This window comes from Eulemur rufifrons, chromosome 5 (assembly GCF_041146395.1).
Source record: "Eulemur rufifrons isolate Redbay chromosome 5, OSU_ERuf_1, whole genome shotgun sequence".
NCBI lineage: Eukaryota > Metazoa > Chordata > Mammalia > Primates > Lemuridae > Eulemur > Eulemur rufifrons.
In genome coordinates this window covers 30,331,152-30,475,330 of record NC_090987.1, presented here as the reverse complement: position 1 = coordinate 30,475,330, position 144,179 = coordinate 30,331,152, and the positions used below count along the sequence as shown (strand labels likewise).

The following is a 144,179-nucleotide window of genomic DNA, read 5'->3' as shown; positions in this document are numbered from 1 at the left end:
TATTTTCAAGGTTCCTCCATGTGGTAACATGGATCAGTACTGTATTTCCTTCCTCTTTATTGACAAGTAATACCCCACTGGAGACATTTGGGTTGTTTCCGCTTTGGGGTTATTATGAATAACATTGCTATAAACATTCATGTACAAATTTTTGTGTCGAGACATGTTTTCTTTTCTCTTGGATATATCTTAGGAGTAAGACTGCTAAGTCATATGGTTACTCTACATTTAACTTTTTGAGGTATTGCCAGACTGTTTTCCAAAGCGACTGCACCATTTTACATTCCTCTCTAATAGTATTCGAGGGTTCCAATTTCTCTCTCTCTCTGCCAACACTTGTAATTGTCTTTTAGGTTATAGCTATTCTACTTGGTGTGAAGTGGTATCTCATTGTAACTTTTATTTGTATTTTCCTGATCTATCAGTTTATTTTTATATTTTGAAACTATACTTTTAGACATATTGATGTATGATCATTATATCATATTATCGGAATATAATTTTTATCAATATGAAATAATTCCCTTACCCCAGAATATGGTTTTTACCTTAAATTCTATTTTGTCTGATATTAATATTGTTGTATCTATTTTTGGTTTTGTTAACATTTTCCTAGCATGTATTTTTCTGTGTCATTTTGTTTTAGAGAGATTCATATATAACACAGAGCTGATTCATAGATTTATTTTTTGTAACCACTCCGAATTTTATGCAGATACTCATACTTCAAACAGATCATCTAGGAAAGAACACTAGGCTTCACTAGAGAAGCAATGGGAAGCACCAAAAGTAAGAGCTACAACCACCACCTAGAGAGACTGGGGAAACCAAGCTCTCCTAAGCACTCTCAGGACAATACCCACCATCCTGCTATGGGCAGCTGTGGGACTAGGGACCAGCCCCTCCAACCCATTGCAGCTACCAGCAACACCAACATGGACCACTTGGGTCCCAGTGGGTGTTGCCACCACCCACATCACACCAGCTGCCCGAGGACTTGAGAACCCACCCACATACTTGGCCCACTGCTCCACTACTAGCTTCTGAGCAAGCCATCTAGAGGCCCAAGACTAAGCCCTCCAGGACCTACTAATACTGGTGCCAGTGTAAGCTGTTCAGACCTAAAAACAGGCACATTCAGTCCAATTCTGCGATCACTGGGGCCTGAAGACTGGCTCAGCTGGCATCTAAGTCCCCAGCAAAACATCACCACAGCCTCAACTAATAACTATATCCTAAGCCACCAAGGAAATCGCAGATACCACTGACCCTGTGTTTTGCTAAATAAATCATACAAAGGTCACACTATCACAGGCACCCAAAACCAAAGCCAAAGTGTCCTACTCAACCAAGAACGTATATACAAATTCAGAAAAAAATTCTCCCCTACAAAAGCAATTTCAAAAAATTGGAAGAAGTGACTGCTATATCAGATGTGCAGATATCAACAGGAGGACACAAGAAACATGAGAAATCAAGGGAACATGACACCACCAAAGGACCACAACAATTATCTAGCAACAGATGCCAATCAAAAAGAACTCCTCGAAATACCAGACAAAGAATTCAAAATGTTGATTTTAAAGAAGCTCAATGAGATGCAAGAGAAATCTCAAAACCAACATAAAGAAATCAGAACATCAACTCAGGATATGAATGAGAAATTTACCAAGGAAATAGATATCTTAAAAAACAAAAACCCTGGCCACCCCACTCCAACCTCTTCTTCCTTCTACACATGACCTTCTTTCCCATGTTTCTATGTCTGTATCTCAAATCTTTCCCTCTTTTCTTTTACAAAGGAACTGGTCGCTGCGTCAACTATAAATCCAGTATGATCTCAAGATCCTTAATTTAATTTCATTTGCAAAGACCCTATTTCCAAATAAAGTCACATTCACAGATACCAGGGGTTAGAACTTGGACCTGTTGTTTGGCGGGACACAATTCAGCCCACTACACTGCTCACTCACAAGCCAGCAACTTTGCTAAACCCTTTACACAAATTGGTCCAATTAGCAATCATAGCAACACTATGAAAAGGTCCTATTATTCTACCTATTTACAAATGAGGAAACTAAAGTTAGTCTAGGGATGAGTAATTTGCTCAAGATTTCACTTCTAGTAATGTAAAGATTTGGAATTCAGACCCAGGCTGGCTGACGCCAGAGCCATCACCCTAAATCCTGACCGTCTTCCTCATCCTTTAAGCATCAGACTTTGTGGAACTGCTACATCTGAGGGGAAAAGAGCAGAGGACAGCCAAGGCTCATTTTAGAAACCATGGACAAGAGTGTAAAAGGGGGAGAGGCTGGGAAATCCCTTCCCCATTTCTCCCTTCCACTTCCTCCACTCTGTCTTCAGACTTTTTTTATACCTGCAGTTGGTCTCTCCGGGTCCGGAGTAAGGTGCACTGTCTACTTTGGAGACTATACGTATTTTAGTTAGGCTCATCTCTATGTGAGGGTCAGAGACCCATACAGTACTGACCTGATAAAGGGTGTGCTCTTCTTAGGAAGCACAAAAGGGAACACAGGGGTCAGACGGGCAGTCAGGGGCAAAGACTGCAGGACAGCTGGGCATCACAAAATTCAAGGTGGGAGCTGCCAGGTCTGAGGCAGGCTGAGGGACAGTGGTTCTCCTGGGTCCCCCTCATGGGCACTGGTGTCCAGCTCTCCTCTTTGCTCCATCCGGTCGGTGCTCACCAGCTCCACTGCTCCCTCATGATTAAGTCCTGCTTGGCTTGTACACTGCTTGAGCTTGCGTGACTGCACGTTCCCCTGTCACTCACTCCTCAGTACTTCTTGGTTTAGATTATCAGGAGAGAGAGCCTGCCTGGTCCCGTTCCCCCTCTCTGCCAGTTCACACCAGGGTTGCAGGCAGACTGGCTGCCTTAAGCCACGCGCCCAGCCAGCCACAGGGAGGAGGAGGGCAGTCTGCGTGGGAGGGTGGCATACCATGTGGGGCCAGTGCACAGGTGTCCTCACAGGCACTGTGGGTGTAGTGGTCATCTGCAGAATGGCCCTCCTAGCATAGCATCTCCGCCCCATTCACTTGCCCTCATCTCGTGCACAACCACAGACCGTATTTTACCCACTGTGATGTCACCCCGGGATGAAGCAGAAATTGGGTTAGCGACTTAGACTCCTGCCCCATGCATGTCTAAGGATCTCCAACCTGTCGTGCCTCTGATTTTGTAGCCATAATCCTTGGAAAGCTGAGTCCCGTTGCTGCACAGGTCACAGCCCACAGCCCATCACTGACTCACATTGGTTTTGACTCTAATGCTGCTCCTGTCCTGTGTATAGATCTGCATCGGGCTCATATTAGTTTTCTGTTGCTGCTGTAGCAAATTACCACAAACTCAATGGCTTAAAACAATACAAATGTATTGTCCTACAGTTCTGCAGGCTACTAGTCCAAGGCAGGCCTCAGTGGGTTTCAGTCAAAGTATCCGCAGGGCTGTGTTCCTTTCTGGAGGCTCTAGGAGAGGATCTGTGGTTTTGCCTCCTACAGCTTCTAGAGGCTACCTGCTCATGCCTCTTCCTCCATCTTCAAAGCCAGCACAGAAGGTCGAGTCCTTCTCACATCATCTCACCCTGACCTTCGTCTCTGCCTCACTTTTCTGCTTTTAAGGAAACTTGTGATGACTTTGGGCCTACCTGGATAACTCGGGATACTCTTCCTATCTTAAACTCAGCTAACTGGCAACTTACGTCCATCCCCAACCTTAACTCCTCTTTGCCATGTAATAGAACATAGTCACAGGTTCCCGGGATTAGAGTGTGGCCATCACTGGAGAACCATTCCTCTGCCTACCCCAGAGCTCATCTAATATTTAATAAGGTCCTACCTTAGTAAGGAACCGTGCTGAGGACTTATTGGGCTTTAAAGTAAATAAAGATTGAGTAGAAAGACAAAGGTCCACAAACATACACACCTTTACTTACATAGCACACATACGAACACCTGTACATACACATAAATAACAGGCCAGGAATCAGGGATTCAGGATATGAATTATCCAAAGCACAGTGGGAGTAAGACGCTTTAAGGAGTCTGCTTTACCTGGATTCTGTGACCCAGAACCTGGTGACTTTAAAAAAGCAATTTCAGTAGATTGATTTTGATGCTAGTAAAATGGCACAGATGGAAGGCCTGAAAAGGAGGCGAGAAAACCAAGGTTCAGTGGGTACCACTTATAGTCCAGAAATATACCAAGCAAAAGAAAGAAGGAAATAGGACTGGAGTGAGAATCTCTTTCCCCCAGTTGTTTATTCCCTCTTGGCCTTTCCAAGATCAAGGTCTCATAATATATTTAACCTGGAACCTGGGAGTACTCCCGGATGAGATGCTCACTGAAACCTGAGCATGGCAGGAAAGAGGACAGCTACCTGACTGCACAGAGGCCAAGTGGCCCTCCTACACATTTATGGTCTCTGATGCTCACCTTAGTCACTTCTGCAGAAAGGACCCAAGTTGCCACAGGTGTCAGTCAGGGGCCCAGCAGCTAAGAGCTGGCTGCTGAAAAGGGCAACTGAAGAGAGTTTAAAGGAGAGACTACTTTCAGAGTGGTGGGTGGGTTAAGGGAACTGAGAAGCATGAGAAGCTTCCAGTATAGTGAGAAGTCATTAAACCCCTAAGCCTGCAGAGGCAAGGGGCGGCCACTGTTCCTGCAACCCAGTGAGTGCTGTAGCCTTGGCACAGGGTGTGCTGTGCGGCCAGGCGCTGGGGTGTAGAGTAAACATCTCTCCCTCTTTCACACCATCCTCTGATCCGCTGCAGGTGCTCCACCGCTGATGTAATCAGAAGCCGGAGGGCGAGAACCCCCAGCAGCTGCAGTCAATAGAAATCAGCCTTTGTCGTGGAGCAGGGGTCCCCAACCTATGGTGAGCTGTATAATTATTTCATTATATATTACAATGTAATAATAATAGAAATAAAGTGCACAATAAATGCAAAGAGGTTGAATCTTCCTGAAACCATCTTCCCCTCCCCGGACCGTGGAAAAATTGACTTCCACGAAAGCAGTCCCTGGTGCCAAAAAGGTTGGGGACCGCTCTCACGGAGAACCTAGCGAAAGGCGTGGGAACAGCAAATGTCCAGCCACTGGTTTACCCCTTTTCCCAGTAGTTCTAGAAATAGCTGACTTAGGTGAAGCTCTTTGTAGGGATGGCAGAAAGTCTCAGTCACCATAACTAGAGCCCACAGCAAAAGAAAGATGCTCCAAGAGAAGAGGGAAAGAAAGGCAATGGGAGGAAAGAAAAGAGACGTTGAAGGCAGGGTTGGGAGCCAGAAGAGTACCAGAGAGGAGGCGGCTCTCTGCTGTCGCACTATCACAGGGCTGAGCTCTGGGCCTTTGTTTAAAAATGGGTACACTGAGCTGTTTACCCACCTTGAGCACATTCGACAGCCCCACGTCTGTCATTATTTCGGATGTGCTCACAGAACCATCCATGCTGCTCCTGGATGTGTTATATTAAAGCACTTTTTAATTGCCACATTTTCCGAGGCAGAGAAAGCCTCATCTGAATGCGGCTTTAAAACCAACAGCAATCAGCAGAGATTCATCAATTAGCACTCGGCATTAAGCAATGCGGAACATTTTCCAAGGCTCCAAGGGCCTCTCTGCACCTGAGCACTTCCGCAAGGTTCATTCTCTCCTGTTTGAATAATATTCGCCGCTCTTGACTCCTCGTCTTGACTGACAGTTTTTCTCCGCTGCCAAAAAAATTACCCATTTTCTACCGTAGCTCTTCTCTAACTCAAATAGTACGGCTCCAACAAAGCTCTTTACTCTGCTACACAATTTTTTAAAAAAGAAAAACAGTATCTCATCTCTGCTTTAAACACTAATTATAATTTACTATAACAATGTGTGCTAGGAAGCAGGGCTCTTGCTATAATTAACTGCTGGGGAGTAGGAGGGCGCAACTGTTTATTTAGTAGTTTCAATCTACTTGCTCAGAATTTGTCACCCCTTGAAACTTAACTCTCAATCAGATTTGAACTCAAAATGTGATGGAAGCGTTGTCAAGTTTGGGCTGCATGTTTCCTGCTCATTTTCTTCTTTCTCTTAAGAATTTTTATTTACGTTATGTCTGCCATTTTCTCTAATTGAAGGGGGAAAGATTTTAACCTCAAATGTTAATGTATTTGTGCCTTTTCCGAGGTTGAAAGGTACAACTGTCGGTCGTCACAGATAGCTTTCAAACGCTGAGTTGTGACAATTTTGAAATGTGCTGCTTTGCTGGCAGTACTGCATCACTTATTACAATGAAGAGCCCTTTTATTCCATAGTCACTCTGCTGAATCTCGTACTGATCCTCAGTTTCCTTACCTATAAAATGGGCATGATGATATGCAGCTTACAACATTGTTGTGAAGACTGAGTATCAAACATAAGCATTTGGCACAGGCCGTGACTGACAGTAGGCAGTTGTTACTTTTCTTCTTTGCCAGCCAGGGAGAGGCAACATGCAAATGAGTGAAGTGGGTGAGCGAATAAAGTATTTTTGCTTATGGCTGATCTCTGAGTCCATGGTGGGAATTGCCTGCAAATGAACAGCAGGGCATGAAAGTCTCTAAGCAGTCCAGGCTTCTGAAATCCACAATGCTTAATTCACAATGCAGTCACCAGAACTAAATGGTTTTAAATTACTTGAATCTCAAGTGGCTGGGGTGACAAATACTTCCTTCAGTCACCTTCTTATCTAGCTGTTTCTGACTTTCAGATCATTTTGCACTGTGGACTGAGAGTTCCTTCTTCAGAATGTAGTAAGGGATTTGGCTCGCAGCCTTCTCTGGTATGAATTCATAAGACTATAAAGTTCTAAGAATTCCTGGCAAGACAGTGGCTTCATGATGATATGTTTCACCTGTAGTTATTGAGATGTCACTTCTGGCAGCTCAGAATGCTGTCGTGTAGAGATTTAACTTGGTGACACCTAATAATATTATATTAAAATGACAGCACACAAACATTCCTGATGCATTTCATTTTTTGTGGAATGGAGATAGTTGAATTGCTATTTGTAACAATTAAAGCAATATATAGTTATTGCAAAATCCTAGAAACAAGAAAGGCATTGTGCAGTAACGAGTTAACTCAACAGGCTTGGGCTACTCAAACCCCGCACATTCTCAACAGCTTTAGGACTGGCTGTTGGTTCAGTTCTGAGCTGTTGGAGTATCCTGACTGATGACAGTGTTTTTATATGTCTGAGGCTTTGGCCACACCAAATAGTGTATGCTAACAATGTGATTTATGGTGAGCAATTGTTTTTGTATGCCTGAGACTTTGGATCACACTTTATAAGTGTGACTTCTTGAATGCTTGGTTCTGAGTAGCTGAGGTCAGCATGCAAGCACTGCATGTCTATGTGACTGTTACCCTGGATACCAAGGCTCAAGTGAGCCTTCCTAGTAGGCACATGTTGTACATGTTGTCACATTGTTGCTGGGAGAATGAAGCATTGTCTATGTGACTCCACTGGGTAAGGACAACTAGAAGTGTTTCCTAGTTTTTCCTGGACTCCATCTCATGTGCCTTTTCTTTTTGCTGATTTTAATTGGTATCCTTTTGCTGTGATAAACTATAACCGGTGAGTATAACAGCTTAAAAGCAGCTGGTGGGGGAAGAGGGACACATCACATTCAGGAGAACAATATCAATAATATGATGGTTAATTTTAGGTGTCAACTTGACTGGATTATGGATACCTAGATAGTTGCTGCAACATTATAACTGGGTATGTATGTCTGTGATGGTGTTTCTGGAGGAGACTGGCAAACTGAGTAAGGAAGATCTGTCCTTACCCAATTTAGGTGGGCACCATTCAATTGGCTGAGGGCTCAGATAGAAAGATGGAGCAAAAAAAAAAAAAAACAGAACAAAGCTGGATTGTGTGTGAGCGCGCGCTCTCTCTCTCTCTCTCTCTCGCTCACTCTTCCTCCTCCCCCCCCCCCACCTTTTTCTCCTGCCCTTGGACACCAGAACTCCAGTTACTCCATCCTTTGGACTCTGAAACTTGCACCAGAACCTCTCCCAGGTTCTCAGGCCTTTGGGCTTGGACTGAGGATTGCACCACCAGCTTCCCTGCTTCTGAGGCCTTCAGACTTGGGCTGAGCCATGCTACCAGCCTCCCTGGATCTCCAGCCTGCAGATGGCCTATCATGAGACTTCCCAGGCTCCACAATCACATGAGCCAACTCTCCTACTATATTCCCTCTCATATATCTATTACTATACCTATATCAAATCTATATCTATCTATCTATCTATCTCCTATTGGTTCTCTTTGGAAAACTAATACAACTGACTTCTTATCAAAAACCATGGAAGCCAAAAGACAGTAGAATGACGTTTTCAAGCCATTAAAATAAAATATTGGTCAACTTAGAATTCTATACCCAGTGAAAATATTCTTCAAAAACGAAGACAAAGTATAGGCATTTTTAGAAAAATAAAAATAAAGAGAATTTATTACTAAGAGACACACACTGCAAAAGGATGCTAAAGGGAAATGATCCTAGAGAAAGGCCTACATCTGTAGGAGGAAGTAAAGAATTGTGGAAATGGTAAAGATGTGGGTAAACATAAGACTATTTAAAATGTCTCCCTTTAAAAAAAAATGAAGATAATCTTATTCTAAAAACTATATGGAAAGGCAAAGGACCTAGAATGGCCAGAAAAGCTTAGAAAAAGAAAAATAAAGTGGGAGAGATTGCTCTACTCAATTTTTAGACTTACTATATAGATAGCTACAGTAATCAAGACAGTGTGGTATTGGTGAAGGAATAGACATATAAATCAATGAAACAAAATAGAGAACCCAGAAATGAATAGGCCCAAACAATTTTGACAAAGGCATAAAAGCAATCCAATGGAGGAAGGATAGTCTAGTTAACAAATGGTACTGAAGCAACTGGCAAGAACAAAACTAAAATAATATACCTAAATCTAAACCTCACATTTTATATTAAAAAAAAACTATTCAAAATGAACCAGAGACTTAAATGTATAACTATGAGATGTTTAGAGGAAAATATAGCAGAAAATCTTTGAAACTCAGGGCTAAGTTCAACATCATTAGTCATCAAACATGATGGCAAAAGTGTGATCCATAAAAGAACAAAGTGACATATTAAAACTTTTTTGCTCTGTGAAAGACCATAAGAGGATGAAAAAGACAAGCCACAGAATGGGAAAAAATATTTGCAAACTACATATCTGACAAAGGAATTATATCTAGAGTATACAAAAAACTCACAAACTCAACAGTAAAAAAGCAGGCAATCCAATTAGAAAATGGGCAAAAGACATTAATAGACATTTCACCAAGGAGGATATATAGATGGCAAATCAACATAAGAAAAGTTGTTTAACAACATTAGCCATTAGGGAAATGCAAATTAAAACCTGCTATGGTTTGAATGTGCCCTCCAAATTTCATGTATTAGAAACTTAATCCCCAAATTAACATGTTGATTGGATGTCATAGGGTGGGCCTCCATGGTGGAACTCATGGCTTTATAAGAAGAGGACTGAAATGGATAAACAAACTGTAGTACATCCCTACAGTGGAATACTCTCGAGCAACGAAGAGGAGCAAACTATTGATAAATGATACACATTGCATGGATCTCAGGGACATTATTTTGAGTGGAAAAAGCCTATCTTAAAAAGGTTACATACTGTATGATTCCATTTATATAACTTTCTCAAAATGATAAAATTATAGAGTTGGAGAACAAATTAATGGTTGCCAGGGAATAGTGATTTGGGGTGGGAGGGGACTACAAAGGGGTAGCACAAGGGAGTTCCTTTGTAATGACGCGACAGTTTTATTATTTTGAGTATGGTGATAATTACCCAAATCTATACATGTGGTAAAATTGTATAAAACTACACACATACAGACTTACCCACTCATCTGTGAACACTGGTGAAATCTGAAAAAGGCACAGTTAACAGTATTGTACCAATTATCAATTTCCTGGTTTTGGTAATTGTATTCTAATTAGGTAAGTAGTTCCCGCTGGGGGAAGATAGGTGAAAAATGTACAGGATTAAATAAAACTAATTTTTCAACTTCCTGAGAGTCCATAACTATTTCAGAATGAAAAATATTTTGAAAAACCATTGGCTGTTTAAAGCAAAAGCAGTAACAATGTACGGAGAGGTTTATAACACATAGAGAAGTAAAACATACAACAACAATAGCACAAAACAAGAAAGAGAGTTAAGTACTGTTGTAGGAGTCTTATATTCTTTATGAAGCAGAATAATATTAATTCAAGGTCGATTGTGATAACTGAAGGATGCATACTATAACCCCTTGAGCAGCCACTAAATATTTCTCTCTCTATAGATAGATAATGTATTTGTAAAGCAGTACAGCTTAAAAGTAAATAGAAGAGATAAAATGGAATACTAAAAAGTACTTGGTTAATCCGAAAGAAAGCATGAAATGAGGAACAAAGAACAGGTAAGAAAAATAGAAAATAAGAACAAAATGGCAGATTTAACCTAACCATGTCAGTAATCATGGTAATTCTAAATGGGCTAAACACTCCAATAAAAGATATAGATTGTCATTTGAATTTAAAAAAAAATCCAACTATACACTATTTCCAAAAGATATACTTTAAATATAAGGACACAGATAGGTTGGAAGGAAAAGGACCAAAGATATGTGCTATGCAAACACCAATCAAAAGAAGGCTCGTGTGGCTATGCTATTAGAGAAAGCAGACTGGTAATATAAGAGTATTATCAATGAAGGAGGAAATTTCATAATGTTAAAAGGGTCTACTTAACAGGCAGAGTAATCCTAAATGCGACATATGCTCAATAATATGCCTGCACATACAAATACATGCAGCAAAAACTGATAGAACAGAATAAATCTATAATCTTGGAGATTTTAACACTCCTCTCTCAGTAATTGACAGAATAAGCAGACAAAGACATCAGTAATGATATGAAGATTCAAACAATACTTTCCACCAAGTTTACCTCATATGATCATTTATAAAACATCCCACCTAACAATAGCAGAATACACATTCTTTTCAAGTACTCATGGAATATTCACCAGTAAAAACCATATACCATAGGAACCACTAAACAAGTCAATAAATTCTAAGGATTGCAATCGGATAGAATATGTTCCCTGACCATAATGGAATTAAATTAGAAATCGATTAAAAAAAAAAAACCAAAACACACTTCTTCACTTATATGTCAGTAGAGTCTCCTTCCTTCAAATAATCTATGGAAGATTGGCTCAAATTCTCATGGTCTACTCTGTGGAAATCTGATATCCCCTCTGGTATCAGTCAGGGTGGTTCAGAGAAACAGAACCAACAGGATGTGTATATATAGAGAGAGACTTATTTTAAAGAATTGCCCATGTAATTGTGGAAGCTTGATAAATCTGAAATCTACCGAGTAGACCACTAGGCTGGACATCCAGGGAAGAACTACAGTTGCAGCCCAAGGGCAGTGGGCTCGCAGAATTCCTTCCTGCTCAGGGGAGGTCAGTCTTTGCTCTGTTAAGGCCTTCAACTTATTGGATGAGGTCCACCCATATTACTTTATTCAAAGTCCACCCATTTAATATGTTAATCTCCTCCAAAAAACACCTTCATAGAAATATCCAGAACAATATTTGACCAAATATCCTGGCACTGTGGCCCAGCCAAGTTGATACATAGAATTAACCATCACTATGATTTCCCACACTATGATTTCTTAAATTTCTTAAAGGATTAATATTTCCATGAGCTCCAAACTCTTATTGCTCCTAAATTAGTTCAGTTGATGAGTCATCGGGCCACCTTACATATGTTAATGTGAAACTCAGCCCCTTCCACCAAGTTCCACCAGAACCAACAAACCAGCAGAATCCCATTCACACAAGGCCATGTGGGTGTGACAGACTTTGGTGATCGTCTGGGGAGACAGGATGGGTTTTTCTTCAGCAACACAAACTTCAAATTGCACAATAAAATCCCTGCGATTCTCACCCCTTCTCTTCTCCCCCACTCCAAAATTATTGTTCATTTCTAATAAAAAGCAATTGAGATGTTTCTTTTCATTCCTTGATGTCTAACAAACCATACCTCCAGAATCTCACTGTGCATCCCAAGGCATTTTCCTAAATAGAGACAATTGCCTACGAAAACTTCCAATACCAGATGTTGAAATTAATAGGATTTTCCTCTTTATTTCACATAGAAAAAAGACTAGGAGAAAATAGAGCAAAATATTAACAGTGGTTGCTTCTGAGTGGTAGAAACATGGATAGTTTCACTTTCCCTTTCATTTTCCAAATTTTCTTTAATTAGCAGGTATAACCTTTTTAATGTTAGAGGGAATTGCAATTTTTTTCAAACGCAATTGAAAATTTTTGAAACAATCTCAACTAACAGAAAAGTTACAAAGGTGATACAAAGAACTTTTTTTTACCTGAATCATTTGATAATAAGGTGTGAACACTTTGCCCTGTCATACTCGATTTCTTTAAGTGTGTGTTTCCTACAAACAAGGACATTCTCCTATATAACCTCAATATAACATCAAAACCAGGAAATTAACACTGATACATTACTACCATCCAATCCTAGGCCCCATTCAAGTTTTGCCAATTGTCCCAATAACATCCTTTATAATAAAACAATCTAGTCCAGACCCACGTAATGCATTTGGTTGTGGTGTCCCTGTAGTCTCCTGCAGTCTGGAAGAGTTCCTCAGTCTTTCCTTGCTTTTTAAGATATTCAAGTTTTTGAAAATTACAGACCAGTTCTTTTATAGAATGCTTATCAATGTGGGTTTGTCTGATGTTTTGTTGTGATTAGATTTGGGTTATTCTTCTTTGACAGGAACACCATGGAAGTGATTCTGGGTTCCCAATACCTACCAGGTGGCCGTGATGCAGTCTGTCCCATTACAGACGACGTTCACTTTACTCACTTGATTGAGGGCGTGACTGTCGGGCTTCTGCACAGTAAAGCCACTCTTTCGCCTTTGTAATTAGTGGCGCTGTACTCCACGATTATGTAAATACCCTGTTCCTCAACAAACTTTTAATTTATTCATTTTTTAAATGTCAGCATGGACTCATGTTTTCCTACTTTATTCAAAGGGTTATAATTTATTACTATCAATATGTATTTTGATGACCAAATATTCCCACATATGGCCAGTGGGAATACTCAGCTGGCTCTGCTGCCCTTCAGACAAGCCCCCATCATTTTTAAAAGAGATTCTGTACCCTCTGGTCCAAGATGTTCTAGGCGCCTTTTGCATATTTCCTGTCCCAGCCCTGGAATCAGCCATTTCTCCAAGGAGCCCTGGACCCTTTCAGTGGAAAATGGCATTTGGAAACCAAGATCTAGGCATAAAGAGTGCTCATGTTTATTGGGATATCAGTCTCCAGAGTCCTCTCAGTGCACAGACCTAGGTAATAGGGTGTGTGTATCTGTCTGTCTATACTGAAATCCATATGCTCACACTAATACCTCCAATTCTACTCCTCCAATACCACAGAGTTTATTCTGGTGCTTTCCCTTCCATATTATAAAACTCCCTTCTTTGACAGTGACGTACTGCTTCTATTTTCCTTACTATATTTACTTATTTGATTACTGTCACTCTATGTAGCCCCCCGACATTGCCCCCATTGGAGAGCCCCCTCACCCTGCTCCGTTCCAACACCCCATACTGAGCAGCTCCCAGAGCGCATGGCGTCCTCACCCACCTGCCGTCTTCACCCACCTGCCGTGGACCTCTGGGGCTCCCCACCTCCAGGCTCCTCTTGCTCAGCCCCACCAAGTTGCTTTGGGACAAAACTGTTCAGACTGGGAAGAGCAAGTAGTAACTTTTCTATAAAAGCATAATAATAAAAACCGTACAAAATGGCTTGCCTCCATAGTAATTTATACCTAGTTCATGCTCACTTACTTTCTCTAGTTTTGTCTGAGTTGCAGCCTCTCTGCCGTCCCAGTCTGGTTTTGGCTTCCTGACAGTCTTTACCAAGCAGGACACCCTGGACGTTACCTGTTCTGTGATGGAAACTTCTGGATTGCCCAGGCCAAGGCGGTGACTCATGACCCAGGGCCTTCACTTCATCTCAATCCTCTCAACTTCATGGCTTTCCCATCAATTTCAACTTAAATGCAATCTCTCCTTGTATGCTGGTCCCTTCCATATCATTCAAGAGAAGGAAAAACATTGAGTAAACTAGTCACATTCTTGTAAAAGAGGAGGTGCTGTGAACACCACGAGGCTGGTAAAAAGCGAGGGAGCAAGTGCCTGCTTTCTGTCCAGGACACAGTGCCGGTGTGGAAAGTCACGCACAGATGGCCCTGGGGCCTGGGGGTTCATCTGGATCTGATTAAAGGACACTGCCCTGGGGCCAGGAGCTTGGCAGAAACGTGACCCACAGACCCCAGCTATAAAGGCAGGGGTGGGGTGACAGAACCTTGCCTTTGCCTCTTCCCACCTCCAGGTTTAAGGTTCTCTTTTGGGGCTTCCTCCCTATTGAAGCTTGTGATCTGATTTCATTTCCTTCTGGAGTCTCTGTCATGTTGGTAAGTAATGTCTTCAATGAACCCCAGCTGATGCCTGCAGTGATTTAATCTACCACCCTGCAGAAGATATTCACATTTGAATAGACAACTCCTAAAAATGCAATGCTTGTGGAATGAAGTCTAATAGTGGGCTTCCCACCAATAGGAGAGATGTTTCAGGAGGAACAGCCCTCTTCACTGCCCTCCCAGGCCCACTGTGGCACCTTGGTCATCTGGCCTGGGGTTGGAGTGAGGACAGAGGGCATGCGCAAAGCCCAGGCCCAAAGCAGGCCCCCCACCCTTGGCACCAGCTACCTGCAGTGGACCAGGGATGAGCCAAGTGGTTCACTGGGAGACTAAGCAAGGACGAGAGAAGGGGCTGGGTGGGCACCGCTAAGGAGGTCCAAGTGGGCCTCTCTGCAGACCCTCCACCCGTCTTCCACCCACCTGGGGCCCAAGCCTTCCAGTCCAAGAAGTCCCCAGCATCCAGTCCCTCGGGGGTGGCGGAGCAGGCTGTGCTGCGGACCTGCGTCCCTCCGGCTGCAACACAAGACACGAGGGGTCAGAGCAGCGCCCGGGTCCTGTGTTGTAGCCCGAGGTCTCACACTGTGTCATGGTGAGCCCGACCTGTGGCAGCCTGACTTCTGCTTGGGTGCATCCGGAGGCGGCAGCTGTAAAAGAACTGAGGCCACATCAGTAATGGCCTGGGGACAGACGCTGTCCTCGGGTCAGCAGAGGAAATCCCAACGGTCTGGAGCTGAGCAGTGTGGCTGCCACAGCCTCCTGCCCCCGGCAGCAGGAGTGACCTGCGCTCCAGGTGAGCAGCGAGCCTGGTGGGAACGCTCAGAGACGACACCGGCTATGCACACAGATACGTCACCGTCCACATTCCATTTCCTTGAAACGATGAATTATGGCTGTTTACAAGCCACTAATTACAGTTTATTATATCAATACTTCCTAAGAAATGGGTTCCTACTCTAATACTATGATGAGAATTTTATAAATGACGGGCTAGAACAACGAATAGCCCTGCATTATAATAAATATCTGCGCTTTGGGAGTGAGGCAGTAAACACATTACTGTGATCCATTTCCGATGGGCCTGTGGAGGATTTACTACTTATTTATGGTTTCTTTTTATTCAAAAACTCCTACATATCATCTTTATGTGGATTCTTTTGGGTGAGTCATTTCTGTTTTTTCTGAAAGAATAAAATGAGGGAGGTCCGGAATCAAACAAAGTGCCCCAAATTCAGCTCCTCCGGAGGTGACCTATTGAGATGTCTCCTCCAGACCTGCCATCAGCCACTCTGCAGACTTCCGGGGCTTGGGCACTGAGGAGTCGGCCGCAGCGCTGCTCCCCTTGCTTGTATCTGCAGTAGAGCAGGCGGGTCCGTTTCGTCCAACGAGTCTTTGGAGAAGGAGGTGGGCTCCGAGCACAGATTAGACATGAAACCAAAGTGCAGAAATTAGGTATCACGTGGCTTTGTACCAATGAAAGAAGACACAAGTAGGAGGAAGAGGGATAACAATATGCCCATGTTTGGTACAGGAATTTAACACTGAACAATTTAGAGGTGGGGGTGGGGGTGGGGGGATGGGGATGCTTTCTCCTGCCTAAATCATGTAAAAGGCTGAGGGGCCCTTCCCTGCTGGCCTGGCCACTCCCCGCTGTGTCTGTGTGTCCAGTGTCAGGGAGGTACACATTCCCCAAATGAGTTCTTTCTCCCCCAAACTCCTTTTACAAGCCGGGCAATCCGGACCCAGGGCTGCATCAGGTCCTGGGAAGCAACAGGGGACTCGTGCAGTTTTTAAGATCTTGTTGTCTCGTGGCTCAGCACAGGGCCTCGGACGAAGGACAGCCCGTCACAGAGCCACCAGGCAGCAGCGAGCGGCTGACTGTGGGAGATGCTCCTCCCTCCCCAGGACCCCGGCGGAGCTTCCACAGCTCAGGGCCTGGCCCCTGCTTCATAAGTCCAGACACCCGATGACGACGTTATCCATGTCCCCAAGCAGCCGAGCTCAAGGGGGCTAGCTCTCGATGACAAAACTCAGAAGAGACTGAAATTCTGCACACAATTACCTAGCCCTGGAGAGACAGCAGAGGTGGGGTTGCATCGTGGAGTTCTGTTTGAGGAAGGTGAAGGTACCCCAATGCTCAGCCGTGGCTTCTGACTGTGAGCACGTGCGGCTCCCTGGCGCTGTGTTGAGAGGCAGCTGAGATACTGGGGACAACGCCCGAGATGAAGCAAGGGCAGGGAGACTGCGCTCCAGCTCTGGCCACACGGCAGCAGGGACTGACCCCAGAATAAGCAAACCCTAGAAACAGACCCAGAGCAGATGCACGTGCGCTCTGCTTGTTTGTGCAATGTTAGATCGCTGGCTGATCTTCAACGCCCCAGAAGCCAGCTACCAAAGTGCGGGCCAGTGCCCCAGAAGCCAGCTACCAAAGTGCGGGCCAGGCAGGGGCAGAGCCTCAGCCTGTGGGAGCCGCCCTGCACCTGGCTCATGGGACATCCTCCCAGGTGCTGCAGCCCGGTCTTCTACTCTAGTCACAAGCCAGGCCCATGTGGGAACTGCAGATGGGCAAGTGCAAGGCAGGAGAGAAGCACAACAGCCTGAAGAGTGCCCGTGCTGCAGGGAGATGAGGACAAGCCAAGCCTCCTGTCCCCACCTTGAGGCTCAGGACCCTCCACCCCCAGCCCCACTCCACGTGGTCCCAGAGGGAACCAAGCGTCTCCTCCATGCCCACGCTGAGACAGCCTGTCTGGCTCGTTTGTGCCAAGGAGAGGTCAGAGCAGAGAATGGGAATCAGAAAGAAAAGCTTAGAGCAAAACTCCAAGCTCACGGAGCCCACTTGCAGGACAGGGGAACAAAGAGATCAGCCCGCAGGGGACAGCAGCAGGCTGTGGACAGAGGAGGGAGAATGCTGTGGTTATTAAGTCAGGGAGTGTCTGAGCCAGGGAGAGCCAGGGGTCTCCTCGAGAACGGGAAGCCTGGGAAGGGGTAGGATTTGGGGAAACAGGAGAATTGACTTACTGAATGGCCAGTGGCCTTGGTGAAGTGCAGCTGGACGTCAGGGCAGAAATGGGCCCACACAGAGTGTCCCAGCAGCTTCCCCGCCAGGCAGGGTTTGGTGGTGCAGGGCAGACTCAGGGAAGACCGAGGCCTGTGGCAAGAGGGCCTTGGGCAGAACTCCCACCCCCGGCTATGCATCCAGGGTGCAGGCGCCTGGTGTCCCCAGTAGGGGCAGAGCTTGTGATGGCCTGTCCGGTAGTGTTGGGAGGGAAAAGGGTTGTGGCAGAGACCAGAGTACCTCAGGGCCCCTGACCTGTTCAAGTCAGCAAAAGCCTGGCTTCCCGGGAGATGGGCTCCCCGGCCCCTCACGCCCCTCACGGGGCTGCCCATAGCATGCCCCGAGTGTGCACACAGCCTGTCCTAGCTCGACAGACTGCCCAGGAAGCAATGGCAGCACAGCTGCGACATCACCCCATCCCTGCCGCCCCTGGCCCAGGGTCTGGAGGGAGATGTGCCCCGAGGGAGGTGGCCAGGATGAGGCCTGCAGAAGCAGGGGAAGAAAGACTGGGACAGAGGCACACCTCAGTCACTGGGAGCTCAAGAAGTGCGAGGCTGCGGAGCTATTTGAAAAATAGGCGTCATTACGCAGGGTGGTGGCATCATTATGCAGGGTGCTGGGCTGCGGCGGAACGCCAACCAAGCGGCCCATTTGCTTTCCTTTTGCCGCAGGTGGTATTTGCACTCTATTCTCCTTATTTATTTTTACACCCTAAAAACAAAAGGCCTGCACATTAAATAGTCACCTTTCATCCATCTGTAATTCTCTCCCTCTGGGGCATCATAAATTTCTTTTATATTATTATCATATTAGAGAAACTAATATGTTTTTCTCCCCTCGCCTTCAGCACACGGCCTCCCAGAGGCTTTCCAAAGCAGGACCCAAAGCCACACGGGGTGGGAGCTTCCCTGAGCCACCCACACTCCCCACCAAGCTGCTCCCGGCTTATTGCATGCAATGAAGGGGACCCGTTACTAAAATCTCCACACCCACTTTTAAAAGAATGCTAATGAGAAAAGAAAGAATAGCCATCTTAGATTCTACCACATTCTTTAGAGGAGGAGGTACAGTAATGGAGAAGTGGGACTGACCTCAAAGTCAGAAAAACGGCTTTTGAATTCTACACCGCAATCCCTTTACGCTGTGAATTTAGACAAGTCACTTAAACTTTCTAAGCCTCAGTTTTCTCCTCTGCAAAATGGGCATATTAAAATGAGTCTTGGCCTCCACACAGAGTTGTTTACATAGGTAAAACAGCATAGGGTCTTCTCTGTTACTCCTGAGCTGAGAATGCTGCTACTTCCAGAAACTACAAGGAGTGAGCACTAACAATAAAATGTTACGTTGATGCAAGATGTTAGCAGAATTATTATTTAATGAAGCTATTCATTCTTGTATTCATTTGACAAACGTATATTGAGCTTTTGATGTGTGCTAGGCATTGGGCTAAGTGCTGGAAATAAGGTGGCGGATGCCTCGCCTGTTTAGATGGTGGTCAGATTCTGTTACCTGCAGCCAAAAGCAATCCTATTCCACATCCGAAGGGACAGTAGAGAGGTTATGGGTGTGGGCAGAACCATGGCCTAAGCCTCGGAGCCAGATTGTTCTGGGATCTAATCCAGCTTAGGCCCTCTGTTACCTAACATTGCACAGCCCTCTGAAAACAAGTTTCTACGTCTGTACAATGGGGGTGATCACAGTGCAGAACTTACAGGAAGACCACGAGGGAGAAGGAGGTGTTATGCCATCAAGTTCACGGCCACGGTGCCTGCACAGACGCAGCAGCCCAGGAGTACCTGCCTTTGCCGTCACACGTTCCAGGGCAATGGACCAACCATTTGTGTCTCCTCAAAATTCATATGTCGAAATCCTACCCCAATGCTGTGATGGCATCAAAGGTAGGGCCTCTGGGCAGTAGTTAGGACATGAGGGTGGAGCCCTCATAAATGGGACTAGTGCCCTTATCAGCGACACAAAAGAGATGATCTCTCTCTCTCTCAACTATGTGAGGACACAGCCAGAAGGCAGCTGTCTGCAAGCCAGGAAACTGGTCCTCACCAGATGGCAAATCTGCCAGCACCTTGATCTTGGACTTCCCAGCCTCCAGAACTGTGAGAAATAAATTTCTGTTTTTTACAAGTCTATGGTACTTTTTTATAGCAGCTCAAACGGAGCAAGACAACCAGCAATCCTGTTTCCTTCACAATGACACATTTTTTTTTTCTTCTTCTTTTTTTTTTTTTTTTTTTGAGATGGGGTATCACTCTTGCTCAGGCTGGTCTCCAACTCCTGAGCTCAAGCAATCCTCTGGCCTCGGCCTCCCACAGTGCTAGGATTACAGGCATGAGCCCCTACACCTGGCCACAGTGACACATTTTAAGATGACATGATGGCTCACCTCCCAGGGTCCCCACAGAAGTGACTTTCAATCCACTCCTCTCTGGTAGTCAGTTGAGATCCCACCCAGCAAGTGAACCCACTCCCCACTCTGTCTCCTGAAGGATGAACTTGCCAGTGAGGCAAACCAAAGTTGTGCCCACACTCTCCTGAGAGCTGCCTTCAGAGAAGGGATGGTCATTGTGGCCGGCAGTCACAGAGGTGGCACAGCTCCTTGTGTGTTGCCGTGGCTCGGCATACTTGGCTGATGAACAAACAAACCAATCAGCGAAGGTCTGACTTGAGCTAGGCCTTTCGTAGAAACCACGATTATAATGTTTGCATTTGCTGTGCACATACTGAATGCCAGGCACACTCTTAGCAGTGGGCAGGGTCTGACACCCACTCTAGTAACAGGTCTGGGACTCCAGACAGGTGTGGATTATCTTCTTGGGAGATTCAAGGCACATCTCATGAAACCATATGACCATGGGATCTGTTCAAAATTACAAAATGTCAAAATTACAAAATGCAGATAAGATAGATTGAGTGAACTATTTTCAAACTATTAATGTGGGGGAATCCTGTCTGGGCAGAGAGCAGATGTCTTGGAGGCTGGGCCCCCCTCCCTGCTGTAACCCTGTATAGCCTTATCAGACACATTGCACAAGGCCGGGACATTGTGACGGTGTGACTCGCTGGCTCCCACCTGCTGTCTTCTGAACAAAAGTGAGGCCCACCCTCCTCCAGATGTTACTTGACATGGCCTCACCAGAATTCCTGATACTGTTTAAAGTTTGCCACTGCTGCTCTCGGGTGCTGTACTTAGACCCTTGCAATGGTCTCCTCATCTGCCTTCCCTTCTAACTGTCCCCCCTCATTCCACCTATTAGTCACTCCACTTCCCAAAGAGCAAAGCTTCACTCCTCAGTCTGGTGTTTGTGATGCTTTACTTAATAGCATCTGGCCTCTGCCCCTACTCCCCGACGTGCATTTCACAGTCCGGAGGAACGAGCCTCTGGCTTGCCTCCCTCCCCGCCACTCTGCCCGCGCCACCCCCGCCACGGGGCTCACCCCTGCCCCATTCCTGCCCGTCACTGCCCTGCCTGTCACAGCTTGCGAGGCCAGCTCAGAGAGAGGTCCCCTCTCATCAGACACCCCACGTCTTATCTCAAGTGTTAAGCTTGCCCTACGTTGCTGACATTTCTTTATAATCTAGGTCTTTTTAAACAATAAATGTTCCTTCAATTCTTGGCTTGTAAAACTCTGTTAAATCAGGAATTGAATCATGTATGGCTTTGTGTACCCCCTGGTCCCTAATAAGCTATCTTGGATATTGAGGGTATGTCACAAATATTTGTTGAACAAATTAAAATTTAATTACTTCATAAAAATTCCCCTATATATCATTGAAATGGCCTTTTTTTCTTCTACACTCATAATACAATTCAGTATCTCAGACACTTTTGCTGATACCATTTTTTCAAGCACGGTTATTAGTAATTTGCCTTAAAAATGCTCATTTAAGGGCCCAACATGAAGATAAGAGGTCTGCTTTCCTGTTGGCACATACACTCCACCACAATTATCTGTCATAAGAGGTGTGCGGATGAGAGCTGGAAGGTCGGATGTGCTGTCTCAAAATCTTGAAATGGGGGAATTATCAGCAGCCTTAAGTGCTGGGGGCACCATTAATCGTGTATGAGGCCATTAGTTCTGAATGTCACGGAAGTCAGTCTCCCTCCCCCGCCGTCACAACACACACACACACACACACACACACACACACACACACGCATGCACAGAGCCATCCTTCTCCCTGCTGGGAGGGAACGTCCACAAATGCACAGGTCCGAGATAACTGAAGCACGCACACCGAAGGACCGGAACTCAAAAACATATGACGGTCCTGATGGGACTCCAGCCTTTCTAAACAGGAGATTCTCAACATAATTCAACCTTTCATCTACTGCTCAGGGTCATTCTCATGAACATTATTTACTGTGCTGTGCAGACTTACTGCGATTTTCTCGGAAGCACTGTGCCTTTCCCTCTCGGTTGCTAAAATATTTAGTTTCTATATCTGCTTTCCATCATTTTTCAGTCTCGCCGTGACTGTCAGATTCCCCGTTGTCATTTCACGAGGGGACAGCCTGCAGAAGCAGTCTCTCCCACCCCCGCAACAGACACACATCTTTGCAAAGGCCAGGAAACCAGACACCCCGGTTGGCCAGAGAGCTGTATTTGAGCAAGACACGTGTTGCTAAGGGAGAGAACACGTGGTCCCTGCTACATTTGTTCTGGAAGATCTTACTCGTCCTTGGCTACCTAGAAAGTTCAAGTCATAAGTAAAGAAAACCAGTTCAGAATGAAGGTGATGGGAAGGGTTGTAGCAGTGTCAGTATAATCTCTACTTTGTGATCAGCAATTTCATTTCAGCACAACAGCATCATTCATCACGTTAAATTATTGCCACTAATTTGAATTTCATTGGTTTTATAGTTTTTATTATACTCAGTTTAGGAATTTGTTTTGGCTTTAGACCTGTGTATGATCTTGTACGGATTTAAGTAGCCTTATAATAATAAAGTCAACACCGGGGAGCCATAAGAATTTTTCTCAGTTCTGCCTTGCAAAACCTTTCTTGGTTTTTACCAGTGCCTGACATTTGGCCTGCTCTCACGAGGGAGACTTGTCCTTGACTTAGTTCCTGACTAGTTACTGCTTGGTGCAAAACAACTGGCAATAAATACTCTTTCCAAAGAAAGTCCTGACGATCCACAGGGGAACCAGGTCACGCAGATCATCCAGAATATACCGAAACTCTTCTTGTTATTGCCATCAAAATATCCATGTAACTTCTTAAAATTAAACTTATTACTTTGAGATAATTGTGGATTCACATGCAGTTATAAGAAATAAAAGAGATCCCATGTACCCTTTACCCAGTTTCCTCAAAGGTAACATCTTGTAAAACTACACTAATATCACGATTAGGAAATTGACATTAATACACTACACCTATCTTAATCAGATTTCACCAGTTTAACATGCACTCGCTCATTTGTATTTGTTTTTGTGTGTATTTAGTTCTATGCAATCTTATCACACGTACAGATTCACATACCCACCACCACAGTCAAGATACGGACCCATTCCATCACCACGAGCGTCCCTGGAGCTACCCTTCTCTAACCACGCACTCCCAAACCCCTGGCAACCATTAATCTCTTCTCCATCTCTGTAGTTTTGTCATTTCAAAAATGTTATATAAATGGAATCATACAGTATGCAATCCTTTTAGGATTGGCTTTTTGTACTCGGCATAATTCCCTTAGGATCCAACCAAATTGTTGTATCAGTAGTTTTCTCCTTTCATAGCTGAGTAGTATTCCACGGGACGGATGTATCATGGCTTGTCTAACCATTCGCCCATCAAAGAACATCTGGGTTGTTTCCAGATTTGGGCTATTATGAATAAAGCTGCTATGAACAGTCACGCACAGGTTTTTGTGTGCACTTAAGTTTTCATTTCTCTGAGGAAAAAGGCCAAAAGTGAATGCTGGGTCGCATGATAATTATATGTTTAGTTTTAAAAGAAACCGCCAAACTTTTCCAGAGCGCCCATACCATTTTACTCAACAGAACATTTTAAAACTCTCTTAAAGATCATGTAGATCCCAGTTTACAAAACACTAATTTGGTGAGTAACACCAATAACTAAAATAGCAAGGTGTTCTGCAAGATATCAAAAGGGAAATGGCTAGCTCTGGGGGAAAAAAATTAGATCATAATGAATAGATACTGGAAAAACTAGGAAGAGTTTCGAGTGGTTTTCTACCACCCTCGGTTGTTGTAGGAAAACATTCTAAATTGGCCTTTTGGCTATTTGAATGTAGAACAAGACCCCACTTCCTCGGGTCTCAAAGTCAACCCACCTCTAGATCTGCAAGAAAGGAGGCGGAGGTAGATGGGTGCTCTGCATGGCAGGTGCCTTTCAGCTGACCCATGTGAGCCTCCCAAAGTTTCTCTCTCGTACAGGTCACTTCCCAGACCCTGGAAATATGATCATAAGTTTCCATAAAACTTCTAAAAGTAAGATATTTTAGCCACAATTGAGATAGACACTGTCGTCCCTACTCTGACCTTCCCTATAGCGCATTGCCTGAAGGCCACATTTGGTATTTGCAGTAAGGGAATAAGCGTGGGGATATATTTAGTTCGGGCTTTGTGGGACCTATTTATGTGTTCTGCAGTCACTTCATGTGTCGTTAAGCTATTGCCAGCTTCCCTGGTGCAAGAACATCTTCCAGGAAGGAACTGCCACCCTCTGGGCTGACTCCCTCGGGCTGGCCATGAGGCCTGGGGGCCAGCAGTTCAACTGGAACATAAACATGGCCCAAGGCTCCCAGCAACAGAAATGTGTGGGTAGGAGGAGAAACAAGGTTTGAAATGTACAGAGGCAGCAGCTAGTCAGTGGAAAATTCCTTGCATCGTCGGACGTATAAAATTATAAGCAGAGGGTTCAGTTCTCATCGACCCTATTCAGAATAGAAGTTCTCTCTTGTCACTAACAGTCTTGATAATGAAACGTATATAATTATAAACACACCATACTCTTCTCTTTTTTAATAAAATAAACTTTATCACTGGGAAGCCAAGACAGGTAGGATCGATTGAGGTCAGGAGTTCGAGTCCAGCCTGAGCAAGAGCAAGATCCTGTCTCTACTAAAAAATAGAAAAAAAATTAGCTGGGCATGGTGGCGCATGCCTGTAGTCCCAGCACCTCAGGAGGCTGAGGCAGGAGGTTTGCTTGTGCCTGGGAGTTTGAGGTTGCTGTGAGCTAGGCTGACACCACGGCACTCTAGCCTGGAGGACAGAGCGAGACTCTGTCTCAAAAAAAAAAAAAGAACTTTATCAGAATCTCTGATTTGTGGGACATAACCTGTAAAATACTACAACACTGAGTACGTCCATGTGGTAGTTGCATGTTTACATATACCAACATAGCAGATCGCATTTTAATATATCTGACACCTCCTGTTCTCATGAAGTCTGGTGGTTCCAGGTGAAATAAATTTTGATCATTCTCACTAAAGTAAATTACATTAATTAGAAATTATGTGAAATAGAAAGTACTATCTTTCTGTTCTGTCTATAGACTCTGATAGGTGATCAAAGAGCATGCAGCCAAAAATATAGGGAAAAACACAGAGGCTGTTGTTTATTTAAAACAATAAGCTATGTTCCTGGATTTAGTACAAATTAGAGTATTTTTCAGCTTTTTAAAATCTGCAGTTTGTGGTGGGTTTATCTTTCTCATTCTATATAAATACCCACTTTTGTAACTAATTTGTTTTCGAAATTCTGTAATCTGTCCCATTCTTAAGACCAGTTCTTTGGCAAAAGCATGGCTGCTGTCTGGATGGATCAGACTGACCTAACTCTGCCTGTTAACTGTCACTATTTATTGTGTGGGTTATTCTGGGGGTTGTTTCCCGGGGCAGGGGTGGCTGTGTCCACAGTGAAAGTCCCAACTGGAAGAAACAGTCCTGGATTTCTCCCTCCACTCTGCCACCGGGGAGGCTGTTCTCCGGTCTACAGCTTGCTCGGACTGCTGAGGGCCAAGTAACCCGGAAAAGGTCTTTCCGTTTCTGGAAGCACCTGCATTCCTTGGTTCATGATGACGTCACTCTGACTTGCTTCCACTGTCACATCTTTGATGCTGATTCTCCCGCGACCGTTGTGATTACACCTGGATACTCCAGGATTACCTCCCCACCTCAAGATCCTTTTGCCGTATAAGGGGACACACTCACGGGCTCTGGGCATTAGGACGTGGACGTTGCTGGGGGCTATTACGCTGTCTACCACCACCGCCAACTTGCTGTGTGATCCTGAACAAGCCATCCATCTCTCTGAGCCTGCCTCATCTTGCATATCATGAAGAATTGAGCTAAATCACGTCTTTTAGTTCCAAAATTCTACGACTCCGAGACCCAGGGCTCACCAGCATACTTTTTTGGTGAGACAGGAACTCAAGCCAAGTGCCATCTCCAGACACAGGCGGGAATGTCCCTGTGGAAGCCAAATCGCGTGGAGCTGAGACCAGGACCTGTGGCCTCTCAACGTGTTTCCCTGCCCAAATTAGCCTAGTATATTAAATTTTGTTCTGAAGAAATGTGGAGCAACCTCTGAAATATTTTTAGAAAATTGCTTTCTGCTTTTTATCTCTACCTTGAGTGAAGCTGTTTCATGAAACAAAGGCAACTCTTTGCTGTTCTTCATGGACTTAGATTTGCAAATTCAGTCCTCAAAACGCTGTTTGTTTTCCCTTAGACGCTTTGCTTCACTGGCACAGCACGCTGTCCTGTCGTTTCCTGTAACCCCCGCCTTCAGCCACACTCAGCGGAATTGCTCTTTCCCCGCCCTCAGCGACATTCCGACATTCCGGCAGCTTAGTCCTTAGCCTTAGCTCAGGCCACTGCGCGGCCCTGACCTCACACCAGCAAGGCGTCCTCCTCCCCGCTCTGGCCACGAGTGGGGAGGGGTCTGCTTGGCGCAGGCCTCCCCCTCCCGCCCTCCCTCCACCAAGTCTCCACTTCTCGGTGGGAGGGCACGAGTGGAGACACAGAAAGATGGGTGAGAAGGAGCTGGACAAGCCGCCTCCCTTGCCTGGTGCCTCAGGGTCAGCCCTGCTAGCTGTTGAAGTCCTCTGGGCAGGGGGACACCCAAGTGCTGCTGTCTGGAGGGGTGAGTCAGCCTTCCTTAGAGGCCTGCAGAACCCCACATCACTACACCTTTCCCTCACCCGGGGACATGGCAGACCTGCTCTACCCAGCCTCCCCCCACCCCTCTCCAGCTCCAGCCTCTAGCAGATCCCTCACCCCACATGCCTCGCTCAGCCAGAGACTCCATGACCATATGACCCAGGGAACCGCCACCATTTTAGCCACAGGAAGGGCAGGCCTGTGGGCTGCTCCATGGCAGGCACGCCCTCATGGGTCCTTACCCCGCTGCCCCAAAAGTGTGCCGCATATGCGGACACCCAACACTCATTCACTCAGCAAGCATTTATCAGTAACCAAGGATGAGGCAGGCACAGCTGGAGGCTCTGGGAATATAGCAAAGGCATAAACCCCCTGCCCTCGTGGAACTGACACATAAGTAAATCGTATGTTAGAGGGGAGGGGAGAGGGGACTGAGCAAAATGAGGGGGGGAAGTGCCAGTGGCCGATCAGAGAAGTGATGTTTGAGCAAAGACTTGAAGGAGGTGAGCAGGCCCTGCAGATATCTTGGAGAAGAAGGTGCCAGGAGGTGGGAGCGGGTGCAAAGGTCCTGGGGCAGGCGCTTGTGCTTGATGTCTGAAGAACAGGGTGAGTGCTGGGCAGAATGAACAAGGGTGAGCGGTAGGAGGTGAGGTGGGAGAGGTAAGAGGGGCAGACAACAGAAAAGGACCTGCAAAGCTACCATAAGGTCTCTGGAATTTACTCTGAATGCAAGGGAAGATGCTGGAGGGGAGTGGGCAGGAGAGTGACACGATCTGGCTTTGAACAGGGTCCCTCTGTGGATAGCAGACACGGGGAAGCAAGGGCAGAGTGGTGAGGCCAGTCAGGAGGCTGCTGGGTGACCCTGGTAAGGGCTGGTGGGAGCTCACCCCGGCGTGGCAGTGGTGGAGCTGGTGAGAAATGGTCGGATTCTTGATCTATTTTACAGCAGAGCCAACAGAATTTCCTGCCCTATTTGACATGAAGTGTGAGAGGATGAGAGAAGTCACGATTTTTGGCTTGAGCACCAGAAAAGATGGAGTAGCAACTAATGAGTGGGAGGAGGCACAGAAAGGGAGATCGTGTTAGTTTGCACGTGTTCAGTTTGCAGTGCTTTTAGGCATTCAAGCGGAGACATCAGGGAGGCAGCGGATATAGAGGTCTAGACTTCAGGGGAGAAGTCCAGACGAGACACATAAAGTGAAGAGCCGTCAGCACCTAAATGACATTGAAAGCCATGAGACATGGAACAGGAGAACAGGGAGCCCAGAAATAAACCCACACAAATAGAGTCAACTCATCTCTGACAAAGGAGCAAAGGCAATTACGTGGAGAAAGGATCATCTTTTCAACAAATAGTGCTGGAATAACTGGATGCCCACATCCAAAAACTGAAATCGACACAGAACTCCTTACATCTTTCACAACGAGCAACTCAAGATGAATCATGGACTGAAATGTAAACTACAAAACCGTAAGACTTGTAGAAGAAAATGTAGGATAAAATCATCATAGCCTTGGCTTTCGTGATGAGTTTTTAGATGCAACACCAAAAGCATGATCCATAAAAGAAAAAACAGATGAGCTGAACTTTATTAAAATAAAGCCATGAAGATGGATGTGATCACCAAGGGAGGGGGTGCAGAGAGAGAGGAGAAGAAGGCCAAGGACAGACGCTCTAACATTTCCAGTGTCTTCAGAAACAACTCTGTTAAACTCCCATGGTTGTTACATGGGATAGAGTCGGAGATGCAAATCTGGAAGTTAGCACAGATAGTATTTAAAGTACCCACCAGCCTATATGAGATGACCTAGAAGGTGTCCCAGGCAGAGGAGAGGAAAGGTAGAGACCAAGCCCTGGAAATCTCCACCAATCCGTGGTTGTACAATAGGCAGTAGCTGGTGTGGCAGAACAGGTAGGAGCAGGAGTGAGCAATGAGCAGCCAGGGGACAGAGCTGTCCCAGAAGCCAGCGGAGGAAAGTGCTTCAAGGAGAGAGTGATCAATGCACCAAATGCAACTGACAAGACAAGGGAGGCTGAGCCTTAACTAACGGATTGGCCACACGAGGTCACTGGCAGCAATGCCATGGGCTGCTTTGGTGAGGTGGCAGGTGAGAAGCCCTGCCTAGAGGAAATTAAAGGAGAAGTGGTGGGGACAGCCACCTTAGACAATTCCATGACAGAATTTTCAGAAAAGGGAATTAGAGAAAAAGGGCAGCATTTGAAGGGCAGCCATATCGAAGAGAGGGTTTTTGTAAATGGAAGAAGTTGCAGCTTGCATCTAGGCAAATGGTCCAGGGGAGAGGGGACACTGGACAATACGGAAGGGAAGGCGAGGACTGTAGGAGCAGTGGGCCCTGCAGAGAGAGGAGAGGGAGTGCTCCACATTCAGCCCTCTGATACGACAGGAAATAAGGCCAGATTCAAATGCACCTGGGAAATTCTGAGGAATCTAAGTGTTGGACCAACTTCCTCGTGAAGTCTGCTTTGTAACAGCAGCTCACATTCCGAGGAGCACCCAAGGGTACAAGTTAAATCAATGACATGGAATTTCAGAAGAAAAGAAAACAGTAAGCAAACAAAAAATCTGGACACTTACCCTACTTTCTCAAGGGCAGTTCTACAATTATCTAGCAATGTACAATTTGGACTTACAATCAGTCAATGATCCTGAACTAATCTTTCACAGAATACGTATTGAAAGATGATAAGCAATAGGTAATTGTATCTTTTAACACAATAAATTTGTTAAGTTACTAAACTTTTTATTTTATGGGCTTGAACATCAGCTTGTGCCAAAATAGTTAACATGTCTGTGTTTTGCTTCGTTCCAGGTGCAGGGCAAGAACTGTGTTTGCAAAACATCTCCTGTTTCATGAGCTTATAAAGCTGTTCACAGACAGTAGCGTAGCGGCTGCCTAGGCCTGGGATAACAGTGGGGTGTGAATGCAAACGGACAAGGAGTTTCTTTGGGAGATGATGGGAATGTTCTAAAATTAGATTGTACAGTATATTTAAACTCTTTAAATATTCTAAAAAAAACATTGTACACTTAAAACAGGTAAATGTTACAGTATGTAAATTATATTTCAAAACTGTTCAAAAAAAATTACTTGGCCAGGTGCAGTGGCTCATGCCTGTAATCCTAGCACTCTGTGCAGCCAAGGTGGGAGGATCACTTGAGCTCAGGCAGTTCAAGACCAGCCTGAGCAAGAGCAAGGCTCTGTCACTACTAAAAATAGAAAAATTAGCCGGGCATCGTGTTGCACACCTGTAGTCCCAGCTACTTCGGAGGCTGAGACAGGAGGATTGCTTGAGCCTAGGGGTTTGAAGTTGCAGTGAGCTATGATGATGCCACTGCACTCTACCTGGGGTGACAGAGTGAGACTCTGTCTTGAAAAAAAATAATAATAATTACTTGAAGGCCAGGAGTTCAAGACCAGCCTGAGAAACATAGCAAGACCCTGTCTTCAAAAATAATGAGAAAAAATAGCATGATAGTACACTCCTGTAGTCCCAGCTACTCAAGAGGCTGAGGCAGGAGGATCACTTGAGCCCAGGAGTTCGAGGCTGCAGTGAGCTATGATCGTGCCACTGCACTCTAGCCAGTTCAGAGAGGACATGAGTCCTCTGGGAGGATGCTGCTACTCCCCAGCTCCAGGATGTCTTGCTCACATCTCGGAAGCCAGAGCTTGCCTTCAGCGCTGCTGGATCTGAGAACTCCAAAGCCACCTGCAGAAGTCAGGGCTCTGTCCAGTGGCAGCTAAGAGATCCGAAAATACAACAAGTTCTCGCGCCCAGTATGTTTGTGTGGTGATTTAATCCATAAAGACTTGACCAGAAATCTAAAAGACTTTCACCATCCAGTGAGGAGTGCTGTGTCTGGTTTTCCTTGGTAAGTAGTAGTAGTCTTTAGGGATGAACAGATAGAGATCACAAGGTGGAGCCAACACTTGCTCATCCAACCAAATTTTCGATGCTCATCCTGTTCCATTGACACAGAGATTCCCATTTTCTCCCTTAAGTCTAGCACAGTGTTTGTATAGGTTTGCTCCTGTCTTGAGGAGTCTGCATTTCTCCCTAGTTCTCTACCTTGATGGGGTCCCCTACATCTGCAGTCCCCAACCCCTGGGCCAGGAACCCCCAACCCTGGTCAGTTACCTATTAGGAATGGGGCCACACACAGCAGGAGACAAGTGGCAGGGTGGGGGGTGGGCTGAGCAAAGCTTCATCTATATTTATAGCCGCTCTCCATCACTCCAATCACTGCATAAGCTCCACCTCCTGTCAGATCAGCAGCAGCATTAGATTCTCATAGGAGCATGAACCCACTGTAAACTGCACATGCGAGAGATCTAGGTTGTGGCTCCTTATGAGAATCTAATGCCTGATGATCTGAAGGGGAGCTGAGGCGGTGATGCTAGTGCTGGGGAGCAGCAGCAAATACAGATTATCATTAACAGAGAGGTTTGACTGCAAAATAAATGTAATGGGCTTGAATCATCCCGAAACCACTTCCCTCCCCGCAGTCCATGGAAAAATTGTCTTCCATGAAATTGGTCCCTGGTGCCAAAAAGGTAGAGGACCACTGGACTGTGTGATGATAATCCACTCCTTGGAGTACAGTGACATGTACGTGACATGCAGCTCAGCATGGTCCCCTCTGGAAGACTGTTCTGAATGGGCATGGGCTCTCCCTGAACATGGTGATGTCTCTGAACTGCCAAAGGGAAGAAGTGAGTGAGCCTTGCCTAGAACTTTTGCTAATCACTAAAATCCTTCATATCCCACAACAGTGGCTGTGCTTAACAGGACTGAGGCTTAGCAATGGCCTGAATCTATGGGACTATTTGGCCAGTAGATGACAGCTTTTCTAGGTTTCTAGGTGGGTTGGGTCTCCCTCTGGTTCAAGGCTGTAGGTTTCCTGTCCTGTCCCCATCTCTCAATCTGCCACTGCCTGTCTTTGACTGTTCTCAAACTACTTACATCCTTATTCTTCACTTACCTGTTGCCCGTGCCCTGATCACGGCCACCTCAGACCATTGTCATCAACACACATCCTTCTTTCTTGTTGACCTGAGCAGCAGGGGACAGAGGCTCAAATCCTGGCTCCTCTCATTCACTGGGCACCTTGGCCAATCACACTGGGCACCTCCCTACCATTCAGTTTCTTCATCTGCTGTGAGAATTCAGTGGCTAATGCAAAGTAAAGAGTTTGTTAGCACCGTCACCTGCCGGGCAGTAAGTGCACAGTCATCGCTAGCTCGTCCTGTGGTCAGTGAACCTCGCCATCCTATTGCAATGCCTTTGGGGGATCTTCAGGTTTGGGCCACTTTCCAGCTGCCTTCATTAGCATTTGTGACTCAGGGATTGTCATTTTACTGTCAGGGACCTTTCTCTCCTCTCCTTCTGTGCTGTTGCTGAAGTTTGAGATTGCTGGGCTGTCGACTCTGGATAACAAACTTGTTTTCTGCTAGCTATTTGCACTTATTCCACGGTAAGCTGATTTCTCCGATACCAGCCAGCCTGAGCTCCTGCTGGCAGCCACTGCAGCTTTCCTCTGCAGCTCTCCTTGCTCCTGCGCTGTCCCCTCCCCTCCTGGGCTCTCTGTCCCCTGACAGCAGAGAGAGGAGCTGCATTACCAAGCATTCACGTTTGTCAGTGCAAAGCCCGTGTCCTCTGTAGGGAGTCATTTCCCTTCCCAGCCCTAATTCTTTGCCCTTTTAAACCAGAGCTATTATTACTTCTAATTTGCATCGAATGGTCCCTTAGCAGCCATCACAGGCTGAACTGGATACTAACTTGCGTCTGATACTGCGAGGTTTACCGGAATCTTAGCTCTTCCACAGTACAACTTAAAATGTGACAAACAGAAACGTAAACAGCTTTCACCATATCCACAGATGTAAACATCCTCCTTTACTGCACGGCTGCAGGACAGCCAAGTTGACTACAAAGCTCATTTCAGATTAATCCTATTTCCCCCTTGCCATCAACAAAAACAATCTCATAGATTTACTGCTCTTGAAACATGTTTGGTCCCAAAACAGCGCCACTGCTCTGTTTTGGGAAAGATTTTAAATAATATTCAATATCTAAATAAGTAGATAATTCCATAAAACTCTTTAAAAACACATGTATTTACACTCCACCTTTTCTAGAAAGAACATCAACAGTGGATAGCTGGTAAACTAGCTTCCCGGGATGGGAGGGGTAGGGGGAAAGGATCTATTTTGTAGTATTTACCTATATCCATGGTGTAAATACTCCCGCTAGGGCTGAGTTCAAGTTATCCACTGTTTAAGAAGGGGCTCGCAAAGTTCCTGAATGTATAGTAAGCACAAAGGTTCTAGCGCACCACTGGGAGCCACTCTAGAAAGATACATGAAATGCATCAAGATAACATAAACAGCAAGTAGGTGAGAAGGAATGAAACAAGGACAGAGGTATAAAGTGGAGCCAGGACCTAGAAAATATAAAAAGGCATCCTATAAAGCCCCATACACATGTTTAATACTCACATTTGGCTTTAAGAAGCCTCCAACCCAGAAAGGAGACACTTACCTGGTTCACAGTGTTCTTAAGATAAAAATAAGTCGCATGCTGAGAAGTGCCAGTTTCTTGCTCTTCAAGTAGGTCACATTTCTCCTCCTGAGGGTCCCGGTAAAGCAAAGACTGTGTCACATTGTGAACGTCCCCATCAACATCAGCTTGATGGTCTGATCTGGAGGCTGCGATCGTGTGAAAACAAGGCTACAGGACACCCACCCCGTCAGGGTCCCAAGGCCAGGGGGCCCATGTGCCAGCCTAATCCCTGGCAAGTGGGGCTGTGGCTGTGTGCCCCTGCCTCGGAGTCATCTGCCCAGGTTTTGCTAAAGACCAGACTGTGGTGAGTTTAAATTGCTCTCCCAGCCAGATCTCCCCACCTGAAACCTGTTATTGCCCATAAACCTCAACCCATGTCTTCTAACTGACAATCAGGGTGCAGCAGAGAATGCCATTCCTTTGGAAAACAGAGCTCCTTTCGAGGGCTTGGCTCCTCTACTTGGAAGTGAGTAATTCCTGATGCAATATTCAAAGTGCAAATACCGAACATCTAGGTTCTGGTCTATGTTGGCACAGTGGTTTTACAGGACCAAAGGAAGAGGAGGAGAATAATGATTGTGCAGTGAACCGAGCATTTCCTTAATTTTATCAGCCTCCTTCCCAAAGGTCCATAAAAGAGAAAAGGTTACCTCCTCATCCCCTGGCATTTGGAATTTGGTGAAAAACTTTTAGTTAAAAAAAAAAAATTTTTTTTTTATTGCAGTATAACATACATGCAGAAAAGTTCACAAGTCATAATGAAAAGAGAACCAGGATACCAGCTCTAGATCCAGAAGCAGAACATTACCTTCCCCCAACTGTCCCCTCGTGTTCCCCTCCAGGCACTATTTCATAATTACTGACACCGTTGATTTGTTTTAGCTGTTTTTTGTTTGATTGTTTGTTTGTTTTTTAAGACAGAGTCTCACTCTTTCACCTGGACTAGAGTGCCCTGGCATCAGTCTAGCTCACTGCAACCTCAACTTCTGGGCTTAAGCAATCCTCCTGCCTCAGCCTCCCGAGTAGCTGTGACTACAGAGGAGTGCTACTAGGCCTGGCTAATTTTTTCTATTTTTTAGTAGAGATGGGGTCTCGCTCTTGCTCCGGCTGGTCTCAAACTCCTGACCTCAAGCAAGCCTTCCGCCTTGGCCTCCCAGAGTGCTAGGATTACAGGCGTGAGCCACCATACCCGGCCCTGTTTTAGCTATTTTTGAACAGAAATTAAATTAATGCACACACGCAGTAAGTAGTGTTTTGTGTCTGGTTTCTTTCACTCATTATATTTGTGAGATTCATCCATACACTTGCAAGTAGGTACAGATGGTTCGTTCTTATTGCTGTACAGTATTCCATCGTTTGAATATATCACAGTGTATGCATTTTACTTATGATGAGAATTTGTGTTGTTTGTAGTTTTTAGCTACTACAAATAAAGCTTTTATGAACATTCTAGCACATGTCTTTTGGTGGACATAGGAATCATTCCCTTGGGTGTATATATCTACACACACAGGAGGAAATTGCTAGATGATACTGTATAGTTCTTGCTCTAGTAAATACTGCCATAAAGTTTTCCAGAGGCGTTGTACCAAAAAGGTAACCTTTTACTCATTTAAATAAGCAAAAATCTTTTAAAGTATAGTGACCCAAGCTTGAGAAGTTGTGACAGATGTGGTACATTAACACATTAACTGCCACACTAGAAAAAAAAATTTTTTCCCGGGGGCCATGGTGTTTTATTAAAACAAAATGATCCTTTCTAATTTATTATTTTTTATTATTTTCTGTGTGTGAGTTATATGCAACACAATCCATGTTTTTAGATTTAAATTGTCAATATTAATTGTAATAAGAACATCAAAAAATATTAATAGGATTTTCATGAACCAACTTTAGGGTTTTGTTTTGCTTCACGAGGCCCCGGGCTTAAAACTAGCCTGAGTTAAATACAACTCACACGGCAGTCAATGTGTTAATATACAGCTTGTAACACAACTCTGTGCAATCGAGTATCACTGTAGGTCATGAAATGGATTTGTGAATTCTAAGCAAAGATTTGAGGCTAATCATAAGTCTAAGAGACAGAAGAATAAATATTCATTCATTAAAGCAAACAAGAATAAGCTATTCAGAGTGTGTATGCTAACAAAAGGATCTGTTTCCCTTAGAAGCATTTCTGTTAAAATAAGGAACAAGATGAGAATGACTTCCGTTGCCTCTGTTGTTTAACAATGTGTTGCAGATAAGTAGCCAATGCCTGTAGACAAGTGAAAGCACTTAGAGACCTGCAAGCCTTAGAAAATTGCAAAAGAAGTAAGTAAGCCTATTTCTATTTGCAGATGATATGATAGTATGCCTGGAAAGTCCTAAAAATCAATACAACTAATTCAAACAATAAAATAATTCAGTAACGTAAAAGAAGGTAAAATTAACATTTAGAAACAATACACAAACAATAACCAGTTAGAAAATATAAATGGTAAAGCAAATCCCTTTTACAATAGCAATGAAAATGAAATAAAATTGATATAGGAATAAACCTAATGAGAAATGTACAAAATTTAAATGAGAAAAACTTCAAACTCCTGATGACAGAAAAGTAGATTTGAACAAATGGAAAAACAGGTCTTGTTCTTGAATGGGAAAACTCTACATCATAAAGATGTCAGTTCTCCTTAATTTGTAAATTTAACAAATTTTCAATAAAAACACCAACTAGCATTTTTTAACGGAGCTAGGTAAAACTGGCACTAAAATTTACATAATCCATCACAAAAGATCACATATTGTATGATTCTATTTATATGAAATGTCCAAAATGGGCAAATCTATAGAGACAGAAAGTAGAATAGTGATTGCTTAGGACTGGGAAGAGGGGAAGGGAGAGAATAGAGGTTGATAATGATCACAGGGTTTCTTTTAGGAGGAACAAAAAATGTTCTGAAATTATTGGGTGTGGTGTAATGTGCCCAGCTACTTAGGAGGCTGAAGTGGGAGGGTAGCTTGAACCCAAGAGTTCGAGTCCAGCCTGGGCACCATAGTAGACATAGACATAGACCCCATCTCTAAAAAAGTAAAAATGGTAGTGATGGTTTCAATATACTAAGTATATTGAACATACTAAAAAATATTGAATCGTGTACTTTACATGGGTGAAATGTGTGACATGTAAATTATATCCCAGTAAAGCTGTTTAAAATTTTATTTGGAAAAATAAACATACAGAAACTGGAAAGCAATGAAAAAGAAAAGATACAAGGCAGAACTAACCCTTTCATATATTAACAGTGGAGTACTGGTGAGTGAATGGAAAGATCAGTGGAAGAGAATATAAAATTCAAAACAGATCCTAGCATATTTGAAAATTTAGAATATAATAAAGGTTGCATCTCATATCATTGGAACAAAGACGGACTTTTAAATAAATATTGCTGGGACAACAGATTAATCATTTGTAAAAAGATAAAATTAGATTCATACTCACACTTTATACATAAATACCCTCTAAAGATATTAGAAAAATAATTTAAAAATTTTAACAAAACCATACATACACTGGAAGAAAATATAGGGGAATTCCTATTTAACCTGAGTGTGAAGAACTGCTTTTTGTGATACAAAATTCAAAAGCAATAAAAGGAAATATTGACAAATGTACAATTATAAAAGTAAAAAATATCTGCATGTCAAAAAACACTATATAGTAGAAGATGGCTATAAAAAATCCTACCATAAAGGAAGTCAGAAGACAACTGACATGATAATGGCAGAGCAGTTTGTGTAAGACCAAAACTGCAAATAACAACTATAAATTCTGGACAAAATCTTTTTAAAAACTATCTAAAAATAACAATCTAAAGGCACTGGAAGGGGTCCAAGAGCAGGCAGGAACTGGACTGAGGTCTACCCTTGAAGGAAGTGATCCACATTAGTGAGTTTTCTGTTTTCATAGCTTCTTACCTGAGGGCACCCCGTAGGCTCCTCCTAGGACAGCTAGAAATCAGACAGAAACCTGCAGTCTTACTGGCTCAGGGCATCAAAGGATGAAGCTCAGGGCTATTGCCACAGCTGAAAAGTGAGAAGAAAAAGCATTCAAAGGAGAGGGCCACAGAGGAGGAGCTCCAAATTCAGAATATAAACTCTATAAATCTCTCAGTGCCCCTGAACTGTGCATGTATGAAACAGACTCCAAGCAGCCTACCTGCAGCTAAAAGAATTAGTCAAAATGTCAGCTGTTGCTCACCACAGCTAAGACAGATTTTGTAATTTGAAATTCAGCCAAGTTCATTGTCTGCTAAAACAGAAATTTACATCTCTTTAGAGCTGCAGTGGACGGTACTGGTCAGGTCTGTGGAGGGACCTGGCCGCAGAGCTCTGCCTCCCACTCCTCCACCTGCCCAGTGGAAAAATTGTCTTCCATGAAATTTAGGAATGGGATGGGGGGGGGGGTGGTTGGAGGGCTGCACAGCAGGAGGTGAGTGGCTGGTGAGCCAGCAAAGCTTCATCTGTATTGACGGCCATTCCCCTCCCAACCACTCATATCACCTGTATCACCGCCTGAGCTTCCCAAGCCCCCCACTCCCCACCTCCGCCCACTCATGAAAAAAATTGTCTTCCATGAAACCAGTTCCTGGTGCTAAAAAGGTTGGGGACTGCTGTTTTAGAGGAACCATAACAGAAGTCATAGACTATACAATATATTGTCCACAATGTCCATAATATAATAAAAATCACTGGACATACACATGAATCTGTATGTGCACATACCACACACACAAACAAGAAATGGTACCCCACATGCAAGAGAAAAAGGCAGTTGATGGAGACTAATCCTAATATAACCAACATGCTGGATTTAGCAGATGAAAAATTTTAAAGCAGCAAGTAAAACTATGTTCAGGGTATAGAAGAAAATAAGCTCATAATGAATGAACAAATAGGAAATCTCAGCAGAGAAACAAAAACAATTTTAAAAAACCAAGCTCAAAATTACAACATTTGAATTAAAAAATTCACTGGATGGGCATAACAGCATATTGAAGATGACAGAAGAAAGAACCTGTGATTTTGAAAAAAGACTAATCAATATAATCTTTTTATATTGCATCTGAAGAGGGGAAGAAAGGACTTAAATGAAAAAATCTGGAGTCTTAGTCACCTGTAGGACAGTATCAAAAGGCATAACATACATATAATTTGAGTTCTAGAAGGAAAGGAGAAAGAATAAAAGCAAAAGTAAAGGTTTTTTTGAAAAATAATGCCCAAAATGTCCCCAAATTTGGTGAAGGAAATAAACTTAAATATTTTTTAAAAACTCAGTGAACCCCAAGCAAGATATATATATCTCCTATAAAAACCCATGTATATGTATGTACATATATATACATGGGTTTTTAAAAAAAATTTTTAAAGACATCACAGTCAACCTTCTGAAATCAAAGGTAAAAAGAAAATCTTGAAAACAGCTAAAGAAAATGATAAATTCCATACAAGGGAACAATAATATGATTGATGGCCAAATTTTCATCAAACAAAATGGGGGCCAGAAAATAATGAAACCACACAGTTAAAGTGCTGAAAGAAAAAGCTATCAACCCAGAATTTGATATCCAGATTAAATATTCTTCAAGAATGAAGGTAAGAAAAATATTTTCAGGCAAATAAAAAATAAGTGAACTCATTGCCAGCAGACTGTATACTATACACTATGTACACTATAAAAATGCTAACGAATGAAAAAATGAAGAGCAGAAGTCAATAAAAGAGAAAGCAGACAAACAATAGGCAAATAACAGAGTCAAAAGTTGGTCCTCTAAAAATAGCAATAAAAATGATAAACCTCTACCTACACTAAGCAAGAAAAAAAGAGGACACAAATTAGCAATATCAGGAATGAAATCATGACACCACTAGAGATCCTACAGACATTTAAATAAGAAGGCAATATTATGCCAATAAATTTGACTATTAGGCAAAATGGAATAATCCCTTGAAAAATAAAACTTACACAAGATGAAAGAAAAAAACTGTCACTGGACCTATACTTATTAAAGAAACTGAATATATTATCAAAAACCTTCCCACAAAGAAAATTCCAGATCCAGATGGTTTCTTTGGTGAATTCTATCAAACATTTCAGGAAGAAATAACATCAAAATTAGACAAACTCTTTCTAAAAGCAGAAGAGAGAACATTGCTCGAATCACTTTTTGAGACCTGTATAACTTTGATACCAAGAAACTAACAAAGACATTACAATAAGAGAAAACTACAGAATATTCTTCATTTACCTGGATGCAAAAATCCTCAACAAACTACTAGCAAATCAAATACAAGAATATATACAAAAGATAATATACCATGAACAAGTGCATTTATCACAAGAATGCAATGTTGATTTAACATATTATAATCACCAATGTAATACACCACATTAATTAAATGGAAGAGAAAGCAAATGTATGATCAATTCATGAACAGAAACAGATTTCACAAAATCCAACTGCCATTCACGATAATGGTAAAATATTGAACAATTTTCCTCTTTTATTACCAAGAACAAGCCAAAAATGCTCACACACCACTTCTATTCACATTGCACTGGAGGGTCTATCCAGTAAAACAAAACAAGAAAAAAACCTAAAAGACATAAAGATTGAAAATGAAAAAGTAAAACTCTCTTTGTGTGCAGATGGCATAATTGTTTAAATAAGAATCCAGAGGAACTTTCATAAAAACTACTACAATTAAAAAATAAACTTAGCAAGGTCACAGGATACAAGGTCAATATACGGAAATCAATTGCATTTCTATTTACTGCTAGCAAAAAAGAAGGTAAATGAAGCTTTAAAAACAACTCTGTTTATAATAACATCTAAAACATTAAATACTTAGTAAAGTTAACAAATGGTATCTAGGAACTCTACACAGAAAAGAAGGAGAACAAAAGGAAAGTGAGGAAGAAGAGGAGGAAGAAAAGAAAACAAAAAGGACGTGAAAGCAAACATCATAAAGGGAGCCAGGCACAGTGGCACGCGCCTGTAGTCCCAGCTACTCAGGAGGCTGAGACACAAGGATCACTTGAGCCCAGGAGTTCAAGACCAGCCTGAATAACATAGCAAGACCCTGTCTCAAAAAAGATCATAAAGGGTAAAAAATGCTTCTCACCGAAAGATACCATTAAGGAAAGGAATAGACACGCCATAATCTGGGTGAAAATATTCACAAAACATATCTCACAAAAGGCTAATATGCAGGATATGCAAAGAAGACCCATAGCTCAATACCAATAATAATAATATTAATAAATAATCCAATATCTTTAAGAAAGACTAAAGATTTGAACAGATATTTCATAGAAGAGGACAAAGGAGTGGCCAGTAAACACATCATTAGGCCACAGAGAAATGAAAATGAAAACCACATGAGATACTGTTACATATATACTAGAATGCCTAGAATTTAAAAGACTGACAATGCCTGGCAGAAGGGCACAACAGAGACACCCAACAACACTGTGTTGGGCTGCAGGGATAGAACAAAGAGATGAGACCGTCCCTGCCCTGGAGGAGCTCAGGGGTGAGTGTCTGTCCTCAGGGACACCACTAGTTCATGCTGTGCCTTTGTATAAATTATAAAAAGCAATCCCTTCTGCACAGACCCAGACCTGTTCCCAGGGTTGTGACTTGGATCCAGACAGAACACTGGTTGAATTTCAGCCCCCATTCACCCCTTGGGCATGGGCCTTTGTTGCAGTCCAGAAACTATACAACTGTATATAGCTGCCCTCATAATTTCTGCCTTACCAAGTGCCTCTAAGCAGGAGTCCCCAAGTCTCTGCAACTATGGACCAAACCCCAGCTTCATTCAAACCAACCCACGCCACGGCAGGACCTGTATTTGCATCCCTTCCTTCTATTCATCGGCAAGTGAAGCCTGAAACCAGATTCAAAGAACAGCAGCATGTGTGTCAAGGGTGAGTCTTCTTAGAAATGCCGATGTTCCCAGCATTCATATGATGTGGCTTCTGCCTCAGGGCCCAAGAACCAGAGCCCCAACTTAGAGTCAGTCCATGTCCCAGCCTGATCAATCCAGAGCGACCCACAACCCTTTGAACCTTGCAGTGTGGATGGCTGACCACTCCCCTTAAGGGTAAGCCCTCTAGCTGGTCTTGTTCCCCAGGCTCTGACCTGTTCTTCCCAATCCTCCCCTTGTCCTTCCTGGCACACCCTGAAGCTGAGCTCGCAGAAGTGCCTGCACACACCTCCACCAACTGGGTCCATACAGATGGGAGTTCTCAGAGCAAGAAGCAGTCCTGATTCACTCGTCTTGTGCCATCACCAAAAACACACGGGGTTCAACAAATGGCCTTTCTGATGTTCTCATTCCTGCTTTTGTAGGCAGAAGAGAATGCAAATAGGGAGAAGTGGTAAGCAGTTGACAGTAATTACTGAAAACACAGTAACATCACCTAGAGTACCCAACACCTTTCCCATTATAAAAAGAGGCCACCTCAGCCTGATTTTCCTTATTAAGGAGGACAAAGCCACCAAGTTTCCTACTTCTCCTCTCTGAGCCCTGGTGAGATGCAGGCATGTTGGCCTCGCAAGGCAGCAGACAGGCTCTCACGCCCCCAGAGTCAGGGTAAAGAAACGGCACCGATGCACCAAACTGAAATCTCAACTCGGCTGCCGATTGGCTGATGAATCCTATAAAACCACAAACCTGTGGTGGGGAAATATTCTATAGAAATTGCAGAAAGCTTTCCACCGGCCCCCTTCTAAAGGAATCACAAGACAGATTCTTTCTGGAGGCCTGCCAAAGAGCGAGAGTGTTCTGACAGGACTTACAAGGCCCATGAAGGCACAGTCTGGCACTGTCCATCCCAAAGGATTATATATCCAGAGTTTTATAGTGGCCCTCCTCACCGTGGCCAGATGGAGTGAGCAATAATCCTCCCCCGCCCACCTGTCTTCCACCCCGCAGCGCCCATGCTGTGCAGCGCCTGGGCTCTGTGAGAGGTTGACGACCCCATGCTCTCCAGTGTCAGGTGGGGCCTGATCAGTCTAGCCCAATCAGGGCACCCCTGTTCCCTTGCTGCGGTGCTTGGTTCAGGGATGAGCTCCTGAGAGAGAGTAAGACCAAGCACGTAAAGCACAGGGTCTTCATCAGAAGCAGCTGGCAGCCCGGCCCTGCCGTACAGAGGAAACCCTGCCTGGAGTAAAAGCCAACACAGAGCAGGAGGAACCGAGACAGAACCAGAACCCTGATCAAACCACACCTGCAGCCCACCGAGCACTTGTGTCACAAAACCAGGTGAATCCCTCTAATGTTCAGGCCTGTGCTTTGGATTGGCTTTTCAGTAATGTGCAAGCAAAAACATCCTAACTAAAATACTACATATCCTCTGAATTAATAAACAATAATAGAATAGAAACTAGCACCAACACTTCAATCATGTAATAAGTCTTAAAAATCCTGGCTTTGAAAGGTGCTAAGCTCAGGAACACCAAAACAAGCAATGTAGATTGTATATTTTCATGGGATACTGACATTCCTAATAATTCATGCATTATTTTCTCCTCATACACTGCTTACTTCTACAAGGATTTGAGGCAACTTCCAGTAAAAGACATATATATTAGGACAATTAAAACAAGAAGTAATTACCCAAGGGAAAAGGTGGATCTATCAGAAAACATCAGTGAAGTACAACTGTTATGTAGGAACATACAATTGAGCTCAGAGCATCCTGTCGTCCAAGGCAAAAATTATTACAGGTTGAATATTCTCACTCTGAAAATTCGAAATCCAAAATGCTTCAACATCCAAAACTTTTTGAGCACCAATATGATGCTCAAAGGAAATGCTCGTTGGAGTGTTTCAGATTTTGGGTTTTCAGATTAGGGATGCTAAACCTGGTGAATATAATGCAAATATTCCAAGATCTGAAAAAATTTGAAATCCAGAACACATCTGGTCCCAAGCATTTTAGATAAGGTACACTCAACTCAACCTGTATCTCACTATCTGAAAAAGAAAAACATCCATGTTTGCCAGGAGATCTGATGCTTTTTCCTGGCAGTAAGCAAGCTCCAGAGTGGCTGGAGTCAACTTGAAAAGTTCAGTCCCCTGAATGCTGACGGTAGCTGAGCCACTTCGGCTTATCTGTATTTAGAGCGTCACCAAAAGTGTCAACATTAATCTAAGTACCGATGGTGTTAGAATGTTATCAGATTCTGGCAGAGAAATGTTTACATCAGCACTTGCAAGAAAGTACAGCAGGTTGCAGTGAATTTTTCAAGGAAGTACAATGGGATACCAGTCACAGCAGGAAGGCACACTGGGGGCTTCATCTCCGCAGCCCCTCCACCGGGGACAGACAGGGCAGGAAGGCGGAGAAGGCAGAGGATGAAAAAGAAGAAGGGAGACCACACTGGGGAGTGCTCAGAGGGACAGCTAAGCCGCAAGACCCTGACGGATGTGGCAGGAGGAGAAAGCGTGCTCCATCAGTGTGTGTTGGCCCAGGCCTCCACACTTCCCTGGGCAAATATGGAAACATGAAGAAGTTGTGCCCATCTTAGAAAGATGTGCACACAGTTTAAACTAGGAGAACGTTGTTGGGTAACCACAGCTAACTTTTACTGGTCACAACACCCCACAAAGTAAGTACTATTATTACCTCCAATGCACTGACAAGGAAAGTAATATTTGGTTATTTGCCCAAGATCTCACAGCTAATCAGTGATGGAGCTAGGGGGTCTGATTCAAGGTAGTCTGGCTCTTAAGTCAGCAGCTCACCTCTGGTGACCATGTCCATTCCTTCCACCCCCTCTGATTGGTGCTGCAGCTGTGGGGGACAGTTCCATGTTAGCTGTGACAGCATCCCCCACCCCCAGCTTGCACTGTGCCTTCCCCCATTCCCATGTGATCCCACCCTACTGCAGCGCAGAAGTGCATGGCAGGGAAGAGCCCCAGGTAGACTTCAACCAATGGGCAATGCGGGCCAATGAAGAGATGCTCCAGCCTCTTGGCCTTCTGCAGAGAGTTCTGAGAGTCCTTCGGTAAACCTCCTCCAGGTCCTGGCAGAATCGAGCCCTCCTACCCATAGAGATAACCTTCACTTCTTTATCTCACTCTTCCCTCCTCCCAAATAAACTGGCTGCAACAGAGCCCTTGTCTCAGGCTCCGCTAGAAAGGAAACTTAAACCAAGAAAAGGCATCAGTGTTAGAGGACATTAGAAAGGACAACTTGTCAAATTCTTAGCAGGTTCACATTTTTATTGTTAAAGCCATTGGCCAGTATCCTGCTCTGCAGAGAGAAGTTGCAGAGAGGAAGAGGTTTGCAGGGAAATATTGGCTCAGTGCTCAGCCAAAGGCAAAATATTTCAATGAACAAATATGTCTGACTGAGCTATACATTTTCTGAAAGATGACTTGGCCATTTCAACGTGAGTCATGACAAGAATCACCAGACCGTGGAGTTGTTGGACAATGTATGGTGTTCTCAGATAACTGTATTTCAGAGCACTCTTTCTCTTGGGCAGTTGCATAAGGCTGATGAAATGGGTCTGTGTACTGTTGCTTGCCAGTTGCCTCATGAGTGGAGCACATGCCCTTGATTTTAAGCAGGAAAAAAAAGGGGACACAGTGATTCTTATTGCATATTCTAATGCTATAGGTACCAATACAAAGAAGAAAATAGAAAAATAGAACCTTTGACGCCCAGGGAAAAAGCTAATCTTTTCCAGACTCCCCAAGGTGTTACATTTTTACCAGTTCTTTGCAAAGTATAAGCAATGCATGGCTGAGAAAGAGACTTTCATGATTGCATTATATGTATGCAACTGTATCTAATGGTTATTACAGAAGCAGGGGTTTGCCTGAGGACAGCAAATGACTCTACTGCCACAGACGTGGGACTCCCCCGAGCAAGGAAAGAGTCCAAGGATAGTGTTATCCTTTTTCTATCCATTACTCCTACCTCAATGATTCGACTTATGGTCCAAGACATTATTCAGAAAATAAAATGCTATAAGATAATTTCATTGCATGACACATTTCATGGGAAAAGTTTTCCAGCAAGAGAAGGCTAGTGTCCTCAGACACAAGAGGGCAAGCTGCCTCCACTGGTGCTGGTGTTTCTGAGCTGCTCAGGGAGTGTCCAGATCAGGGACCCAGATTTTTGAGGAGAGGGCACTGGGCAGTTGGTGCTAATGTCCCTGAGCTTGGACAAGAGCCCAGTGAGTCTGGGACTCAGACTTCTGGAGAGGAGGCACTGGTGGCCGGTGTTGGTGTCTATCAGAGCAGCAGGATGAGACTGGCTCTGCAAGTGTCGAGAAAAACCACAAACAGGATCCAAGAGGATTCAATTCCCTCCATGGGAGGAACTCTCTCTGCCAGAGTGAAGAACCATTATTGGGCTGAATCTCACAAGACCCGCAGCAGGGGAGGGGAGGCTACAGCAAGTCCCCTCTCCCTCCCACAGCCTTGTGCTTTCCATCTATCGCCCCCTATTGACAGAGCCCTACTGGAAAAGCAGAAATGAGGCTTGCAAAGCTGCAGCCCCAGCATCACAGAGCAGAGAGTTTGCAGCTAAGAGTCAATAGCTTAGTAACTGGCACAGCAGTCGACAGGACTTTCACACTCAGAATACTAAAAATCTAATTTTCAAATATTGCCTGTGCTTAGAATCAGTGGACAAGTAAAATACCAAGGAAGCCGGGGAGGAACTGTAGTCCCATATTATGTTGGCAAAAATGCACCCAGTGAACAAGGTTGGCGTGAGATAAAAGCTGGAAGCGGTGAGGGATGCATCTCCTGCATATTGTGGAAACTCCACTATCAGCAAGGCAGAAGAGGAGGCTGAAGAACTGCATTGTATTAGACGTGCAGAAATAGACGATGTTTGGGACATCACTGGAAAATCAAAGGACACAGATAATGCCAGAGAAAAAGGAAAAGGGGGTTTTTCTGGCATTTAAGAAAGTGATGTGCATTGTGAAAAACGTTTGTTTCTGCTTGTAATTCATTAATTCATTGTTAAGAAAAGGCAGCCAAGGCCGGGCGCGGTGGCTCACGCCTGTAATCCTAGCATTCGGGGAGGCCGAGGCGGGAGGATCGCTCGAGGTCAGTAGTTCAAGACCAGCCTGAGCAAGAGAGAGACCCCGTCTCTACTAAAAATAGAAAGAAATTATATGGACAGCTAAAAATATATATAGAAAAATTAGCCGGGCATGATGGCACATGACTGTAGTCCCAGCTACTCGGGAGGCTGAGGCAGGAGGATTGCTTGAGCCCAGGAGTTTGAGGTTGCTGTGAGCTAGGCTGACGCCACGGCACTCTAGCCCAGGCAACAGAGCGAGACTCTGTCTCCAAAAAAAAAGAAAAGGCAGCCACATTAAACCGCCTCCAGGTCAGCTGCCCCACGTTGTCCTTTGCACTTCTGTGAGAAGGAGGCAAACGAGAAATCAGACCATCACTCGGACTCTTCTGGAACCGCATACACTCCCTCCCAGGGCGTTAGCCACCCGGTCCTGGGCTCACTCCGCATCCCTCAACACTCCCCCCAAAAACAGTCCCTGCAGTTCAGTGAGGTCAAAACAGGCAGAAAGTTTTTGGAAAGATTTCTGTTGAAGGTACAAGACATGTGGAGGTAGACGGTTGATATTTATTAATCCAGAACACTTGTGTGCAAAGATCCCAGGCAGTCAAGGTGCTATTGACAGCTGAGCAAAGAAAATGGGCAAATCGTAGCGAAATGGTCTCTGTGAGATTTCCACTCACTACCGATGCCTGAGAGGGTGAGGAGTTTTTGAAAACCTCAAGCTGGAAATCACAGTCCCTGGATGGAAGAAGAGGCCCTTCCCTCAGCTTCTCCCAGCCACCTTTCTAGAAAGTTCTCAGCTACATCAATCAGCCCCTGCCTTGCCCACAGTCCGGTGGGAGCATCAGACGTGGGTACCTGGTGTGGGTACCATACAGGGCCCTCTCCTAACAAGTGATGATAAAGAAGACATTGAGGTTTAGGATCATAAAACATGGTGAAATTATGGAGTAAATGTACAAGAACGCCCTGAGGGTAAATGCATTATGCACCTTCTAAAAAGTCCCCACAGCTCTGAGTGCCTATGATTATAGTTCTGAACTCTCTCTGTTGTTTGTTTTTGTTGCATTTAACTTTGGCCACATGCTTCTGTGCAGGGTGGATGTTTTTCAAGTTCAAAGTGAAAACTATGCCTTTTATCTTTCTTATAAGGTTTTTGCTAATCTTTACCTGGCATTCGATGTGCTTCTGGCAACAGACACTTCTATCCCCAGCTTCCTTTACTGTTCCATTGTCACTCAACTGACTAAGTAAATCTCAATGCTTTGTGGGCACTTTAATTAGCTTTTGGGGAAAAAGGTAATTAGAATGTGGTAATAGTCTTTTAGGAAGTCAGGTACCTCGAGGATATCTTTCCTCCTCTTAGGCTATAGGCAAAGAGCCAAGGAACCTGGAGGGCTCAGGGGACTGGTGAAGCCCCCCAAATTGTATGCAAGCCTTTTGTGTGTGTGTGTGGGGGGTGCTTTGTGAGAGAAAATGTTGGTAGCTGTCCCCAGATTCTCAGAGAATTTCTTGATCTCATAAAAGTTGAGAGGGCTCAACCTGTCTAAAATCTATTGTATGAATGAATAGAAGAGAATGAATAAATTAGTGCAATGTTATTCTGGCTAGCTTTGCTTGTCCATTCAATTTCTGATCCCCAACCCCTCACCCCTTCAATCTGCATGCAGCGCCCCCGACACACACATACAGATATATACACATTTAGCCCCTTTATTCATTAACAGTTGGTCATGATTTTTCTGAGCTCTGCCTTTGGGGTTAGGCCAGTTCCTTTCCAACCATAGACAAGTCAAATGTTGGTCTGCTGACCCCATATTCCAAGGACTAATATTAGGGGGAGCAATGGTCCTTGCCTAACATAATTCCCTCACACTTGTGCAAAGAGGCCTTTCAAGCTGTGGGTGGGTGGGAAGGAGTCCTCAGAGAAGGACAGAGTCCCCAAGATCAAGTCAGGGTGGGGGATGGGGGGACAGCAGAGAGAGGCTTTAGGGTCACTATCTACTCAAAGGGAAGTGGGGAAAGGAAAAGGGGTTCAAGCCTACTGGGCAGCTCTCCTCTGTGCTTGGGTTGAGCTTCCTCGAAGCAGCCCCTGAAGCCAGTTCTAATCTCATACACACACACACACACACACACACACACACACAGATCCCTTACCCACTACCTCTGAGGCCTGCCAGCTCTTGCAGACACTTGTATTCACTCAGTCAGCAGAAGCTTTGAAGGCTTGATTATGTGCCAGGCACCATCCTAAGCACCAAGGAATCAAAGTTTAGTAAGCTCATGGGCTGAAAAGGTAGCAAACAAACACCTACACGGAGGTTCCGGTGCATTCCTGCAAGTGCTAGCACCAAAGCAGGCCCAGGGTCCTGGCAATACACAGCTCTAGGGCACAGTCTGCCAGAGGCTGAGGGAATCACCACTCCTTATCCACTTACCATGGGAACACAGCCCCTGGAGTTGTGCGGCCCAGAGGCCCTGGATATGACGCAGGGCAGGGATGCAGCTGGGTGGAGGCGGTGCTAATGGTGGGCAGCTCCATCCCACTGTGTTGGTAGCAGCTGCCCAGAGGACTGGACCCTACATACACCTTGTCTACCATAAATACGGTGCCTGCACTGCCTGCTCCATTTTGCTGTGTTCTACTCTACCCTTGAGAGGTGCCCTTTGAAAGGCCACCACATTTCAACCCATTAGACACATGGGCAAAAGACATGAATAACCAACTTGCATGCCTACAGAAAGATGTCCAGCACCACTAACTGTAAGAACAATGCAAGTTAAAACAATATCAACAGATGGGTAAACAGTTTAAAAACCACTAGCATCTAGCACTGATGATATGAGGAAATGCATTGCTGGTGGGGGCATGAATCCTTACAATCTTTCAGAAAACAATCTGATAACATCCATTAAAATTAGAAACATACATCACATTTGACTCAGAAGTCCTAGTTTGGGGAATTTCTCCTATAGGAATAAAAGCACCAGCATTGTTTATAATGGAAAAGGAAAATAAAACTGGAAAGGCCCTAAATACACCACAAACGAAGAATGGCTGACTAAATTGATATCTGTGTGAGGGAATATTATGCAGCCATGAAAAAGAATGAGTTATGTTTATACATATTTGTCTGGAAATATACCAGTGGTGTATTATTTAGAGGGAGGGGATAAAAGAAAATTATAGAGGTATATGGAAAGAAGCAGTTTATTTTTGAACAAATATATACAAGGAAAAAAAAGCCCATGTACATTTCCACACACACATTTGAGCATAAAGAAAGATGCAGAAAGTTATTAATACAAATTGAACTGTTCAGACTGTACCTCAAAGGGTACAATTAGAGGCAGAGAGTAGATTATTGCATTTTTCTTAATACATCTCTGCTTTATTATACTTGCTACAATGGGCACGCTTTTTTCTGTAATTAAAAAAAAAATCTACCAAAGTGCTTAGCTTCCGACACAGCATTTTTGGAAAAGAGCATTATTATGGGATTGGTCACTCATGGTCCTGCCATGCAATGGGATACAATGTAGCAGTCAAAAAGAATGAAATGGAGCTATGCGTGCTCCCTAGGGAACACATTGAGATGGGTACAAAAATATGCAATAACAAAACCTGCATAGGAACACCATTTGCGTTAAAATAGAAACAAAACACAGTAAGTATGTTTATTACTGCACAGAAAAATGCCGGAAGGAGGATGAAAGACCTTAGCAGCTGCTGTCGACCCTGGCAAGTGCGATGCGAGGGAGACTTCACACCCTCCTGTCCTGTCTGACCTTTCTAAGAGTAGATTAGTTCATAAAGAAGTAAAAATTAGTTGTTTTAGGAAAAGCCATTGTTTTTCTTGCCTCGTATTAACAGACTGCACTAAGATGTGAGTATATTCTCCAACCAGTAGTCATAACCCACATCAGCCTCAAGCTCGCAAAATTAATCATCAATTTCTACATGTGGTACTACTCCCTGCCCCTTAGGAGTTATAATATAAAAAGAATTGTCACAACCAACTAAGGGTGTGTCCAACTTAAAGGATGATAGTGATATCTACATCTCTATAGTGTTTTATAGTCTAGGAAGGATAAACATTCCTCTGCAAGGAATTTGTATGGAAGTAATATGTTATAGAAGCAGTAATTTTAAAGGTACATTATCAGCAGAATGGTCCACTATAAATACCTAAAAAAATCAAATAAATGCATCAGTAGCCTGTAACAACCCTGCCCATAGCTATTGAATAAGCAATTACGAGAGAAATCGCTTTACAAAAATTGTAAATGCCCCTGTGTGGAAGATCACACATTCTCTGGGTTAAGGCACAGCTTCAAATCAGTTGAGGGTGGATCTGCCAAGTCACCCAGACATCACTGGTTTTTCTCTCAAGCTGCCCTTGCCCAGGAGAACAGCCTAAGAGCCCCCCGATGCTGGGTATTCATCCTACCCTCCCAAACCCCTGCTCACTCCACACAGAGCGAAAACAGATACCTACCATAGGGAGAGACTTTTGGTTACCTTTAGTATATTACCAGATCAGTTCCTTCTCAATTCATGATTTTGAAAAAAGTTTTGTGGTACTTTACAAGAAGTTTGTAAATGTAGTAACATCATTAGACATTAACTTTTCACTAGGAAGGAATTCTCAACTTTATGATGGACATCTATGGGAAAATATCACTTGATTCACAGCTACCTTTGCAAGAAACATTGATTCCACAGAGGAGGCACAGGGTTGCTTCTGTTAAGTTAAAACAAAACGGTAACATAATGGCTACATCGAGTGAGCACAGGCTATGTGTTTTACATGTACTTTCTCATTTAATCTTCACAGTAACCCTCAAAAGGGGGATGATTTGCCCCATTTTACAGATGAGAAAACTTGAGCAAAGTTCTATAAAACCTGTTCAAGGTCACGTAACCAGGAAGAAGGATAGCCAGGACTTGATCTGCTTCTTCCAGGGCTCAAGGGCAAATCCACCTGGTCACACCATCTTTCCTCCCTGCCTCATGCCTGCTCACAAAACTGGAAGAGAATATTAGTTGCCACATGCCTGGTGGCCCCCCAACAGAGCCTGCCCCTCCCACAGCCTCTGTTATTGGCCAAACCCTCACAGAACCATGTCCCTCTCCTGCCAGAGCTGACAGACAACCCAGAGCACAGCAATGACCTTTGCAGTGGCCTGGCTGGATGAGAAACTGATCCAACCCAACTTCCTGTCTGAGAACAGGAGCAGGTGTACCTGGCAGCAGCTTGGAGCCAGGAGCTCACAGTGTGCACAGAGAGGGTGCTGGGGGCAGTCTGAGGACATGCGGGCACAGAAACCAGGAGGCAGCAAAAGCTTTGCACAAGAGGAAGAAGCGCTTTGACAGAATCAGGAGCGCTGCCCGTGTGGGTGGCCCAGTCTCATTAAGGCCAAAGCCTAAGAGTAACAATCCCATAGGACCCTGTTCCTGAGGTCCCAGAGATGCTTTTCCTGTCCCAAGGTGCCACTAGGTGACTGGTGACTGTAGCCAACTGCTACCTCTCCTTCCCACCCCAGACAGCCGTCCCCTTCTTCTCTGGTAACAGACTCCTAACACGTCCAGTGCGGCAACAAACCTCACTTCTTGACCATCCTGGCATTTAGAGGCAGGGGGCCAATTAGTTGTGTTTCAGCACAATTTAGCAATGATTTACTATTTCTGGCAATTTCTGCAAGTTGGCAGGGCTCAGCTGGATGGTTCTTGTATTCCACATGATGTCAACTGGAGTTCAACTGCAGCTGGTACACCTAAGGTGTCTTCAGGCACATGACAGATGCTTCAGCTGGGGTGGCTGGAATTGCTGGGGATTGGTAGGTCTCTCTCACGGTTATTCATTATTCAACAGTCTAGTCTAAGCTTCTTTACATGGCAGTTGGATCCCAAGAGGGTGAAAACAAAAGTAGCAGGTCCTACTAAGGCCTTCCACTGCATTGTATTGGTCAAAGCAAGTCACAGGGCCAGCCCTAACTAAAAGAGAAAAGCAACAGACTCTGCCCCTTGATAGGAAAAGTGACTTGAGCATACAGGAGTTATTAGTAGCCATCTTTGTAAGCAAAATGTAATTACTCTATACATCATATAAGATCATTGGAAATTAACTTTTCAGTAGGAAGGAATTCTCAATTTTATGGTAGACATATATGGGAAAATATCACTTGATTGATAGCTAACTTTTTTTTTTTTTTTTTTTTTTTGAGACAGAGTCTCACTCTTGCCCGGGCTAGAGTGAGTGCTGTGGCGTCAGCCTAGCTCACAGCAACCTCAAACTCCTGGGCTTAAGCGATCCTACTGCCTCAGCCTCCCGAGTAGCTGGGACTACAGGCATGTGCCACCATGCCCGGCTAATTTTTTGTATATATATATTTTAATTGTCCATATAATTTCTTTCTATTTTTAGTAGAGACGGGGTCTCACTCTTGCTCAGGCTGGTCTTGAACTCCTGACCTCGAGCGATCCACCCGCCTCGGCCTCCCAGAGTGCTAGGATTACAGGCGTGAGCCACCGCGCCCGGCCTGATAGCTAACTTTTTAAGAATATGATTCCACAAAGGAATCAATGGATCAGAGCCCTTTTCCAGTCAGCTCTGGAAGGCAGAGGGACATGGGTTTTGCTAATAACAGGGGCAGTGGGAGAGGCAGACTCCCTTGGGGACACCATGCATGACAACTAATGTTCTCTTCCAGTTTTGTGAGCAGGTATGAGGCAGGGAAGAAAGATAGTGTGACCGAGTGGATTTGCCCTTGAGCTCTGGAAGAAGTAGATCAAGTCCTGGCTATTCCCCTTCCTAGCCATGTGACCTTGAGCAGGTTTTATAGAATTTTGCCTCAGTTTTTCTCATCTGTAAAATAAGATGAATGGTCCCACTTCAGAAGGTGGTACAATACAAAATATAATTAGAATACTACTGCTATCACAAAATTTAAGTGGGAGTTGTTAAATCTTATTCAGCTATCATTCCCTTTCTTACTTCTTCCTGACTAGAATGTGGGTGTGATGACTGGAACTTCAGCAGTCATCTTGCAACCATGTAGCAACCTAAAAGATGGGAATTGCACACTAAAAACAGCAGAAGAGAAAGAGAGAGATAGTTCCTGATGAGATAGAGGAGCTGCCACACCAGCCAAGGTCTTGCCTACTTCAAGAATGTTTCCATATTAGAAAACATTTACAGCTCTATCTTACACAATGATTATTTGGTTTTTCCATTATACAAAACACAGAGAGCATAGACTATTGGTGAACAACCAATAGAAGGAATTACTTAGCCCACAATGCAACATTCCTGTTGCATTGTATTTTTTAAAAATAGCTAATAGCACATATTCTGATTAATTACTAAGTTCCATTATAGCCATATAAAATATATTAGAGCAAGCTTCAAGCTAAAGGTTTAGTGACAAGTACCTTCTCTGAAGTACCAGAAGTCAGTTCCTGGGGGCTTATGAGAAACTGTTAAGAGGCTCCCTAATACTTCTACATAAACACTGCTTGAGAATCTACTTCTAATGCCCTTCAGCCAAAACCAAGCTTGAGTACTTGTTCTGAACTCCTCACTGTTTAGGAAGAAATTGCGTGCAACATTCAAATGAGGTCATCATATCCACCCCTCCCACCTCCCACACTGTTTCTCATTCAGCCAACACTCCCTCTCCAATAACTGAGGTTCTATTGCCATGTCTGATTCATGGAAGGATAACCTGCCTTTTCCTCCCCATTCCAAATGTTTAAAAACACCAAGCTTAATAGGCAAGTTTTAAAACACAAGAATAGGATATTTTTTCACAGGTGTGCAAAGGAGGACCCTAGAACTGGTAAACTGAGAAGTGGGAAGCAGAGTCAGGTATCACAGGCCCTACCGAGGCACTCAGATGTGAGTCTGCAATGACAGACAGCCCCTCAGTCCTCACATACAAGAAGAGGGGAGAGAGCAGCATCCCAGAATAATACATTTCATTTGAAAAGTAGCTGAACTGGGCTATGCTGTTATTAATATTTTACTCATTTTCATGAACGGTTTTGTAAATGTTTTATTTGACTTTTGCACATATTTCAAATTATTGGAACATTTTATACTCCAATCTATTTTAAACTTGTAATTAGCTGTCTAAAACAAACAGACACCTTCTTGAAATATATGTAAATACAATTAGAGTAATACTACTGCTACACAAATATCATGGAGACTTAGAGTAAATAATTTACTGTACTATTTTGCAACACTTTAGTCCTAAAGCCCAATTATTCACACAAAATGCTTTTCTAGAGACTCCTCTTTGAAAGGAGTGTAGAAAAACACAGCACATTGCATTTTATCTCCTAATCCAATGAAACGTTTGCATCTTATTTGATCATCTGCCAAAACTTGTTGCCTACACGCTGCACACGTTTCTATTCCTACCATGACAACGTCAAAACGCCAATGATAACCAGTGGATTTTTAACCAATGACCTCCTATGGCTCCAGGGAGCTGTCCAGGGTCATACCCCTTTGCCCTCACGGATGTCAACCAAGACAGCGCTTCCGCCACTAACCTGCACACCCCACTCAGCTAGGGGACACATCCAGTTCTGTTTCCAAACGGTTTCCTTTTTTGACTTCCCCTATCTTTGCTTCTCGTCCTTCTGTTCTTTGCTTTGCATTCCCAGTGACTTTCTCTTACAACACCCCTAAAGTGGTGGCTGTTTCTTCCCGTCTGTAGCTCACTCTTTACCTACCCACGCAGTTACTCAAAACTCATGGGCACAGACCCAGGCTCTACCACTGGTCACAAAATAAAGAGTTTAGCCAAGGTCCTCAAGGGAATTATTAATGCTCAGCTCTAATAAAATAACCATTCTCCCGCCCCCTCCTCCATACACCGTCTCATTAGCACGATTTATTTCTACAGCTAATACTGTGGACCCAGTTGGTAGAAGCAGGTCCTTTCAGTGATCGCCTGGCCACAGCCCTTGAAGACACCACGGTGCCCAGGCCCATAGCCCGGCCGGTGCGCGCGCTTAGCTCTCCGCTTCTACCCACTTTGCTCACTGACTGCTCGAGTCCCAAGCCCGACCCTAACCAGGACCCTAAGTTCCCGGACACGGACTCCCCTGGATCCGCCGCGGACCCGGGCGCCGGCTCACCTGGTCCCCCGCGGTCTCGGGGGGTCCGCTCACCTGCACCACACCGGGACCCGGGCGCGCGCTCACCTGGTCCTGCCCGCGCCGCCTCTGCCGCTCCGGGGGAGGCTTCGCGCTGCTGCAGCCCTGAGTCCCGGGCGGAGGGTCAGCAGGGAGTCCCAGCCAAGTTACCCCGTGAGCCTCGAAAGAGAAGGCTGCCGGGAACACGGATATTCTGTTTCTCGGGGCCTTTGTGTTCCGAGTGACCCCTGCAGGCCGGTGTCTCCCGAACCCTGACCGCGGATCCGCCGCGCTCTCCCCTGGCTTCGCTTTGGTTGGGGAATTAGCGGCGGGGCGCCGCGATCCGTGGGAAACACAAAACTAATTTCCCCCTGCTGGTGGCTCTGGGGAACTGCACGTGGCGGAACAAACCTACAAGTTGGTGTCTTTCCTGTCCATCTCAGAGTTTTAAAATCTCCCTTTTTATTCATTTTATTTTAAGTGCCATACTAAGAAAGGGAAACTCGTTTTTAGACTTCAGATTAATGAGAATAAGAAAAGTGAAGACATCCCACTCAACCACTTTTTAAATTCTTTTTCTTTTTAATTACGGAAAATTGCAAACATGAAAGCAGGCAGAAGAGTATAATGAGGGTCCAGCTTTTGGTAACCGCAGAAAACAATATAAAATCGGAGCAAAACATTTTGGAAAATTATTTGAAGGCCTTGGAGATTGATCAAAGGAAGGCACAGAAACTGAAGGAAAGACCACCCTTGAAAGATGAATGGAAGCTGCTGGGATTTGTGCGTTTGTGGCTTTTTACCTGGGGCAACCCCCAATCCATGAGCAGCTCCAATCCATGCAGAGCACCATAACCTGACTGGCTTGAAGGGGAGAGAAAACAGAGTTTGAGGTTCTAGAAGAATTGGAAAGTAGAGGTGGTGATTCTGGAAGGAAGGTATCTATGGAGAAGGTCAACCTCAGAATATATGTTGTATTAGTTTTCTATTGCTGCCATGACAAATTACCACAAACTTAGTGGCTTAAAACAATACAAATTTATTATCTCACAGTTCCAGAGGTCAGAAGTCCTATAAGGGTCTTACTGGACCAAATCAGGGTGTGGCCAGGGGTGAGCTGTGTTCCTTTCTAGAGGCTTAAGTAGAGGAAAATCCATTTCCTGCTCAATGACTGGCAGAAATTCAGTTCTTTGCAGTTTTCTCCTTTTAAAATCTCACATGATTAGATTGGGCCCACCCAGATTATCCAGGATAGGATAATCACCCCAATTTTAAGGTCAGTAATCTTAATCATATTGGCAAAATCCCTTTGCCATGTAAAGTAACATAGTCACACATCCCAAGGATTAAGACATGGACATCTTCAGGTGGCCATTAAGAATGGCTACCAGAGCCTGGTGCCGGGGCTCTCGCCTGTAATCCCAACACTCTGGGAGGCCAAGGCAGGCGGATCATTTGTGCTCAGGAGTTCGAGACCAGCCTGAGCAAGAGCGAGACCCTGTCTCTATTGAAAATAGAAAGAAATTGGCTGGACAACTAAAAGTATATAGAAAAAATTAGCCAGGCATGGTGGCACATGCCTGTAGTCCCAGCTAATCAGGAGGCTGAAGCAGGAGGATTGCTTGAGCCCAGTCGTTTGAGGTTGCTGTGAGCTACGCTGATGCCACGGCACTCTAGTCCAGGCAACAAAGTGAGACTCTATCTCAAAACAAAAACAAAAACAAAAAACCAATTATGTTTATGCACCTAAAATCAGAGCTTTAAAATAACTTAAGCAAAACTAACAGAACTAAAGGTAGAAAAAAAATCCACAATTATAGTGAAAGATGTCAAGACCCTATTTTTCATAATCAACAGAACAGCTAGACATTAAAAAAAATCAGTAACGATATAGAATATCTAAAAAACACTATAGAGATTGGTGAATTATGGTCTATGGGACAAATCTCATAAATAAAGGTTTATTGGAAAACAGCTACACCCATTGATTTATGTATTGTCTATGGTTGTCTATGGCTGCTTTTGCAGAATTGAGTAGATACAAAAGAGACTATATGGTTCCCAAAGCTTGAAATATTTACTATCTGGCCCTTCACGGGCAAAGTTTCCTAGCCCCTGCTATAAACCATCTCAACCTAATTGACATTTATAGAACACTATACCCAATGACTGTAGAATATACATTCTTTTCAACTGCACATGGTACTTTCATGAAAATAGACCAAAATTGCCTATCAAATATCCCTTAATGGACTTCAAAAGATTGAAATCTTACAACATATGTTCTCTGACCATAATGGAATTAAATTAGAAATCAATAAATATATCTAGAAAAGCCACAAATATGTGGAAATTAAACCACACACTTCCAAATAATATAGGAGTCTTTTTCACCAAACTGATGCTTTAAATAATAATAATAACATATGAGTCAAAGAAGACATTTTATAGGAAATTAGAAAATATTTCAAACTGAATGATAATGAAAAGTAGCTTACTAAAATTTGTGTGTTGCAGCTATAGCAATGTTTAGAGGGCAGTTTACAGCTTTAAAATTTGTATTAGAAAGGAAGAGTCTCAAAATCAATTAACTAAGTTCCACTTTAAGAATCTAGAAAAGTAGAGCAAACAAAACACAAAGTGAATAGAAGGAAAGAAATAATAAAGATTAGTGTAGAAATCAATAAAATTGAAAATAAAAAAAGCAACAGGCCAGGCGCGGTGGCTCACGCCTGTAATTCTAGCACTCTGGGAGGCCGAGGCGGGTGGATCGCTCGAGGTCAGGAGTTCGAGACCAGCCTGAGCAAGAGTGAGACCCCGTCTCTACTAAAAATAGAAAGAAATTATATGGACAACTAAAATATATATATACAAAAAATTAGCTGGGCATGGTGGTGCATGCCTGTAGTCCCAGCTACTCGGGAGGCTGAGGCAGGAGGATCGCTTGAGCCCAGGAGTTTGAGGTTGCTGTGAGCTAGGCTGAAGCCACGGCACTCACTCTAGCCCGGGCAACAGAGTGAGACTCTGTCTCAAAAAAAAAAAAAAAAAAAAAAAAAAAAGCAACAGAGAAAATTAACAAAACAAAAAGTTGGTCTTTAAAAAGATTAATAAAATTACTAAACTCCATGCAAGACTGATTAAGAAAAAAACAGACAAAACAGGATCTACCAATATCAGGAATTAGGTCTCTCATATTATTTGTTTCCTGTTTGTTTCTTCTGACTTTCGCCCCTCTGTATTCCTTTTGGAACCTTCTTTTGGGTTATTTGAACATTTTTTTAGTATTTCATTTTAATTTTCTACTGTGATTTTGATGATATCTCTTTGTAGAGGTGTTTTAATATCTTCTCTATGGATTACAATATACATAACAGTTTCACAATCTACTTGGAGTCAGTATTTTACAACTTCAAGTGGAAGGTAGAAATCTTACTATTACATAAACTCCTTTGCCCTTTATGTTATGATGTCTATATATTATATCTACATACACTGAAGATCCCATAAGACAATGTTATCATTTTTGCTTTCAACTATCAAGTACATTTCAACTGTCAAACATAGTATAAACAACTCAAGAAGAGAAGAACAGTTATGCTATTAACCAGAATTTTATTATTTGCTACTCTTCCTTCATTCATGATACTCCAAGTTTCTTTCTAGTACCATTTCCTGCTACTCAAGCCAGAACTAAAGAACTGTCTTTGGAGCTCTCTCTAAATGTGTCCCAGTTTCCTCTTCTGGGATTCAGGATATATTGTATTAAGGACAGCAGGTACCAAAGGAACCTCTAGTTCATTGGTATTTCAAGTTTTGGTCATCTTCTCCAATCAGCCCGCTACTATTTGCTTTTCAGTTTCCTACAGGGGCTCCATGAATTCTGTGCAGGTTTTATAATGACGTTCAGTGGGAGAGACAGGATGGAGTATGTGTACTTCATCCTTACCCAGAATAAGAACCCCAATATCAAAGATTAAAGAAAATATATCACTACAGATCTTACAGACATGAAAAAGATAATAAAGAAACATTATAATAATTTTATACCAATAAATTTGACAATTTAGATGAAATAGACAGATTGCTTAAAAATATAACCTACCAAAACTAGCACAAAAAAGAAATGGAATATCTGCATAGCTTTGCATTTATTATAGAAATTAAATTTGCTGTCAAAACTCTCAGAGAAAACCCCAGCCCAAGATGGTTTCACTAGTGAATTCAATCAAATATTTAAGGAAGAAATGATAGCAATCTTACACAAACTCTTTCAGAATACAAAGGATAAAGGTACAATTTCCAATTTGTTTTATGAGAACAGTATAACCCTGATACCAAAGACATTACAAGCCATAAACACAAAAATCATTCACAAAATATAAGAAATAAATATAGCCCTATTTGCAGATGGCATGATCATTGGCATAGAAAATCCTAAGAGCTGGTCACAGTGGCTCACACTTATAATCCTAGTACTTTGAGAGGCGAAGGCAGGAGGATGGCTTCAGGCCAGGAATTCAAGAGCAGCCTAGGCAACATAGCAAGCAAGACCCTTCACAAAGGAAGTCACACAAATGGCCAATAAACACATAAAAATTGCTCAATATCATTGGTCATCAGGCAAATGAATATTGAAACCATAATGACATACCACTCCATTCCCATTACAATGCTTAAAATTTAAATGACTGGCCAGGCGCGGTGGCTCACGCCTGTAATCCTAGCACTCTGGGAGGCCGAGGCGGGCAGATTGTTTGAACTCAGGAGTTCAAGACCAGCCTGAGCAAGAGTGAGACCCCATCTCTACTAAAAATAGGAAGAAATTATATGGACAGCTAAAAATATATATAGAAAAAAATTGGCGGGCATGGTGGCACACGCCTGTAGTCCCAGCTACGCAGGAGGCTGAGGCAGGAGGATCGCTTGAGCCCAGGAGTTTGAGGTTGCTGTGAGCTAAGCTGATGTGACAGCACTCTAGCCTGGGCAACAGAGCAAGACTCTGTCTCCAAAAAAAAAAAAAAAAAAAAATTTAAATGACTGACAACTTCTTCTACAATATTTTCCTTAAAAAGAAAACAAACACATAAATGACAACATCAAACATTGACAAGGATATGGAACAATTGGAACTCTCATACCTTCCTGACGGGAATGCAAAATGGTCCAAACACTTTGGAAAACCATTTGGCCATTTCTAATAAAGATAAACATGCTCCTATCCTTTGACTAAGACATTCCACTCCTGGTTATTTACCTAAGAAAAATAGGTTACACAAAGACTTGTATAAGAATGTTCATCACAGCTCTATTTATAGTAGCCAAAAATTGGAAATAGTCCAATGTCCATCAACAGGTAAATGAATAAGCAAAGTATGGTATATTCATAAAATGGAATACTACTCAGCAATAAAAAAGAATTACTGAGACACACAGCGTGAATGAAACTCACAGTAAAAGATGTACATACTATTTCATTCCATTAATGTGAAGTTCTAGAAAGTCATAACTAATCTATGTGACAATAGTATATACTCTATGACTCCATTTGTTTGAAGTTCTAGAAAGGTAAAACTAATATATGGTGTGTGTGTGTGTGTGTGTGTGTGTGAGAGAGAGAGAGAGAGAGAGAGAAAACAAGAGAACGAGAGAACAGTGGTGGCCTCTTTGAGGGGAGTTAACTAGGAAAGAACACTAAGGAAGCTTCTGGAGTGAGGAAAATCTTGATAGGATATGGTTTATCATTTGGAGTGATGGAAATGTTCTATATCTTTATAGGAGTGTATTCATTTTTTAAATTGTACAGTTAAGATATGTACATTTCCTACTTGGGGGTAGAATTACAAGGATGCATACTTTCGTGTTATGTTGAATTTTATACAATGAACAAGTAGTACTTTAATAAGCAGAAAAAAATCAATAAAAATGAAAAAATATTTTCAGAACAAAAAAAAAAGATATGTACATTTCAATATAAGTACATTTTACCTAAAACTTTTTAAAATAATTATAATTGAATCAGGAGTAGGGAGAGGTACAGATGAAATAAGAATGCCAAGATGTTGATAGTTGAAGTTGGCTGTTGGATAGATGAGGGTTCATCGTAATTTTTTAAATTTTGTATATGTTTGAAATTTTCCATAATAAAGTTTTTTAATAAAAATGAATAAATATAACAATTGTCAACTCATGCCCAACCTAGATTTATTTTCACCCCCTCAACTTTCCTTCCAATATGATTTTGCAGCAAGTCCCAGAAAACTATCATTTCAACTGCAAACATGTATATCTTTAAAGGATAAGTTTTTAAAAATAGCCACAATACTATGATAACCCAAAACAGCTAAAAAAAATTTCCTTAATATTATCAAATATCCATCTGTCTCATAAATAGCATAAACAATGTGGGTTTTGTAGTTTGTTTAAGTCAGAATCCAAGTAAGTTCTTCATGTTGCAAATGTCCTTTTTTATTAAGTTACCCCTCCATCTCCCTGTCTTTTGCTTTGCAATTCTTTTAAGGACTTTTTCCTTTTTTTTTTTTTTTTTCAACCCTCTCCCCCTATTTTTTTTAATTGACAGATAAAATTGTATGTATTTATCATGTGCATGATGTTTTGAAGTATAGACACAGTGTGGAATGACTAAATCTAACTAATTAGCACATGCATTACCTCATATCGTAATCATTTTTGTGCTGAGAACACTTAACATCCACTCTCCTGCATTTTTCAAGAATAACCTTTGTAATTTATTTGTTGAAGAAATCAATTATTTTCAGTATACAGTTTCACACAGTTTGAATTTTTCTCCACTGTATCCATGTGGTGTGGTTTAACAGGTTCCTCTGTCCTCTGTGTTTTCTGTCATTTGATAGTTGGATCCAGAGGCTTGATCTGATTCAGGTTCAATTTTACTGGGAAGACTACTTCACAGTTGGTAGTGCGTTCTTTCGTCAGGAGGTATGGGCATACCTGCTTGCCTCTTTTTGTGATGTTAGCAGCTGTTGATGCTCAATGCCTGGATAATTTAGGATTGCAAAATGATGATACCCTAATTCTCTGTCCTTATTCATTTATTAGCTTGAACATTTCTATAAAAACAAGTTTCCCTTAATTTATTGTGTAGACATCCCATGTAGAGTACAAGAAACACAGAATAAACGGTTAATTCTTTTTATTTATTTACCAATTTTCAAAATAATGAGTATCCTTCAAAGGCAATGAGGTAGCTTTCAAAGCATTGTTACTAACCCATGGATTTAAATCAACTCATTTTAAAATGAAGAAAGGGTAAGTGATAAAATATCATCTCCCCACCACCAGCTCTACCTCCCCCCAGTTAATCTGGGCTGTGCAGACTGAGGAACCTAGGGACCAGCTTTTATTAAGTCAGCCAGTAATTATTAAGCACCCACTGTGTGCAGTGTACTTTCAAAAACATTATCTCATGTGATCTTAGAACAAAGCTCTTTTTGAAATAAGCATTTTGTTTTGATTTACACATAGGGAGGTTTAGCATAGGAAAGTGAATGAGTCAACCCAGGTCTTCTGGCGGGGCGCGGTGGCTCACGCCTATAATCCTAGCACTCTGGGAGGCTGACGAGGGAGGATCGTTTGAGCTCAGGAGTTCGAGACCAGCCTGAGCAAGAGCAAGACCACATCTCTACTAAAAATAGAAAGAAATTATAAGGACAGCTAGAAATATATATAGAAAAATTAGTCGGGCATGGTGGCACATGCCTGTAGTCTCAGCTACTCGGGAGGCTGAGGCAGAAGGATTGCTTAAGCCCAGGAGTTTGAGGTTTCTGTGAGCTTGACGACACAGCACTCTAGCCCGGGCAACTGAGCGAGACTCTGTCTCAAAAAAAAAAAGGACATAGAAGGAAGAGACATCCAATTATTAATGTTGATCACCTCAGAGAAGTGAGATGGAAAGGTGCAAAGAGCAGGGGTAAGAATTTTTCTTTTGAAAAAGTTAAAATGTCTATATGGATGCAAATATATACTTTCTCTTTACAAATCTTTGTATCATTTGACTCCTTTTTAAAATTAAAAATGAGGAATAAATGAGTGTCCAGTACTCAGAATATATTTTTTAAAAAAACTTATACACTTCAACAACAAAAACAAAAAAAAGTTTTAAAATGGGCAAAGAACTTAAACAGATATTCCTACAAAGGAGATATACAAATTGCTAACAAGCACTTGAAAAGCTGCTCAAACAGCATCAATCATTAGGGAAGTCCAAATCAAAACCACAGTAAGATGCTACCCCAATACTTCCTAGGAACGCTTGTTAGGCAAAGAATTATCCTATGGCCCAGGATGTCGACTCCCATGTATATAAGCAAAAGAACAGAAAACAGATAATCAAACTGTGAAAGCTGATCCTACGATTTGGGTCATGCTTGACATACTCAACTAACAGAGTGAGAAGCCCGAGCTGGGAAGCACTCAGGTTACAAAACATTGCTCCAAGAATGTAATTCTCTGCAAGCCTGACTGCTGAAAATGCTTTTGTTGTAATCTGAAACCGGTTCTATCCATAGCGTCTGAGATAACTTGCTACAACTCTAGGACTAATTTTGCCCACCGCTGCCAGCTCCCGAAACCCTTACTAGTGCCAATGGACTTCCTCCAAGAGCAGTAGTAACGTTTCTCCTTTTTCATAAAAGCTCTAACATTTTCTTTGTTCTTCAGACCTATGGAAGACCAGTTGGTCTGCGTGTGTACCCTAAATTGCAATTCTTTCTTCCAAAATAAAACATTGGAGATTCATCTCTACATTTTTATTTTGACTTCAACAAAACAAATGCTCACAGCAGCATTATTCATGATAGGCAAAAAGTAGAAATAACTCAAACGTTGCTAGGTGGAAGAAGCTAGACACAAAAATCAGCATATTGTATGATTCCATTTATATGAATTGCCCAGAATAGGTAAATCCATAGAGACAGAAAGCAGACTAGTGGTTGTCAGGGCCTGGGAGGGAGAGGAGATATGGATTGCCTTTGGCGTGACAGAAATACTTTGGAACTAGATGAACGTGGTGATTGCACAATATTGTTGTTACATCCGGTTCCCCTCGGCCCCAGGAACAGAGATGCAGAGTCACCGAGGCTGCAAAAAGGCAAAGGAGTTTATTGGCTAGCTCGAGCTAGGGTCCAAGTCCCAGAGCACCAACGCAGTGGCCTCTCCACAAACTAGGACCCTGCCCTGGGGTAAAGGTTAAGCTTTTATACTTTTCTGTATGCTAGTTTTCACATGACACGTTAGTCTGCACACGGCACACTAGTCTGCACACGACATGGTGGTCTGCACTCCATCCCCCTTTAGTTTATTTGTTCTTTTAGAAGTGGCTGATCACGTTGGCTCCTGATTGGTTGACTCTAAGCTTCGGGCTTTTCGCACGGGCGCCAGTTGTAGTTAATGTCATTTAGGGGAAGAGGAGGGTCTCTGACGGGGGAGAGGGGGCTGTTGTTGCATACCTTCTAGTTTTTGGTTACAAGTGATACTGGGAACACACGGCCTGCACACGGCCTGCACAAGCCGTTCATGCGCTGATCATGTCTTGCCCTTCTTATCTACTTGGTTGGAGGGCCCCTGGACTCTCCAGCCCTTTATCAGGAGGTTACCTCCCTGGGGCCTTGTTTTCCTTAACTTTAGTGAAGCCTGCCATGGCTCCACTTACGCTAAGCACCAAGCCAGCAAGCCATATATACAGAAGCAGAACTAGGCTGTTAGCTTCTCACATCCAGGAAGCCTAGCCTATCATGGAGTTACCCTTGCTCTTATACCTGTTTTTCATTCTGATTAACTATATTTATCAAACAACTAAAAGCAAGCACAGTCACAGAAGCAAATAGCATCAGTTAGAATCAAAGAGAGCACACATTTTCCTACTATCAATTCCTGTTCTTCATTGTAAATGTACTAAATGTCACTGAATTGTTCACCTTAAAATGGTCAGTTTTATGCCGTGTGAATTTCACTTCAGTTACAAAAAGAAAAACAATTCTGGCTTATACACGTGCGGCGGGCAGGCTGGACTGGAGACCCTTCTCTCAGGCCGGAGTCGGAGGCGGGGTCCTCCCAGCCGCCTCCTCGAGTCAATACTCAGGCTCGCGAATCTAGAGGGCCACGCTGCTGTGGGGAAACCACAACAGGGTGGTCCTAGACTAGGCAGGCAGGGGAGGAAGACAGACAGGTGACACCCTTGGCTCCGGACTTTGCCACCCCTGCCTGGTCAAGCTGCTCCGCCCAGGGTCATCCCTACGCTGGGTGCCTGAAAGGACAGGAGCGGACTCAGGGGCGGGGCCGCGGCGGGATGAGGGCCACCTCCTGGCTCGGTACGCCAGCACGCCGGACCGGACACGAAGGAAGCCGGAACCACTCAGCCGAGGGTGCCCGTTTCCGGAGGGAACTTGGACCCTGACGCCAACGACGGCGACGCTGGGAGGCCGACTTCCGGAGTCCCCTTTTTTTCCCCGAGTCTCAGCAGCGGGAAAGCGGTAAGAGAGCGGCGGTGCAGGGGAAGCGGCAGCAGCAATGAGGCAGAAGCACTACATTGAGGCTGCGGCTCGAGGACTACAAGATAGCTGCCCGGGTCAGGCCCGATATCTCCTGTAAGAGGACGGGAGAGGTAAGGGGAGGCCAGCGGTGAGAAGGTGTTCCTTTGCTCCTCACGAATCTCTTTCTCTTTTACAGCTGGGCCTACAGTTCGTCACACGGTAAGGAGAACACCCGTGTGTTATGGGTTAGGCTCCTGTCACCCCGCTCTCCTCCATTCCGCACAGCGCTCAGAATGATCTAAAAGAGAAGGCTGATCAACTCAACTTCCCTCATTTCAGAAACCCCAGAGGCTTCTCAGTTTCGTGAAAAATGCAAATTCTAATCGTGTTTTACTTTCCTCCTAATCTCCTCAACCTCTAAATATTGCCGTGTCCCAGTACTCAGCCCTTGGACCTCTTTGCTAGCTACAGTCACTTTCTTGGTGAGCTTTTCATCTAGTCTCGTGGTTTTTAACTACCATATACTGAAAACGTCCAAATTTATATATCCAGCCCAGACTTTTCCCCCAAATTCTATCCTCATGCCTTCTTGACAACTTCTGAACGTCCAGCCGGCACTTCAAACCTAGTATGTCCAAAACCTGGTCTTTACGCCCAACAAGCTTCAACAGTTCTTATCATTTCAGTAAATAGTAACTCTGTGCTTACAGTTATTTAGCCCAAAAACCTGGAAGCCATTCTTGACTCCCTAGCACTCCTCCTTCCTACCCTCTCCCAAGCCAGTATGTCAGCAAATCTTTTTGGCTTTATAATATATCCAGAATCCAGCCACTTCTCACCGCTGTGCTCCAGGCCGTCACCACCTCTCTCCTGGATTACTACCAGTAGCTCCCATACATTTCTAGTTTGTTCTTAAGCCAGCAACCAGAATGTTTCTGATAAAAAAAAAAAACAAAGCTATTATAGATCATGTCACTTCTCTGCCACAAACTCTCAAATGGCTTCCCATCTCATGGTAAAATTTTGTGAAAGCCCTTTAAAAGGACTATAACGCCCTACATCATAGGCCCACATTACCTCTCTGACTTGCTCTCTTGTTCACTCACCTCCAGCCACACTGGGCCTCCTTACTGTTCTGTTTCAGGGCCTTAGCAGATGCCCTTCCCTCTGCCTGGAATTCTTGCCTCACATATCTGCCTCCATTTGGGTCCTTCATCTTCTGGTCTCTTGTAAATGTCACTTAATGAACCCACTCTATTTAAAATTACAGTAGCTCCATTGACACACCCTATTTCCCTTTCCTATCCTACTTTTTTCTTACTAGCATTTAACATTAGACATTGTTACATTTACTGTCTGCCTCCAAGAATTGTTGTCCTTTGTTCACTGCTGTATCTCCAGCAAGAACTGCCTGGCACTTAATAGTCACTCAGTAAATGAGAATGAATTTTTTTTTACATTTGGCTGAGCTAAATTACAAGCATAGTCCTTAGCTCTTTGTAGTGTTGTTATATCTCTAGCACTTAGCACAGTGCTAAACAGCAGGTAGTCAACAAATACTCATTGTGCTAATTGTTTTAAAAATAAAGAAACAAAATCATAATGTAATTTACTATTTTGCTGTAAATGTGTTGGTAAAATTGGTAAGACATGATAGCCTTTTTTTTTTAATTAGTAGCAAGTAATGAGAAAGTGGCTAGATTTTAGATGTATTCAAAAGCCAATGGCTGGGCGCAGTGGCTCACGCCTGTAATCCTAGCACTCTGGGAGGCCGAGGAGGGTAGATTGTTTGAGCTCAGGAGTTCAAGATCAGCCTGAGCAAGAGCAAGACCCCGTCTCTACTAAAAATAGAAAGAAATTAGCTGGACAACTAAAAATATATATAGAAAAAAGTTGGCGGGCATGGTGGCGCATGCCTGTAGTCCCAGCTACTCGAGAGGCTGAGGCAGTAGGATCACTTGAGCCCAGGAGTTTGAGGTTGCTGTGAGCTAGGCTGACACCACGGCACTCTAGCCGGGGCAACAGAGGGAGACTCTGTCTCAAAAAAAAAAAAAAAAAAAAAGCCAATGGGATTTGCTGGTATAGATTGGAGACTTGCGTGTCTGTTGCTGAAAGGAGTGAATGGATGGAGTAATAGTATTTTGCAAAGTAAATTACTGCCAATTTATCTTTTTGAAAATTTTCATATTTTGAGTTTGCTTAAGGAGAATGTATATCTGCGTATATTAAACATTGATATACTTTTCTTTTTCACATTTATAATGTTGGCAGTTTGAGGTAACAAAATGTTATGATTTGCTGGATTGTGAGTTTCATTTGTATAATTTTAGATAATAGCACTTTTGAAGAAACATGTCCATACTGTTTCCAGTTTTTGGTTCTGGACAACTCTAGAGTTCGCCTTAAACCCAAGGCCAAATTGACACCCAAAATACAGAAACTTCTTAATCGAGAAGCAAGAAATTATACACTCAGTTTTAAAGAAGCAAAAATTGTGAAAAAGTACAAGGACTCCAAAAGTGTATTGGTAAGATTTCAATTCCAGTATGTGTGAATAAACTAGAATTTTCTTTTCTTTCACTTAAAATAAGGTTAAGAATCAGCCTGAATATGACTCAGAGATTTATAGTAGTATATTTGGATTGTCAAAATATATACACAAAAATTTTTCTATTGATTAATGTTTCATTACAAGACTAGCTTATTTTTATTTTTCATGATTACCTAAAACCCAACATCATAAGGTCTCAATAGTTCTCAGATCTCACTGCTGAGCACAATTGTTTTCACAAATTTGGGGATTTCCTGAGCTGACCGTCTCTACCTGAATTGCAGTTGTTAATATATTATTTTTTAAGTTAATGGTCTTTTTCTTCAAACAGCAGTACCTTATATTTAGGTACCAGTGTCACTTCCTCAGTCATGCCCCTCCCCATGTCAGAGTATATATTTATATTTGTGCCCAACGAAGGGAAGTGCATCTTGTGTTCATTCATTAAACATTTATTGAGGGTCTATCATATGCCAAATAATACTTAGGGTTGGAGATATAAAATGGAATAAGCCAAAATCAAATTACTTATGGTTTGCTATATGAAGGCCAGTATCGGATACATTTTATATTTTGCATATTCTGTGTTAACATTTATTAATGTTAATGCCATTGCTGGACTGAACATTATGAATGACAGCTTTTGTCTGGCCTAAGACTACAATTAGTAATAAAAACTTGGATTGAAAATTGCCATATTTAGGAATTTACCAGTATTGGAGAGGTAAGCGCATTTTGCTTTGTCATAAAATTAGCCAGGTGTGAGGGCTCATGCCTGTAATCCTAACACTCTGGGAGGCCAAGGCAGGGTTGCTTGAGTCCAGGAGTTTGAGACCAGCCTGAGTACAAGAGAGACCCAGTCTCTACAAAAAATAGAAAAATTAGCTGAGCATGGTGGTGCGTACCTGTAGTCCCAGCTACTCAGGCAGCTGAGGTAGGAGCATCACTTGAGCCCAGGGGCTTGAGGTTGCTGTAAGCTATGATAATGACACTGTACTCTAGCCCTGGCAATAGAGCGAGACCCTGTCTCAAAAAAAAAAAAATTAAAAATTAAATGGTTCAAGGGGAAAAGAAGAGGTAGAATACTAAAATGAATCAAATTCACTTTCTTACTTCTTGGAGAATTGTATTTTTCAAAAAACATCTCTGTGTCACATATTTTGAAAATGGTCTTAAATGGGAAGATGATAAATGCTGCCTCACTGTCTTCCAGTGTTTTGCCCTCCTGAAGCTTACATGCTAATGTATTTTAATCAGACATCAGCTACAAGGGTGTTTGTTTTGCTGATTTATTGATAGGTATATGTACATACAGCCTCCTTCCAAAAAGTGTAAAGTAAAATAGACCTTTGATATATGCAGATCTTCCATTGGCATTTTCACCTGTTCATGAACATCTGAGTACTTCTCACCTAAACCAGTTTGTATTAATTTTGCTGAGGCGTGGGCTAAATCCTATGCATTGTGAGTTAAATATGTAGAAGAAAGGAATTTAGCTAGAAAATAGACTATTTCTAAAAGAAAGTTAACCTCTAGAGGCAATGATAGAAGTGAAGAGGTTTGAGAATGTGATAACTCACTTGGTTTTATAAATTACTTTAGACCTATTGTTACAAAATTGTGAAGGATTTGAAGGGACCACTTAAAAGTTCCAGTGATATTCTGCCACATTTTATTGGGAAAAGGCTTGAAGTTCATCTACAAAAAATATTAAATGTCTGCTTCTATCACAAAAAAATCCTTCCAGATGTTAACAAGTATCATCCCCAGTCTCCTCCCCAACTCTCCCCAAACACAGTTTTATATTGAGAAAGTAGAGAGCTCATTATCTTTAAAAAGCTACTTTAAATTAAGTATAAATGTTTAGCCACTAATTTTTGATTGAAGATTTTCTCATTTTAAATTTGTCTAATCTATTCCTGCTGCTAGACTGCAAGCTCCCCAGGGCAGCCTCTGTTTTACTTAGTTAGCCCTATAGTACCTGCTGTAGTCCTCGACATAAGAATTCAGTGAACATGTGATTTATGGAGTTATAAGAAAAATCACAGGACTGATATTTCTTCTTTTTATGGTAGTTGGTTACTTGTAAAACATGCAACAGAATAGTTAAACATCATGGTAAAAGTAGAAGCTTTCTGTCAGCACTGAAGAGCAATCCTACCACTCCTACAAGTAAACTCAGTATGAAGACACCAGAGGGAAAGACTCTGAATTCTGCAAACCTAAGTCATGATATTTCTGGTTCCAAAGGCAAGAGCCCAGCATTGATTTTCAGGTATCTTAATCCATTAACTTTATTTGAATTGCTAGTATTAATTCAAGTATTTTTTCTAATTTCCTTTGTTTAATACATACTCCCTAAATATGCCATACAGTCAGGACTTGGCCATTTTGCCTCCATACCATTTTCTAATGTCATATAATTCCGTATCTTCCATGCTTATCTCAATGCATATGACTTCACGGCATAGTCCTCTACTTCCAACCTCTCCCTGGGCCTATTCCCAGCTGCCTGCTAAACATTAATATATCCACTTCAACCCCCTAAATGTCCAAAACTTAGTTCTTCATGTCCCCACCCCACAGCTAACTGCTCAGACCTGCCATCCTCCTAAGTTCCCTGTTCTGTGAAGGAGCATGCCCTTCTGGACACTGACCTAGAATGGGAGGTCTAGTCAAAAATCCCTCCTCCTTTTGGTCCTTGTCTCCAGATGCTGTTTGCATCTGTTCTCCTTTTTCTCCCTAGTGCTGCTATCCTGGTTCAGGGCCTTATTCATCTTTTGTCAGTACTACAGTTATTTCCTACTGGGTCTCCCTACTTCTAGTTTCAAACCCTTGTCTGATCATCTTTCTGGAGCATAGCTCTGAGTAGAAGCATTTAACACCTCACTCAGCAGCATATGGATCAAATACTCCAGTATGGCTTTCCAGCCCTCACTATCTGGCACCAGTCTGCCTGCCTGTCTTACTTTGCCTTAATTCATCCTATGTGCCGGCAAAACTGAGCCATTCACAGCATACTTTCCTGCTCTAAGCCTTTGCTCTTGCTCTTTCCTGTATCAAAAATTCCTGAGGAAATCCAAATAGGGATTTGTCAAATGATACTAAGTTAACTATATTACTGGACATATTTTATTTTATTTTAGTAATTCCCAGTACTTTATTTACTGTGACAGTAAAATTTAAATTTGATTCTATAGAAACTATGAAAGGAATTTTGGAACATTTTGCTACAAAAGAAAAACTGAGTCTGGTAGCCTCTTGAACATAAATAACAAAATTCAGCGAGAACTAGATTATCTCTGCTTATTGAATTTAATTTTTTATATTTGGCTTCAAGTTTTTAAAATTGGGTAAGAATTAAAATTTCAAGTCTAGTTATCTCTATATTCATGATTTAATTATTTTGATGTTTGGTGTGAGAAGAATTCATCATAGAAGTTTTCATTTTATTGGATAAGTGTATCTAAAAGAAAATTTGGCTTTTTAAAATAATTTAGTTGCCTTTAGACCAGACTACTTCTTAGATAAATGCAGGAATGGGAAAGTCATTTCACATTTATCATATAGATGAGGAGTCAAAAGAGATCAGTCCGACAAACCCCAAATAAGGGTTCATGGGGATGGAACACAATTGGAGGTAATGAAATACACACATATTAGATGGGGATCATTTATTCAGTGGATATTTTTAGAGCACCTCCTATGTACCTGGCACTGTCAAAAAACACTGGAATATACAACTAGTAGTGAAAGATGTCTGCCGTATGGGGCTTACATTCTAGTGGGGAAGACGCAATGGAATGGTGCCTCTGTAGGTTGAGATCCTTCACTTTTGACTGGTCTTCCCCTGTGAAGAAGAAATATGCAGCCATTGCCTGTATATGGCTATAATACAAAAGAGGAAAAAATGATTCTAGTAGCAATTATCAACACTGTTTAAATTGTCATTTGTCAGTATAACTAAGTGTGGTTTTGTTTCTTTTCAGAACACCTAAATCTGAACAGTCAGCATCTACTGGCTCCTCAAATAATACGAGCAAAACAAAGAAACACTTCTCTCGACTAAAAATGTTGCTTAGTCAAAATGAATCCCAAAAGAATCCAAAGGTGGACTTCAGGAATTTCTTATCTTCTCTGAAGGGTGGACTTTGAAAATAAGAAATGTCTAATGCAATTTCTGAAACTAAAGTTAGTAAAACAACTTTTTAAACATTTATTCTTTGAACACACAGAGGTCTAAGAGCAAGCTTTTCTTGGCATCCTTCAGGGTTTATGGGGAAAATACCTCCTTAGAATAAGTAAGTGTGAAACCTGCCTGCCTCACAGGGTGGTTGTGAGGATCAAAAAATATATGAAAGGTTCTTGTAAATAGTAAAGCTATCTATGTACATTGAGTGGTGATCTTTTCTCTTGCTTTAGCAGTTTTCATTATTTATGTCATTTTCTTTAAAAAGGAAATTGAGACCTTTATGAGAGGGTGTACTCACTTGTGAAGGTTTCTTCCACATGTCTGTAGCCTATTGCTAATTCAGGAAAAGGATCAAGTGTGTGTCCTTATTTTCTCACAATTATCTATATAACTATATTAGTAAAATCTGAACATTATTCCTATTTTGTATGCAACAGTAAATATCTGGGTCATTCCTGATTATAGATGACTTAATATACTGAAATGTTCATTTTTACAACTTTCTATTTTTTCTATAGTAATATTTTACCTTAAAGTGGCATTTTAATTTGCTCTGATTACTTATTTCTAGCTCTAAAAATTGTATCAAAATATAACATTAAATATATAATGGTTTTGTGATCTTAAATCTTTTCTGGAACATAGATATAATTTCTTTAAATAAGCTAGGACTCTGACCTGTATATTTTTTTTTTTTTTTTGAGACAGAGTCTTACTCTGTTGCCCAGACTAGAGTGCCATGGCGTCAGCCTAGCTCACAGCAACCTCATGACATGGTATATATATTAATTGTCAGTTAAAAATAAATACTAGCCCTCTGGAAGGCTGAGGTGGGAGGGTAGTTTGAGCTCAGGAGTTCAAGACCAGCCTGAGCAAGAGTGGGACCCCGTCTCTACTAAAAATAGAAAAAAATCAGCCAGGCGTGGTGGCACATGCCTGTAGTCCCAGCTACTCGGGAGGCTGAGGCAGGAGGATTGCTTGAGCCCAAGAGTTTGAGGTTGCTGTCAGCTAGGCTTACACCATGGCACTCTAGCCCCGACAACAGAGTAAGACTCTGTCTCCAAAAAAAAAGAAAAATACAATAAAATAAAAATCAGTGAGCAAGAGCTCCATATGTCAACCTGGGTGAATCTCACAAGTGGTATTAAGCAAAATAAAATAAAATAAAATACTCTTTCATGAAATAATTCAGCTACTTTGAACTATAGTCAGTTTCCAAGCCTCTCTGCTGCTAAACTTTCATTCATTATGGCTCGGCACACTGAAAGACTCAAGGTTAACCAGTTGTCTCATAGTTGCATGAAGTAAAATTTTGCTAACTAGTGCCAGTACCAAAAGGATGGTGAACTGGGCCCTGCCTTCCCTTTGTGTCCCCAGCATCTAGCATAACACTTTGATCATGGTAGCTACTTTACCTTTCTGGCTAATTTCTCAGTAGAACATAAGTTTCTGGCTGGGTGTGGTGGCTCACACCTATAATCCTCTGGGAGGGCTAGGCGAGAGCACTGCTTGAGCTCAGGAGTTCAAGACCAGCGTAAGCAAGAATGAGACCCGTCTCTACTAAAGACAGAAAAATTAGCCAGGCATCGCTCACCTATAGTCCCAGCTACTCGGGAAGCTAAGGCAATAGGATTGCTTGAGCCCAGGAGTTTGAGGTTGCAGTCAGCTACGATGACACCACTGCATTCTAGCCAGGGTGACAGAGCGAGACTATCTAACCAAAATAAATAAAAATCAGCCAGGTACAGTGGCTCATGCCTGTAATCTCAGCTACTCAGGAGGCTGAGGCTGGAGAATCATTTGAGGACAGCAGTTTGAGACCAGCCTGAGCAACACAGCAAGACCCTGTCTCCAAAAAAAAGATAGAACCACAGAAAACTCCCACTCAGTAAGTATGTGTCCTTTTTGCAAATGCCCGAACTGAGTCTGAGTCTATCAAAGAAGTTTGGCATACACTGCCCTAGGGATTCCCACAGATTTCTAGCCTTCCCCAATTTGGTTTTAAATTCAGCCCCTGGGCTCTACGAACTTTAAGGTACCAATTGAATCTGTTCACTCAAAAGCAGTTAATAAGCAATACACTAAGCAGTAGATCGCAAAAGAATATGTGGTCTTGTTCTTTGTACATAAGGGACTTTCTGTGTAATGAACTGTAAAACCCATAGTTTATTATATTCTTACCTGGAATTGCTTAAATATTTTAAATCATGAAGCAAGTCGTGTACTTCAAAGTTGGCCTACAGCAGTGGCTGTCCGATTGTAGTCCTTAAACACACTGGTATCAGCATTAAGTTACTGCAAATGTAAACCATCAGGCCTTACCCCAGACCTACTAAACCAGAAGCTCTGGGAGTAGGGCCTAGCCATCTATAGTTTAGTAAGCCCTCTGGGTAATTCTGATGCTCGATCAAGTTTGGGAACTACTGGCTAATCTCCTTCAGTTTCTCTTCCATATGTCACTGAATACTTCCGGGACTTTTTTTCCCCTCCCAGTCCATTAATCTTTCCCCTCTCCACCCTATATCCAATGAATGAGATTCACAAAAATAACCTACACATTCAAAAAGAACATAAAACTTTATTAAGAACTCTTATACTATCATCAGATACAGCCAAAGAAAAAAAGGTAAACAAATAGGGAAAGTTCATCTTCCCATGTGCTATTGCCACCTCAGAACAGACTTGTGTGTGGATGGCTGGAATTACATTTGGCAACAAATGCTCTTGTATAAATAAATTCATTAAGTAACACAATGTTCCCTTTCTATACAGAGAAGAACTGGGTTTACACTTTAAGCTTTGATATAGTGCAACAACTATGAAACAAGACTACATCTTTAGGAGCTATTTCTTAATAGAATACAAAGTAGTTTAGTAGCCTTATGTTATTTCACATAATGTAAATTTTTAGAGTGGAAAATTCAGAAAGCACATTCTAACTTTCCCAATTAGTTAATTTGTACTTGTGAGTTTTTGCTCTCTAAAGATTTCTCAGAACCAGTACAATAAATATATTTTAAAAGATGAGTTGCTCATCAGCAGTGACAACTAACAACTTAGTTTTTGTTCTTTTAATTCTGCAAATCAAGATGACCAGGTCATTCCAGCCTTTTCTGATTCTGAAGGATTTCTTATAGACAAGCCCTAATTCAGAGTGCATGTGAGAAGAGGTACCAGAATAGCTGCATCTGGAATGGTTTTCCTCGAGGAGGAGGTTGGCTATTAAGCACAGCTGATTTTCTCAGCCTCCGGGTTCCCCCCCAACATGGTCCTTTTACTTACTGTAGTGATGGAAGGAGCAGAGGGAGCACCAGGGAATCTGTTCAAACTGCCACTCCAGACAGCTCTCTGTGCTGTTTGTGGAGAAAAGAGTGATGGTATCCATTCAAACCACGGTACCCCTACTGCAAGTGTGCTGACATGCTTTGCTCTTGAGGGGCCAGGCCAAACCGCACTCAAGGATGCATGATTTGCCTCAGGTACACAATGGAGAAAATGCTCATGATTTAGAATTCGGTATTATAGTACCCCCATCTAACCCCATTCTTGAGAAAAAGTAGTCTTTCTTCTAGAAAGGAAGACTTTACTGCTAAGGCTTACCACGTTAACTATCATAAGGCTGAAGACATAACTTCTAAACCAGACCATACTGTCTGTGTTCAGTTAATGAGTTAACCAACAACTGAGGTTTGTGGAGGATCGGTCAAGGGGTGGGATTCAGGTTCTTGAGTACTATCACTTATCACAAATCTCATCAAGCTCTTTAAAAAAATAATGCATTTTTATCATAAATATTTAGAGAAGATACTGGCATTAAAGTCAGTATCTGAGTCAGAAGTCTGTCATAAATGGTGAAAATATTTCAACAAACTTCTAAAAGATTTCAAATCTTCCCAGGAGTACATAGTTTATAAATTAGTTTTAAATGGGAAAAAATATATATTTTGAATGGATAAATCACCACTTTAGCAGATCATAAATAAGGTCAAGATATTGAAAATAAGTTAACACACAAGTTTCTGCTTTCACATCAACAACAATAAAAACTAACTTACTTGGTATATTTTTCTAACACATATAACCAGGTTTTATAATTGTAATTGTGCATTTGTTACCTCTCCCTCCTTTGCTGAATCTTTTTCTTCCATTTCCTACACCTAGGGACAGAGGTACACAACACGGGCAGACACCCCATGTGTGAGTCTGACTGCTGCACACCATTTCCTTATTAGAGTGGTGAGGATGCTGGTTAGGATCTATTATTAGTAATCTGTCAACCATATTACAAGTTAAGTACATTCATGGTTAAGTGGATTAGGTTCCCAGGTGAGCTTTTAGTGGTAGTGTTAGAGAACCGAACTATTGTTTCTGTGAGAAAATGCACCCCAAGTCCCAAAAGTTGATTTAAAAAGTTTGGAATATAAGCCATATATGGATGGGGACTACTTTGTATGTGTCTCTGTTTCGGAGAGAGGTTAAACTAGTAAAAGCACTGTTTCCAGAACTATTGGCTATTAAAAATAAATGTCTGCCTTCTTCACATCTAATTCATTTTAACCATAATCTCTAATATTGAGAAAGAAACAGAGTGAAGCCATTCAGAATAGTGAGACATAATTGGCTTGTGGGACTTAAAAGATGTTTTATTGACTATCTAATTTGAATCTGCTTACAACAAGAAAAATGTCTAATATGTAAAGCAATGAATGAAAAAAATGTTTATCTTAAGTCATTAGTGAATACAAATCCACAACTTAACAATGTGGGTTAAAAAGAAAGCAAGAGAGCATGCAACTGCCCTAACACACAGGGTTAGAAATAAAAGGTAAAAGTACATTTGTTTTGGTAACCGTAAATATACAAATATAAAATTTACCAGATCTACCCTGTAGTGTAGCACTGCTTAATTGCCAAATATGCTGTCATTCAAAAACCTTAAGGAAACATTTAAAATGTTCCAAGCTACTTTACTGAACATTAATGAATATTGTGTTCTTGAGCTACCAGAGCTAAAATTACTATTGTTTTTAAAGTTATATAGCTAAGGAAATAATAAAAGTATCATTATTTCATGTGTCTTTTCAACCCATAGATGACTTTTTGTTAAGGGGATCAACTATGTTAAAAGGAGACTGACTTGACAAATAGAAATCAGTTCCAGAACCAAAGTTGTCCTCTTGGTAGAAAATTTATAACATTTCCCAAGCATTTCCATATTAACCTACTCAAAAAATTCTAAACAGTTTAATGAATTTAACATTCTTTTTATTCTATACTGGCAGTTGGAATGGAACCCCTACAGTGCTCTTGGAGAAAAGTTCTCTAGGCTTTGATCTGACTCTCAAACTGACATCCATGTTTAGTGTTAAATTAAATTACTGACCTTTAGGGAATAAGGAATCAAAGGCATGGAGAGGCACAGAATCGATATTTTGTTTGGGGAGAAGGGTGAAAATTATGTTGGAACATTTAGTCCCTTTTACAATCAAGTCCTAACTATACCATAATAAAGTCTCAACCAACTCCTGATTAGTTATTCCCCTATAGGAATTACACAGTATACAATGATTAGTTACCGAAGAAAATAAAGAAAAACAACTGAAAATACATGAAGAAATAGAAACATGGAATTTCTCACAAGGCCCTGGATCAAAAAAATTTACAAAAAGATCTTTTGAAAATAATCACTATTTGTGAGCTTATTCTTACACAGAGATCATCACTTTGTTTAAGCTAAGTCATGTTAACTTATCAATAAAATAGTAAACAAACCAACATTTTAAACAATTTTATAAATTACTTGTTTCTTTTGTTAAGTTTTACTCTCCCAATAATATACAAAAATAATGCTACAGGACTATCCACCTAACCTGTCTCCATTTCTTGCAAAGTCCTGGGACTTGGAAAGAGACTGGTCATCAATCTTCACTGTAGATGTCCCCCGCAAAGGGCAGGTGCATGTGGCTGCCAGTGACATTGGGCAATCGAGATAAGTCTGGCAGGCTCTGGATCCGGGACCTGAGTTCTTTGCGCACCAGGGAAACTCTGGCTAACTTGCGCTTGTATTCCTGTAACATCAAACCACTTTCATTAGCATTTGGGGGTTGAAAGAGCTATCTAGCTAATAATACTCTACATAAAATCTGATACTATACTCAGTTAACACCAAATAAATAACGATTATTCCCATGTGAGTTTTAGGATCAAAAGAGGGGCTTTAAAAGTATATAACTAGGTAAATTCTATTATGAAAAAAACACAATCTTTAGCTGTTGCTTCATACCTGTAGAAAGAAGGCTAACATATTAATATACTTAACCTCAGCATATAAGATTTTCAGGTATTCTTGAGTTTGGACAGGAAAAATCTTGTATTTATTTTCATAAACCTAAACTGCAATTTAGTAAGAAAAATCTATGAAAACTCAGTAAGAATGGCAAGAGTTTGTGGTATTTGAACCAAGACTTCTCCCTCCCTCTACCCTCCCAACTCAACAAGGCAGTTTCCACTCCAGACAGATGCAGCCAAGAACACAGGATTATTCTTCCCACAATTCCCATTTGGAGGGCTTTGTTCCCAGAAAGTGCAGAACAGCAGTATTTCTCATCCTGCCCCCAGCTATTTGGTGCTGAAGCTAAGTCCTAGTCTAGAGCAATTAAGAGCCTTGGGAGATCCCTTCTGCCCAGCCCCTAAGAGAGGTTCTTCCTTGGGTGTGGAGCACTGAGGATCCTGAGGCCCTGATAATTCTCACCCCCAACTCATGAGGTGGTAGTTCCACAGCAGAAGAGGCAAGTCAAGACAACCTCAGGCTGCTGTGCCCGTCCTCTTTATCAAGAGCTCAGCTCCTGGAATGGGGTATCTCTCAGAGAGCTTGCCATTATACCCACCCTCAGTTCCAGAGTCCTAACACAGTCTCTTTACTCAGAGAAGCAAGCAGTAAAATAGGCATGTCTATGGCAATTCACGATTACCACAGTGCATGGGTGCAAAGTAGAGATGCGTTTTCTTTCCAAATATGCTCACACAGAAGTTCTGAGAGAACCATCCTGGATACAGTACAGAAGAGGAAGCATCAAAGAAAGAAACTCAGCTAGTTTACTGCAACTATCCAGGAAGAAAGGACTAGGGCCTGAACCAAGCCAATAGTAGTAGGGATAGGGCAATGTACTCTACAAACCACACTGTATGTACATATAATACCTGAAAAGATTAAAACAATGTTTACTAAGAAAAATCAGCAGAAATTGGTTATGGTTGTGATGTAAGCAATGATGAGTTTTTCACCTTGATGAGCAGGAGGATGGAGGTGCTGTTATCTGAGATAGCAAAGAGAGGGGTAGAAACTCCTTTGGAGAAGGATCAAGAGTTCAGTTTTAAGTATGTTAAGTTGAGTTATCCATGGGATTTCTAGGTGGCATTTTGATAAGATTCCAGCATTCTGAGCTAGAAATAAAGATTTAGGCTTTACCATCAGCAAATAAAGTCTAACTAAAACCATGAGAAACGTGTGAACCAATTAGGTTTATATAAAGACATATACAGTAGTGTTACTCAATCATTTTAAACCTCCCTTCTCCACTCTTTCATCTGCACATCTGCCATGAGCCAAGAAGATTTTCAAACTTTACCTTTTGTGGTATGTTTCAGTAGAAATATATGTATACTGAAACCGACTTTCTAAACTATCCATCATACCACACCACATCACTTGGATTCTAATGTGTCCACCAAAAGGATGGCATCTCCCCTCCTCCCTCTTCTGTTTGAGAATCACAAATACACACGAAGGAAGAGAAGTGGCCTAACAGCAGAATGCAGAAATGTTCCCAGGGTTAAGGATTATGGAAAAGCAGTAAAAGTGAACAAGGATAGAGTAGTAAGCATATATTTGGAGTAAGCATATATTTGCAAAGTTTCCAACTTTTTTCTTACAAAAATACTGGTTTTCCCATCAGATGCTTCAGGTACCATAACTATAATCTAATCCTTTGAGAACAATATCATTCACATCAGTCTCTTAAAACCGTCAAGTCAGTTCTTTTCAGTTCCAGCTTCAAAGCAAGGCTCAGTTCCACTGATCATATCCAAGCCTCTCCATTAGTCAAAATTTTACCCACATGTTATAGTCCAGATAAATTTTCACTTTGCCTAGAAACCCTTCCCCTGACCCTGCCATCCTCACTCTGGGCTCCCAGCTGAAAGTACCTCTCTGCACTTTGTCTAACATATGTATATGTGTGTTTGTCCTGTCTTCCCAAGGGCAGGAGCCTTCTTTACACTGCCATACTTCAACATTAGTGAATTATGAGGTGTGATGTGCCTTGTGAACACTGCAAGTGGGTTAGAGCTAGCTTGAAATCTGAACCACCATTACAGACATCTTTACAGCTAATATTGAGTACATATCAAATATCCAAATCTTATTTTTCAAGACCTACATTAAGACCAAACACTGTCACAGAAATTTTTCCTGCTCTAGCCTCAAGATAACTTCCTATGACGAGCTACTATTCAAGTTACTTCTGAACGTAAAATACTACTGGAATGTTTTCTAATTTCATATCCGTAATTAGGGAAAAACATTTTCTACGAATCTACATTTCTTGTAGTGTCCCCCAGAGCACTAAGTATCAACAGGTCCCCCCAGTCAATCCTCTATGAAGTCAGACCTGGATGGAAGTATAGCTTCCTCAATCTACTACCTATGTGACCTTGGGCAAGGACTCCCTAAGATTATCCAAGTCTCAGATGTTTCCTTTATAAAACAGGGGCATCTAGTTTACAGCACTGTGAAACTTAAATAATTAATGTGAAAGTTTTCATATTATGAAAGAGCTACACAACTGTGGTTATCATTCTAGGATAGTATCAGGATCATTTTGCAGAAAAAACAGTGAAGAGAATAAATTTCACCAAATTTGGAGTTCTTATTCATTTTAGGGCTGACCTAGATAGTTCTAAAATTCCAGTTGCTTTAAAAAATATTTAAACTATTTCTGAACTTAAAATATTCACATGGCTTCCTTTTTCTGGCAGATGCTGCCAATAAATTCTGCTCTCCTCTTCCATACATCATTCATTGTGAACCTTAAAAAAACACTGGAAGAATTTCAGCTGTGTCCACATGGGGATCTTTCATGGCCGATTAAAGGCTGTGGCCAATTCCAAACGTCCTATCAACAGTGTTACAGCTTCATGGCTTCCTACCCATCTCTTGAGAAAAAGAACAGCAGAATTTGTAGAGGAAAAAGGTGCAAAGTTGTTTTCTTAGGTGGTCTTACTTGTCTGCAGTATCATGTCCTTTGCCTTTCTTAAGAAGTTAACATACAAGTCTTCCCTAAGCCGCTGCCTTCAATATAACTATTAAGAAGTTTGATTCTCATTTGTGGAATCCACCATAATTTACTTTTACTTCATTTTTGCTTGTGCTGAAATTGGGGCTCTTTGCTAGGATAGGAAAAATTAATTGGAGTATAGATCACAATAAAAACACTTTTTTTAAAATGAGGCCAAGAAATTCCATGATGTCAGGCAGTGTATGAGACTGTGAAGATTAGTCAAGCTGTTAACTTCTCCAGGGGACAGAGTGCAAAGCAGATAAAGATCTCAGTAGTCTGTTACTCACCTTCTAAAAAACAAATGCTTGAACTTAGCTTGGTATCTAATTTTGGAATAGAAATATTTTTTTAAACATAAAAGCCAACATAATCAAATCCTTTCTCATTTTTTTTCATGTTATCCTATACCTCTCAGGTGGACCTGTCTTTTCTTCCTTGACTGTGTGTATAAGAGTTTTACCTTTTAGTGGGAATTGCTTTACTGTAAATGAATGTCGTCTGACAAATCGTCTTACTTTAGTTCATTTCAGGGCTTACTATCATTCTCTTAATAACTGTACTACTGTAAAGTTTGATTAGTCTTCTAGATTGTTGACAAACGTGGAAAAAGGATGTTTTATCAGGTTTCAGCAGGAAACCTGGCTACTGGCTATTAACTGAGTTTTGAAAAACCAACAATGCTTACTTATGTTAAGGGTAGATAATTATAGATAAGCTTTATATATTCCAAGATTTCATCCAGCACACTGTGGCCCTAACCAAATAGCTACTGCATTTTTCATGTGCTTACTACATGCCAACATTGTTCTAAGCATTCCCTTTAATCTTCACAGGTAGAGATTATTAATAGCCATGTATGACAAATGATGAAACTAAATCACAGTTAACCACTGATTAAGAAACTTCACCCAAAGTCAACAGAGAGGGGCAAAAGGAGACTCAAAAACTTAAATCTGTTGTCAAAGTCCTCATGCTTAACCATTACCCTAACCTCCCTGTCACATCCTGAAATTACTTTGGGGATGCGTATTCTGAAGAAGTATGTTATCCAACTTAAAGCTACCTTTTGTCAACTATACAATCACCATAGTGACAGAACCACCAGTCATGTCCCTAAAACTCAAAATCCAGTAAGGAAACACATTGTGACTTGCATCAGGTAGTCTAATTCTGTCATTAAAACATCTCTGAAATTCCTAATGGGAGTTATTTTCTCATGAATAATGACAAATGGGCTTTGAAATGGATTTTCTTAAACAAGAATAATAGCAGCAACAACACAAAGATAAAATGGAAAAGGGGGCGGCAAGGGGGCTAGTTCATCCAGAAATGGTGCCAACACTCCAAGGAAGCTGAACCTACTGATATAATTATCAGTTTTGACCTTGGGGGTAGAGGGGTGGGTAAGCCAGGAAATGATAGGTAGCGTGTAACTTTAGTTATTCCTCTGTTAGTTAAGCAACTTCAAGCAAGGAGGAGGAATTTAAGGAAATGACCTATAACAGTCAGTCTTTCTATACATACTGTTATTTAAATGAAGAAGTTGACTTAATCATGTTACCTTTTATTTTTTGTGTGGCCTTTTCACCTCACTCTCTTAGTATGCATTATCCAGTTACTAAAGAATCACATTATCTCAGGGTCTAAGTGTAATCTAATCTGGTATTTCTCAAATTGAGTGTCTTGTGAAGCATTGTTCCACAAGGTTTTAACAAGCAGGCCAAAAATCAGAGGTTCTGGACTTGTGTTTGTAAAAATAGGGTTGTTTGCTACAGCCCTGCTCAGATCCTCAGTATCTGAGCAGAGTAAAGCTCCAAGAGTAGAATCTAGTTTGCAACATTCCTTAAAATCACTGAAATACATTTTTGCTAACACTTACTACCATCTTCCAGAGCTAAGTTTATATATAGAATGCAGTTAGGCAATCATTGGACCCAACATTTTTCTCGTCCTTGTGACTCAACCTCTTTCTGACTATCTCCAGCAATAGCAAACTCACTTTTGAAGAGTAATTTCATTGGATACAGAATTCTAAGTTGGTGGGTTTTTTTCTTCCAACACTTTTCACCTCACTCTCTTCTTACTTGCATGGTTCTGCTGAGGAGTCAACTGTAATTCTTATCTTTGTTCCTCTACATATAATGTGTTCTGCTCCATTCTGGATTCTTGCAAGGTTTTTTTGTCTTTTGTTTTTTCTGCTCTTTGAATATGATATGCCTAAGTATAAACTGAAGGCTTCTGGGTATCCTGCTTGGTGTTCCCTGAGTTTCCTGGATCAGTGGTTTGGGATATCTTGTCACTAATTTTGGAAATTCTTGACGTGACTACTTCAAACATTTCTTCCACTTCATTCTCTTCCTGGTATTCCAAGCCCACATAGGCTACACCTTTCCAAACTGTCCCACAATTCTTAGATTGTGTGTGGGGATTTCTTTCCCATTCTTTTTTCACTTTGCATTTCAGTTTGGGAAATTTCTATTGACCTACCTTCGATCCCACCCATTCTTCCTTCGGCGTGTCCAGTCTATTAAGGTGCCATCACTGGCACCCTTCATTTGTGTTTTACTTCCAGTGTTTGCTGTGATTTTTTCTGAGCATTTCTACCTCTCTAGTTACATTATCCATCTGTTCTTGCATGGTGTCTTTTTTTTTTTTTCCATTAGAGCCCGTAACATATGAATCAATAATTTTAAATTCCTGATCATTCCAGAACTTTTGTCATACATGAGTCTGGTTCTGATGCTTGTTTTGTCTCCTTAAACTGTTTCTTGCCTTTTAGCATGCCTTCTAATTTTTTATTGAAACTGGAACATGATGCCAGGTGACAGTGAGGTAAACAGGTCTGGTCTGTGGTGTGAGGTTTTATCCCAATGTGGTGAAGAGTTAGGCTGTATTTAAGGTTTCCTTTAGATGTAGATGCCAGAGACTGAAATTCACTACTTTACTAAATAGGCCTTTCCTATTAGGCAGTTTTAACTGAAAGAATGGTCTTGTCACTTCTAACACATCCACTGGTCCTAGTCCTGCCCTAGGAAGTAAACCCAAATTCTCTTCAATCTTAGCTTTCAAAGCATCTGAAGACAGACAGTCACTAAATTACACCCATCCCCAACTCCAATCTCCCCAGTTCCCTCAACTGTTCTCCAAGTTTTGTTTCCTTTTCCTCTGCCATCCTGGCCTTCTCCCTCTGGATATACTGAGGCAAGTTAATTCTTCTGCTTATGTGGAATCCAGAGTTGAATGCAGAAATCCAGCTGTGGTTTAACCAGCATCTGATGAAACAGAACTTATTTCTTATGCTTTGAACACCAGTTTATTAGCGTAGCTTAAGACCATACTAGCTACATCACCACGGTGACTACATACTATCAGTGCTTCCTCCCATGAAGTGATGCCAAGCCAGGTCCTGACTGTACTGATGCAGTTAGCTTGGGGAAATCTAAATGTAGGAATTTATACGAAAATTTTTTAGGCAGAGAAAGGGTATGATGAAAGCAGTGCAGTGTTTCACAGTGATTCCCATTCGATTTGCTCTGGTTATGGACCAATGGTCTGACTTGTTAAGAACATTTCCCAAAAGAGAATGTATCTTAATCATGTTAACCCATGGTGAATTAATCATGGAAAAGTTTCAGAGGCAGCCCTAAATCAAATGAAGTTGTAAACAAATTTGTGTGTATATGTGCCTTTTTCAAAGCTATTGCCAACTCAAAGAAGGTTAAAACCGCCACGTTTTTTTATTCTATAATCTGCCTTTCCAATGTTTCATGGACACATCAGAGACACATACCCTTTTTTCAAATCAAAGAAAACTAAGCATATTTGCCATATTCCCAACAGTCATATGACTAAAATATCCTTAAGAATTAGAATTAAAACATATATCCTGCAGCAAAATTTATTAGTAATAATTAGCTGCCTACTTAATATTTGTGAATCTCATTATATGTGAATTCTATCTCAATTTTAAAATGTATTAAGTTTATTAATTCTACAAAACTCCCAAGAATATTTCCTTATATTAGAATAAGATGCCTGAAAAAAGAAATAAAATTAAAAAAATTAATAAAAAAAATAGAATAAGATGCCTGGATTTTAGAAAGGTTTCAAGCATGGAATAACAGACGCGCTGAAACAGCTGCATTCTCCATAACCTGACCTAACCATGATCAGATTTGAGGGATGCTTTAAAAAGAATTCGGGCTTTAGGAAGCTAAACCTGACGATTCCGAGATTACATCACTCTGAATGACAAAAGGCTCTCCTTAAAATTTTGATTAACTGCTTAATAGGTTCACATTTTCACGGAACCTCTTCGGTGCAATTTTATCAAAATTAACAATAATTAAATTCTAGCTCTAACACAAATCTTACCTCAAAAACAAGAATGGGTTAAATATTTAGATGGTATACTTTCCAATGATACCACACCACCAATAAATTACAATGGGGCACTGAAGGAACTGGACTTAGAGAGGCAGTGAGGACTTTTAGTATTCAAATACCTTCCCATATTCTTTATAGTAAATCCCCTCATTTGCTACGTAGAACTAGCTTTTTCAGTAGGTCCAACAAGTGTAACTTATTTACCCCCAGGTGGATAAATAGATCTTTTAAAAAAAAGTTCCATTCCTGTTTGAAATGAAACAATGATACAATAAATGCTGGCTTCCTATAATGTTAAGTTTAAAAAAAACACATTTACAAACATTTTTCAAATGATAAAAATGCACACATGCAACTATCTAAAACAAAAAACAAAACAGTGAAACAAAATACATCAAAATACTAATAATGGTTGTTTTCAGTGGTTGGCGTAAACTTGTATTTCTTTTTTTCTACATTTCAGTATTTTCCAAATTTTCTATAAGCATGTACTGTTTTTATAATGGGAAATGCTTATGAAATAGACACAAGAAAATTTTAGACTCTGTATATATTGCTTTTGTAAGTTGAATTAAACTAAAGTACTAAAATGTTGTGTGTATGTATATGTACCACAGAGTATGACACAGCCATAAGAATGAAAATACTGTCTTTTACAGCAACTTGGAAGGAACTGGAGGCCACTATCCTAAGTAACTCAGGAACAGAAAAATAAATGTTACATGTTCTTATTTACAAGTGGGAGCTAAACTATGGCTTCGAAAGGACACACAGAGGAGTAACAGACATTGCTGGCTCAAAGTAAGGGAAGGCAGGAGTCGGGGAGGGACAAAAAGTTACCGATGGGGTACAATGTACACTATTCGGGTGATGGGTACAGTAAAAGCCCAGACTTCACCACTATACAATATATACCTTAAACAGAATTCAACTTGTACCCCCCCTAAATGTATTAAGAAATTTTTAAAGGGAAAAAGAAAACAAATTATTATAAAAAGGGGAAAAAAAAAAAAAAAAACCTTCCTAAAGTACTGAAAAGTACCCAACTATTAGATAAGGAATAGGGAAAAAGTCAAAGGCATTGAATTTTACAACTAGAATAGATCTTATAATTCATTAGGTTTGAAATGCAGTTTGAAGATGAGGAAAGAATGGCCTTGGTAGTAGTACACGATTTGTTCCGGTTCACATAAGTCCAGAAGCCATAACGTCCGATTCCCGTTCATCACTGCACTCCATACACCATACTCACTAATCGAGACAGACATCCAAGTAGGATGGAAATTTGTACATACAGCATGGCTACAACTGCTTTTTTCACAACTATGTTTACAATGACATTTTTAATCTATGATTTTTTCAAAAACTAAAGGAAATACATTTAAATCTTACCAGGAGCTGTTTAAATGGAATTTAAATGTATTCCTCAAATTTCCCATGAAATATGTTAACAACTCTGTGTCTCAGTGTTCTCATTTATAAAATATTAATAGGCACAATAGTACCTACCTCATATAGTTGAGGGTGTCAATAAAAAAATAGGAAAAGTACTTAGAACAGTACCTTGGCACAAAGTTAATGCTAAATAACTATTTACCTTATGATTAAATTTTAAAGTATTTTCTCACAAACAATGAAGTTTAAGCGTAATAGCAGGGTTTCAGGTTAGGTATAAAGACAGTGGTAATTTTTCAGCCACATAGTGTATAGAAATGTTTCCTTTATGCAATGTTGGGAGGTTTCATTCAAGAGGTCTAAGAATTCTGAGAATCTCGGCCGGGCGCGGTGGCGCGGTGGCTCACGCCTGTAATCCTAGCACTCTGGGAGGCCGAGGAGGGTAGATTGTTTGAGCTCAGGAGTTCGGGTCCAGCCTGAGCAAGAGCAAGACCCCTGTTTTCTACTAAAAATAGAAAGAAATTATCTGGCCAACTAAAAATATATATATAGAAAAAAAAAAATTAGCCGGGCATGTGCCATGCCTGTAGTCCCAGCTACTTGGGAGGCTGAGGCAGTAGGATCGCTTGAGCCCAGGAGTTTGAGGTTGCTGTGAGCTAGGCTGACGCCACGGCACTCTAGCCCGGGCAACAGAGTGAGACTCTGTCTCAAAAAAAAAAAAAAAAAAAAAAAAAGAATTCTGAGAATCTCAAAACCATAAGTTATTGGAGCCTTCGAGGGCAGCATCGAAGAAAAGTCCTCCCCCACCCCCAATTATAAGTATAGATGTTCAAATGGAGGAAAGAGGAAAATGGTGTTCAGTCTTGAGCCAGAAGGAGGCAACAATGTCAGGGTGCAGACAGAATAAAATCTAGCAGGCTGAGCCCCAGCTGACATCCTAGAACTCTGTCTAGCTCACTAGCACTAGCCACCTGGAGGCTCCGCTCCATCCCACAAATGATAAAATTCTAAGACAGGAAGTTGAGGGAAAAGGATCATCTGGCATATATGATTCCAGCTGCTGGATGGGGACACAACAAGAAATTTGCCCGGCATGAATAAAGCTGTACTGTTTGTTCCTTTCTATCTTCTTTCTTCTTCCCAGTTTTTCTTCTGTCCTTTCTTCATCTTTTTTCTCTCTTCTTCACTTTCAGTTTTTGTTCCCTTGACTTATCCTCTGTTCTACCTTCAAAGGGAAACACTTTAACACTCTGATCATTTACAACGGTGTTGCGAAATTCTCAGTAGTTCTGAATTACCTACAAGGCATCTCCAGCTTTCAGAGAATGTTCACTTTAATACACTATACACCAATAATCCTAAACAGCTTTTTTGAAGCTAAATTCAGGCTTTCACATATTAGCTAGCAACAGGTCAAAACCATCCCATGCTACAGTTAGTATTTCAGTTTTATACACGAGGGTCTGTGGAGTTATGTGGGTGATGATACCTGTGACAAGAAACAAGGAGAGATATCAGGCACGCTGAGTAGCAAATATTTAGGTGGCTGACTGTATGTTCCATACTAAAGGAAAATAAAAAGAGCATTTTCTGACTCTGAATTGGGACTCAGCATCAAAAAAAATTCCAGAGATCCAAATGCAAAAGGAATTTCACGAATTTGAAAATGGCAATGCTTCTTTACATCTCATGGAAAAGCAAAAGAAGATGACAATCTTACACAGCTTTTGCTTGACAGATTGAAGAAAAGTTAATGAAAATGAGATTGCCATCAAAATCAGCATCACTATCCCCAGGTCAATCTACTAAAAACAAACCCTTCCCAACTCAATGATCAGTTCCTCCTGACTACTAAATGTTACTCATATTTAGCTGAGAGAGAATCCATTATTTTTAAAATGCACTGTCTATATTTAATAACTTATCTATGATCCTATTAATTTTATATCTTGAATACTACTCAGGGGCTTAAAAAGCATCAATAACCATAGTAATAAAATTTGTAATTGAAAAATCTATGGGGAAAAAATAACTGCCCTCAAAGTATACAAATTTTGACATACTAAAATTTTGTATGATTTTTTAATTTCAGAATATTATGGGAATACATTTTGGATGATTTATTTTTATATATTTTTTTAGTAATTAATGCATTATGTGCAACAGTGGAGCACTACATTAAGTTTAAACTCCATCGGCACAATTCCAGTTTCCTAAAATATCACAACGCATCTCACTTGCTCCACTGTTGCACTCTCATCTGCTCTCACTTCACAGCCATCATGGCTTTGACACTGTTGCTTATACTGATTCTTGCTTACTTGCCTATAATTTCCAAACACTTCTTTGCTGACCAGATAAACAGCTGTGAGGAAACCCTGTCTTCTGATAGATCCTGAGGGTAAGAGGGGGTGAAGAATGTCCAGGTGTTCAGGCATTTTCAGTAGTTACTTTTCATTACTATAATCTTTTTCTAGTAACTCTTTCCTAGGAGTAAATTTTTCCCTCTGAGCTTGCTCTCTTTCCAGAAATGCTTGGTAGATGGTGCAATCATCTTTACTTAACTGGACTGTATGGACAAGATCCACCAGGATTACCCCAGCAACTGGTTTTACATCTATAGATGATCTCCATCACTCCTGGCCCTCATCAGCCTGAAGACATTGCCCTTTTCCTCTGTTCCAAGCTCCAACTCCTCACCACTGCTACCTGGCCAAAGAAAAGGAATGCACAGAGGCTGGCTCTCCTGAATGTTTCCACTGCAGTGTCCTAAGTCACCATGTGTTGCTCTAACCTCCTGCTTCCAGATACCTCACTTCTGCTACGGAACATTTGTATGAATGTTCCCACCTTGACAACACACCAGGGTGTGAGTTCTTTCTTCAATCCTATCAGTGTTCCATCTTCTACGAATACTGCCTTTTCTGGGGCATCCTTTCTCTTTTTAGAACATATCTAACATATATTACATATATCTTATGTTATAAATATAATTTCTTCATTTCCTACATATCTATTTCCTTATTTCATCTATACTTATCTTTTTGGCAATCTTCATCAACCATTTTGAATAGAACTTCCTATGACAATGGAAATGTTCTGTATCTGCACTACTCAACATGCAGTCACTAGTCACATGTGGCTATTGGGCACCTGAAATGTGGCCGTCCACACTGCACCTCTCTCAGCCTCTCCATTTCATGTCTGTCCTCTATTTCCTTTCTCTCTTCCCATTTCATCCCTGTCTCCATTTCCTTGCTCTCTCTGCACTATACGTCCCTTTACATTTTACATTGGTGTAATAGACATGTTACATATGTAAGTTATATTTACATACATCTTTACTATATAGTTATATAATATAATAAAGACAGAATATACTAGGTTTCATACATTTCTTTATTATATTCTAAAATATACTGTCTTCTGTAACTTCTGGAGAAAAGCTGCAACTCAGCCTAACATCTTAAAACAAAATTCAAGGGTACAATGTCTATTCCGCTTTTGTTTTCTCTACGAGAGAATGAAAATCTAAACCAGGCAAGGAAATACGGTGCACACAACACTTTAATTGAATCCAAGTCTCCTGACCTCATCAATCATATTCCATAATGGCAGGGAGGGGCGAGGGGAGCAGTAGAAAATACTTCGCACCAACCTGATTTCTGAAACAATTACTTCCAATAAATCATGAAGAAGTACCAAAAGAGTAAACAGCAAGTACTTTACCTACTTTTGAAAAGAGGTAGAATCCATAAATAGCAGACAAGTAAGCTTAATTCCGATAAGCCAGAATCTCAGAAACTGATTGACTATATTGTTTAAAACAACTTGGGAATCCAGTTGCAATCACTGAGATGCTAAGACTATAACTAGCAAAACAAACACTTCCTATTTGGGAGGACCACTGTATATAGATATTAAAATATTACACACATCTGACACTCAAAAGAGTATTCCTATAAAACTACATAATTTCACTGGTTAAATGATAGATATATCCTAACTAGAAAACCTCCAAGTCTTTTTTATTTTGGGCTAAAACTTCTGAGGTGCTTACTATATGTTGGGCACAGTTTTAAGCACCTAACTCATTTAAGTCCCGTAATAACCATATAAAGTGGGGACAATTATTATCCCTATTTATAGACAAGGAAACTGAGGTCAAGTGCTTTGCCCAGTGTCACTGAGCTAGTGAGTGGTGAAGCAGAATTGAAACCCAGGCAGTCCAGTTCCAGAGTCACCATTCTTCACCACAAAGTTAGCCTACCTCTCCAAGTGTTTATTAATTTAAGACCAAAGTCAACTAAGAAAAATTCCTAACCACAGGGCTCTGTTTCTGGCCTCATCTCTTCAACAAGTATTTTTATTTTTATCTAGAACTTAAAATATATCCTTAAGAAATCTGCAGAAGAAACAAAGCTAAAATACGAAACGACAAAAGTCAACTTTTAAAAAAACGCTACAGGCTGAAACACCGGCTCAACAACATAAAGACACATATATTTTAAAAACTAATTACATAATAGTCTGATGAACAACTCCAAGATTAACAATGGCAAATGTTATTTTTTTAAAAAAGGGTTTGAGACAGTTCCAAATTTAACATGACCAAAAACATGCCAATGTTACACTGCCAAAAATGCCTATGCTCTACAAACAAAAAAGCCCACAGCCTACAAGTAAAAAGAATTATATGCAGAAAAAAATGCTGTAATTTATGCCATAGTAAAGAGTTTACAATAGTCCCTCTTTGTCCATAGTCTCGTTTTCCATGGTTTCAGTTACCCAAGGTCAACCTCAGTCTGAAAATATTACATGGAAAATTCCCGAAATAAACAATTCCTACGTTTTATATTCTGTGCTGTTCTGAGTAGCATGATAAAATATCGTGCGATCTCACCCAGGACCTGGATCATCCCTTAGTCCAGCATATCCATGCTTTACATGCTACCCACCCTATACAATGTGACTGTATAGGAAAAAAACAGTACAGTCACGCACCGCGTAACATTTCAGTAACAGTGGACTGAATATACAATGTTGGTCGCATAAGGTAATACAGCCAAAAACTTCCTATGGCCCAGTGACAGCGTAGGCATCATAAGGTAGTAGCACAATGCATGACTCACGTGTTTGTGCTGATGCTGGTGTAAACAAACCTACTGTGATGCCAGAAGTATAAAAGTGTAGCATACACAATTATGAACATTATATCTGATAAGGATAATAAACAACTATGTTACTGGTCTATGTATTTACTGTACTATACTTTCTATTGTTAGAGTATACTCATTTTAAAAAAAAAAAAGTTAACTGTAAAACAGCCTTAGGTAGGTCCTTTGGGAGGTATTCCAGAAGGCATTATTATCATAGGGAATGATGGCTCCATACATGTTTTTGTCCCTGAAGATTTCCAGTGGGACAAGATGTGGAAGTGGAAGACAATGATATTGATAACCCTGGGCCTGTGTAAGCCTGGGTTGTTGTGTGTGTTAGTTTTTAACAAAAAAAGTTTGAAAAGTAGCCAGGTGTGGTGATGTACACCTGGAGTCCCAGCAACTTGGGAGACTGAGGTGGGAAGATTACCCAAGCCCAGGGTTCAAGTCCAGCCTGGGCACCATAGCTTAAAAAAAAATTTCTTTACAAAAATAAAATAGATTAAAAAGTAAAAAAAAAAAAAAAAAAAAAAAAGTTTAAAAGTTTAAAAATAGAAAAAAAATTACAGGGGGGTGGGGAGGGCAAAGGCAGTATACATAACCTAAACTTTTGTACCCCCACAATATGCTGAAATAATAAAAAAAGAAAAAAAGAAAAAAACTTACAGAATAAGAATGTAAAGAATACATTTTTACACAGCCATACAATGTGTTTGTGTTTTAAGCTAAGTGTTATTACAAGAGTCATAAGTTTAAAAAATTGTTTATAAAGTAAAAATTTACATAAGCTTGAGTTAATTTATTATTGAAGAAAAATTTAAAAATAAATTTAGTGTGGGGGAGGGAGGCAAAAATAAAGTTAGTGCAGTTTAAGTAGAGTGTTTATAAAGTCTACAGTAGTGTACAGATACGCCCTGGGCCTTCACATTCACTCCCACTCACTCACTGACTCACCCACAGCAACCTCCAGTCCAGCAAGCTCCATTCATGGTAAATACCCAACTGTACAATTTTGTAATCTTTTAAACCACATTTTTACTGTACCTTTCTGTATTTAGATGTTTAAATACACAAATACTTACCATTGTGTTACAACTGCCTACAGTATTCATATAGTAACATGCTATACAGGTTTGTAGCCTAAGAGCAATAGGCTACACCACAAAACCTAGGTGTGTAGTAAGTGGACTATTCTGCCTAGGTCTGTAAGTACACGCTATGAAGTCTGCACAACAAAACTGTCTACCTATGCACTTCTCATCCCCACTGTTAAGTGATACGGGGTTCAGTACTGTCTGAGGTTGTAAGCATTCACTGGGGGTCTTGGAATGTAACCCCTGTGGATAAGGGGGGGACTACTGTATTTACTGAAATTTATTTAAGTGTCCTTTATTCAAAAAACCATAAAAATGTACATTTATTAATGTTTATAAAAAATAGACAGTAGGCTAATTAAGCAGTATTTTGCATTTACATTAAATAGATCCAAACGCTCCTGTAGACTTTGCCAAGCTCTGGAGGCATGAATATTTTATAGACATTACTAACATTCACACTGCAAATCATTTTAACAAGGAAACCTGTGGCTGCTGCGGTTTTCAGGGGCACAGGAGGATCCAGGGACCACAATAACAGAAGGGGTACTGGATAGTGTGGGGGTGTGCTGGCAAAAAACAGAGGCAAGGTGCCAGTCAGGTCTGGAATGACTCACTAACTTCACCAAACTCTGGCATTAACATCTCCTGATTCCTGATTCATTCTTGCCCTGAGGAGCAGAATCTGTGAACTGGTCAAGTAAACATGACAATAAATCCCTTTCTTCAATAGAGACACAAAAATCTGACAAAATAATCCATAGTCCCAACATTAGACAAGCAGAGTTTTCATGTTGTAAGGAATAAGTATAACAAAAAATTATTCAGCCTTAAAAATAAGGAAGAAAATTTTGACACATCCTATAACACGGATGAACCTAGAGGGTATTATGCTATGTGAAATAAGCCAACCACAGAAAGACACATTCTGTATGCTTTCACTTATATAAGGTACCTGCAGTAGTCAAATTCAGAGAAAGATTGTTGGCTGGGCAAGAGAGGAAAATGGGAATTTGTTGTCCAATGGGTATAACGTTTCAGTTTTGCAACATGAAAAGAGTTCTAGAGATAAGTTACATGATAATGTTAATGTACTTAACACTATTGACCTGTACACTTAAAAATACTTAAGATGGTAAATTTTATGTGTATTTTACAAGTTTTTAAAAATAACAGGAGGAAAAAAAAAACCATACTATCCCTTTAATTGCACCTAGAATTTGTTCTACTAACTGGTTACATTTAGATCATTATACAATTTAAATGATCTGGTAAAAAGCAAAGAGGAGAAAAATATGTAAAATAAAGGCTTCTGATACTTATTGCCAAACTGTCCTCCACAGATTGGACATGAATTTATATCAACAATATGTAAGAAGAGTTTCTTTCCATTTCCACAAGCCCTTGTCATCACAAAGGATGTCACTTTGTTTTTTTTAAATTATAACGAACTTAAGCATGGAAATCATATCTCGTTATTGTTTCAATTTCCATTTTTTTCCTATTTTTAGGAACTTAAGAGAAAACTACCACAGATAAGAAAAGACTTAGTTTGCAGGTGATCCAGAGCAATGTTTTCAATAGCAAGAAACTGGAAAAAATATATAACCTAAACAAGTAGCTGGTTACAGAAATGCTACTTCTATACAACAGAATACGATTGAGCTATTAAAATGAGATTTATACTCGTGTAAAAATGTTTACAGTAAATGTGCAAAAAAGACACTATATAAAATAGCATGTACAGGAAGATTCCTTCCCTCTAAATCTTGCCAAATGTTATTTAATGGGTGACGAAATTTTAGGTGGTGTCTGTGCACGCTCTTTGAGTGGTTTCTAAACTACTTTTGCGATGGAAAAAAAAAAAAAACCTTCAGTGCTACCACCCACTATAATTCAGGCCTTTATTGTCCTGCATTTAATAAATTTTTCTAATTAAATTGTATCTGGTCTTCCTGTTGCAAATCTCTCCACTCTACTCCACTGAGCAACTACAACCAGGTTTTCAGACACCGCCTATGTCACAACTCCTCTAGGCCCTTTGGCCTGTTATCACCATCAGCTAAACCTGACATCATTCAAGTGCCCTCAGCAATGTGGCCCCAGGCAGCCTCTCAGGGACTCTCAGCCCTGGCAGCAGAGGCCTGGCTCTCGAGTCAGCGGGCGTCCCTCCTTCGGGCCTGGGCAGTTTGCTCCTTCCAGCCGTGCCCCCGGGGCAGGCTTTGAGCAGGCTGGTGGGCAGCCCTCACTGCTCCCAAACCAAAAAGCTGGGTCCTCTGGAGGGAGAGCTGTGCAGCAGCCGCCCAGCGCCGGCCCCAGCTCACTCAGCAATTCACACCCCCCTGGTTCCTTGACGTGCGGGGTCCTCCCCTCTGCCCTGCCCCCGACCGCAAGGCGGAGAATAGGCTTTCTAAGATGCTGCGGCCCGTTCTGCAGCCCTTAATAAAAATGCTCTCAGACACTGGGGGGAGGGGGGGGTGGGAGTGGCCCCAATCTACTTCCGTTTTTCTTTTTCTTTGCTTTTGTTTTTTTTGCTATATTGCTTCTCCACCCACCAATCTACTTTTCAATATCATCTAATTCCCAAGAACTCTCACCTGCAGCAAGAAACAAGCTGCAGTAGTCCCCATTATAGTTTAAGGACTTCCGTTGCCTCAGGCAGGGTGTAACTACTTATATGCAGAATTTCGTTAACCATCACAATGCCTCTCTTGACAGCTATTACTATTACCATTATCATTCCAAGAATGAGTGAACAGGCACAGAAGGCAATTACAGCTTAAATTCCTCTTTTACACACTATATCATAAAAGGAACACTGGCTTAAGGGTTCTGATTTCATGTGTAGTTCCAGTTCTTCCACTAGGTGGCACTGTTACTCTTTATAAATTTTGTACTTATGTACTGCAGACTTCTGTTCATTTGTTAGGTTATTCTAACTACTGTTAATGTGTTATTCTTGTCCTGAAGGGGAAAAAAGGCAGGCTGGTAAAATAACTTTATAATTTTAAAATGGTCATTTAGGCCAGGCGCAGCTCATGCCTGTAATCCTAGCACTCTGGGAGGCTGAGGCAGGAGTATCACTTGAACTCACGAGTTCGAGACCAGCCTGAGCAAGAGTGAGACCCCGTCTCTACTAAAAACAGAAAAATTAGCTGGGCATGGTGGTGACTGTAGTCTCAGCTTCTTGGGAGGCTGAGGCAGAAGGATCCCTTGCATCCAGGAGTTTGAGGTTGCTGTGAGCTAGGCTGACGCCATGGCACTCTAGCCTGAGCAACAGAGTGAGGCTCTGTCTCAGAAAAAAAAAAAAAAAAAGCATTCCAGTCTCTCTGTTAGCAATCAACAAACACTGACGTGAAAACATGCTTCATCTGCTTGAAGAATAAAATGTATGCCAGTGACATGATACAAGATGTACAAGATGAGGTTAAATGGAACATCATAACCAGTGATGTCATAGGCTACGAAAGTTTAAAATAAGATCCAAAAGTTTAACAGGAAGCACGGATGAGTTTTAAAGAGGGGTATAGGCTGGGCACTACAGCTCCTGCCCATCATCTCAGTGCTTTGGGAGGCCAGGGTATGAGGATCACTTGAGGCCGGGAGTTTGAGACCAGCTTGGGCAACATAGCAACCCTGTTTCTACAAAAAATTAAATTAGCCAGGTATGATACCAGGTACCTGTAGTCCTAGCTATTAGGGAGCCTGAGGCAGGAGGATCACTTGAGCCCAGGAGTTTGAGGCTGCAGTGAGCTATTATGCTGCTGCACTCTAACTTGGGCAACAGTGAGACTGTCTCTTCAAATAAAAAAAAGAAAAAAAAAGAGCGTGATGGGGCCTGATTTCTTCTTAAAAGATCCTCTCACTGCAGTGATGATACGAGAGGAAAGGGAACAGGAAGGTCAGCTGTTAACAATCCAGGTAGGCCGGGCGTGGTGGCTCACGCCTGTAATCCTAGCACTCTGGGAGGCCGAGGTGGGCGGATCGTTTGAGCTCAGGAGTTCGAGACCAGCCTGAGCAAGAGCGAGACCCCATCTCTACTAAAAATAGAAAGAAATTATATGGACAGCTAAAAATATATATAGAAAAAATTAGCCGGGCATGGTGGCGCATGCCTGTAGTCCCAGCTACTCGGGAGGCTGAGACAGGAGGATCGCTTGAGTTCAGGAGTTTGAGGTTGCTGTGAGCTAGGCTGACGCCACGGCACTCACTCTAGCCTGGGCAACAGAGTGAGACTCTGTCTCAAAAAAAAAAAAAAAAAAAAAAAAAAACAATCCAGGTAATATATAACAACCATTTAGACAGGGGTGGTTTGGCAGCAGTTATGAAAGACATGTATTATAGTTCTATTTAATAAGACACAATATGGTCTCCCATTTACATGATAGATCAAACTCATGTTTACCTGCTCCCTCCCAAAAAGCCACTAAAACAATGTATAAAGCAAAAACTCACAGGGATAGAGGAAAGGGGACCACAGATGTCAAGAACCATTTGGAAGATTGAAAAAACTGTAACAGAGGATAATGACCAAAAGTAATGCAATTCATCCTACAGAACTCTGGATAGGCTCAGGACTTTGACGTACCTGGCTCCTTAAAATGTGATGGTGAGTCTTAACGTTGACGATGAGGATCAACTGAAAAATCTTTACATGAATCTGTTAAAACCCTTATCCACAGAGCTGAAAGATGGGAGACAAGAAACTGAAAAGAAAATCTGCATTTAGAGATCCAAATCAGAAAGGCAAGAGGTAAACCACCACTCTGAAAACAGATACCCTATGGTATCTACTCAGCAAATCCTGAGGTGTTTTTCTCTGAAGAAAATGAATGGCCTAGAACAGAAGACCTATAGTTAATATTTCTGAATCATCGAACACGACAATGACCTGGTACGATTACCGAAAGTCAGATTGGTAATAATTATGGAGTCTTTAACATGAATCAGCAATTTCACCTTTAGAAATTTATCACAAGAATAGATGTGATGAATGAGAGTGAAGAGTTAACGTGTCTTCCTTACTAAACTTACTCTTTCTTTCATTTGAACACTTAGAGGCAATGATAGGGTTATTAATTTGTCTCATTTCAGCATTGTTGTCTTAGAGAATAGGGAGGCCCGAAGAGGGAGAGAGACAAGGAAGGGCCAGTCGGCCGAGACAGGCAGAAAGCTAGGCCACCTGCACCAATTAACCAAGTTGTAAATGCAAATGGAAAGTATTTGAAGGAAATTAGAAGTACTACTCTAGGCTGGGTGTGGGAAGTTCACCTCTTAGGGGACCCTTCCACTCTGCTGCCAAAACAAAAAAATTTTTAAAAAGTATTACTTACTGAACACACAAATGATAAGCTAAACAGGCTCACAGCTGATAGGCAGTTTTCGTGGTCTCAATAGAAGATCAAACTAGCCACAACATTCCCTTAAGCCAAAGCCTAATCCAGAGCAGGGTCCTAATTCTTTTTCTTTTTAATTCTTCATAGTTAGAAGTCAATGCCTGACTTCAAACTTGAAAGGACAGGCTGAGGCAGGCTGACTCTCTCTCGTTAGGAGCTAATTCAGCTGGTGACTTTAAGTTGAAGCCAATGCTCATTTACCATTCCCAAAATTCTAGGGCCCTTAAGAATTATGTTAAATCCACTCAGCTTGTGCCCTATAAATGGAACAAAGCCTGGATGACAAAACATCTGTTTACAGCATGGTTTAAAAAAGATTACTTTCAAAATACTTCTGCTTATTGACCATGTACCTGGTCACCCAAGAGCTCTGATAAAGATGTACAATGAGATTAATATTGTTTTCATGCCTGCTAACACAACATGCCGGCAGTCCATGGATGAGTATTAATTTCAACTTTCAATTCTTATTATTTAAGAAATACATTTCGTAAAGCTATAGCTGCCATAATGATTCCTCTGGTAGATTTAGGCAAAGTGAATTGAAAGCCTTCAGAAAAGGATTCACCACTCTAGATGCCATTAAGAACATTCATGATTCACGATTCACGGAAGGAGGTCGAACTATCAACATTAATAGGAGCTTGGAAGAAGCTGATTCCAACTGTCACGGATGACTTAGAGGGGTTCAAGATTTCAGTAGAAGAATGTGAAGACGTGACTGAACTGCAGCAATCTCATGATAAAATCTAAATAGATGAGTTACTTCTTACAGATGAGCAAAGAAAGTGGTTTCTTGAGATGGAATCTATTCCTGGTGAAGATACTGCAAACACTATTGAAAATAACAAAAGTCAGGTGATAAGGTAAAGCAGCAGCAGGGCTAGGGAGGACTGACTTCAATTTTGAAAGAAATTGTACTGTGGGTAAAATTCTATCAAACAGCACATGTGTGACAGAGAAATCTATCATGAAAGAGTCAATAGATGCAAAAAACTTCATTGTCTTATTTTAAGAAACTGGCCGGGCGCAGTGGCTCATGCCTGCAATCACAGCTACTCGGGAGGTTGAGGTAGGAGGACCATTTGAGGCTAGGAGTCCGAGACCACCCTGGGCAAAACAGTTAAGACCCCGTCTCTCTAAAAATATGAAACAAAAAATTAGCCAAGTGTGGTGGCACACACCTATAGTCCCAGTCACTCGGGAGGCCAAGGCTGGAGGATTGCTTATGCCCAGGAGTTTTAGGCTACAGTGAGCTATGACTGTGCCACTGCACCCCAGCCTGGGTGACAGAGCAAAACCCTGTCTCAAAAAACAAACAAAAGAAAAGAAACCGGTCGGGCAAGGTGGCTCACACACCTGTAACCCCAGGACTTTGGGAGGCCAAGGTGGGAAGATTGCTTGAGGACAGGAGACCAGCTTCAGCCTACATAGCAGGAGACTCTGTCTCTACAAAAAGTAGAAAAATTAGCCCAGAGGCTAAGGCAGGAGGGTTACTTGAGCCCAGGAGTTTGAGGTTGCAGTGAGCTATGATGACACCATCGCTCTGCAGCCAGGACTACACAGTGAAACCTGTCTCAAAAACAAAAAAGAAAGAAAGGAAGGAAGGAAGGAAGGAAGAAAGAAAGAAAGAAAGAAAGAAAGAAGGAAGGAAGGAAGAAAAGAAAGGAAAAGAGAAATTGCCACAGCCACCCCAACCTTGAACCACTACCCTCGTCCATCAACAGCCATCAACTTTGAAACAAGACACTACACCAGGAAAAAGATTCGACTCACTGCAGGCTAAGATGATCACTAGCACTTTTTAGCAATGAAGTGTTTCTTAATTAAGGTAGTGTATATGGTTTTTGTAGACATAATGCTACTGTGCACTTAATAAACTATAATATAGTGTAAACATAACATTTATATGCACTGGGAAACTAAGAAATTTGTGTTGTTCGCTTTATTGCAATATTCCCTTTATTGCAGTAGTCTGGAACTAAACACACAGTATCGAGGTATGCCTCTAATTATGATTTCAATGGGAAAACACAGAACAAAATAACTGAACCACAGAAGACAGACTCCATAATCAGTTCTCCATATTCTTACCACTATGTCCTTGAATAACATTTGTAATTTGCTAAATCAATAACCATAAAATGATACATTCAGGTAACACTTTCAGCAACGGACTTTTAAATTTGCACTTTCAGTGCTATATATTTAAAATAATTTTATGTCCTATGTTAAGAGACTATGACATTAGGAATTTCTAAATCATTAACTGTCTCAGGTAAAACAAAATTTATATTAAACATTTAAAAATGCAAATTGAACTTTATTTCTAAAAACCAAAAGTTTTATGAAAGAACTGTTGAAATACCTGGAAAATATGTCTACCAAATAGAGAGACAGACAAAAATAGCAAACAGTAGTCCAAAAATAGAGAAAAAGCTAAATAAACATCTAATTAACAAAATGTTGCCATTTAAAATATGAATTGTGAAGGCAAAATGTGAAAATAAGTGAGTGAAAAGAATAAAAATTTGTTTAACAATAATGGTAATTAAAATTATACACATGAATACTAGAAAGTGATCAAAATCAAAATCTACTGTGTAATTAAAGGTGGGTAAGACAAACGGGCTAGTAGAAAATAGACAAACTACATTCCCATCTACATACATGCATATGTAGGAATTAAGTATGACAGAAATGACATTTCAAAACAGTAGTAAAGACCGGGCACGGTGGCTCATGCCTGTAGTCCTAGCACTCTGCGAGGCCGAGGCGGGAGGATTGCTCAAGGTCAGGAGTTCGGGACCAACCTGAGCAAGAGTGAGACCCCGTCACTACTAAAAATAGAAAGAAATTAGCTGGACAACTAAAAATATATGGAAAAAAATTAGCCAGGCATGGTGGTGCGTGCCTGTAGTCCCAGCTACTCAGGAGGCTGAGGCAGAAGGATTGCTTGAGCCCAGGAGTTTGAGGTTGCTGTGAGCTAGGCTGATGCCACGGCACTCTAGCCCGGGCAACAGAGTGAGACTCTGTCTCAAAAAAAACAAAACACACACACACAAAAAAAACACAGTAGTAAAGACAGACTAAATCACTAATTGAAAGGACATTTTACTATCACTTTCAAACAGATCTTTATATCATACCCTTAAAAAAATTCCAATGGATAAAATTATCAGGAAAAAACTGAAAAACTGGAGAGTATTTCCATGGTTATCAATTGAGAAGGCCATCTTAAGTGTAACTAGAAAGCCCAGAATCTATAAAGGCAAAGATGGATGTTAAGATATAAAATTAGAACCAAATAGAAAAGTGGTCAAAGGATACAGGGAAGTTGCAGGAGAAATAAAACGGTTAATAAATATTTTTTAAAGATAACTAATCTGAATAAAGAAAAAATTTTAACCTATCAGATATGCATCAATTAAAAAGATTACTGACATTCAGTGTGGGCAAGAAAAGCAGCTCTCGAACAGCAAAAAGTTTAAAAAGCAAAACCTTTTGGAGATCTTGAGTACATCATCAATATTTAAACAAGTTCCTTTTGCTCCAGCTATATTCCACTGAGAATCAATCCTGCAGATGTGCTTGCACAGCTATGCAAATCTGCATCACCAACATGTTTTCTGTAGTACAAGTTCTCATTTAACATCATGGATGGGTTCTTGGAAAGTGGGACTGTAAGTGAAATGACACACAGCACATCCTTGAATAATGTTTTGTTTAGCATTGCTTTGTTGATTAGAAAAAATATGGTTTTGTTATAAGTATGACAGAAATGACATTTCAAAACTGTTTCACTTACAGTCCCAGTTTCCAAGAACCAACATTTTAAGTAAGGACTTACTATACTATCTATAATATAAAAAGTGTTACAATAATGAATGAAAGCAACTTAACGGAGGCAATCTGACACCATTAGAAGAGGAAAGACAATATTCTTACAATGAACACTATATATTTGTTTTAAAAAATGAAGTAGATCTAAATATACTGACATAAGATTGCAAAAGATAAACACATCCTCTCTGGCATACATTCCCATTCTAGTTTCTAGAACCTGGAACTATCATTTGATTTAAAAAGAGCCATCCAATTATGACTTCCAATTTTCTATGGAAATCTACCCCACAGAGTAGAAAATGTATTTTCTACAATGTCTAGCAATTTAAAATGAATCAATGTACTATGAGATCAATAGAGACTTTTCAAAACCATGTTTCCTTATACCAACTGTATCAGGAAAAAGTAATCAAAATTGAGCAAAGACATAACTATCTTATTGAATATGGATGAATTTCTGACCTCTATATTGCTCCTCTCCAAAAATGTTATTTGTAATTCTCCTATTCATGTATGCCTTCCATGATAAGGTTAAGTAAACATTTATGCAATACTTTCAACTTCTGAATGGTGAAATAGATTTTATAAATATAAACAGAATTTATTTAGTCTATTTTAACACTTAATCCGCTTAATAGCCAACTAAAGTCAGAAGTTTCAAAAATAATGATTTCCAAAAAAAACACTTCATGTTTACATTCATTACAAATGCTTTGATAGTGACTTCCTTAAGAAATATGAAATAGCCAATTCCTGAAGTGATACTTTAAATTTATGTCCCATTTTCAAAAAAAGAGCAACTAATGACACATCGGTACCTGGTCAATCACAGTTAATATTCTAAGATGTATAACTTAAAACTATTTGATGATATCACAGCTTATGCAGAGAAGTATAAATCTTCACCTCTCAGTATCAAATTCCAAGTGATGCCCCCCAAAAGGCCCAAATATCCTAGTATAAAAAAAGCCCAAATATCTCAAATCATTTTCCCATCTTCTGACAAAGGAATCACTTAGTTCTAAATGATAATTTACAGAGTTCTGCAGAATAACTTCCAAGTTTCTGTAGAAATCTAAGTATTTCTTTACTTGTAAAAAAAAATTTGAATGTCACTGAGGTGGTTTATTCTTTATAATAAAATCCATTTATGTGAAAAGAACAACAAAAAAAAGTTCCTAGAACCCTATATTTCAAGACAGTGATTACCTCTGAGGAGAGAGGGAGCAGAAAGGGTTGGAGAAATAAGGCTTTAGCATTTGCTATAATCGTACACTTCTTTTACAGGAAGTAAATACGTCTTTTTGATGAAATGCACCGACTCTGGAGGCAGATTCCCTGGGTTCCAAATAATTTGTGACCTTGAGCAATCTCAGTTCATCTCCCTGAGATTTACAGATACGTCAGTTCTGTATCTGTAAAGTGTGGATAATAATACATCTTGCTGTATAAGATTAAATGAGTCGATTATGTGAAGTGCCTACAATAGTACCTGACACATGGTAAATGTTAACATTGTTATTATCATCTGTGACTATCAACTACAAAATCTGGCCGGAAGGCACTTGGAAAAGAAGAGGTTGTAGGGGGTGGCATGTGATCTATTTTCTACACTTCCATTTGAAATATAAATTCTATTTTTATAAATGGTGAGAAATGACCAAAATCTTAAGTGAGAAAGCAGTATAAGGTAGAAAAATAAAGTTTCAGTCTTCTCTTAAATTTTCAGAAACATGAGACAATACAGGCTTTGGAGTTTAATATTTATTTTTAGCAGGAATATGCTAATGGTGATGACATCATTAGAAGATACGCCCATGTCCAATATCTGCAACAGAAGCTTGATAGAAGTTAAAGAAATCACACTAAAACACAAAAATTGTATGACATTACTTACCCTTTAATTCTGCAGACAATAAAACCAATAATAATATGCATAAGATTGAAGTTTCATCACAAGATCAAATACTGTCAAGTTAACTATCAAATTCATCTTTAAAAAGAAAATCCATCTTTTCTTTTCCACATAGAAGTGAGCAACCTCTTCAAAGTGTCAACAGGTTATCTAAGGGTGTTTATGTGAGCAGAGTAGGAACAAATTTAAGAGGCATAGTACTAAACTGAGAGCTGGGAATTTGGGGTGGGAGTAATCTCACAGGTAGCAATGGCAATCTAATCTAAGCACCATTTCTGGCACAAAGAGTGCTGAATCAAGAACTAAGCACTAATAAAGCAACTTAATATAGGTAATACCATGAGTTACCTACAAATTTACAGTGAGCTGTCCACAAATAAACGGATCCACACAAATTAGAATTTCTCCCATATACTATTAGAATAAGAAGTTGCTGCAGCAGTAAACAATTTAAACAAGAACTACTCAACTGAAAGTTTATTTTAAATAAACTTATTTAAATTAGTTTATTTTAAATAAAGTTTATTTTAAATAAATCTGGCTCATCTACCCCTTAAAATGGCTACTCTAATCAAAGTAAAGATGAGTGTGTTTCTTTTTATTACCTCCTACACCCCCAGACTTCTCATCAACAGTATCAATCATTACTTAACTTAAAAGAGCAATGAACTGCTACCTAAGGGTGTGAGCTGGGAGTGGGGAGTGGGAATATGTTAAGCATCAGAATCAGGGGTGAATAAGGGAGTTAATATGAAAACTTAATGATACACCTAAAACACTCAATGTACTCAAAACAGAAATTAAATAAATCCAACCACAATTTACTGCAATTAACACCACACTTCATACCAACTTTATCCTATTATTTTTGTGCCTGAAATAAGGGTTTGAACTGGTAAAATAAATTATTATTACAAGGAATTTCACATGAATAATTTTAAAATGCAATTGATTCTGCTAATTCTAAATTTCTTTAGTTAGGCAGGTTGATTTGGTTCAAGGAGAAGAAAATCCATTAACACAAGGAGCTGCTTACCTGAGTCACTGCCTAAAAAGGCCTATGGTTAAAAAGATGCAAAATATACAGGTACATTAAAATATTTTAAAATTCCTATGAAAAAGTAAGTTAAATAAATAAGTACTAAAGAAGGAAAAGGTTACGCACTTCCAATTTATGCTCCTTCTCTGCAAGGGCTTCCTTTTGACAACGAAGAAAATCTGCTAACATTCGAGTGAGCTGCTTCCTATCATCTATTTCTGCCGCCAGTCTGCCATTGTAATCTGCCAGCAACATACAAGCATCCTCTACCATTTTAGAAAGCCTTTCTCCAGATTCTTTATCTAAGAAAAGCACAGGATAATAAAATATTATACAACAAAAACAATGACATATGCTGTTCCCTCATCCCAACTCCCAAAAAAGTTCTGGATCACAGTTTCTTTTCTTACCTGTTATTTTATCTAGTAGGGATACTTCTTGGACTTCAACAGGTAAAGAAGCTATTCTCTGATGAACTGCTGCATCACCTGAAGCTGCATTTTCTAGATCTTGTAATGCTCTAACCAGATCTAGAGTCTAAAAAGTACACAACTTCAGAACCAAAATAAATGAAGCCTAAAGAAATACAAAAGACTTGAAATTTATTTCATATTCTTTAGGCCTTATGGGCTATTTATTAGTTTAAAGTTTCTGATATAAACTGCTTTTAAGGGAAGTCCATTTCTTTTTATGTATTAAGAAACAGAAACTAAACTATGTTAGGTGTTGAAAATACAAACAAGGCTGGGTGGAGTGGCTCATGCCTGTAATCACAGCACTTTGGGAGACCGAGGTGAGAGGATTGCTTGAGGCCAGGAGTTTAATACCAGTATGGGCAACAGAGCAAGACCCATCTCTACAAAAAAATTTTAAATTAGCCAGGCATAGCAGTGTGCACCTGTAGTCCCAGCTACTCAGGAGGCTGAGGCAGGAGGATCACTGCAGCCCAAGTATTTGAGGGTTACAGTGAGCCACGATCGGGCCACTGCACTCCAGACACGGCAAAAGAATGAGACCCCATCTCTAAATAAACACATCCATACATCCATATTAAATAAATAAATAAATGAAAACAAATGAGACAGTGCCCTAGACTTTAAAGAGCTCACTCACTCTAATGGTGGCGACAGTGGAAAAATAATTATCTGATTATTAAAATGAGTTAAGTGATTAATTTATATGCCAAATATATCAGTGGTAAAAGGGAATGTAGGCTATAACTCCAATCTAGAGAATATAAGTTTTATGTATGATATATGCATTATCATTGTACATAAGATGACTTTTTAAATATAAAATTGGATATTGGGGGCAAAGGGATACAAATTCTCTACTACAATACAGAAGAGTCTCCCAGATTCCATTTCTACATGCTGTAATTAAAGCACAAGAGAAAGGTGGTTTTGTAATATGTTCCAATATGGTATCTTCAACTATCTATGGCTTATTAATAAGATCCTTAAAATATTTCATAATTCTGTGTATCTGATGACTAATATTTATATATTGCTTAGCTGGTATACAAATTATTTTATTATTAAAATATTTTATAAATAGCTGCACTGTTTTCAGACCAGCAATAATTAGGAGAGAAGGGCAATTCTTTGCTGATTTCACAGTTTATAATATCTATAAAATTATTCCAAAGAAAAATGATTAAATTTTATTTTTACTAACTAGTCTCCATCCCTATCCCATCTTTCTTGTCTTTCTTTTTTTGAATTTCTAAGACTAGATTCAGAGACACTAGGAAATTACACATATTGCTAGAAAATATAGGATATTATTAATTCTATGTATATATTAAGATGACATTGACTAAGTGCTTCTTCCTGGTTGGTAAAAGAGAAAAAAAAAGATGGCATTGACAGCCAGTCACTAATTTTTCTTTAAGCTATTCCCTTACAAAAAATACTACTATTAGGATCTAGCACATGGCAAAATACTCTTCTAAGTGTGCTCTTAATTCTTTAGAAGTGTGTTTAAAATCCAAGTATTTTAAAAAATAATTTCAGGCCGGGCGTGGTGGCTCACGCCTGTAATCTTAGCAACTCTGAGAGGCCGAGGCGGGCGGATCGTTTGAGCTCAGGAGTTCGAGACCAGTCTGGGCAAGAGCAAGACCCTGCCTCTACTAAAAAAATAGAAAGAAATTAGCTGGACAACTAAAAATATATAGAAGAAAATTAGCTGGGCATGGTGGCACGTGCCTGTAGTCCCAGCTACTCGGGAGGCTGAGGCAGGAGGATTGCTTGAGCCCAGGAGTTTGAGGTTGCTGTGAGCTAGGCAGATGCCACAGCACTCTAGCCCAGGCAACAGAGTGAGACTCTGTCCCAAAAAAAAAAAGCAATGACAATTATCAGAAAGCTTGTTTCTCATAGTGCCACAACTAACTGATATAAAATATTATTTTTTTAATCAGTCTTAGAAAGTTCCAAAACTTTACGGAGTTCTAAGAAGAAATTTGGCTTTCTGGTCTTGACAATGCTTGAATGCTTCAACTACAAGCTGATCTTATAACACCTTCACATTCCTACATGAATTCATTCTAAGTTCCCTGCAAAGGATTTCGGCCATTCTTATAAACAATGATATAAATAAAGTGGTGACTACAACGCTGAACCACTGAGAATTAAGCAGCACAATTAATCTGAAAATAGTCATCAGAAAGCAAAGAGCAATAGCATTTTATACAAGTACTAGAGAAGAGGCAGATGGTTACTCCAAAATACTCCTAAGAAGTGTAACTTCATCAAGGAGAGTAGGAGAAGGTCAGATCTTTTATCCAGAATGCAGGTAAAATGCAGTGCGTGGAATTATAATGGTACTCTCAGCACAAAATGATTTTCTGTCTTGAGTTATTACCACTAGGAAGAAATATAAATCTCAGGGTTTGATTGTTCCAGATGTTATTATTTTTCTATTCAAGCTCTTGTCCATGGTGACCAGTGGGTTTCAGCATTCCTGTCATTAAACCAACAGGAAGGTTGGCTCAGTTCCTGGCTGAGAGCTTTAGTCTGATTCTTTCTGCCTCCCTAGTATTAAGACTGATATAAATCCACAGTTCTAGGCAGCAATTGATCGCTTCTTTCTTTCAGGCTCCTTCCTTGGGAGTAAGAGCCCCTCCCAGCCTCTGATTTTATTCCGCGAGTCAGGTCCAGTACTCTAACTCCCATGGAGCAGTGTAAATTCTTATTACCCTAGAGGCAACCTGCCAGCTTCTGGACCAGAGCTCAGTAGGAACCAGGCTCTGGCTCACATACTTAGCTGTGCTTCTGTACCATTTCTCGCCCATGAAGATGTATTTACCTTGTTTTAAGAGTATAGCTATGTCTTCATTTTCTCCTTTTAAATTTTATCTGTTCCTCCTATATGTCTGAAACATAGAAGGAGGAAGCTTAAGGATTCAATGCCCACTTACTTAAAAGTTCAAAATGTCTTTCTGGAATTCATCTGATGGTTAAGGAATGCTATACTGTACCAACCTGGGAGGACATGGGGTATTAAGATAATGATTCCAATCTAACTTATTTTTCCATAGAAATGCATAGTTCTATATAGTTACACAGAACTGTATGAATACATACTTGCCACTTTACATGTTTAAAAACAAATACTTAAAGGGCAGTGTTTGTTTATGTTTAAGAATGAAATTTTTAGTGTACTTACCATAGAAGAAAATATGCACGTCATATAATGTTTTATTTTTTAAAAAACTTTAAACAGTTGATATCTCACCATATTTAATTACATTAATACCTAGCAATTAAAAATTCTTTCTATGCAAAATATATAATACACAACATACTACATTAAACATATGCAATTTCTTTTTTTTTTTTTTTTTTGAGACAGAGTCTCACTCTGTTGCCCGGGCTAGAGTGCTGTGGCGTCAGCCTAGCTCACAGCAACCTCAAACTCCTGGGCTCAAATGATCCTTCTGCCTCAGCCTCCCAAGTAACTGGGATTACAGGTATGCACCACCATGCCCAGCTAATTTATATATATATACACATATATATACATATGTGTAGGTATTTAGTTGTCCAGCTAATTTCTTTCAAATTTTTTTTTAGTAGAGATGGGGTCTCGCTCTTGCTCAGGCTGGTCTCGAACTCCTGACCTCAAGTGATCCTCCCGCCTCGGCCTCCCAGAGACCTAGGATTCCAGGTGTGAGCCACCAAGCCTGGCCAACATACACAATTTCTTAACCAGAAGAGATAATTAATGTAGCTTCTTTCTTGTACCCAAAATTATAATAAAAATCAATTTACAGAAGTAAAACATTGAAATTAATAAGGCTCCACACAAAGTACAAGTAACATAACTCTCTTAACAGAGAAAAACTTCTACCTGTGGTGGTTCACTTGGAGATCCCAGAGAGGAACAGTTTTCATTTTCATCCACCTTTATCTGTTCATAAGTTCGCTTCCTAGGCTTCTTATCACCATCTGAATTAAAAGAACATTTAAGTTTTAATGAAACAATGTATTTTACGGAAGAGTTCATGATAGGAGATCAAGATTATATACTTACACAGAGCTTGCTTAAGTTGTTCTAATACATCGTTTTCATAAACAGACCTTTCTTCCCAAATAGATAACACTCTTCCAAGGTGCTTCTTACAACTTTCATCAGTTTCACTAAAGAAAAATAAAAATATTAATGGTAAAAATGCATTCATAGTGCTACTGAAAAGGTAATGATGATTTTAAAAACAAGCAGATATTCATTTCCTGGAAAAAACTCCCCAATGTTTACTGAGCACCAACCACTATGTGGCTAGTAATTCGAGGGTGAAGCGATCAAGACATATTCCCTGATTCCCTTAAAGATCTTATAAACATATTATTAAACAAAAAATTACAAAAAACTGGGGATTACAAAGAAAATGTTCCTAACCTAAGAGGGGCTAAACATGAGGCTATGGGAGATTTCTTATAGGTGACTTTTTAATGTATTCAACAAATATTTATTGACCAAGGCATAATACTTGATATGGAGATGCAAATGAAGCTTTATGGCAGCTCTTATCTGTAAGTGCCACAAAAGGGAACAAAGTGCTAAAGATAGGCATATCAGAGAGACATGGCCCAGTTTAAGCGAGATCAGGAAGAGTATCTGAGGAAGTGTTATTTAATCTGAGATCTGAAAATTGGACATACAGGGAAATGGGAAACAGACTATTCCCAATCATTTCCTACCTCTCATCACTACCATTGTAGACTGAGCCACTATCATCTATTGCCTAGGCTTTTATTAACAGTCTTCTCACTGATCTCCCAATCTCTATTCTTTTACTTTATTCTCTACAAAGCATCCTACTATTAATAATATAAATCAGATCACACTGCTCTCCATCCTTCCAGAGCCACCAAACATACCAAGAATAAAACCAAAGTCCTTACCCGGGGCCATAGGGCTCACATCCTCTGCCTCCTGGCAACCTCTCAAGTCTATATTCTCTAATATCTTCTCCCACACAAATCTCCTTGCTGATCCTCAAACATGCCCAGCACATAACTATCTCAGCGTTTCTGCCAAGTGTTCTCTCTGCCTAGAATCCTTTCCTGCTAGATAGCCAAATGGCTCATTTCATCCCTTCTTTTAGTCTCTGTACATATGCCACCTCCCCCAAACAGTTGTTCTTTATCTTATATAACTGAGCACCTTCATACCTTCTAGGGTTCCATCTCTGCTTTATGTTTCTTCATAGCATTTCTCATTTGACATTATATTTAATATATGCATTCATTTATCTATCTAGTTATTACCTTTGTTATCCACTGAAATATAAGCTCCAATAGAACAGAATCTTGTCTTGTTCACTACTAATCAGGACCTCGCACACAGTAGGTAGTCAATAAATATTTTATTGAATTCTAGGGAGAGGCAACATATATAAAAGTTTTAAGGTAGAAACAACTAAAAAAGTTTCAGAGAGCTTAAACTGTGGGCTATAGATTGTGTGTGGAATAAATGTGAGACAGGAGTCTGGAGAGGTAGGCAGCACCATCGAAGGAACATCGTAGACTTTAGACTTGATCTCTAAGACAAATGGGAACCACTCAAAGGCAAGGAAGCATCATGATCTGCTCTGCAATTCTGTCTACAGTTTCCTCAAGGGATTAAACAATACTAGAGGCTACTGCGATTACACAGAAAAGACATTATGATAACTGGAAGAGTAAGGAACTGAGTGAACGTGTCATATAATGGGATATGGGGGAGTGAAGGAGAAAGAAGAGTTAAAGATGACACCTAATTTCTTGTATGGGCATCTGCACAGATGGAGTTGCCCATCTAGGTTTGGCAGGAAGCAAGGACATAATGAGTTCAACAGAAGACACTGAATTTGAGATGTTTGGGATGCCATACAAATAGAAATGTCATTGGGCAATACGGGTGTATGCCCAAAGAAAAAAGTCTGGATTGGAACACAAGATTATAAGTCATTACAGCATGGATCATAACTAAAAACATACAGTGTACAAAATCATTCAGAGGGCAAATAAAGAATATGACCTCCCAACAAGGGCCTAGGGCTTAACACTAAGAAACACCAACATCTGAAAAGATGGTTAAATACAGTATCTAAGTTGAAAAGTGAATAATACGTATTCAAGAAAGCAACATAAAGAAATATTTCACACTTTTTTTAAAAAAAATGTGTCTGCTGTAACTGCATGGCATGTGTTAAGTAGATTTTCATCCTTAAATCATTCAACAGATCATCATCATTCATCACTGAGTTCCATAATTTAGATGAATTTCGTAGTGTACCCCAATAACATTTACCCAGTAAATCTATCAAATGTCTGCGTGTAATGTTTGGAAATAAGCAGTCAAAGGGACATAAGCCAGAGTACAGATTTTCACCCTTAGAATTTTCTGTGGCAAAATTTTTCAACAGGTTTATGATACCTTAAATAAATATTCTTTATTTCCAAAGCATTTTAAAATGTTTTGACATACACCCAGACACTAGAAAACCTTAAAATCATTATAAACACTGAGGGGAAAGGTACTAAGTGTATACAGAAATACTAGTTATAAGATTGATAGCTCTATAAGCACATAAATTTTTAATTCAATACCTTCACTCATTCTTAATGAAGTTCATTGCAATATAGCAGCTGGTTCTGGTCTCTTAAAGGAAAGCTATAATTCAAGTATTTAAAGGCCCATCTGAGCAATAATTCAAAAAATAATTCAAAAAAATCTTTTTCTTCACAGAAAGCATTTAACACATTGACAAATGTCTTTTAGAGATAAGCCCTTTCAAACGAAAGCTTCAAAGAAATATATTCCCTGTTTTTTTATTTTAATGGCTTAAGGCAAATTTTAGCAAAAGGATACATGGTACATTTAAAACAGATTACCTAATACCAAAAACAATGATCATACCTTGAAACATGCTTAAAAGCCTCCACTATAACTGGTGCAAAATCTTTTGTAAACTCCGGCCCCTTTCTTTTGCTGTTCTGAATGACATCATTGGCTAGGTAGAGAAAAGTAAGCTTCCTGTTTGGTTTGGCTGAAAAATTAAAAAAAAAAAAAAATTAATCTATTTAAAGTATTCTCACTTAACTTGGACAAACTTTCTCAGTATCTGAAAGCATTTTGAGAACTACAAAAAGCCTACTGACCTTTATTTATCATATTCAAGCCTAGTTTCTCATCTACTACCAAACTACTGGAGTCCCTGCTCCTAAACTCACCAGGATGACTACTCTGCAGCTTCTGGAGACGTGGCATGGGGAAAAAAGAACCCAAGAGGCAGAGGTAGATCCATGAGACATCCTTCCACATCCTTGCAATTTTATTAAGGCACCCACCCCAACTACTTAACACCCTTGATTACTAATCTCATCACCACTCCTCAACTAATAGTTTTTATACACTAAAATCCTGATGTCTCTGTGAGTCTATCCTGTATTAAATTTTATTAAAACCACTATAAACTATATGAAATATAGCTATTTAAAATAAGATAGTGACTGGTCATCTTATTAAGGTGGCACCCTAAACTGAATTTAGAATTGTTTTAATACCCATGTTAATTCAAAATCATTATTAAACTATTGTGAAACAAGAAAAGAATACAAAATGTAAAACAGGTTGAAAGAGATACCACTCCAATCAATTACTTGTTTTTTGTTTATGCAATAAATATTTGCCAAGCTAATAGATTAAATGTTAGGGAGACCAAATGGGCTCCAATAACTGGACTACATGGCCTTAAATAACTGAATTCATGGCAACAAAAATATTCCCCTACTCACTATATTCTGTCGGTACAGTCATCCTTCCAAGGAAATGGACAAGCTGACCTGTTCTTGTACACTAAAGAATAGTGCAGGAGCAACCCATACTTTAGTGTACAACAACAGGGCAGCCTACCCCTTCCCTAATTCCTCCCTCATGCGTATCTCTCAGGTGTGCTCCAGGACCCCATTTGCAATTTCCTCCTCCACACCCCAACCAAAATGCCTTCAACATGGCCTCAAATGCCGGTGAGTATCAGCACAGCCCACCTCGACATCACTATTGTCAAAACGCTACTCCCAAATACAAAGTCTTTATGAGGGTAGCTTTTCCACTCTAAAATAAAAAATAAAATCCAATAAATTAATAAATTAAAAAAAGGAAGTAGACAAGGTTCCAACAATCCTTGCCAGTGCACATTTTTACTGGTTACAGGTGAAGTAGCATAGAGGTATTGAATATGACTCAAACAAGATTCACACACATAAGGAAAACTTAATGCTGAACACAATCTTTTATATATTAACTATTTTTATAATTTTACTAGACTTAAACTTGAATCATTGAATGCAGTACAATTTTATTAAGAAGCATCATATTTTGTGGCATCCATAGTACAACGGTATAGGAAACTTATGGCCAGGACCAATTATCCAGTATACTATTCATATGGGCTAACTTACTGAATTTAAGACAAAATTCTTGATCAGGCTGCATTGGTTCTCTAGACCTGTGGTCCCCAACCCCCAGGCCACATACTGGTCCCTGGCCTGTTGGGAGCCAGCCAGGCTCCGTCTGCAGCAGGAGGTGGGCAGCTGGAGAGCGAGCAAGGACGGGGGATTCACTTGCATCACAGCTCATAGGAGCACAGACTCTACTATGGACTGCACACGCGGGGGATGATCTGGGTTGTGTGCTACTTGTGTGAATCTCGCGCCTAATAATCTGGGGTGCACCTGGGGCAGTGGTGTCCCCCCTACCCCTATCCATGAAAGAGTTGTCTTCCATGAAGCCAGTCCCTGGTGCCGAGAAGGTGGGGACCACTGCTCTAGACTTAAGTATTCAATTTATAAATTAAAAGCATTCAGTATATTAAAAGTCACTTTTGAGTTCACATCTTTCTTGAGGGGAAACTACACACCCAACCTTCTTACAATAAACTATAAAATACTGAGTCACAACTGATCACACTTTACAAACCAGAAACCAATTTCTAGTTCTCCTGGATCCTTTTCTGGTTAGATAAACCACAGTATATAACTTAAGATATCAGGTCCCTTTTCCATGAAGAGGATAATGGCAACTTTCCCAGTATTCATCCTTATCTTTTTTTCCATCTCTGCCCTCTCAATCTCATCCATAGAAAACGCTGGTATCATTCAATCCAGGTTTTTGCCTTCTTGTCATCAAATGAGTTTAGTAACTCAAATTTTTATGATGACACAATTGGGAGACTACCTGCAGTACTTTTGAATGGGTACCTGAACCCAATGGGCTCCTTTTCCTAGTAAGGACATTCAATGCACTTTTATGTGCTACATAAAATTTTAAACACTTCACATGTATTATCTAATTTAATCTTAACAATGTAAGGAACCATCACTGTCCCCATTTGGCAGCTGAGAAAACAAACATCAAAAACGTTATTTGCTCACAGTGAAATAGCCGGGAAAGGATCATTCAGGATTTGAGTCCAAAAAGTCCAACTGTAAAGCATTCCCACTTTACAACCAGACCATGCTGCCCATCATAAATGAAAGAGGATGTTAACTTTCTGAGAAGATTAAATAACAACTCAAATCCAAATATTTTTAAATGTTAGCAGCATTATTTACAATAGCCAAAAAAGGTGGAAGTAACCCAAATGTTCATCAACAGATAAATGGATAAGCTAAATGTGATATATACATACAATGGGATATTATTCAGCCTTAAAAAAGAAGAAAATGCTGATACATGCTACGATATGGATGAACCTTGAGGACATTATGCCAAGTGAAATAATCTAGTCACAAAAAGACTGTATGATTCTATTTATATGAGGTGCCTAGGGTAGTCAAATTTATAGAGACAGAAAATAGAAAGGTGGTTGCCAAAGGGTAGGGGCAGAGGGGTGGGGAGTTATTGTTTAATGGGTATAGTTTCAGTTTTGCAAGAAGAGTACCAGAAATTGGTTGCACAACAATGTTAACACTACTGAACTATACACGTTAAAAAAAAATTAAGATGGTAAATTTTATGTTATGTATATTTTACCACAAAAACAAAATTTTTTGAACATTTTTTAAATTCATAAGCTACTAATCTCTGAAAAATAATTCAGAATTACTTCTACAATATACACTAAAATACAAATTTACAAGATTTCAAAATATATTTTCCAATATATCCCAAAGGACAAATTCTATACTAGGAGCATGGATTTGGTCTGGGGTCCAAATAACAACATATTATTTTCATTTTTTTCTTGTGGAACCAAGCTAACAAGAGAAATACTGAGATATTGCCAAAATTTATGCCCCTCTCCAATTTTCAGGGAGAAAGATTTTAATTCCAATTAAAATTATGTGTACCTTTACATAGAGCAAATAATTAATGGAAGTAATCACAACAAACAATGCCAGAAGAAAATCAGAAAATTATTTTCAAGTGATTTTTAATATATTTAAAAATAACTGCCACTGGGAGGCCTAGGCAAGTGGATCATTTGAGCTCAGGAGTTCGAGACCAGCCTGGGCAAGAGCGAGACCCAATCTACTAAAAAACAAAAAGAAAAAGAAATTAGCTGGACAATTAAAAATATATAGAAAAAATTAGCCGGGCATGGTGGCGCATGCCTGTAGTCTCAGCTACTCGGGAGGCTGAGACAGTAGGATCGCTTAAGCCCAGGAGTTTGAGGTTGCTGTGAGCTAGGCTGACGCCATGGCACTCTAGCCCCAGCAACAGAGTGAGACTCTGTCTCAGAAAAAATAAATAACAGAGTCATCAACTATTATTAAAAGAGAGACAGAGCCAGGCACCGTGGTTCATGTGTGTAATCCTAGCACTCTGGGAGGCCGAGGCAGGAGATTGCTTGAGCTCAGGAGTCTGAGACCAGCCTGAGCAAGAGCAAGACCCCATCTCTACTAAAAATAGAAAAATTAGCCAGGCATCATGGCGCACGCCTGTAGTCCCAGATACTTGGGAGGCTGAAACAGGAGGATCACTTGAGCCCAGAAGTTTGAGGTTGCAGTGAGCTATCAGGACACCACCGCACTCTACCCGGAGCTACAGAGTGAGACTGTCTCGAAAACGAAAAAGAAAGGAAGGAAGGAACAAAGAAAGTTTACAGGGCAAACAAACCAAAATTCCTTAAAGAAATACCTCTGTTGGCAACAGAATATAAAGCTAAATAATGGGTCTGACCTAGTCAACTCCAATGTTTCTGTTGCTCACAGGGTCCCTTCCAAAGACACCTATTTTTCAAATTTCCCATTCAATTTAAATAGGATTTATTTGGCCAGGCATGGTAGCTCATGCCTGTGATCCCAGCACTTTGGGAGGCCAAAGCAAGAGGATCTCTTGAGGGCAGGAGTTCAAGAAATAGCCTGAGCAACATAGCAAGAACCCATCTCTACAAAAAGTTAAAAGAAAAATTAGCCAGGTATAGTGGTATGCCCTTGTGGTCCCAGCTACTTAGGAGGCTGAGGCAGGAGGATTGCTTGAGCCCAGGAGTTTGAAAGTGCAGTGAGCTATGATGACACCACTGCACTACTCTAGCCTAGGCAACAGACAGAGACCCTGTAAATAAATAAATAGGATTTATTTAGTGTTTACCATGTGCTAGTAGCTACACTGGGCACAGAATAAAATGAACCTTTCCTATTCAATCAGGAGTTTACAAGTTCCATATAAATTGCCACATGATATGTCACATCACTAAAATGTTAATTCGTTGTTTCTCCCTTTACTACTTCTCTCCACTAATATATTACACCAACACAAAAACAATCATAAATATATCATTTCCCAGTGTCTATATATATGTACACTGCTATATTTGTACCAATAAAGTATAAGCCAAACAAGCACCGCTCAACATTTATATTATGAAGCATTATTTTCTTCTACCTCATCTCCCTGAACTAAATTTTAAGCTTCTATACATAATAAGTATAGCTCCTGTCCTGGGACCTTGTATATGAACAAGTACACAGGAAAGGAAAAGAAAAAAATTGGCTGGCTAACATACATGAACATAGTATTACCTAATAAGTCTAGACTATTAGGTAAACAATATGAAATAAACTTGGTCAGTGAAAGGATTAAAGAAATGTCATCCAGTCTCACTGACTTATAATCAGTTCATAATCTAATTTTATTTGTTCATAATTAGAAAGTGATAGGAACATTACTCATTTTCTTATACTGTACATGCCTACTACTTATATTGTATATTCCTACTTACTTTTATACAACGCAGAATATTATAATTTAACCACCTATCTGTTTAGGAAGGTTGAATTTAAAATTACTATAATGACAATGCTGATAAGTACAACAAATAAGTGAAATCTTTTTTTTTTGAGACAGAGTCTCGCTCTGTCACCCTGGGTAGAGTGCAGTAAAGTCTTCTACATGGAAAGGAAAAGCAAAAAATTGAATAGGCAAATATATATGCACACATGCACATATACATACACACAGAATGACCATCCTGCAAGTCTTATAGAAGGAACTCAGGGGAAAGCCATTATCCCGAAACAAAAATCTATTAAAGCTTTAGCAACAATTGTAGGATAGCCTAGTTTATTCTCTGGTAAAGTGTATTACTATAGACTAGAGTGAGATGCTATAAATACCCTATTTATATAGGAGGTACTTATTAAATCCTCTTAAGTTTGAGTTGGAAATATAAATGCACTTAACCAAAGGATAATTATAAATAATTAAGATCTCATGCCATTCATTCACTCAGCAGATAATCATTTGGTATCTACTATATTCACAGACACTGCATTAGGTATTAGGAATAAAAGAAGACTCGTAGTCAGGTTCATAAAAGCCTATTTAAGCCATAAGCATAAATGTGCAATGAAACATTAGTGGAAAGAATATTCCTGGCAGAAGCTGCAGGGCGTGACCTAATGAGCACATTGTTCGTTATGTACGAGGAAGTAATGGAATATGAAGCTGGAGAGAAGGAAGGGCCTTAAATACCAAGCTTTGTTTTATAAACAAAAAGAGAAGAATTGCAGTTTTGGAGTTGGTGGGGAAAGACTAGACATCTTCCGGTACATTAGGAAAACTGGAAGTAGGTAAGACTTAACACTAAGAATAGTTCAAAAAGTCAGGCAAGAAGAATGAATTCAAAGCTAGAGTTGTGATAACAGGGATCTTGCCTTTCGTTTTTCTCTACAGTTCCTCCCTGACCACATCTAATCATCTCTAACAATTCCTAAGCTTTTGGGGAAGGTGGTACTTACACAGAAGAAAGGCTTTTCTATTCACTTATGGTAAATTCCTATTTGGTAAAATCACCAATTGGAATTTCTCATTTGCTGCGCTGCCACTCTAACAGGAAGCAATTAACAAGAAAATAATTTGCTACACCTTCTGGAGTTGAATACTTCTTTTCAGTAACTGTCATTCAGAATGAACCAGAGACAGTGCTTGATTTCCAGTAGAAAAAAGAATTCCATATTAGAGTTTAATGTAGAATACTGCTACATGAAGTATTCCAGAGGCTGAGTGAAATTCAAATGAGACTTGAACAAAGGCTTTCTGCATAGGATGAGGAACCTAAGGCCTTACTCGAGTGCAGCTTTTTGACTGAATTCTTTGAAAAGGATTTGTTCTGTCAAGTTTAGATTCGGTCAAGGGGCTCAGTTTGGGGATCTGGAGGGCCACATGTGGCCTTGAGGCTACAGGTTCCCCACGGAACTTTCTGGATAATTTCCATGTGTTCTCAAATATCACCTCTACCAACGCCATTTATTAAAAAGAAAATTTTAAATATTTTTCATAATAATCCCCAGTTATCTCTCTCTCTCTCCTGAAACCAAGGAATAGTTATATAGATAGCATCTCCTCTCATGCATTCATGAGTCTAACTCTGGCTTTTAAAAGAAGGGCTCTGAACTTTTCTTATACCTTCTAGAATCCTTTTCTCCAGATTCTTTGGTTTCTTCATGCTGTCTTAAATCCTACTACAGAAATGGCCTATCTCCAACTTCTAAATCCTCTCCCAACTAAGCCTTATTTCTTCTAGTTCAAAAAGCATATAAATGGCCCTAATTCAGTCCCTTAACCTTAGAAGTAATTTTATACCTAAGAACTCATTTTAAAAATGTAGTGTAACAAACTGAAATTAAAAACATGTTTTCGTGGAAATGAGTATTTTCTGAGGCCCTATAGAAGGTCTATACGATGCAAACATATTCTGAGACTGATTTCTCCAAAACTGTTCCCAAAACCTAGAGATTCTATTTCAAGATTTTTCCTTCTTCCTACAGCACTGGGGGGGAGGAAGGTATGTTCATATGGATGGATAGGTGGTGGCTATAAGGCAGAAACTGCTTTAACTTAGTCTTTTTTTTTTTTTGGCCACAGAAAGTATATAATCAACAAATGATTCTTGAATGGATTCTGTCTGTCCCAGACAGGACATCTTTGTTCAGTCAGACATAGCTGGCTGCTTCTTAATAGCTGAGGTGGGTGAAAAATGGATAGAGGTGATGTACTCCTGTACCACTGCCAGATGTCTCAGATTTTTGGCAGCCCATTCCTTCAAGAGTTCAGGTTCACATTTCAAATTACCTAGCAGGGATTAATTCTGTCAGTTCTTGCTTAAAATCCTTCAGAGATTTTCTGTTGTTCTCTAGAAAACATCTCAAATCCTTAATATGAACTAAAGGCCTTACAATATTGCCCCCAACCTTTTTGGCTCCAGGGACCAGTTTCATGGAAGACAATTTTTCCATGGATTTGGCGGGTGGGGTTGAGGGCAGAGCTCAGGTGGTGACGTGAACGACTGTAAACACAGAAGAACTTCGAAGCCAGCCACTCACCTCCTGCTGCCCCTTTAAGTATTTGTTTTTAAACATGTAAAATGGCAAGTATGTATTCATACACTTCTGTGTAACTATATAGAACTATGCATTTCTAGGGAAAAATAAGTTAGATTGGAATCATTATCTTAATACCCCATGTCCTCCCAGGTTGGTACAGTATAGAATTCCTTAACCATCAGATGAATTCCAGAAAGACACTTTGAACTTTTAAGTAAGTGGGCATGGAAGACAGTTTTTCCAAGGACTGATGACAGACAGACGGACGGACAGACAGACAGACATGGGTCGGGGAGTTGGGGGGTGGTTAGGCAGTGATGCACAGCCCGGGGGTTGGGGACTGCTGTCCTCTACAGTAGTCTTCACACCCAAGGCTACTATTCCAACTTCCCCAACTCCCACCACCCTTCAGCCCTCAGTTAAATGGGTTCCTCTAGTTTTCCCTGACCAATCAGCCCACACAGGTTAGGCAGCCCTAAGATGCTCTCATAGTGCCCATACTTTTCCTATGGCACACCTATACTAACCATAATTGTTTTTACTCAATGTTGTGCTTCCCAACTAAATTCCACTGAGAGCAACTATTGTCAATCTCATCTCCCAGAATCAAGCCCAATGGTTGGTTCAAAATTTGCTCAGTATTTACTAAATGAATTTTGGCCTAGATCTGCAGCTTCGCTTACTTGTCCCATTAACTTAGTTTTCTGATCATTAATCTCATGCAGTATAGGTGAGAGTAAAATTACACTGCTCTCAGAAACCCCTACAACTTCAAATTCAGATTATGAAAACAAACTTTCTTAGAGCTCTAACTACTCATGCTTATTTTCAATGTATTGAGTTTAACTACTTTCATTTTCCTCCTTCACTCTAGAATTCTTACAAATCAAATGGGCAGGTAATGTGAAAAGGAAGTTCAAAGAAACACAAATGTTAAACAATTAAAACCAACTACTATTTTCTACCTATTAGACTGACCAAGATGAAAGTTTGACACTAAATTTGGCAAGAGTATAGATACAATTACCACCTTTAGATACCTACAGACATTGGTGGTTAAAGAATAAATTAGCAGCTGAGCATGGTGGCTCACACCTGTAATCCCAGCACTTTGGGAGGCCCCGGCAGGAGGACTGCTTGAGGCCAGGAGTTCAAGACCAGTGTGGGCAACATAGGGAAATCCTATCTCTACAAAAAAATAGTAAAAATTAGCTGGGCATGTGGCATGTGTGTATAGTCCCAGCTATTGGGAAAAAATTTTGATTCAAAATGTTTGTGATTTTTTGAAATATTATGGATTGTGCTTTGGTAGCCACATCTTTGTGATTGAACACTTCATCTCAGATCCTTAGATTTCTTTGCGTGTGTTTAATTACCATTGACCCTTGAACAAAATGGGTTTGAACTGTGTGATCCACTTACATGTGGATGTTTTTCAGTAAAAATTACAATAAATGTGCCTGCGCCCCCTTCCACCTCCTCCACCTTTTCTGCCTCTGCCACTCCTGAGAGAGCAAGACCAACCCCTCTTCCTCCTCCTCAGCCTACTCAGTGTGAAAACAGTTTACTAATCTTTTTAATAGCCTCTTTCCTTTTAATAGCTACTTAGTCATGTGATACACAGAGTGTTTCAAATACTTTTGTCTTTGTAAAATGAGCAAGTACTTCTAAAGGATTCTGAGAGGCAGAGGTGATGGATTAAAAAGTATGCACTTTAGGCCGGGCATGGTGGCTCACGCCTGTAATCCTAGCACTTGGGAGGCTGAGAGGGAGGACTGCTTGAGCTTAGGAGTTTGAGACCAGCCTGAGCAAGAATGAGACCCTGTCTCTACTAAAAATAAAAAGAAATTAGCCAAACAACTAAAAATAGAAAAAATTAGCCAGGCATGGTGGCACATGCCTGTAGTCCCAGCTACCCGGGAGCCTGAGGCGGGAGGATTGCTTGAGCCCAGGAGTTTGAGGTTGCTGTGAGCTAGGCTGACGCCACAGCACTCTAGCCCAGGCAAGAGAGTGAGACTCTGTCTCAAAAAAAAAAAGTACGCACTTTAAATATTGTCAAGTTCTCTGCCAAAAAGGTTGTTTGAACTCCCACCACACGAAAATGCTCATTTCCCATGGCATTATTAATATTTAAAATTTTTGCCAATCCCTTTGGAGTAAATCGCCATGTTTTTATTTGCAATTTCCTGAATACTAGTGAGGCTGATTTCGAATCATTTATATTCCTTCTTTTGTGACTTGTCTGTTCATATCATTTTGCACATTTTTCTACTGAGATGTTTTCTTTTCCTTACCAACTTATAAGTTCATTTTATGTTATGGAATATTAGCTTTTTACTGTTTTAGATACTGCAACTACTTTCTCTTAATCTGTTGCTTAAAATTAAAATTTGGTATTTTCTGCATTCAGGGATTTTATCATTTTATGTAGCCAAATCTATGCCTACATGAATCCTGGCCTATATTGTATTTAGAAAGTCTTTTCACAATCCAATACTAAAAAAAAATTATAAATATATATTTTTCTTTCACGCTTCCATAATTGATTTTTCAATGTTATATATTTAATTCAATTGGAATTAGTTTTATATATGGCATTAGGTAGGAATTGAAGAATCATTTGTTAATATTCTATCCTTTCCCCATGGATTTGATGTGCCTAATTTTCCATATGCCTATATAAAATGGGTCTCTCCTAAATCTCTATTCTTTTCCATTCATATATATTTCTATTCCTGTACTAACATCATACTGTTACAATTTACATAACTGTACAGTCTGCTCGATTACCTAAAAAGGCACACTACACCTGCATTACTGTTTTCCCTTCAAAATCATCTTGGCTCTTCTTCCACATTTACTTTCCCCAATGATCTTTAGAATTAACTTTAAATTTCTTATGAAAAACAAATTCCTTACAGATTTCTCCAAGTTTACAGATTAGCTGGCCTCTTTACAATGGATGTTTACTTAGCAATTTTATATACTTTTGTACTATCTTAAATTTTACAGGAAATGTATATTTTAAGCCAATAAAAACGTGAAAATTAGTTTTCAGCATAGAATTATATTAAAATAAACTTGTTAAAAATACTAATACAACATACTAACCAGAAAGTATCCTATAATATCAAAGACAAGAAAATACTAGTCTAAGAGTTCCAAACAGTATGTCCCAATTCCAATATAAAGATCCATCTAGGGGTGGGTGGGGGAGGAAAAAAAAAAAAAGATCCATCTACAGGAGACTTGTGCTTCTGGGAAGACAGAGAAGATGTACTTTTCTCTATACCCACTGCTAAGTGTAAGTACAAATCCTGGACATTGTATACAAAACAAATATAAGAATAGAGAAAATGGCAGACTGGCTAGGGACTTTGGGACCCAATGAACATAAGGGTGAGTCCCCTGGGTTTGCTTTAAGCCTCATATTATATATCCCATATTTGGAGTTGAAGAACCCAGAAACTCTAACAGGTACTAACATTAAAAGCTCTTACAAAAACTTTCTCTCTCTAGAGAGAGAGACTAGAAGGACTAGAAGAATGTGAGCCTGGCAAGACAGAAAACTTTTACACAATAACCACTCTACTGCAACCAAATACCATAGAAAAACACTGTGGCCAACACCATCACCAGCAAAGGCGAAATAGGAAACATAGACTTCCAGCCTCAAGACTGTAAAGTGGAGCCCTGGTGGTGTCAAAAAAGGCAAAGTAGGGTGCCTGGACTTCCACCCACACGGAGCAGTAAGGAGGCACTCCCTCTCAGGGTTGTGTCACAGGAGGCCTAGTCAAACATTAGGACTTTCACCACAGCCCAGCAATAATAAACTCCTTTCCCCCTTCTCATGATGTCAGTGAAGACCTAGTGTAAAGTCGGAACATCCACTCACACCCAACACCAACAAAGAGTACCTTCCTCCCTCAATGTGACAGTGTCAGAGAAATCCAGTTAAAATTAGATTAAATAAGATCCAGAATCTCATAACATAATCCAAAAAAAATCTATGTATCAATCAAAAAAAAAAAAAACCAACCATATCAAGAACCAAAAAGATTTCAAACTAAAAGAAAAAAAATAAAAACAATCAATGGATGTCAACACAAAGTAGAGATATTAGAATTATCTGGCAAAGACTTTAAAGCAGCCATCATAAAAATGCTTCAACTAGCATATGGAAACATGTTGAAATACAACATATCAAAATCTATGGAACACAGCTGAAGCAGTGCTGACAAAGAAATTTTTAACACTAAATGCATGCATTAGAAAAGCAGAACAGTCTCAAATCAATAATTTAAGCTCAAACCTCAAGAATCTAGAAACAGAGCAAAATAAACCCAAGGAAGTAGAAGGAATGAAATAATAAAGGTAAAAAAAGACATCAAAGTAAATAAAAACATTAAAATTGAGGAACAAAGAGTTGGTTCTTTAAAAAAAAAATTCAATGTAACTGAAAAACCTCTAACAAGAATGACAAAGAAACAAGAGGGAAGACACAAATTATCGATAGCAGGAATAAAACAGGTATATCAACTACAGACTCTACAGACATCAAAAGGACAAACAGGGAAGGCTGGGCATGATGACTCATGCCTGTCATTCCAGCCACTTGGAGGCTGAGGTGGGAAGACTGCTTGAGCCCAGGAGTCCAAGGTTACAGTGAACTATGATTGTGGAACTACATTGTAGCCTGGGCAAGAGTAAGACCCCCATCTCAAAAAAAAAAAACAAGGATAAACAAGGAATACGATGAATTCTAGACACAGAAATTTGACAGCTTAAACAAAATGGACCACTTCCTCAAAAATCACAAGCTACCACAACTCAGTCAATATGAAATAATTTGAACAGCCCTATAACAATTAAGGATATTGAATTCACAATTTTAAAACTCCCAAAAAGGAAATCTCCAGGTCCAGACAGTTTCCACCAGAGAATTATACCAAATGTTTAAATGATTTAAAAATTCTACATAATCTTCCAGAAAGTAGAAGAGGGAACACATCCCAATTCACATTATGAAGTCAGTACTATGCTACTCTGATATCAAAACTCGACATAGTACCAAAAAAGGGAAAACTACAGAGCAAGAGCCCTCATGAATACAGATGCAAATATCCTCAACAAAACAATAAGTAAATGAATTTCAGCAATATATAAAAATAATTATACAATGCAGATAAGCCAAAGGTATTCCAGGAATGCAAAGCTGGTTCAAGATTATGATACTTACAAGTTTTTTTATTGTTTGCCCTTTCCACGAGACTATAAATTCTAAGGTCAGGGAAAAACCTTGCTTTCTTTATCATCGTAACAGACAATCAATAAATACAGGGTGAATGAATATACTTTAAAGGGCTTAGGCACTTACAGTTTTGTTAAGACACAATATAAAAAACATACAAAAGGTTGGTGCAAAGGATTCAATCACTAGATTAGTAAGGGCAGTGACCCTAACTAACTGTGAAGAACTTCCTCCTATCTGGCTTGTTTTCTACAATTCTTGCAGATTTGGAGGGGAGCATATCTAGAATAGAGCCCAAATGTCAGTGTTGGTTTTTAAATTCAGATGATTCATGGTCAATATTTCTACAGCAATGAATATAATATGTAACTTAATTATATGATGTATATTAATAGTTTTATAATTTACTCAAATACTGAGTCATTTAGAGTTTAAAACAGTCACCTTCAAAGGACACTATTAAGAAAGTAAAAAGACAACCCACTAAGATAGGGAGAAAATATTCGCAAATCATGGATCTGATAATGTACTTGTATCTGAAATTGTATTAGGAATACTTACAACTCATTAATAAAAAGACAAATTTAAAAATGGGCAAGGATCTGAACAGACATTTCTCCAATGACAATACACAAACGACCAATAATCAGATAAAAATAGGCTCAACATCATTAGCATCATTAATCATCAGGGAAATGCCCATCAAAACTGTATTAAGGTACCACTTCACACCCACTAGGGTACCAATAGTTCAAAAGACAGGTAGTAACAAATACTGGCAAGGATATGGAGAAATTGGACCCTCCATTTCTGGTAGGAATATATAAAAATAGTAAAACCGTGGTGGACAATAGCCTGGTGGATGGATACCCCAGTTACCTTCATTTGATTATTACACATTGCATACTTGCATCAAAAGATCACATGTACCCTAATAAACATTTTTACTATATACCCATAATAATTAAAAGTAATTTTTTAATGGAAAAAAGAACATAATAGCCTGGTGGCTCCTCAAAAGGTTAAACATAGAATTGCTATATGACCCAGCAATTCCACTCCTCAGTATATACCCAAGAAAAATGAAAACATATCCACAATAAACTTATACATGAATGTTCAAAGCAGCATTATTTATAATAGCAAAAAACAGAACTCAAATGCTTATCAATTTATGAATGGGTAAATTCATACAACAAAATATTTTTTGGCTATAAGAAAGAATGAAGTACTGATAGCCGCTACAACACGGATGAGCCTGGAAAACATGCTGACTAAAAGCAGCCAGCTGCAAAAGACTATATATTACATAATTCCATTTATATGAAATAGTAAAATAGGCAAATCTATAGAGACAAAACAAAGCAGTTCTCTAGGGTTAGAGAGATGTGGGGATTGGGGGATGACAGCTAAAAGGCTTTTTAGAATTTCTTTTTGGGTAATGAAAATGTTCTAAAATTGATTTTAGTGATGGTTTTACAACTCTATGAATACACTAAAGACCACTGAATTGTACATTTTAAATGGATTAACTATATAGCATGTGAATTATATCTCAATAAAGCTGTTAGGAAAAAAACAACAAAATGGCTCACATTTTTGGCTATGTATTTATTTATTGCATTTATCAGGGAAATTATATGCCATTTAGGTCTTTATAAAGGCCTTGGGGTTTATGCTTCCAAACAAGTTCTCTTTCTTTAAAGGAGAAAAAGATAAGGAAGGCAAGTAGAATAAGAGGGGGAAACCTTCATACATAAATTATTACTGTGTCTGACACATACAATTTTACCTACTCATTCTTATATCTTGAACAGTAATTTCTTCCACTGTCACATTTTTGTCTTCTTTATACACTTCTAGAAACTAAAGAGTGCCTAGCTTAATACAAAATGTTCAACCAATTTTCCTTAGCATATTTTCAAATGTGATCAATTCCTTTCATAAATACTTGGAGAAATGACGTAAGGATTCAAGATATCACAGTAAAACGGCTAAAATAATGCCTGGTACTAAGTGATTGCCATTATTATTAAACTACAGGAGATGAGGATCCTGAAGCTGATGAGCAAAACTGCAAGGAAGGGGGAAAACACAAAGCCTACCCTCTCTCTACAAAGGCAGTCATGTGTCAAGAAAAGGAAATCTTTGGCATACTAACCCAGACCAACATGAGGACTGCAGCAGCAACATGTTCATCACAACCATCATTACTATCAACACTATCATCACCATCACCATCCTCAACAGCATCTATTTATGCCTCTAATTTTTTCTAAGTATGAAGCATTTAAGCATATGGAAACATCCCCAAACCCAGCTAATAGCATATCATATCTTTTTCCCCACTTTTGTACCAGTATTTTCTTAAATATATGAAATATTAGGTAGCATTGCTCCCATTTCATTTCCTCTCTCCTTACGGTAACGTTTTAACTATAATTATATGTATCTATAAACAATAGATTATTATGCATGTTTTCAAACTTCATCAAATAGCATATTGGTCTGTTCCTTGCTTTCTTAGCTCTAGATTTTATGTGTTGTTTTTTAATTGGTTATGTTATTTCCTGTATCTCTAGTTCATTCATGAAACTGTTGGACATTATTCCATTTTATGAATATCACAATTTATTTATCCGTTCTCTAACTAATGAAATGTTCACCTTGTTTCAAATTTTGTCATTACAAGGCTATAATTTGGGAGGCTGAGGCAGAAGGATTGCCTGAGCCCAGGAGTTTGAGGTTGCTGTGAGCTAGGCTGATGCCACGGCACTCTAGCCCGGGCAACCGAGTAAGGCTCTGTCTCAAAAAAAAAAAAAAAAAAAAAACTATAATAAACATAATATCTTGAGCGTGGTACTCCCTTCTAAAATACATTCCTAGAAAGACAACTGCTAGGTCAAAGGATATATACCCCCAACTTCATGAGGCTGCTAAGCTGATCTCCTTACACCTTTTTATACTTCCACCAAGTGCTGTTAAGAATTTGTTTCTCTTCACCCTCAACAATTCTTGATATTATCATACTCTTTAATTTTGCCAAATTGATGAACATAAAGTGGTGCCTCACTGGTTTATTTTTTCCTGATTTGTTTTTTGCACTTGCAACAATACCCATTGATATTTTTTCCTGATTTGTAAGATTAAGTATCATTTATTGGTCTTTTAGCTTTCCTCACGTGAAATGCCTGTAATTAGTATTGCCCATCGGAAACAGCCATGGCTGCCTTGGCAGCAGTGGACCGGGGAGGAGAAGGCCCAAATGGTGGGGAGCTTGTACTCTGGTCTCCTATGTCCTAAGAGGCCCTCTGCCATGCTGCACTCTCCTCTTGGCTAAAAGCGGCCCCCCCTGAAAGCCCGAACTCCTGGTGACCCATAATTCCCCCAGAACCCATCAGTCCTCCAAGGCTGCTGCATTCTGAGCCAGTGCTGGGGGGCATTGGCTGTGGATCAGCGGTGTGAGCAGCGCAGAGCCAGGTCTATGACTCCGATCTCCCCTCCCTAGATTCAAGGAAAACACATCTTCCTAGGATCTGGGACAGCAAAATCTGCTGCCCACCAAAGTAAGCTCTCTTCTTTGTCCACCCAGCAGGAGTTAATGTTTCCCAGAATTCTATCTTTGTCCTTTTCTTGTCACTTTCTTCATTCTCCCTAGAACCTCCTACGTGTGTAAGTTTCCACAATCATTTATATTCTGATGGCTCCAAAATCTTTACAACCAACCCATATCGCCGGAGAAACAAGCCCCTATTTCTAATTAATTGATTGATTGATATCTTCAAATGTTAAGTTGAACTACTTTAGTAATATTCATCCTTGTCTCTCAAGCCAGTTCTTTTTAAAAGCCATAATGGTACCAGCATCGTCCCAATCAACCAAGGCAAGAGCCAAGGAGTCAGAGTCTTTCCTCTTCTTTACCGTCCTTATACGTTTCTGGCCAACCAGCCAAGCCCTGTTGAATTCATCTCCTTAATATTTCTTGAGTATCTCTCCATCTGTCCATCACCTCTTCCAGACATTCAGAGATATCTAGCATCTCGCTTATTATTTAACAAAAGCAATGGGAGAAGATTTCAATTTGGGGTTTGCACTAATGTACACAAAAAGACAAAGTTTATAACTAATTTACCCTATCAGCCTCAACTCAGTGAAAAATTCTTTCCTTCAAGTTAATAAAAAAATACAAGGGACTTAAATGATGTTTACAAAAACGGTAAACAAAACAAAAAAAAACCCAGTATTGCCATTTTTCTACTGATTTGTATTATAATGGCTCTTAAGTCTGGATATCACTCTGTAATTAATTGTGTGTTTCTAAATAATCTTTCAAAAACAAAAAAATAGGATAAACTTGTTGATTCTGAATCTAGTAAAATGTAGAAGCAAAGATAATTCCTGACTTCTCAAAATTCACAGCTACTTTTCAGACCTTTATATTATTGTTTCTCAAAACTTTTTGTCCACTCACAGATTAATTCCTCAATGAGAGCCAATACGCATACACTTATACATAAACTGAAAAATAGGGCTGTAAATCAATTTCTTCTAAGGGATGACATTTTCCTAACCACAAGCAAATACAAAGGACAAGGACGGTTTGTCTCCATTCTACACAGTCAACATTTTGGCTCTCATATTAATACATCATACAGCTTTCAGAGGGGCCAAGCATCTATTTTGATTACTAATGGTTAAAACCCTTAACACTTTAAATAAACACCATATCTATCAGGATGTTTGAAACAAAAATGAAGAGTACCCACTCCAACCAATGAATGAATACAAACTCAGACTAAGCAAATGAAATATTTTTATTTTCAGTCGCACTAACATACAGTTTTTTACAGATATAGTCGCTTTGCATAAGAGAACCGAATCTGGACATTTTAGTGACAGACATCTGCTCAAAAAAGTTGACTTCATTTACGGGAGCACTATAAAATGTTCTGCAAAATAAAGATGCTGCACTAGAGGAATATAATCACAGAGCAAAAAGGGACATTGGATCACTTAACCTAAATCTCTCATTTTCAGGGGAGGCATCTGCAATCCAGAAGTTACAAGAAACTTGCCCAAAATCTACAAATTCAGGGTTCTTTCCACTGCATTACATATCTTATGTTAGACTCCCCAGCTCTAAAACTGATTCCTCTATTAATTTTGCAAGACTAAGATAATGTGTTATAAAAATGACGGAAGTAACGCCCAAACCCACACCAATCTTTTCCTTACCACCTCCTTACCTCTTCCCTCCTATATCCTCCATTATACTCCACGGAATGAAACAAATACCTAACTACCTGAATTTCTAGCCCTAACTGGGTGTGGACTCCCAAGCTCCTGCTACTGTTTCTGTGTTAAGTTAATCGAAGTTTTTTTGTTTTTTTTTTTTTTAATTCATTCCTTTATTCCTCCGAAGCGCCGACTTTGCAGAAGCGCGGTGCACGCTGCTCCTCCCAGCCCGCGGACCACCGCGCGCGGGCACCGAGACAGCTCCCTCCCCTCGCCAGGGAGCCAGGGTCACCGTGGAGCGGGGGCCGCTTAGAAAGCAGGGCTCCCGGGAAGAGGACAGGAGATCCCGGGGCGCCAGGGAACCGGCCAGCGGGCAGGGAGCGGCGGAGAAGCACGGGCGACTCACCTTTCCGCAGCTCCCGCTCCCACACGGTGACGATGGGCCGCGAGTGCTTGCGGTGGTGGATGAGCCACAGGGACAAGGTCTGCACGCTCTGCTGCGAGTTGCTCAACTCCGACAGCTTCTTCTCCAGCGCCGCCTCGGAGAAGGCGGACATCCCTCCGACACCACGTCCACGCCGTCCCACGCGGTGGAGCCGAGGGGAGGAGAGTTTCGCCGCCCTCGATGCGGCCTCGCCCCCTCACCCCACCCTTCCCCACGCCCTCACCACCGCCGGAGCTGCCACATCCAAGTCCGGCCGCAAACCATCAAGATGGCGTCTGACCGGCAGTGACGTCACGACCGGCCCACGCCCCGCCCCTCCCGGTACAAGCCCTGTGGAAAGGCGCGACGGAGAGGCGGAACCACGCCACGGAAGGGGCTGGGCCCAAACAAGTGCAGGGACCTCGGCCGGGGGCGTGACGCCTGGGTCAGGCCCGGAGCGGGTACACAGGGATTGCCAGACCTGGAACACCCTACCCCCCCGGGGGAAAACTATCTCTGCCAAGTAAGCAGTGATTCCATATCTCTACATAGGTGTGTAAATTGGTGTAAATCGGTGCAGCCACTTTGGAAGACAGTTGGCATCATCAGTTACATTTGAAAATACACCTTTTTAGCAACTTCACGAATTGCTGTCAATGCTAGAAAAACACCAGCATGTTTGCACCAGGAGCTGATGCTAGTTATTTGGTAGAACGCAGTAACAGGAAAAAATTGGAACATTCACAGCAGGTAAATGGCAAAATGGAGATACATCCATATTCCAGAATACCTGTGGGAACTAAAATAAAATCTTAAGGCTGCCTCCCACTGGCTGACTGAATGGACCCACTCTTGGCCGAGTAGATACCCTAAAACTTAGTTGCAGCCCATGAAAAGGGAGGTCAGACCTGCCTCATCGAGCCCCCCGCCCTTCTTGGGGATATACTTTGTGACTCATTAAGAAGTCAGGATATACAAGGCAAACCTGCGGTCCTCAATTTACATAACCAATATATGGCCAGCGGCTTGTCTCTGATTAACAGACCTCCTTATCTTAACTTAAAACTTTCTGGGCCAGGCGGTGGCTCACGCCTGTAATCCTAGCACTCTGGGAGGCCGAGGTGGGAGGATTGTTTGAGCTCAGGAGTTCAAGACCAGCCTTAGCAAGAGTGAGACCCCACCCCACCCCACTCCCACCCCCACCCATCCCCTTCTCTACTGAAAATAGAAAGAAATTATCTGGCCAGCTAAAAAATATATATAGAAAAAATTAGCTGGGCATGGTGGCACATGCCTGTAGTCCCAGCTATTCGAGAGGTTGAGGCAGAAGGATTGCTTAAGCCCAGGAGTTTGAGGTTGCTATGAGCAAGGCTGACGCCAGGGCACTCACTCTAGCCCAGGCAACAAAGTGAGACTCTGTCTCAGAGAGAAAAAAAAAAAAAACAAAACATTCCAAGCCTTTAGACAAAGCTTCATTTCTTTAACTAATTACAAGTCAAAGAGTCTTTAAACCCACCTATAATCTGTAAGCCCCACCTCCCCTTTGAGATGTCCCACCTTTTCTGGCCAAACCAATGATGTATGCCTTCCATGTATTGATTTATGATTTTTGCCTGTAATTCCTGTCTCCCTGAAATGTATAAAACCAAACTAACCCAACTACGGTAAGTCCACTTGCTCAAGGCTTCTTGGGTGTGGCTCTGGGCCATAGTCCTCCAATTTGGCTCAGAATAAACTTCTTTAAATTATTTTACAGAGTTTGACTTTTTTTCCATTGACATGTGCATCAGTTTAAGTTGCAGAAGCAAAAGTACTGTATACTACTTGTTTTGTTTTGTTTCATTCTTTTCTTTTTTTATAGAGAGACAGGATCTCACTCTTGCTCGGGCTGGTCTCGAACTCTTGAGCTCAAGCGATCTTCCAACTTCCACCTCCCAGAGTGCTAGGATTACAGGCGTGAGCCACCGCTCCCGGCCAATACTTGTTTTTTAAAGGTATGTATTTTATATGAATTCAGAAGTATGTCATTGCATAGTAAAGGTCTGGAAGAATACATATGACGTTAATAGTGGTCTCAGGGAGAGGATCAGAATTGGAGCCCTTAAGCTGTGTCTACGTTGTTTTCTCTTATTACAAGAGGAATGTGTTCATTACTTATGCAGTTAAAATTAACTTCAGAAATCTCATAATTAATCCAGCACATTTTGTCATTGTACTTGTCTTAACTATAATAATTCACAAAGGAAACAAAAAGAGGATGCTGTCATGTTCAAAATACACAAGAAACTTCCAGAAAGATACATTAGAAACCACAGGAATTTCTAATCCATCTTTTGAAGAGTGTTATTGAAGAATTTTGCACCAAGGTAGGCATCAAGTGTGTTTGTTTGACTATAGGTACAATTTATCTTTCCCATTTTTTATGTCACTACAGCTTGTGGTTCAGAGATAGCTCAAGAGGTGAAGTAACTATCTTTTCTTCTCTCACTCCAGTATCTACTCTTGTCTCTACATTCTTTTCTTTCTTCATTGTACATCCTTTTGTTTGTCCAATCTACTTAGCCTAGTTTTTAACCTAACAGAGTCTGAGTCAACCTATCTTCTTTTTTTTTCTTTTATTTTTTATTTCAGAATATTATGGGGGTAGAAATGTTTAGGTTACATTAGGTTACATTTATTGTCTTTGCCCCGCTACAGAACTACAAGCGTGCCCATCCCCCAGACAGTGCACCACACCCATTAGGTGTGAATGTACCCATCCCCCTTGCCCTCACCTGTACCTGTCTATCTTCTGGGACCTAAATGTATCTTCAATAGTATTCCCTTCCGTGAACCCTGTAGCTTCCAAAATTACTGCTTATCATCTCCCAATTTATGTCTTCACCTGAGATTCCAACTCTTCCCATTCTGTCTTCCTCTCTGTCTCAGTTCTACCTGGACTTTAAAGACCACCTTGAATTCCAGCCTTCTTTTCTTTCCCAACGAGTCCAACGTATGTAAGCTTTCCTTCCTGTGTTCTTTACTGATCTGAATGACTTATTTAGCGCTTAACACTACTGGTCTATGCTTTTTATAATTTTATATAAATATTCTCTCTCTCCAGCTCTTCTTTCTTCCTTGGTCAACAGTCTGATTTGGCTGCGGCTGCTCTGGCCTCCCACAGATTCTGTGCATGAGTGTATCATGGCTGGGCACCAGGCTGTTAGATCTATATTGACTTTGTTTCTTATTGCTGTGTTTTCACAATATTGACTGTAACTATTTATGCCTTTAGATACTTATGACTTATTTTCATATCTTGTCTCTAAATTGGAAAGGAGGAGGTAAAATGATCTCTATTCATAAAGACATGACCATATATATAGAAATCTTAAAGAATATATAATAAAATTAGAAATAATAAACATTCGGCCGGGCGAGGTGGCTCACGCCTGTAATCCTAGCACTCTGGGAGGCCGAGGCGGGTGGATCGCTCAAGGTCAGGAGTTCGAGACCAGCCTGAGCGAGACCTCGTCTCTACTAAAAAATAGAAAGACATTATATGGACAACTAAAAATCTATATTAAAAAAAAAATTAGCCGGGCATAGTGGCGCATGCCTGTAGTCCCAGCTACTTGGGAGGCTGAGGCAGTAGGATCGCTTAAGCCGAGGAGTCTGAGGTTGCTGTGAGCTAAGCTGACGCCACGGCACTCACTCTGGCCTGGGCAACAAAGTGAGACTCTGTCTCAACAAAAAAAAAAAAAAAAAAAAAGAAATAATAAACATTCAGCAAAATTGCAGGTTATAAGATCAACATGCAAAAATCAGTTATATTTCTATACACTAGGAATGAACAATTTGAAAATGAAATTAGGAAAAAAATTTTATTTACAATAATATCAAAAAGCATAAAATACTGAGGAATAAATTTAACCCAGAACCTGTATTTAACCTATGTAGACCTGTATACTGAAAACTACAAAACATGGGTGAAAGAAATCAAAGACCTAAACAAGTAGAAAGACATCCGGTGTCCACGGATTGGAAGACTTAATATTGTTCAGATGGCAGTACTACCCAAAGCAATCTGCAGATTCAACGCAATTCATATTAAAATCCCAATGGCTTGTTATGCAGAAATGGAAAAGCTGATCCTAAAATGCATATAAAATTGCAAGGAACCCTGAATAACCAAAACGATTTTGAAAAAGAAAAACAAAATTGGAGGACTTGCACTTTCTGATTTCAATACTTACTTCAAAGCTACAGTCATCAATACATGCTACAAAATAGGTGAACCTCAAAAACATTATGCTAAGTTAAAGGAGCCAAACACAAAATATCACCTATGATTGCATTTACATGAACTATCCAGAATAAGTAAATCCAGAAATAGAAAGTGTTTGCTAGAAACTGGGGGGAGGAGCAAATGGGAAGTGGCTACTTAATGGGGATTTCTTTTTGGGATAATGAAAATATTTTGGACCTAGATAGAAGTGATGGCCGCAGAGCATTGTGGATGTACTAAATGCCAGTGACTTGTACATTTAAAATGGTCAATTGTATGTTATGTGAATTTGACCTCAATACAAAAAAAAAAAGACTAATAGGAATAATAAGTTTAATCCACATTCTCCAAATTTTAATTGACCCAAAACTATTGTGAAGGCTCTTCTGTTTACCATATTTAGGCTAAAAGAAAAGGAAACTGACAACTACAAAAAAGAAGTTCAGTCTTTCTAAGTTAAATAATGTACAAGCAAACTGTACATACATTATGTCTCAGTGATGCTCTACTTCTCAGGTTAAAAATGTTCATGTGCAGCACAAAGGCTGCACAATAATAGCCAACAGAATATTTTAAGTTACAGATTTCCAGCTTTAAATATTCATGTCAACTGCTGACATGTGTATTTTATGAACTAAATTAAAGGCCTTGGAGGGTTTTCTTAAATACTCTCACTATCCATACTATGTTAATACTCTCAATAAAACATAAGTTAGTCTTCAATAAAGTATTCTACTTTTCTTTATTCTAATAATGCTACTGAATATAATAAATTAGGGAAACCTGTTTGGTATTTTCACCAATAGATATGAACTTCCACTGCCCTCACCAGCCACCTAATCAGCTTCTACACAATTTTGGTTCAGGAGCTTTTAGGTTCTGGAAGAGATCAAAGAATAATAACCTTAATGGAATGGACTTTAACGAATGCTGTTACCAATTTAAATAGCATAAAATTCCAAAGTGTTGATATGATATTAGCCTCTCAAGAGGGAGCATGTGCTTAAAAGAAAAATGTTGTACTTACATCCCTATAGATTTCTTGGAATCTTTAATATTACTAAAAAGTTCCAGGAAACAAAGAAATTAGGAGCTTAGTACTCTAGCTGATAACTCCCATACATGTAAATACTGCCTTGTGAGGCCACTGTCATGTCAGATGATTTGACAGCTCATCTTCCAACAAAAGGAATATGAATTACTGACTTTAGTTGAACAACAGATGATGTTCTCTGCATGACCTTCTGATCAATGGAATCTTGACAATGAATCTGAATTTCACAGAGTAATATATCCTTCAGGCTGAGTTCATCTGCCCTTGGGTAAAATGGAGTACTGAGGAAAGTAAGAAGATAACTCTGGTTGCTGATAGCTAGGCTGTAATCTTCCTAATGAAACAAATTATTCCCACAGGATATAAACAGTAATTAGGGAAGCCCATTCTGTGAGTGCAGTGGAACAAGACAGAGTCAAGACCATTTTGAAACCATAAAAATTGTGAATATCTCCTTCTTATACTAACATGAATGATTGCAGCTTCCTTACCAATGACATCACTAGCCCCCCTTAACCTTCTGGGCTTCTACATAAAAATCACCAAAGATCTACCCAATCACTCAATTGCCCCTGGTCCTGACAGCACCCAATCCGGAACTGATCCTGCTGTCTCTAAAATCTCCTTAGAATCATCCAGCACAAGCTGAAATCCTATAATAAGCCCTTCCCAATTCCTTCTTAATAACACATCCCATAGCTTCTGTGGTGTATTCTCTTTCTTGCTGCAGCAACTAAAAATACCTAACTTTGTTTAACTTTACGTGGTTCTTATGGTCTTTGTCTGGTGGGCTTTAATATAGGCTATACATCAAACTTTTTTTTTTGAGACAGAGTCCTGCTCTGTAGCCCTGGCTGGCTAGAGTGTAGTGGCATCATCCTAGCTCACTGCACCTTCAAACTCCTGGGCTCAAGCGATCCTCCTGCCTCAGCCTCCCAAGTAGCTGGGCCTACAGGTACACACCACCACACCCAGCTAATGTTTCCTATTTTTGCTAGAGATGGGGTCTCGCTCTTGCTCAGGCTGGTCTCGAACTCCTGAGCTCAAGCAATCCTCCTGCCTCAGCCTCCCAGAGAGTGGTAGGATTACAGGCGTGAGCCACCACGCCCGGCAGGACTAAAGGAGTTTAGTTCTTCATTTGCATATTGGACCAGATTGAGGACTTGGGTGGGAACTTTTCCTATTTAAGCCAGACCCCCTTTTTGTTCTCCTGAGTATGCTTTAATCTTACATGAAAGGCTGTGTCTCCCCATCTACAGATTGTTCATTCTTAGAAAATAAAGCTCTCCTTTGCCTTTCCTCTGTTTACCTCATGCTCTTTGGTTAACAAGGAAGTATTCCAAAAGAAGCCATTGTCATAAAATAGGACAGCTCCATGTGTGTTACTGTCCCTGAAGATCTTCCCATGGGACAAGATATGAAGGTGGAAGACAGTAATATTGATAATCTTGACCTTGTGTAGACCTAGGCTAATACGTGTGTTTTTTGCTCTTGTTTTTGAGACTGGTCTTGCTCTGTTGCCTGGGCTAGAGTGCAGTGGCATCATCATAGTTCACTGCAACCTCAAACTCTCAGGCTCAAGCAATCCTCCTGCCTCAACCTCCTGAGTAGCTGGGACTACAGGTGTGAGCCACAATTCCCAGCCTAATGTGTGTGTTTGTGTCTGTGTTTTTAATACAAAAAATAAATTTTTAATAGAAGAAAGCTTATAAAATAAGGATATAAAGAAAGAATTTTTATACAGCTGTACAATGTGTGTTTTAAGAAAGAGTCAAAAGTTAAAAATAATTTAAAAGTTTATAAAGTCGGAAAGTTACAGTAAGCTAAGGTTAATTTATTATTGAAGAAAGAAAGATATTTTCCTAAAAATTTAAGGTAGCCTTAGTGTACAGTGTTTGTAAAGTCTACAGCAGGGTACAGTAATGTCCTAGGCTTTTTCACATTCACTCACCACTCACTCATTGACCCACCCAAAGCTACTTCCCGTCCTGCAAGCCCCATTCACGGTAAGTGACCTATACAAGTGTACCATTTTTTTATCTTTTATACTATATTTTTACTATACCTTTCTATGTTTAGGTACACAAATACCACTGTATTACAATTGCCTACAGTACTCAGTACAACAGTAACATGCTGTATAGGTTTGCAGCCTAGGAGCAATGGGCTATACCATATAGCCTAGGTGTGTAGTAGGCTATACCATCCAGAATTATGTAAGTACAGTCTATGATGTTTGCACAACAACAAAATGGCCCATTGACGCATTTCTCAGAACGTATCCCCATCATGAAGTGATGCATGACTGTTACGTACAATGGAAAGTTATTCAGCCATAAAAAGAAATAAAATTCTGATACATGTCACAACACAGGTAAACCTTGAAAACATGCTAACTGAAATAAGCCAGGCACAAAAGGGCAAATATTGTAGGATCCCACTTATATGAGGTACCTAGAGTAGACAAATCCATAGAGACAGAAAGTAGAATAAAGGTTACCAGGAATGGGTGGGAGAAGGGAATAGTGAGTTATTGTTTAATGGGTACAGAGTTTCTGTTTGGGATGATGGAAAAGTTCTGGAAATGGTGGTGACGGTTGCACAGCACTGTGAATGTGCTTACTGCCACTGAGCTGTACAGTTAACAATCGTTAAAATAATAAATGTTATGTTATGCTTATTTTACCATAAAAACAAAGGGAAAAACTCAATGTGAAATTTTATCAGGGAACATTTCGAGACTATACCAAAGTTAAAGTATAATGAACCTGCATGTATCCATTACCAGTTTCAGCAATTATCAACTCCTTACCAAATTGCTACCCTCTCACACACCACCCCCTCACCGAATTATTTTGCAATATACAGACGTTTTATCACCTATAAATATTTCAGAATGTTTCTCCAAAATAAATTAAGCATTTCTTTACTAAGGAATTCCTATTCCTCTTTCCAAAACCAGCTCAAGCCAGGTGTGGTGGCGTGCACTTGTAGTCCCAGCTACTGGGAGGCTGAGGGGGAGGATCCCTTGAGCCCAGGGTTTAAATCTAGTGTGGGCAACATAGCAAGACCTTGGTCTCTACAAAAAAAAAAAAGAAAAGAAAAAATAAAAAGCTTAGCTCAGATATCACTTCTTCTGTAAAACCTTTTCCTATTTCCCTTAGACTCAGCATGACCCATTCCTCCCTATGTGTACCTATGACTCTTACCTCACCCTCTAAAACAAGAGTTCTCACTTTGGTACTGCAGGTTGAGTATCCCTTATCCTAAATGTTTGTAACCAGAAATGTTTTGGATGTCAATTTTTTTTATCTTAGAATATTTGCATATACATGATGAGATATCATGGGAATTGGCTCCAAGTCTAAACACAAAATTCATTTATTTTCATATATATCTTATTCACATACCCTGAAGGTACTGTAGTTTTATACAATAGTTTAAATAATTTTGTGGATTAAACAATGTTTTTGTGCATTGAACCACCGGAAAGCAAAGGTGTCACTATCTCAGCCACTCGTGGACAACTGTTGTTGGTTTGGCATCACCATGATTCCTGACTCTGAATTGATATGCTACCAATAACCAATCATTTTCTTATATTTATTCACACTTAAGGACTTAACAGTAAAAAAAATATGACATACATATCTGGTGTTCCTGGAAAAGATATATTGGAGCTGAAGGGAACTGGGAAGGTCTTTTTTCCCTTGGGGACACTGCATAAACTATGTGCCATGTGCCTGTATTTTAACTGCAACCCATCACATGAAGTCAGGTATGGAATTTTCCACTTGTGACATCATGTTGGAAATCAAAAAGTTTCAGATTTTGGAGGCTTTTGGATTAGGAATCTCCAACCTGTACTCACATTTTGAGAGAGAATTCTTTGATGTGGAAAGTTGTCCTGTGCATTACAGGATACTTAGCAGCATCCTGGCCTCCACCTACAAGATGTGAATAGCAAACTCCTTGTGACAATAAAATATGTCTCTAGACATTGCCAAATGTCCCAAGGGGGGCAAAATCACCCCCAGTGAGAACTACTTCTTTGAAACTGCCATGAAGAACTGCATTGTGGATATTTGCTTCCAGATCTGTCTCCACTTCTGGTCTGTGAAATCCTCAAGGGTCCAGACAGCTTCTGGCTCATCTTAGTGTAGCCAGTGTCTGATTCTTACTGGGAACCTCCTAGGAAGCACCATTGAAAGGCCAGGTGAGCTTTGGCAGATCTTCACAGAACTTCAAGAAATTTGAGGCCATTTAGGTCTAGCCCTCTATACCTTAATCCCTTCTACAATACCCCAATCCATTATCTCCCAGCATCTGTTCAGAACTCAAGTAATTGACACTCATCTCCCAGCAGAGGGCCTCATTTTGTTAAAGTTTTTATGGGGAGCTGAAACTTGCTCATTCTCTGACTTTATTCATTATCCCAGTGATACTCTGAATTCTTATAAAATGAGCCCAATTTTACTTCCATGTTATAGCCCTTCAGGTATATGAAGACCACCATGATATTCATTCAATTATTTAACAAACACATAATTGAAAGAGAGAGGAGCCACCACTGACATGGAAAACTGGCCTGGTCCTATCAGCTAGCCCCTCCATGGTATTAGGAGCTTGCCTGACGTCACAGGCCATGGTGTTCTCCTGATGAGTGTAAACAATCTCATGTAATACCTACATCAGACAAGGCCACTCTAAGACCTTGATAAAGTGAGATGCAAAACAAAACAAAACAAAACAAAGACCAGTTCATAAGTCCTGTCTATGCACAGGAAAAAAATAAGGTCACTGTGAAAACCACAAAAATGCTAAATATCCCCCTTCTGCTAATATAACTGCTGCTTCTCTACCAATTATATCCTTAGGCTTACTTTCCTTCTATATAAAACTCATTAAGATCCCCTATCAGAGAATTATTCCTGCTTCCTGGTAGCGTCTGATCCAGAGCAAAGCCCCACTTCCTTGAAACCTCCCCCAAATCACCTAACCTAAGCCCAAATGCTCCTTGCTAACATTTTCTTACTGAATTGCTCCACGATTCCCCCTGTTGTGCATCTCCCTCATTGCAACAAGCCAAAAACCCGACTTCTTCAACTACAAGTCTGTTCCTGGAGTCTTTGGCTGGAGAGCACTGACACACTGAACATATGAGCCAGGCATTAGGGATATAGCAATAAATAAAACAGACAAAAAAATCTCTTCCCAAAATAGAGTACCTGAACAGACCAATATCAAGAACCGAAATTGAAACAGCAATAAAAAACCTTCCCAAAAAGAAAAGCCCTGGTCCAGATGGGTTCACACCTGAATTTTACCATACATACAAAGAAGAACTAGTGCCCATCCTACATAAACTATTCTCCAATATTGAGAAGGATGGAATTCTCCCCAACACCTTCTACCAAGCCAATATAACATTGATACCAAAACCAGGAAAGGACACAACAAAAATAGAGAACTACAGACCAATTTCTCTCATGAATATAGATGCAAAAATTTTCAATAAAATACTAGCAAATCGAATCCAAGTACTTATCAAAAAAATAATCCACCACGACCAAGTGGGCTTCATCCCAGAGATGCAGGGGTGGTTCAACATATGTAAATCTATAAATGTAATTCACCACATAAATAGAAGCAAAACCAAAAACCATATGATACTCTCATTAGATGCAGAAAAAACATTTGACAAAATTCAACACTCTTTTATGATAAAAACACTTAACAAAATAGGTGTAGATGGAACCTACCTAAAAATGATACGAGCCATATATGACGAACCCACAGCCAACATCATTCTGAACGGGGAAAAATTGAAAGCACTCCCACTTAGAACTGGAACCAGACAGGGCTGCTCACTGTCCCCATTACTTTTCAACATAGTATTGGAAGTCCTTGCGAGAGCTATCAGGCAAGAGAGCAAAATCAAGGGAGTCCAAATAGGGAAGGAAGAGATCAAACTCTCACTTTTTGCTGATGATATGATGCTATATCTGGAAAACCCCCAGGATTCAACCATGAGACTCCTGGAATTGATTAACGAATATAGCAAAGTCTCTGGCTACAAAATTAATATACACAAATCAGAGGCATTTATATATGCCAATAACAGTCAATCGGAAAACCAAATTAAAGACTCAATACCCTTCAAAATAGCAACAA

At 40.4% G+C, this 144,179-nt stretch overlaps 2 protein-coding genes across 4 annotated transcripts; one reads left to right on the top strand and one right to left on the bottom strand.

Annotated features, from left to right (window-relative positions):
• Positions 1-66,171: 66,171 nt before the first annotated feature.
• On the top strand, positions 66,172-73,252 carry C5H18orf21 (chromosome 5 C18orf21 homolog). Its single transcript, XM_069468108.1, has 5 exons — positions 66,172-66,263; positions 66,346-66,368; positions 68,480-68,676; positions 70,776-70,975; positions 72,690-73,252. Exons 1-5 carry the CDS (start codon positions 66,187-66,189, stop codon positions 72,853-72,855), a joined length of 663 nt encoding a protein of 220 aa, XP_069324209.1. The 5' UTR covers positions 66,172-66,186; the 3' UTR covers positions 72,856-73,252.
• Positions 73,253-78,736: 5,484 nt separating this feature from the next.
• Positions 78,737-132,975, bottom strand: RPRD1A (regulation of nuclear pre-mRNA domain containing 1A). 3 transcript variants are annotated; one of them, XM_069468105.1, is made up of 7 exons: positions 132,667-132,920; positions 113,865-113,994; positions 110,994-111,100; positions 110,811-110,908; positions 106,871-106,997; positions 106,587-106,762; positions 78,737-78,960 (listed from the first exon to the last, which is right to left on the bottom strand). In XM_069468105.1, exons 1-7 carry the CDS (start codon positions 132,815-132,817, stop codon positions 78,811-78,813), a joined length of 939 nt encoding a protein of 312 aa, XP_069324206.1. In that variant the 5' UTR covers positions 132,818-132,920; the 3' UTR covers positions 78,737-78,810. The 3 variants fall into 3 exon arrangements, with proteins under 3 accessions (XP_069324206.1, XP_069324207.1, XP_069324208.1); XM_069468106.1 differs by lacking the exon at positions 78,737-78,960 and adding an exon at positions 104,548-105,334 and having other exon boundaries at positions 132,667-132,975; XM_069468107.1 differs by lacking the exon at positions 78,737-78,960 and adding an exon at positions 105,287-105,371.
• Between the last annotated feature and the right edge of the window lie 11,204 nt (positions 132,976-144,179).

Excerpts from the sequence above, each read along its gene's own strand:
- C5H18orf21 (XM_069468108.1), top strand. The coding sequence starts at position 66,187 with ATGAGGCAGAAGCACTACATTGAGGCTGCGGCTCGAGGACTACAAGAT. Across the intron at positions 66,264-66,345 it reads GGTCAGGCCCGATATCTCCT|CTGGGCCTACAGTTCGTCAC; the intron begins GTAAGAGGACGG and ends TCTCTTTTACAG. Across the intron at positions 70,976-72,689 it reads AGCCCAGCATTGATTTTCAG|AACACCTAAATCTGAACAGT; the intron begins GTATCTTAATCC and ends GTTTCTTTTCAG.
- RPRD1A (XM_069468105.1), bottom strand. The coding sequence starts at position 132,817 with ATGTCCGCCTTCTCCGAGGCGGCGCTGGAGAAGAAGCTGTCGGAGTTG. Across the intron at positions 113,995-132,666 it reads GGAGCGGGAGCTGCGGAAAG|CCAAACCAAACAGGAAGCTT; the intron begins GTGAGTCGCCCG and ends TTAATTTTTCAG. Across the intron at positions 78,961-106,586 it reads AGAAGGAGCATAAATTGGAA|GAATACAAGCGCAAGTTAGC; the intron begins GTGCGTAACCTT and ends TTGATGTTACAG.